Source organism: Phaenicophaeus curvirostris, chromosome 5 (genome assembly GCF_032191515.1).
Source record: "Phaenicophaeus curvirostris isolate KB17595 chromosome 5, BPBGC_Pcur_1.0, whole genome shotgun sequence".
NCBI classification, from domain to species: Eukaryota; Metazoa; Chordata; class Aves; order Cuculiformes; family Cuculidae; genus Phaenicophaeus; species Phaenicophaeus curvirostris.
This window is the reverse complement of record NC_091396.1, coordinates 30,460,540-30,596,488: the sequence shown is the minus strand read 5'-3', so window position 1 is coordinate 30,596,488 and position 135,949 is coordinate 30,460,540. Positions and strand designations below refer to the sequence as shown.

Sequence of the window (135,949 nt, the reverse complement as noted above, 5' to 3'; positions counted from 1 at the left end):
CTTATACTGGAAGCAAGGCTTTGATGTGCTTTAATCCTTAAGGATAACAAATAATTGCGAGGGACATCATAGCATACCCAAGATACCCAACCCAATTTCTTCCTTTCCACCTTTTCTTGAAGACTGAGGACAGGACTTTGTGAGTAATAGGTACGATTAATGGACTTGGCTGTTCCTATCATGCCCACTCGCTCCTGTCAGCCATGCCTTCTTAGCTAAGATCCTTTCTGATTGCAGTGGGACAGCAGGATAGTATGCTGTCCCCTAAGGACCTGAGAGGATATTACACACACACACTCGTGATAATGCCAACTCCATGGCCTCATTGCAGATAACCAGAGGCTTAACATCCTTCTCCACTATTGGCTACCTAAAACAATGTCAGTGATTAAATCTCCCTTCTCTAATAACATTGTAGTATTATCCCTTCTAGGAACAAGCCATACCAGTAGAAATACTACAACATAAGCATTTTCATGCTGCTATAACAGTGCTGACCCAAGAGGAATTCCATCTTTTTGACAGTACAGGTAAAATGGTGGAAGGTTTTATGTGTGGATGAGCACTGAAAATATTCAAAAATACTTCTAGAAGGTGATACATTGTCTGGTAGCAATACAAATCTGCTGCAGGAAGTGAATAAGCCAGTACCATGCAGGCGTTCTCCTATCATGCTCTGAGCAGACCTGAACAATATGGTTGCTAAACCAAGACATCCTGTTTGCATGGTATTTTCCATCTTGGTAGTGCTACATCAGATGTGAGCAAGCAATGTCAGGGTACTTCAGAAAAACGTCAGTATATGTTGCTTTTCTAGGAAAAAAAAAAAGGTAGTCTTTCATAAGGCTTCTAAAAATGAGAAACTAACAGAAGCAGCAGATGTTGAATAGTGCTGCTGCATATTAGCACGGTTATCTGTTCATTTTTAAATAGTGGGCATCAATATATTTAATGAGCGAAGCTATGCGGTTGCCATCATTAATACAGAAAGGGTGTGAATAACAAGAGCCCTTTAAAATATTTCTTCCATGGAAAAGCATCACCAAAACAGCTTGTCAAGGGCCATGGTCTGTGCCCATCAAAAGAACATTCTCTAGCACAAGATACACGATGCATGAAGAAACTGCTCGACTATACCTTCTGCCTCAGTTGTCTAAATGTGATTAATGCTACATGGCAAATACTTGATTCAGGTTCTCTGCTTTCATTTTAGGATGGGAATTTTGCCTTCACGGCCGTTTACTGCTCTCCTTCTGCTGAAAAGCAACAAGACTGGAGCCTTGGAGTCTGGAGTTTTGTATTTAGTCATTGCTCAGTGCTACCAATTGTTAGATGGCATCTATCAAGAGTACAAAAACCCTCATAAAATTATTTCAAAATGCTTTCAAAGTATTCATGCCTCGTCAAGGGGCGAGTAAGCTCAGTCAAGTGTCCTACTCAAATGTGTTATGTAAATTCAGTTTTAACTTACCAAGTATGTATTTTAGTGTCACACAGGCCTAAAGAAAACACTTGTGCTTCCAAATCCTTCCAAAAGATAATTTAGTAGGGAGGACTGGACTTTGTAATTATTATTTTTTTTTAATTTGTTTTAATTGGACTGTTCCAGGCCAAGGAAGGTTTCTTTTCTTAGTGAGGTTCTGTGTATAAGATAACCAGGATTAAAGACCACAACCAGTCACTGAATAAGAAAATCCCTAAGAAAAGAGAAACAGCTGGAGAGAGGCCAAAATCTCTGCCAAGAGACGCTTCAGTGAGTGAGTGTATTCACCCAGATGAGAGGAGCCAGAGGAAAGCTCTTGAGAAACAGTTCCTGAATTAGCTTTCAGTCTTGTTATCTGGCAGTGAACTTTATGGTTTTCACAACGAGAAGCGGGCTTCACAATCCAGCCTAGTGTCCTTCCAGTGATGACACATTCAGTGTCACTAGGCTATATGAGAGAGATTGTCAGCTAAGGAAACCTGTTAATGAAGGCCTGAAATGTTCTTTTTCCTTACTGGGTATTGTTTTTGGCAGGAGAACAAAACTGACAGTGCAAAAGGAAGGTTGCCAGCAGAGTAATAATGAGAAAAGGGATTAGATTTGGTTTAGCTTTCTAAAAGTGACTGGTTTACAGTAACAGTTGCTGGGAACATAGAGAAAGTACTGAGCAGTTTGCATGGCGGTGAACAACTGAGTACCCAATACAGAGAGAATTTGCCCTTTCCACTCGTTAGTGAAGATTCTTCATGGCTTTGCAGGATCAGGACTTATCCGAACTGCTCTTTAAACTCAAGATTTCCATTATTTAAACAGGGAATGGCATTAGGTTAAAATATCAAATGAACCTTACATCTCTTTGAGGTGCCGTTTACACATTTCTTTTGAAGTCACTTGTGGCTTTTTAATAATTTGTTCTCACCACATTTTTTATGTCCTCTTAAATGACATGTATGTGGCTCTTGGCAATGCAGTTTGTATGCTCATAAAATCTGAGTAACTTTGTGCTAAATTCTAATTAAGAAATTTAATTGAACCTCCAGTTGCTACTCTGTCTACGTGAGCAGCAGCTGGGGACCACCTAATCATTCAGAGATCTGTGCTACTTTCCTTTTGTTTATTTAAGGAGCTGTACGTGACACTATTCTCTCTTTACGACAAATTCCCCTTGAAATATTGGACAATGAATGAAAACAGCATGTAGACCTGGTGGCTATTCCTAGACAACCATCTGAGTTCTCTGTAAGTGATACTGAAGCTGTCTGGTTTTGCCTTACGTCAAAATACTTTTTTGTGTCACGCAAAAACATAGCAACATTCTTTAATCTTGAAAGCATTTACTGTTAGAAAGGCTAAATTATCAACATATTTTATTGTTATAGAGATTTCACCACCATTATTTCCCACTCAGTCCTTCACTCTGATACTTTATTATACACCCAAAAAAAATAAAAATCCAACATCAATCACCTGTCTCTCCACAGTAGAAAGTGACATCCATATGAAGATCAGAGCCCTCAAACGAGTCTTTGAACCTGCTGTAGTGGTAAACATCCAGAGTAGCTTTGCTGCAGTCATTGGAGGCATCTGGTGTAACCCAGGTCAGGTTCTGTGTACACGGCCCAGCTTCTTTGCACTTGAGTAAATTAAACACTAACATAAATAACAACCCAGATGCCCAGATTTTTCAAAGGCCTTCCCCCTCTCAAGCCCATTTATCTATGCTACATATAATTAAAGCACACAGTAGCCTAACTTCTACCATATTTCAAAGTGCCTGCATCTTGGTTTGTTTAAGGGCCCCCTTCTGCTGAAACCATTTCAGCAGATAAGATTATTCTGGTAAGCAAGGCTTAACCTCGGGCAAACAAAGAATGGATTGAAAATAGAGTTCAACCTTACCTTCTCTTCCAGTCAAGTCCACAGGCAGCTTGCCCTTTCCTCTTATTTTAAATCCCATCCACGCCAGTCACCTTGCCAGGGCAGTGCGATGCCCCCTTCCACGCGTGTTTCCCACTGACCGGCTCTGCCCCCTGCTGGCAAAACCGAGGCTGCGCAAGAGCCAAAACCATCGTGGTACAAAAAGGACTGTTTGCTGCTGCTTTTCCCACAGCTTGGGCTGCAAAGGCTGTGCTGGCAGAACCCTGTCAGAAAACACCTCCACAATTAAAATAGTTTTGTATGCACAAATGGGTCTTGGCCACTTAGAGCAGTGACAGGATGTGAGGCTGATTTCTGTTGTTCTTAAAGCAATTCAAAAACCTTAAACCTCTAACACCATCGAATCATAGAATAGTTTGGGCTGGAAGGGACCTGTAAGATCATCTAGTTCCAAGCCCCCTGCAACGTCTGCATCTGTTCTAGATACAGACTTCACAGCTGAACTCATCCTCATTAAACCTAACTCATTATTTCTCCTCCTGAATTGTGAATGTCACCTGCTTGTTTAAGATGCTGCATGAGGCCACATGTCATGTTAAACAGGTGAGATTCTGACAGGTTGATAAGGAGGCCATGTCGTCGAGCCAGGAGGTTCAAAATGGACCCCCTTGCTTTCTCAGCATCTCAGAGAGAAGACCAGGTGTGGCTCGATCCAATTCTAGTCTCAGACCTGGTCAGCAGTTTATGACTAAAAAGTTATGTATGCGTACTTATATGCCTTTTTGCCACAAGTCAGAATCCAGTTACCTGTGAGAGCCTCCTTAGAGACTGGTACTCACTGGGTTAGTAAGTGCGGACTGTGGACCAAACCTTGCAGCAATTTCACAGCTTGCAGCAAAGCCCATTTCCCAGTGCTGAGGCAGTCAGTGGCTTAATTCAAGTGATAGATATGAATGTGAGACCACCACCCAATCTACCCGTTTTACCAGATGCAGCTGTCTGTTGTCTGTTGCCAGCATTCCCTCTGCCAACCACTCTCTTCTGCAAAAAACAAGCTTATTTTGCCATTCACAGGGCCTAATAAATCTATTATACCACACTGTGAGAGGCAAATAACACCCCTGTGAGCCAGACGGAGCCCGGGTACACCTGGGCTGTTGCTCCAGTTCAATGTTTTAGACTCACAGCAGCCCCTGGAGATCATGTGCTCATGCAAAATCCATTCCCGTGTATGATTGGAGGCCATCAAAGATTTTTCTCACAGAAGTACTATATAGTGAAAGTTTTGTACTGCTTGACCAGAAATGCGTCTACACTGTCTGACAATACAAAGCCCTATAGTTTTGCACATTTGTCATGAGCTGAGTCTTGCTGGCCTCTACCCTCCAGCAAAGCTTTGTATGCAGAAGCAGCAAGCTCTGGGAGCGCAGAGCAGCCCTGAGGATGCCCCAGCACCAGCAATCCTGCTGACACTGTTCTGGGAAGCTTCAGGCCTAGGAGAGAGATGGAGAGAAAACACAGGTCATAGAATCATAGAATAGTTTGGGTTGGAAAGGACCTTAAAGATCATCCAGTTCCAACCCCCTGTGATTGGCAGGGACACCTCCCACTAGACCAGGCTGCCCAAGGCCCCATCCAGCCTGGCCTTGAACACTTCCAGGGATGGGGCAGCCACAGCTTCCCTGGGCAACCTGTGCCAGTGCCTCATCACTCTCATAGTAAAGAAATTCCTCCTTATGTCAAGTCTAAATCTGCCTCTCTCCAGTTCAAAGCCATTGCCCCTTGTCCTAACACTACAGGCCTTTGTAACAGTCCTTCCCTAGCTTTCCTGTAGCCCTTTCAGGTATCCTTCCAGTACATGGTATCATCAGAGGTTTTGTTCTGTTTTAAAATGTGGTTATGAAGTCTGGTATCTTCAGATGTTTAAACACGATGCTTTCATAGATTCATAGAACGGTTTAGGTTGGAAGGGACCTTTAAGTTCACAGAATTCCCATCCCCCTGATATGGGCAGAGACACCTCCCACCAGACCAGGCTGCTCAAAGCCTCATCCAACCTAGCCTTGCACAGCTCCAAGGACTGGGCATCCGCAAGTTCACGGGAAAACCTGTTCCAGTGCCTCACCACCCTCACAGGAAAAAAATTCTTCCCAATATCTAATCTAAATCTCCCCTTTCTCAGCTTAAAACCATTACCCCTTGTCCTATCCCCACACTCCCTGATAAAGAGCCCCTCTCCAGTTTTTCTGTAGCCCCTTTAGGTACTGGAAGGTTGTTATAGGGTCTCCCCAGAGCCTTCTCTTCTCCAGGCTGAACAAGCCCAACTCTCTCAGCCTGTCCTGCTATGGGAGGTGCTCCAGCTCTCAGATCACCTTTCTGACCCTCCTCTGGACCCCTTCTAACAGCTCCATATCCTTTGTAGGTTGAAGATTCCAGATAGATCTGCTAAGGGTACTAGGTGGTTAGTGGATGTTAGCCTTCTGCCTGATATCTCCAGGGGAAGCACAGGGAAAGGGAGTGATGGCGCACCAGAACTAGGCTCCATCCAACTCGAATTGCTCCTACTTGTGCAGCAAGACCTTATTAATAAGTCTTGCCTCAGCTCACCTCATTAGGTTGCAGAGTCATTGCATACTATCCAAAAGCATATCCTTACAGTACCCCTTGGGGAAAAATCTTTTCTACACGTGCTTAGAGTGCGCTCAGGGCCCGCAGCTCTCCAGCCAGGGCTCAGACAGACCTACATCAACTCCTACCCGAGCTGCCTCACGTTTCCACTTTTGTGGCGAGAGCAAAGAAACACCCCGCTACATTATCAGCGGGCACGATGAGAAGAGATAGGGCATAGAATCATAGAATAGTTTGGGTTGGAAGGGACCTTAAAGATCCATTAGTTCCAACTCCCCTGCCATGGGCAGGGGCACCTCCCACCAGATCAGGCTGCCCAAGGCCCCATCCAACCTGGCCTTAAACACCTCCAGGGATGGGGCATCCCGCTCCACACCGCATCAGCGGCGCTCCCTCCTGTGGGAGCTCCCTCTCCTCAGCCCAGGCGCCAGCGCCAGCCGAGGCCCGGACAGAAGCAGCCGTGAACGGAGCGGAAGCGGCCGAGGCCCGGGCGGAAGCGGCCGGGGACAGAGCGGAAGCGGCCGAGGCCTGGGCGGAAGCGGCCGGCGGGGCGGGCGGCTATGGAGGCGGGCGGCGCGGAGGAACAGCAGCGGCGGCGGCCGGGGCGGCTCTCGGCGCTCTCGGTTTACCGGCGAGCGGCCGGGGCTGGGCGGCTGGAGCGGCGCCGCCGCGGGCCGCTGCTGCCCGCGGGAGGGAAGCGGGCCAGGGCGCGGGCGAGGCGCAGCGGGCCGGTCAGCGGGGCGCAGGCGGAGGCACCGCCGCCCGTACCACCGCCGGTACCACCGCCGGTACCGCCGCCGGTGGCCGCCACGGCCCCCAGCCTCGTGGCGCGGGCGAAGGCGCCGGGCGGGAGCCCCGAGGCGAAGCGGCAGCGCGGCCCCGCGGCGAGCCCCGGCGTGCCGGCGGCGGAGGGCGGCGCGGCGGCGCTGCTGCGGCGTCTGGGGCGGGTGGCGGACAGCCGGCGGCGGGCGGCCGAGCTGTTCCGGTGGCTGCTGGCGCCGGTGCGGCCCGACGTGTTCGCCGCGCGGCGCTGGGAGCGGGCGCCGCTGCTGGTGCGGCGCGGCGACCCCGGGTACTACGCGGGGCTGTTCTCCACGGCAGAACTGGACGCGGCGCTGCGCGGCGGAAGGGTGCGGTTCGGCGCCCACCTGGACGTGACCAGCTACGCCGAGGGCGTGCGGGAGACCCACAACCCCTGCTGCCGCGCCCTGCCCGCCGTTGTCTGGGACTTCTACCAGAACGGGTGCTCCCTGCGGCTCCTGTGCCCTCAGGCCTTCTCCCCTGCCGTGTGGCACCTCCTGTCCATCCTGCAGGAGCATTTCGGGAGCATGGCCGGAGCTAACGTGTACCTCACCCCGCCGGGGACGCAGGGCTTTGCTCCTCACTACGATGACATCGAGGCTTTTGTGCTGCAGCTGGAGGGGAAGAAGCACTGGCGCGTCTACAGCCCCCGATCGGATGCCGAGGTGCTGCCCCGGTTCTCCAGCCCAAACCTCACACAGGCTGAGCTTGGTGACCCCGTGCTGGAGACGGTGCTGGAGGCTGGGGACCTGCTGTACTTCCCCCGTGGCTTCATCCACCAGGGCGACTGTCTCCCTGATGCGCACTCACTCCACATCACCGTGTCTTCCTACCAGAGGAATTCCTGGGGGGACCTCCTGGAGAAGCTCCTCCCAGCTGCTCTGCAGATGGCCCTGGAGGAAGATGTGGAGTATCGGAAAGGACTTCCCATGGACTACCTGAGGTACATGGGGGTTGCCAACTCAGATGCAGTCGATGCTCAGCGCACAGCCTTCATTGAGAAGGTGCAGAGCCTGATAAAGAAGCTTGTAGACTATGCACCCATCGATGCTGCCGTGGATCAGAGAGCCAAGTCATTTCTTCATGACTGTCTCCCCCCGGTGCTTACAGAAAGTGAAAAGGCACGGAGCATGTATGGCTTCCCAGCTCGCTGGCAAGATGGAGGCCCCCGTGATGTCGATATACTGATAACAAAAGACACAGAAATTTGTCTCCTTAGCCATGGCATCATTAGATTGTGTAATGAAGAAGCAGGTGTGATGCTGTACTACACAACAGAAAATTCAAGAGTGTATCACGAGGAAGAACCCAAGTTCCTTGAGATTGATCCTGAGTATACAGACGGTATTGAATTTCTCCTCTCTTCCTATCCAAACTATGTCAGTGTGGATACCCTGCCATGTGAAACTTTGGAGGACAGGATTTCTCTAGCCATGCTTCTGTTTGAGAAGGGCATTCTGACTACAAAGAAGCCTCTGGTGGAAGTGTAGCTCTAATGTTTTTTAAAAATAAATACATATTTGTTTAGAAAGTGTGTGTTGTGTTCTCACCTCACACTGACTAGGTGTAAGGATCACAGTATCTCCTCTAGGGGCAGAAGGGCTTTGGCATGGCTAGGGAAATTGAATGTTCTGGTTAAAGGGCCACAAAGATGATCAGAGAGCTGGAGCACTTCTGCTATGAGGACAGGCTAAGAGAATTGGGGCTGTTCAGCCCAGAGAAGAGAAGGCTCCAGGGAGACCTTACAATGACCTTCCAGTACCTGAAGGGGGCTACAAGAAAGCTGGAGAGGAACTTTTTTACAAGGGCATGTAGTGATAGGACAAGGGGGAATGGCTTTGTGAATCACTAGTGACCAGACAGAATACTGTTGCTGCACTCATCCTCTGACCCTTCTGTCTACTTGTCCTCACGAGAGAATCAGTGGTACTCATCCCACCATTCATCTCCCTTGTAAATAGCTCATGCCTCAGTGATGCCCTTCCTAGGCTGCTCCAAGTTCGCCCTTGCACCACAGGTCCTGCTCCACGGCTGACTGTGCCACAGGTGCTTGCAGCACAGGTCACCACATCACAGATGCCTGCAGCACAGGTGCCTGCACTGTGGCTTGGTGCTTGCAGACTGTGGTACAGAGCTGCACCAGTAGCTCATGCAGGACTTTCTGCGTTGGCTGAAAGCATGTTAACAACAACCAAAGAGGGCACAAATTCTCCTGAGTTTTTTTCTTTCCCCGCCTCCCATTTTCTGTGACAGCAAATACTTCAGCTGGTGTAGGGCATTCTGATAATTCCTCCTCAGTTTCTAAACCCAGCAGGGAAAATGCCTGGGCTAAACACTTTGCAAATATCCCTTATGCATTTGTGAGGGGACAGCCAGGTAGAGTTTCTCTTTTATTTTTTTCTTTTTTTTTTTCTTTATTCTTTCTCCAGAAAGACAATTCTCACTGAGACCTGCTGACTGTGTCAAATGTTTTGCACTAGGAGGTGCTGGCCTATTATGATTCCAGTAAGAAAGGCACTCGCATCACATAAGGTATCATTAAAAATGCTGTTTATCAGAGCTAACAGAGCTGTTCGATAAAGGCAAGGCCGTGCAGGTGGTGGGATCACAGGTACTGGGTGAGAACTGCCAGTGAGCTCCTCTGTAAGGGAGAGCTGGCTGAGTTCTTCCCATGGCCAGGGAATTTGCAGCGCAGTACACGCCTGAAGCCAGGCTGCATGCGCAGTGTGGCACAGCACAGGCCTGGGCGTGCTTACATTAGCTCTGTCGTGAGTTACTAACCACTGGGTGCACAACCGTCTTCTCTTCAGGATCACTACACTGGCTTCCACTGAGAAAAATGGTGAGATGCCTGAATGTGCTGGAGGATTTCAGACTTAAAGACAAAATGATCTCTGAGTTTCAGAATAAGGAAGCAATTTATCTGCTTCATGCTTTGCGACTTATATAAAAATAGGAATATATTTTCCATGCATGTTTGAATTAATAAGAATAATAACGGAATATGGAATGCATAATAATGCTACAAATACACCTGCAATAGCAATACTTTTTTCTTCTCTGATGTTCTCCAGCACTGAAAATCTCAGTATTTCTTAAGTATCATTGCTTTGCAACCTGCAACCCAAAGCAAGGTAAAAAGTTACGACTACCCTCATTTTACAGAAAATGGCTAGTAAGGACAACTCGAGCTTGGCCAAAAGCACACAACATCTTTTGCAAAGTTCAGAAAAAGGAAGCTATTTCCATTAAGTTAACAACACAGACATTGCATTCACGGTCTCTCTAGTATGTATGCAGTCAGGTAAGAACAGATGGGTCCACCGTGAGGAAATGGAACAAGTGCAAGAATACACTTGTATTATAATCTATCTGCGGGTGAGACAGTTCTGCTTCTCTAAGTCATCACACATTATGTACCACAGGACACTTCCACTCTGCAATTTGCCTCTCACCACATCTTGGACCCCGCCCCTCGTGATAACCCCGCACAGCAATGTGGTCAATGACCTGAGAAAGGCTGCCAGAAGGAAAAGGTTGGCTTACATATCAGAAACAGTCCTTTACCAAACAGTCAGTGTGCCAGAAACCTAGGTAAACCCTTAGTACTCCTAGTGATGAGTACTAGTACTTGGATCTCATACAAAGTGTTGGAGTTGATGATCTCAAAAGTTTTTTCCAACCTGATGATTCCATGATTCATCCTATTCACCACACATAGGTGATCTCCAGTGTATTTTTTTAAACACCCAAACTGTTGTAGCTGATTCCCTGCATGTATGAATTCAGGGGAAGGAGCAACCTTCTCCAAAGGAAGCCTGCAGCTTTGCAGAATTTGGGAGAGAAGCCTGGATTTTGGGCTGCAGATGTATCTCTTCTGGGTCCATTCCTGCAAGGTTAATAACCAGCAGACCTAAAAGCACATTGTTTCCAAGAATCTGCCCTGTGTTTGTATTTGCCCTTTGGAAACTGCCTCCAAGGCAGCTGGCCTGACAGACTGGGCAGGTACAGCCTGCACAGGGGCACCGGGGCCTAGGCAGCGCCTCTGCTTTTGGAGATGCAAAGGCTCCAGGCAGCCTTGGCTCCTAGCACAATGAGTGCCCTTCAGTTTCAATCTCCCTGACTGTGTGTGGGAGGGTACTGGGAAGGACCAGCCACTTCAAGGACACCCCACCGCAGAGCACTAGGACTCACCAAGCAGCCAGAGCCTGTCTGCCCCATCAAGCAATGCAGCAGATATCAGGTGCTGCTGCACCTGCTGCACCTGGCACAAGCTGGTCTAATGGACCTGGGGAATAGCATCATCCTCCAGAGGCCACATTGCAGCTAGCAGAGGGGAATGCTCAGCATGCCATAAGGCAAGGCAAGGCAAGGCTTGTCCAGGCTATCTCCCTGGCATATATCCAGGCTATGCTTGCTACACATGCCTGTTCCTCCAGAAGCACTTGTGCCTGAAGGGCTAGAGCAAAGCAATCAACAGCATGCCCATACAGCAGCTCACCCAATCACCGACAGCAAACACAGGATCATAAGAAATGCCATGGCTCCAGTGGGCTGCCAGGATAACTAGGTATCTGGGTCATTTGGCAGCAAGAGCCAGTCACGCAAATTCCTTTTGACTGTAGGTAAGAGTTGCACTGCCCCATGACTCCAGCAGTGACAGTGTGATTTGAAAGAATCATTCCGTACACTAATAATGTAGGTATCATGCTGCCTACGCTGCTGGAATTGGTTAAGGGACGGGGTGTCAGATGGGACATGGTGGGCGCATTCCTGGAGCTAACAAAACCTTGGCAGCTGCCATCGCCTCTATATACTCAATGTAATCTCTCAGAGTATTTGAATGCCCCCACCAGTCACCTTCAGCTTCAGTCCAGCTACAAAGCTGTTCTGGCATTTGCCTTGGGTGGTGTTGAGTTCAGCACTAGTTGACTGAGTCTTGAACATAGCCTTTAAAGTATTAGGAAGACCTCACTTCTTGACCCACAATAGGGGTATGATTCCATCAGCACCTTCTCTTCAGCACTGGTCAGATAGATATTTTCTACAAAGGCAAGAGTTTTGTTAATCAGACAGGAAAAATGTTAGCAATCTCAAAGAAAGTAAATGCTAGACATATTCTTCTCCACTTTCCAGCCTCCACCTGGAGCAAGGAGTTCATTTTGGACAAGCTGGACATCTAGGACTGGGGGCAAGGCAGCAGAAGACTCATCCAAAGGACCAGGATGATATTTGGCAAGAAAGCTAGGCATTATTCTACCCCACCAGCAAGCACACATAGGTCTGAAGGACCTGAGTTGGCAGATGCTTTTTCATTTATCAGATTAATATTGTTCAAATTTGTAACAGTATAAGCCAAATAACATAGCTTGATATACCTAAAGCTGTGAGTAGAATTGGGTTCACATTTTCTGTAGTTTCCCCGATCTCTTTTACTCAAGTATTGAGAAAAGAGATAGCATTTTAATTGATCTTAATTGAACAGTTCATATGCAATATGACAGCCAGCATGGCTTCACTAGGGGCAAGTCCTGCTTAAACAACCTAGTGGTTTTCTACGGTGGTGTAACCACAACTGTGGGCACCAGAAAAGCAACGGATGTGATCTATCTGGACTTCTGTAAAGCCTTCTACATGGTCCCCCACAACATCCTTCTTAGAGAGGAGAGATATGGATTTGATGGGTGGACCATTTGGTGAATAAGAAATTGGTTGGATAGTAATATTCAGAGTGCAGTGGTCAATGGCTTGATGTCCAGATGCAGATCTGTGACAAGTGGTATCCCTCAGGGGTCTGTACTGGGACCAGTGCTGTTTAATACTTTCATCAGTGATACAGATGGCAAGATTGAGCGCACCCTCAGCAAATTTACACATGACACCAAGCTGAGCGGTGCAGAAGGACAAAGTGTCATCCAGAGGGATCTGGACAAGCTGGAGAAGTGGACCTGTGTGAACCTCATGAGGTTCAATGAGGCCAAGTGCAAGGTTCTACTCCTGGGTCAGGGCAATCTGAGGTTTCAATACAGCATGGGGGATGATGTGATTGAGAACAGCGCTGCAGAGAGGCCTTGAGGGTACTGATTGACGAAAAGTTCAACAAAGATGATCAGAAGGCTGCAGAACCTCTGCTATGAGGACAGGCTGAGTTGGGGTTGTGCAGCCTGGAGAACAGAAGGCTCTGGGGACAACTTATAGTGGACTTCCAGTACCTGAAAGGGGCTACAAGAAAGCTGGGGAGGGACTTTTTAGGAGAGCATGTAGTAATTGGACTAGGGGGAATGGCTATAAATTGGAGGAGGAAAAGATTTATATTAGATATTAGGAAGAAATTCTTCATGATGAGGGTGGTGAGGCACTGGAACAGGTTGTTCAGGGAAGCTGTGTCTGCCCCATCCCTGGAGATGTTCAAGGCCAGGTTGAATGGGGCCTTGCACAGCCTGGTGTGGTGGGAGGTGTCCCTGCCACAGGCAGGGACAATCTGTACGGCAAATGAAAGGTTACTGAGACTCTGCCCAGTCCCTCTGACCGCTTAGTATTTCAAAATAGGACACTGCTAAGGATTCCTTGGGATGTTTCCACTTGTTTCACATCACTAAGTCAGACACGGGGAACTCTAAGCAAAAGGCACCTCTGCTGCATCTCCCAGGAGTCAAGGAGCCCGAGGAAGCAGTTCCCTTTGGAGCAAAAGATCCAGATCTGGCTAAGACAGGTCGAATGGCCTTATTTTGAAAAAGCCCTGCATTATCACAACAGCCAGGTATTCCCCAACCTGCCTAAAGACTGAAAATGCCTCTCCCTCACCCTTCCCACATCCCTGACCGCCCTTCCTGATTCACAGAACCACAGAATCGCTAGGTTGGAAAAGACCTCCAGGATCATCGAGTCCAACCATTCCTGTCTGCCACTAAACCATGTCCCTCAGCACCTCATCCACCTGTCTTTTAAACACCTCCAGGGAAGGTGACTCAACCACCTCCCTGGGCAGCCTGTTCCAGTGCCCAATGACCCTTTCTATGAAAATTTTTTTTTGATGCTCAGTCTGAACCTCCCCTGGCGCAGCCTGAGGCCATTCCCTCTTGTCCTGTCCCTTGTCACTTGGAAGAAGAGGCCACCTCCCTCCTCTCTACAACCTCCTTTCAGGTACTTGTACAGAGCAATAAGGTCTCCTCACAGCCTCCTCTTGTCCAGGCTAAAGCTCTCTCAGCCGCTCCTCATAAGACTTGTTCTCCCGCCCCTTCACCAGCTTTGTTGCTCTTCTCTGGACTCACTCCAGAGCCTCAACATCCTTCTTGTGGTGAGGGGCCCAGAACTGAACATAGTATTCGAGGAGCAGTCTCACCAGTGCCAAGTACAGAGGGAGAATAACCTCCCTGGACCTGTTGGTCACACCGTTTCTGATACAAGCCAAGATGCCATTGGCCTTCTTGGCCACCTGGGCACACTGCTGGCTCATGTTCAGTCGGCTGTCAACCAACACCCCCAGGTCCTCCTCTTCCAGGCAGCTTTCCAGCCACTCTTCTCCTAGTCTATAGCACTGCACAGGGTTGTTCTGCCCCAAGTGGAGGACCATTTGGTATCAGGGGGTGTTTCTTGTGGGTTTTTTTTTGTTTGTTTGGCTTTTAGGGTTTTATTTGGTTGATTGGGTGGGTGGGTTTGGTTTGGGTTTTTTGGGGTTTTTTTTTTGGGTTTCGTTCGTGTTAATCCCGCAGAGCCTGGCGGCGCCACCAGCCCAGCAACAGCAGCAGGAAGCACACTCGAAAAGGCGGCGGGGGGCGGCCGGCTGGGTTCCTCCCCGGCCCAGCGTGGGGCGGAGTGGCGGGGGGCGGGGGTCTGGGCGGGGCGATGCTGCGGGTGGCTGCTCGGTGGCGGTGCGGGTCTGGGGCTCTCTCCGCCCGGCTTGTCTCGGTCATGGCGCCCTCCGTGCGGGTCTCGCCCGCCGCCCGCAGCCTGTTCGACGAGCCACTGCGCATCGCCGTGCGCGGGCTGGGCCCGCGGCAGCCGGTCACGCTGTGGGCGTTCTTGCGGGACGAGGCGGGCGAGCTGTTCCAGGCCTGCGCCCGCTACCGGGCGGGGGACGACGGTGAGGTGGACCTCGCCCGCTGCCCCGCGCTGCCGGGAGGCAGCTTCTGCGGGCTGGAGCCCATGGGGCTGCTCTGGGCTCTGCGGCCGCGGCGGCCGTTCTGGCGGCTGGTGAAGCGGGACGTGCGGAGCCCTTTTCTCCTCGAGCTGGAGGTGTTGGAGGGACACGGGGACCCGCCCGGGCGGCTGCTGGCCCGGGAGCGGCACGAGCGGGCGTTCCTGCGGGACGGCGTGCGCAGAGTCCCGGTGCGGGACGGGAGCATCCGGGCGACGCTTTTCCTGCCCCCGGGTGAGTACGGGAAGCGGCCCCGGGCTCCCCTGAGTTCGCCCAGTTCCCTTGGGTTTTGAGGCGTCTTGAATTAGAGCGTTTTTTTTGAGCATATATATTCAAAGCTTGTATCAGAAACGGCGTGACCAGCAGTCCAGGTAGGTTATTCTGCCCCCGTACTCGGCACTGGTGAGACCGCACCTCGAATACTGTATTCAGTTTTGGGCCCCTCACCACAAGAAGGATGTTGAGGCTCTGGAGTGAGTCCAGAGAAGAGCAACCAAGCTGGTGAGGGGGCTGGAGAATAAGCGGCTGAGGGAACTGGGGTTGTTTAGCCTAGAAAAGAGAGGGCTGAAGGGGGTGACCTTATTGCTCTCTACAAGTACCTGAAAGGAGGTTGTAGAGAGGAGGGAGGTGGCCTCTTCTCCCAAGTGACAGGGGACAGGGCAAGGGGGAATGGCCTCAACCTGCACCAGGGGAGGTTCAGGCTTGACATCCGGTAAAAAACTTTCATAGAAAGGGTCATTGAGCACTGGAACAGTCTACCCAGGGAGGCGGTTGAGTCACCATCCCTGGAGGTGTTTAAAAGACAGGTGGATGAGGTGCTGAGGGACATGGTTTAGTGGCAGACAGGAATGGTTGGGCTCGATGATCCTGGAGGTCTTTTCCAGCCTGGTGATTCTTGGGGCATAGTGTAACAATGCTGATAAAGAGAAAGCAGGCAATTGCTCAGTTTCATAATGTTTCATAGCAGTTAGAATTTCCCATACCCACATGCAGATCAGCAGCTTCCAAGCAGGAGATTCTCCCATTGAATTTCTGAGAGGTGATGTCCAGTCCATGTTGCTTCACCGCTGCAGATGCACAAACTATGATAGCCTTGAGACTATTGATAACGTGTATGTTTGTGAGAGCCCTCATTAAACCTTCTGATGTCACACTTTATCACTGGGGATCTGGCATTGGAGAGGAAAACATGCCTAGACAACAGGCATTGCGATCTTCCCTGTACTTCTTACATATGGAAGATGTCCCTGGGATATGTTCCACAGGAAAATGGAGGAGACTTTTGTCGTTCCCACAGCTGCCCTTTGCATTCTCTTTCCCTGCTCTAGATATGGTATCTCCACACAACACAAAGTGGTTCAGTTACGAATAGGCTTCCAAAATGACCTCATGGTGGTAAAGAGGTTCACAGAAGGTGTGTGGAGCTGTGAAGCAGTTGTGCCTCTGGCAGGAAATGTGCCTTGTGAAGTCACCTGGAATTCCAGCTGAACGCTTGTCATCCAAAAGCTAACTATAACTATTTTCAGGCCTTACTGTTGATACTCTTCCACTCTGAAGAAATGGGATCGGCCCAACCAGCTTTGATCTGTGGTCATATGCTGCACTAGTGCAGCTACGTGGGCTAAAACACAGGAGTTTGTTTTGTTGACCTGAATTGGACATGAAAGCATGGATCACAGTAACCTTTTGGTTCTAAATGCTGTGGAAGGCGTTGTTAGCTGGTCTTCAAGTTAACTTTCCTCTACCTGTCTGTTTTCCAGGGAGTTCAGCTAGTACATATTTGAGTAAGCTGACGGCTGCTCTCTAGAAGTCTAGAGATCTAAGCCTACTGCTTTCCCTTTCCAGCCTCTCTGCAGATCCTGAACTTAGTAATATCATAGTTTCTGCAGCACAGGCTGTCTTTTCCTGACACATTTGTTCTCAGTTCTTCCCTATTTGTGAGCAGAAGATCACATGAAGCATTATACAGGTTTACTTTTACGGTATTTTTGTCAGAAAATAATTAGAGGGTGTCTATGAAGTTTTCAGATTGCCTGACAGATGCTGTGTTGTCCTCCCAGCAGCTGTCCAGACTTCTGCTGGTTGTCTGTAGGAAGCCTCATCTCCTCACTCCTCTTGCTTGAGCTGTCTAGAGCAGCCACACCACCACCACATCCCACTTTTCATTCCCTCTGTGACCCAGAGGCTTTCACCAAGCATGTCTCTGGAACCCCGTGTACTCAAGAAGCTCCTCTACATAGCCCGTGCCTTCCACTCTCCCCATTCTTCCCTGTCTGTCACTGATAACTTCTCCATGACAGTGCCAAAAGCATACACGCTGTTCCAGAAAGTGTCCTGGACTCCTGATTGTGTTGTAGCCCTCACTCCTCATTCTGAGCAGGAATGGGAATCTCCTTCTTGGCCTCTGCCTTTCTATACTTCGGAAAGTCAGTTTGCTCTGGACTTAATCCCTGTCCTGTGATGAACCAAACTTAAAGCTTCCCTGACCAGGTTAGCAGGGCTGGTTGCAAATACTTACTTTTCTTAATCGCAGAATAAATGGCTATAGTATGTCCACGTTGAAACTGAGAAGCTGGAACTGTCAGAAGATGAGATTTTTTTGATCAGTCTTCTGAGAAATGCACTGGGCAGATGCTTCATGGGCATTTTTGAAGCAGAGCTTGATCTCTTTGCAGTACATTTACGTGATATTGAGAACTAGTTGTGACTGTCAAGGGATCTCTTCCCTTCCAGCCGTGTGTTCCCTGATGTTATCCCCAAATTAGCTGGCCTGCTATTTTGTGCTGTCTTGTTTAATCTTGAAGCAAAGTAGCCATTTACTGAAAACTAGCACAACAATTTAGGACCCATTCTGTTACTCTGTGTTTTTTTCTTTAAAATAGAGCACAACATTTTCTCAGGCCTACGAATTTTCAATGTAAATTAAAAATCATGGGTTAATGTGTTTTATTATGTGATCTCTTGCAGGAAGTGGCCCCTTTCCAGGAATTATTGACTTGTATGGAACTGGAGGAGGACTCCCTGAATACAGGGCATGCCTGCTGGCCAATTATGGGTTTGCTGTGCTGGCTCTCGCTTTTTACAACTATGAGGATCTTCCCAAAGAGATGAAAGAATTACACCTAGAATATTTTGAAGAAGCCGTAAACTATATGTTACAACACACCCAGGTTGGTTTGTTGATTGGCGTTCTCTCACTACAGGGAAGTCTCAGTAGTCAGGTCCTGTCAGACAGCAGATGGTGCAAAGCTACTATACTTAAAATAACATCTCTCTTCAAGTTGGCTGTAATTAATTTTGTTTCGTATCTTTTAACTCCCATTACAATGGTTGTCTGGCAGATTGGACAAGGAATTGGCTGGATGGTCACAAAGAGTTGTGATCAACAGTGCAATGTCCAGATGGAGACTGGTGACAAATGGCATTCCTTAGGATTCGGTATTGGGACCAGTGTTAACATCTTTGTCAGAGACATGGAAAGTGGGATTGAGTACACCCTCAGCAGGTTTGCCAGTGACACCAAGCTGTGTGGCACAGTTGACACACTGGAGTGAATGGGTGCCATCCAGAGGGACCTTGACAGTCTTGAGAGGTGGGCCTATGAGGACAGGTGGAGAGCGCTGGGGTTGTTCCCCCTAGAGAAGGCCCCAGGCAGACCTTATAGCAACCTTCCAGTACTTACAGGGGGCCTGCAGGAAAACTGGGGAGCTGATCTTTTTCAGGGATTTCAGTGACAGGACGAGGGGCAGCGGTTTTAAGCTATTAGGAAGATATTTTATACTGTGAGGGTGTGAGGCACTGGAGCAGGTTGTCCAGAGAAGTTGTGGATGCCGCATCCCTGGAAGTGTTCAAGGCCAGGTTGGATGGGGCTTTGAGCAACCTGATCAATTGGAAGGTATCCCTGCCCATGGCAAAGAGTTTGGAACTACATGATCTTTAAGGTTTCTTCTGATCCAAATCATTCTATGATTATTCCATTTCTTCTTTTTGAACTGGCCAAGTGACACAATAGTAATTTCTGCTCCATTCAACCCAGTGTCATAACTAGGTTACTTATTGCCTGGAGGCTTATTGGACTTTGGTGGGGCTTTTAGGTTTATGCTTTGTACAGTGTCCTTCAGAACTAAATGTTCTTTTCAGCCATGGAACACATGATAAGCTCTGTGATACAGGTTTCAAGGAGGTTCACCAGTACACATCCGTTGCTGCATATTGTATAAACTGTTAGTCACTCCAAATGTCGGCATTTAGTGAGTGTGGGTTTTAGTAGCTCCCCCTTCTACTCCCTGCTTTTTTCCTGACAGAAGTAGAACAGCCTCCCGTTAACCCCTCCACTGATAGCCCCACTATCTTTTTCATATGTTGCAAAGTTGCAGTCACACTTGCTAATTTTGCCGTTTCCATGCTTCAGTCAGTCGGTTTGGGGCTTTTACACTGGTGATAAAGTACAAAAGGTATTAAATTTTGATGCTGTGTTAGAGCCTCTTTACCCCTGCGAGTCTTTGGATATTGGACCAATTTTGATATTACCTAACCTTCTTCCAATATCCTTAGAGGATTTCAACACCCTGTAAGATCATTTAGCTTTCCTGTTCAAATTAATTTGCCTGTGTAAAAGGAAATGAAGGTAAGCTGTTCTAGGCTGACTCCAGAGGACTGTACAATTAGCTTAGAAAAATGGTTTTAATAGGTTATTTTTTATGATACATTTCAATGAGTAAGCTACCTCAGAACACCTAATTTTCACTCTGAGTTAGACACCAAGCATAGTAGATAAATGGTAGAGCAGTTGATGTGGAACCAGCTACCCCATGTTAGTTTCTTAAAAAGAAAATTGAAAATAGTGGTTGAATATAAGAAATACATTATCATGACTGATGACAGTATCATGGCCATTGGTGACTGAGTGTTTTGCACTGAAAGAAAGCATTTGTAGAAGAGTTCTCTTCTGCCTATTCCCTCTTCTTTCCTGAACTGTCGTATAAGCAAAGTGTATCTAGGGCTGCACATCTGCGTGCTCTTTGCAAGTACAGCTGTACCCTCTGTAGTGTCCTTCAGCACTGAGCCTTGTAGCTTTGTTAGGATGCTGCAGTCTTAGCAGGGCTTAATCATAAATCAAGCATGAAGCAGTGCCCCAGGGCTCCTCAGACGTGAGCCCTGCACACTCTTGTGTGCCTGTAGCTGGGGTCCAGATTAAGGACAGACACTGCTGTGAATGTGGCAACATTTTAAAGAAGTGGTATGCTGTGGTTCATTGCTTGTGATTTCTCTTCCTTCCAGGTTAAAGGTCCGGGGATAGGGTTGCTTGGAATCTCAAAGGGGGGTGACCTGTGCATCTCCATGGCCTCCTTCCTAAAGGGCATCACTGCCACCGCTGTTATCAATGGCTCAGTAGCAAATGTGGGTGCAGTGCTCCGCTACAAGAACATCACCATTCCACCCCTTGGTTCCAATCCAAAACGTATCAAAGTCAACGAGTCTGGGATCGCTGATATTGTTGATGCACTGAACAACCCATTAGAAGGGCCTGACCGCCAGAGCCTTATCCCTTTGGAGAAGGCTGAGTGTCCCTTCTTGTTCATTGTTGGTCAGGATGATCGCAACTGGAAAAGTGAGTTCTTTGCAATTGAGGGGCGCAAACGTTTGCAAGCTCATGGGAAGGAAAAGCCTGAGATAATCTGTTACCCTGGAGCAGGGCACTACATTGAACCTCCCTTTTTCCCAGTGTGTGCAGCCTCAATGCACCTGCTAGTTGGCAAGCCTGTGGTGTGGGGAGGGCAGCCCAAAGCGCACTGTGAGGCACAGATTGATGCTTGGCAGAAGATCCAAGCCTTCTTCTGCAAACATCTCATGGGTAAGCCATCTGGAACATCCAGTAAGCTGTGATGTGAATTAGGTTACCGTACAGATGAAGATGCTGGTGTTTCACATTTGTTTTATCAAATGAGTCTGAATTAGAACAAAGAACATCAGAGAATAAGCTCTTGGTGTAAGGGCCATTCAATCTCAAAGAAAAGGAGAGGCCTGGTGGAAGCTGTTCACGCATACATGAGCACAATGGGAGGTTACTGTTACTGCATACATGCCCCTGAGATAATACACAGACAATAAGAGATTGCCGGAATCTATCAGAATGTAACTCGAATACACCAAATGTACCCCTAGACCAGCCAATAAGATTGCAACTAATAATTTTGTATGTGCCTGCTTTTACTATAAATGTAACTCCACAGGTACAGCCGGGGTTGCTCCCTTTGAAGAGCGTCCCTGGCGGCCAGACTGTTTTTTAACCTCTTGCTGAAGAGAATAAATTTTGTACTTTATTTTTGTCCTGTGCCGTGTCGTTCTTAGATTCTGGACCCTAACATTTTGGGGGCTTGTCCGGGATCTAACGGTGAAAACAGCACTCTGTGAATAAACCTCCGGTGGTGGTAAGTTCTGTTATCTGTTGTCTGTTGGAGCTCCGTCTGTAGGCTCAAAGGGAAGAAACTGGACGCAGTACTGCTTCCCAGAGCCAGAGTTGGTGAGGGAACGCCCCACCACTGCTGGAGGGAGAAGATAGGGGGTTTACCCCCTCCTGGTCCCCTCACGTTCTGAGTCTGTCTGTTCTGAGTCTGTTCGGGTTTTTGCTGGCTCTGTTCAGGTTTTCGCCAGGTCTGTTCGGGATTTTTGCCGGCTCTGTTCGGGTTGTTGCCGGCTCTGTTCGGGGTCTTTTCGGGTTGTTGCCGGCTCTGTTCGGGGTCTTTTCGGGAGTTTGCTGGGTCTTTTCAGGGTCTTTTCAGGTTTTTGCCGGCTCTGTTCGGGATTTTGCTGAGTTACCCCTGGTCCCCTCCCGGTCTTTGTGGGTTTTGGATTTATATTTCTGTCTTCAGTCGTTAATGCGTCAGGATCGTCGGATTATCGGATATAGTTTGCTTATCGGTTGCTTGATTTTTTCCTGTGCTGCCTCATAGTTTTTTAAATGGGTCAAAGTAAAAGCAAAAAGACTGCAACGCCATTAGAATTGGTCACGCAGCATTTCAAAGATTATCAGGCACAAGCTGCGTCATCAGTAGATATGGTTTATGTAGGAAAATTGAAAATATCTTGCCAACTCAAGTGGCCGATGTTCCAGACAGGCTAGCCACCTGAAGGAACGTTCGCTCTTGCCCAAATTTATTCCACCCAAGAAAAAGTGTTCAATGACCACCCGGACCAAATTCCTTATATTGTAGCATGGCGCTATCTAGTGGAGGAGCCACCTTCGTGGTTAAAACCCCGCTTACCTCCTGCTAACCGAACTGCCTCTCTCCCCGTGAGGCGAGCTCCACCAAAACGGAAGAAGGTAAAAACAGAAACAGAATCGAGGCCCGTTTTGCGTCCACCAGAAGATGAAACTGATCTATCCCCTCCATATCAGAACTGAAATCAGAATCTGGAAAATAATCAAGGGCGGGGAGAACTCCTAAGTCCTCCCAAAACATGGTCCGGGTCAGTTTACAATCCCCAAGTAGACCATGAGCCAGTATCCCAATCAGGACCTGGCTCATCGTCATCAGGATTGTACTCGTCCTTGCTGAAAGAGAAGCCCAATGAGTCTGATCGATTCCTAACATCCTCGGCTCCAATGCTACCGCTTAGAGAGGTAGCGTCGCTAGAGGGCAGGGGAGCCCCATATATGGTTTATGCTCCTTTCTTGTCCTCGGATATTTATTATTGGAAACAACAACATAAACCCCTTTCGGAAAATCCACAAGACCTCATTCGGCTTCTCGAAACTGTTTTTCTTACCCATCAGCCCACCTGGGTTGATATTCAGCAACTATTAATGGCTCTCTTTACTGCGGAAGAGAGAGATCGTATCCTGAGGGAAACCCATAGAGAAGCGGCTGAGAGGGCGGGGCAGCAACTGGATGCCCGCCAGTTGGAAAGAGGTCTGTCCCAGGGAGCCGCCGAACTGAAACCCGAACACGGCAGAAGGTAGGGAGAGTGTAAGTTTCTACCGCCAGATTTTATTAGGTGGACTTCGTGACGCAGCCCAAAACCCCATCAATCTGTCTAAAATTAGTACAGTAATTGAAGGGAAAAATGAGTCCCCGGCAGCGTTTTTAAGAAAGGCTCTTAGAAGCATATAAAACATATAGCCCCATAAACCCGGAAGCACCTGAAAACCAAAGAGCAATTAACATGGCCTTTGCTAGTCAGTCAGCTCCCAATATTAGGCAAAAATTGCAGAAGATAGAGGGGTTTGAGGGGAAAAATCTAACCGAGTTGGTTGGAATAGCAGAAAAAGTTTACAACAATAGAGACTTGCAGGAGGAAGACAGGCAGACAAAGAGAATAGTAAAACTTCTGGCTCTACACGAGACGGAGAAACAGTCAAATACCTCGGCAACCTGGAAAAATCGACCAAGGGGAACAGGGCCACCTGGAAAGCCAGGACAGGCCGTCCAGCTAGACCCAGACCAGTGTGCATACTGTAAAGTGAAAGGACATTGGATAAAGGACTGCCCTAAGGAAAAAAAACCCTGGCACTGACAACGAGAGACTGATGGGGCCGTGGCTCACATCCCCTCCCTGAGCCTCGGGTAACTATTGAGGTGGAGGGGAGACCTATAGACTTCATTGCAGATATAGGGGCCCAGTTCTCATCACTAATAAAGCCCCTAGGAAAATTATCTAATGAGAAAATATGGGTACAAGGCGCCAATGGGACGGAGGAACACTCCTGGACCACGGAGAGGACGCTGTAGCCTCCGGGACAGTAAAACATCGATTCTTGGTGCTACCAAATGCCCCATATAACCTTTTGGGGAGGGACCTTGACGGAAGCAAACGGGACAACACGCAAGGATCAATGTGATCCAAGTGAAGCCGCTTTATTTGGGGTTCGTTCTGTTTTTATAAACTTGTTTAACCTTAGCCCGCCTTCAACAGCCAGCTTCCTAATTTGCATAACACAACAGAGTGGTTATAACCTTTTATAACCTTAAGGACCCTGGCTATGGCTTCCCAACTCCTCCCAGCCACGGTGCTTGGGCTGCTCATTGTATGCTGCCACCCAACAATTCCCCCGTTTTCTTTTTGAGAGACCCAAGCACCATTAAAAACATCAAAACACTTAAAACTACAATAATGGCAATCAAGATAAACAATCCTTGCTTTAACGCTTCAACAAGCCATTTTCTTGACTTGTGACACAGCTTCAAGAGCTGCAACTCCTGGGGCTAATAAACCTACGAAAAATTTTTCCTCAAAACTCCAAAACCATACTGTGTACTTGGTGTAAACAATGTTAACTTAACCAAATAACAAGGTCCACCAACTGGTTTGCTGGGTATTCCGCCCCATGCTCTGTCACCACAGATTAGAAAATATCCGGGTGGAAGAGCCTTTTCCGAACCGTTATTCCAAATTCCCTTTTCTGTCAAAAGACCACCCCAGTTTCTTCTTCCGATGTGAGGTCCTCTTGCTCCGTCGTCTTCCTTTCTTTCCAGGGCTTGATCCACTTTTGTGGCACCCAGCGAGGTCCAGTATCTGATAGGACACAAGCATAACCTCTTCCTGTCATTTTTAGTTCAACAGGTCCTTTCCATTCACCTGAGTCCCAGTCTTTGTATTGTACCTTGATACCTTGCTGGTCCTGGTTATTCAATCCTGATTCCAGTGATCGATGATGAATTACAATTGGAGGGCTATTCCTAGTTCCAGTGAGGCGCAAAGAATTTAACACATAAGTCGCTTTTGCAATTCTTTTACTAGGGGGTAATACATCTCCTCCCCCTTTTTGTTTTTGCAAAAGGGACTTCAAGATTGCATGAGAACGCTCAATGATTGCCTGACCCGTTGGAGAATGTGGGATACCCGTATTATGACATATTCCCCATTGAACACAAAAATGTTTAAATTTTTGAGAGACATAAGCTGGCCCATTATCTGTTTTTATCATTTGAGGTATCCCTAATGCCATTATAGCAGCATACATGTGTTTAATTACGTGTTTTGAAAAAGTATCTACTGAGATATACACATATTTTAATCGCCTAAACTCTGGAATGTGGGTCACATCCATTTGCCATAATTGTAAGGCTTGAAGCCCTCTGGGGTTTATTCCAAATCCTAATCCCATACCTTGTTTTTGACAATCTGGACAAGAATTGATTATACCTTGTGCATCAGACAGAGGAATATTAAATTGTCATTTAAGTACTTTAGCACTTTGGTGAAAAGATTCATGTGAGGCCTTGGCTTGTAAAAAGAGATTTGTTCGAGGATCATTCCAAACTGCAGCAACAAGGTGATCGGCACAATTATTCCCAATTGCCAGGCCAAAATTAGGTTGATGGCTTCGTATATGAGTAATAAAATACTTATGCTCTCATTGTTCCAACAGGTACAGCAATTGTAACAATAAGGCATACAAAACTGCATTTTTAACTTCTTTTATCATAGCCCGTTCTATTCTACAAACAGTACCTACAGCATATAATGAATTAGAAACTATATTAATAGGCTGTGATGTATATTGTTGAAATACCCAAACCACTGCTCGTAGCTCCATAGTTTGTAATGAATCACCTGGCTGTGTAAATATTAACTTCTGGTTCCATTGTCCTCGCTTTTGCCAGGTAATAGCAGCCCTACCAGATTTCTTTCCTGCATCTGTAAAAAATGTAATGCCTTTCACTGGCGTTTCAGATCACATCGGTATCTGTTCAAAGGTTTGGTTTTGTATCAAAGGAATCAATTTGCTGATTGGATACGTGTTGCTAATTTCTCCCATAAAATCTGCTAATGCAATCCCAATAGGTTCTGAATGTTCCATAAGCCAATCCAAATATCCCTTATTAATTGGCACGTAAATTCGTGAAGGTTCAGTCCCAGACAATTCCAAACATCTTTTCCCGCCTTTCATAATAAATTGACCAAACAGCTCGAGTCTAGTGGTTATAGTATTTTTCGGTTGATACGGTAAAAATATCCATTCAATGATTTGAAATTTCTTAAGTGTCTGTCCTAAAAGACCAAAGGATGTTTGCAATCTTGACTAGAGTTAACCAATACTAGCTCCAAGGGCTTATCTGCCACATAACGAGTTACATTAGCTTTTAAAATTTTTTTATGATTGTCCAGCTGCCCATCAGTGGTCGCTCCCCAAAATTTGATACCAATCGTGTCCCCATTTGAGACAACATGTCTTGTCCTAATAATGCTACCAATCCACCGTGTATTTATTTTGTAGTCCTTTTCATGGGCATCAGTGGCTACCCATGCATATAGATTAAGTGGGGTTTGGTTTTTTTGGTTTTTTGGGTTTTTGGGGTTTTTTTTTTGAGTAAGGGATGCCTCTCTGAATTTGGGAGGCTCCCCTGGGCAGGCTGTTCTGGGCAGTATCTTGATTTGCTGAGGGAGAAAGTAGCCAATAAATCCCCTTGTTTGTTTTTTGTGAGCAGTGCAAAGTAAGCCCAGTGGCTGCTTTTTGGCTAGGCTAACGATAGCTCCACTAGTTTTCTCAGCGTGGGGGGGCTGGTCCTCTTTCCAACAGGAGCTATAGCAGCGGCTATTAGTCCCTTTGTCAAAGCGGCTGCAGGCATTTTCTTTTCTCGAACGGGGAGGCAGCTTTTGTCTGGGGGCTGCCGCTTTTTTGCCGACCAACGTAGGTCAGATAGGGGCAGGCCAGGCATTAAATATCGGGGAAACCCCTCTCCTATTCCAGGAATAGGGATTTCAATCTCATCATTCTGCTCCCAAAATCTATTTCCTCCACCCCAGCAGAATCCTGCTTGAATCACAAAGCACAGTGCTCCCTCAAGCTCCTGCAATCCAGCCGGCTCCCTTAGGGCACATGCATTTGCTTTCCCTACAGTAGAGGTTTCAGACTTCTCCTTATCAATAACAATTGGGGGTTGGAGTTTGAAATCAGGATCTGCATCAAGAGCAAGATCAGGTTCTGCCACCCTGGCATTAATAATGATCAGGGGTTGGAGTTCGGGATCAGAATCGGGAATAGGATCCGATTTCATCACCCCCTTCTCCCAAAAACAATGAGCCTCATGCTGCGAACTAGAAAAACCCGTCTGACAACACCCCCCACCGCCGTTTAAAAGCGGCGATGTGATGCCTTCTGTTTCACCAACAGGACCCGCTCGAGCCACCCGCTCGGTCTCTGGGGCTGCATCCAACGGACTGTAAGGTCCCTCAAGTTCTTGCTGAGAAACTCTAATCCTGTCCTCTCCCTCATAAGCAACCTCTGTTTCAAACAGGGGTCGGAGCTCAGGGGCACAATGAGGCCACATCCTCTCATCCCAACAATAAGTGGCCGCTTCCTGATCACACAAATGTTCCCAAGCTTGATAAAAGGCAAGGCGCTGAGATGGGGATAATATTAACATAACTAATTGCTGAATATCTGCAGGACAAACGGTATGACCTGTAAATATAAAATCTAATAAACCCTGTGTAAATGGTGATTGCAAACCATATTGTGTACAAGCAGACTTGACTTCTTTTAGTAATTTCCAATCAAATGGTTCCCATTCACTCGCCCCTGTCTGTGTATTTAACAATACAGGATACGCTTCCACAGTTACCCCTTTTAAAACCGCGTCCCTAATTACCCCCTGCCAACGCGCTCCCGGTCCCCGCCACCTGGTCCCCCCAGTCCCGGTATCAAACCCCATCGATGGCAGAGCCGGTGCAGTCGGTTCAGGGCATGACTGCATTCCTGGGTAATCGGGCGGAGGTGGTTCAGGTGGACGGCTCTCCTTTTCCTGGCGAATTCGAATTTCTTCTAGCTTTGCCAGCAGTTTATCAAATTCTTGTCTGAAATTGGAGCACTCAGGAGAGGGTGACACAGGACGTTCAGAGTCCTCACTAAACAAATCCTCTAAGGAATTAATTGAAAGACTTTCTGGAGGAAGAGGCCAAGGAGGACCTTTATGTCCTTCACCTTCGGTAGCGTGAACCTCCTCATGTTCTTCCACTGGGGGAAATGGAGGAGAAGGCCAATCTTTGGAAGGTGGTGGTAGTGGTGGTGCCTGCATGGGTAAATTACTTTCACGGAACGATAATGCAGATGCAAATGAACCACCACTGTTCTCTTGATTCCTATGCATGGCAGCATAAGCCGATGCCGCAACTTCTCGCTGGACTTTCATATCACACAATGTCTCTTTAACTAATCGCCAAAGAGTAAGATACTGCCAAAGGCTCTTATTTCCTTTCGACCATTCATCAGTCTTTGTCCCATTTTCTCCCAAGTTTCTTCCTCTAATAGGGCAGTGGTCATTGTAACAACGCCACTTTGATAAGCCCATGTTAACATAGACTGCAACGCAGCTTTTTCATAAGTAATTCCTCTCACTGAGAGCATATGTTGGAGGAGCTTCTGCACAGATTCTATCTGAGCCTTATCCTCGGAAGAAAGCGCCTGCCCCATCTCCTCCCCGACCGCTCGCCTGGCCAGTGGCGAGTTTCCTCAATTCTTTAAGCTGCGCAGCCCTGAAATTTTTTTCCCGAGTGCTGGGGACAGCGCTCACCTACGGTCGGCTTTTCCGTACCCTCTGCCGCGTCTTCAGTCGTTTAAGGCAACTTCGGCAGGCAATCTGAGGGTCCCTGTTCAGGCACCATTTGACGGAAGCAAACGGGACAACACGCAGGGATCAATGTGATCCAAGTGAAGCCGCTTTATTTGGGGTTCGTTCTGTTTTTATAAACTTGTTTAACTTTAGCCCGCCTTCAACAGCTAGCTTCCTAATTTGCATAACACAACAGAGTGGTTATAACCTTTTATAACCTTAAGGACCCTGGCCATGGCTTCCCAACTCCTCCCAGCCATAGTGCTTGGGCTGCTCATTGTATGCTGCCACCCAACAGGACCTCCTCCATAAATTAAAAGCAGGAATCCAGTTCTCAGAATGCGACCTGACCGTCACCATGGGGCAACCTGTAGTACAAATGTTAGTCTCAGCTGTTGACGGACATATGATCTATGAGCCTGAATATCGGCTGCCCAATGACCTGCTGTAGGATCTCGTGACAGAATTCCCTGATGTATGGGCAGAGGGGAAGCCGCCCAGCCTAGCTGTAAATCGACCACCAGTAGTAGTACAACTTAAAACTAACGCGACGCCGGTGCGAGTTCAACAATACCCCATTCCCTGGACAGCGAAAGAAGGGATCAGAAAGCATATCCATCGCTTTAGACAATATGGCATTCTGACAACATGCTAATCACCCTGGAATACCCCCCTTTTACCAGTTAAGAAGTCGGAGATGGGTGACTACCGTCTGGTCCAGGATCTGCGAGAAGTAAATAAGCAGGTCGAAGATATTCATCTGACAGTCCCAAACCCATACACGCTACTTTCACTCTTGGGACCAAAACAGGTTATATATACTGTTTTGGACATGAAAGATGCCTTCTTCTGTATCCCGCTTGCAAAGCAGTCACAGCCGTTCTTTGCCTTCGAGTGGACAGATCCCTAAGAAGGATTCCAAGGACAGCTTACATGGACAAGACGCCCCCAGGGGTTCAAGAATTCGCCCACCATATTTGACGAAGCACTCCATGAAGATCTGCGAGACTATAGGACACAGAACTCCGAAATCGCCTTGCTACAATATGTAGACGACCTGCTCATCGCCACCGAAACCTTTGAGGCCTGCCTGCGTGGTACTAAAAACCTGTTACAAGTGCTACAAGAGAAAGGCTACAGGGTTGCAGTGAAAAAGGCCCAGATATGCCAGAAGCATGCTACTTATCTGGGATTTGATTTGCATGAAGGAGTTCGCACTTTATCAGAATCACGGAAGAGAGTAATAACCCGATACCCTCAACCAACCACTGCAAAACAAGTAAGAGAATTCCTTGGGACTGTGGGATATTGTAGACTTTGGATTCCCCGGTTTGCAGAGATAGCTCAACCCCTATATAATCTGATCAAAGGCAATCCTACATCCCTCAGCTGGCCCCCAGAGGCGGAAAAATCTTTCAGAGAATTACAGTCTGCACTACTCAGTGCCCCTGCCTTAGCCCTTCCTGACATAACTAAACCCTTCCATCTCTACGTAGATGAGAAAGCAGAGGTGGCAAAAAGGGTCCTGACTCAGAAACTGGGGCCGTGGCAGAGGCCGGTAGCCTACTTCAGTAAGAAATTGGATGCTGTGGCAGCAGGATTTCCTCCTTGCCTCCGAATAATTGCAGCCACAGCCCAGTTAGTCAAAGATGCAAGTAAGCTGACTTTGGGACAGGATCTTATTCTCACAACTCATGCCATTGAAAGCCTGCTCCGTACTCCACCAGACAAATGGATCACCAATGTGAGGCTCATGGGCTACCAGGCACTCCTCCTCAATGAACCAAAAATCACCTTCAGACCCCCAGCTGTCCTAAATCCAGCCACCCTCCTGCCTGAAGAACTGGACGATCAACCTCATGACTGCAGAGAGGTCCTCGCTCAGATCACTGGAGTGCGACCAGATCTCAAAGACACCCCTCTCCCGCATACAGAGATAGTTCTGTTTACAGACGGTAGCAGTTACATCAACAATGGGAAAAGGTATGGGAGCAGCAGTAGTAACTACCACACAAGTGATCTGGAAAGCAGCCCTACCCCAGGGCACATCAGCACAAAAAGCTGAACTTATTGCCCTTACCAAGGCCTTTCAAGTAGCAAAAGGAAAAATAGCGAACATATACACGGACAGTAGATATGCCTTCGCAACCACCCACATACATGGCGCTATCTATAAAGAACGGGGGCTGTTAATGGCAGAGGGGAAAGGAATCAAGAATAAAGGTGAAATACTATCCCTCCTGCAGGCCATTTGGGAGCCCAAGCAAGTGGCAGTGATACACTGCCCCGGGCACCAGAAAGGTACTGACGAAGTCGCCATAGGCAACCAACTTGCAGATAAGACTGCAAAACGAGCTGCACAGGAAATTAACACAGTACAGATGCTAACTACAGTACCTGAACCGGTGTTACCTGAAAAGCCAGAGTACACCACGGAAGACTTAGCCTATGTAAATAAATGGAAAGGTGAAGGTCACACAGAGTCCTGGGCAAAGACGGACACGGGGAAAATTATTCTCCCACATAGGTTGGGGAAAAAATTAATAAACCAGATACACCAGGGCACACATTTAGGGACCCGAAAACTTAAAGAATTAATTGGAAGCAGATATCAAATATTAAAACTTAAACAGATCATAGCAGACGTGGTAAATAGGTGCCCACAATGTCAGATGGTAAATGCCAACCCGAAACCAGTCAAACAGGGGAAAAGACAAAGGGGTGAAGAGCCAGGAATATATTGGGAAGTAGATTTTACAGAAATGAAGCCGGGAAAATTCGGGTACAAATACTTACTTGTATTTATAGATACCTTTTTGGGCTGGGTAGAAGCATTTCCTACAAAGCATGAAACAGCAAATGTAATAGCAAAAAAAATGTTAGAAGAGATGGTACCCCGGTTTGGGTTACCCATAGCAATCGGGACTGACAATGGGCCTGCGTTTGTGCGTACAGTCTCCCAAGCTTTAGCAACAGCAATAAATGCCAATTGGAACTTGCACTGTGCCTATAGGCCACAAAGCTCGGGCCAAGTAGAAAGAATGAATTGCACATTAAAGGAAACACTGACTAAATTAATTTTAAAAGCTGGCGGTGGATGGGTAGACCTCCTGCCCTTCGCCTTATTGTGAGTACAGTGTACTCCCTATGTTAACCATATTACCCGCTTTGAAATCCTGTACGGGCGACTACCACCTTTATGTCCGCGCCTGCAAGAAGTAGCATTAGCTGAAATATCTGACCAAGCTGTACTCCAGTCCCTACAGGCTTTACAGGGGACCTTAAAGGCAATACACAAGAAAGTGCGGACTGCATACATCACAGAAGCAGCCGACCCACATCCGTACCAACTCGGCGATCTGGTATGGGTCCGCCGGCATCAAGTAGGAAACCTGGAACCCCGCTGGAAGGGACCATACACAATCATCCTGACGACACCTACGGCGGTAAAAGTAGACAGCCTGAAGCCCTGGATCCACGCATCCCATGTTAAGAGAGCAACAACAGAAGACAGGCAGGTGCCAACATGGGAACCGGTGCAGAATTCATCCGACAACTATGGACTCAAACTAAAACTCAGAAGTGACGGAGACCAGCTCACAGGGACGTCTTAGAGAGACTAGATGGACTACTGCTCTGGTGGCAAGTAGCAATTCTTTATTCCTCAACCAGAGTTTTTATACTCTCCTGGGAGAGCTTGTCAGTTTCTACCAAGCTTGAGTGCACTGTTTACATTACCGCTATTCTTACCGTGAGAATACAAGTTCTGCAAGTTCTACAAGTGAGGGACTACGTGTCTGTTCAAGGATTCACACATTATTCTGTTTGTGCTGGTCTTATCTCAGACCTGCAGGTGTTCTTGAAATATATTTAACTCGGGCCCTGGAATGATGAGAAACTAAGCATGTTGCCAAGAGCCCTGATAGTCCACAACCTCCCTTTCAGGAGGAGCAGCTTTGTTGTTGGCATGATATTCTGTTCCTGACCCTTTCAGGCCAGACAGAATATTGCTCTCCAGGCTCTTGGCTTTCATTATTCTGTCTTTGACCCTTTCAGGCCCCCAGAATGTCTAATAGTTCTCCTCACAGAAGGGTAAAACCCTAAACCAGGTATTATTGTCAATTATTGTTACACTTATAACAATTCCAGGAACAGAGGGAAATCCATATCAACCTATGAATGGGAGATGGACCTTGACAGATACTCAGACCGGCCGAAGCTTAGCAGAAGTCAATACAACCGAACAACCGGTCTTTAGAATTGATCTTTGTAAACTGATAAGTAGTATTGACACAGGTTTGGGCGTAAAGGAAGGAATCCGTACCAACACTGATCCGGGAAACTATCACTTCGTTCCAGGAGTTCATCCTGCTGGATGTGGGGAATCTTATTTAGCGATAGCCCTCCAATATACTCAGTTTTACCTCTGCCCAGATGATGAAGGACCCAGCTGCCAGGGTGCCGGGAATTATCATTGTGCTAGTTGGGGGTGCGAGACAATTGCACCTTGGACTGACCATGATGCCTATATATCTTTCAGTCGGACCAGTAGGCCTAAAGCCTGTAACCATGGCAGCCTAGGAACTTGTAACCCCATAGAGATCAAAATAAAACTCTGGCAGCCAATCCTTGGGGCAGGGTGGGACCTTGGACGAATCTGGGGAATTAGGGCGTATATCAGTGGAAGAGACCCAGGTACTGAATTCACTGTCCAACATCAACCACTCCCTTACATGCAACAAGGAATAGGGCCCAACAAAGAAATCTTTGAACATATTCTCCCTAGACCTCCTATAGATCCAGAACCCATAGACAACCTGAGAACCAAAAGCGGGCCAACTAAGCCTGAATGACAGCAATACGGGGACCTCATAAAAGTAGTAGATGCCAGTTTTGATTATCTAAATATGACCCAGCCAAATGCAACAAACGAATATTGGTTATGTTTAGATCCCAGATCCCCTTATTTTGGAATCGGGACCATAGTCGGGGGCATTACTAGTGTCACAGATTGGCGAGAGTGCCCATGGGCAGACAGGATAATCACTCTCCAGGAAGTACACGGGAAAGGAACCTGTCTAGTGTCAGAGAAGTACCCTATAAAAGATTCACCATATAAGAATTATTGCAACCAAACCATTACCATACCAAGGAGTAATGACAATGAAGAGAACAACCTCTTATATAAAGCACCTAACAACACATGGTTTGCTTGCACCAAGGGACTAACCTCCTGCATGTACCGTGCGCATTTCCATGTGAGCCCAGAGCTCTGTCTAATGGTCCAATTACTTCCACAGGTTTATTATTTCAGCTGGCAGGCAGGATGGGAACACCTTTTACAGAACCAACCATGACAAAAACGAGCAGTACCAATTCTAATCCCAGCTTTTATAGCCACAGGCATAGCAGGATCAGCGGGATTAGGTATTGCTTCACTAGTAAACAATGATGTTCAGCTTAAGAGGCTCTCTGAACAGGTAGATCTAGATATCCAATGACTGCAATTTTTTTTTATTGAAAGGCTCCAAGAGCAGGTGGGATCATTAGCGGAAGTGGCCCTGCAGAATCGGAGAGGTTTAGACTTAATCCTTTTAAGAGAAAGAGGATTATATGCAGCCTTAGGAGAACGATGTTGTTTCTACGTAAACCATTCCGGAGTCATTAAAGAAACTTTACAAAAGGTTAAAGAGAGCCTCTTACGTAAAGAAAAAGAAAGACAAGACTCCGGAACTTGGAACGAACGTATGTTTAATTGGTCCCCCTGGCTAACATCACTCATAACAGCGCTAGCAGGACCCCTCATATTGCTCCTATTACTATTGTTAATAGGGCCGTGCCTGATAAACGCCCTCATGAGGTTCGTGCAGGATTGAATCGGAGCAGTAAGAATGCTAGTGATAAGGACACAATACAGCCTGCTCTATACCGAAGACGAAGAGTCAAAAATTTGACTCAGTTTCAAAGAAAAGGAGGAAATGTAAGGGCCATTCAATCTCAAAGAAAAGGAGAGGCCTGGTGGAAGCGGTTCACGCATACACGAGCACAATGGGAGGTTACTGTTACTGCATACACGCCCCTGAGATAAGAATAGACAATAAGAGATTGCCGGAATCTATCAGAATGTAACATGAATACACCGAATGTACCCCCAGACCAGCCAATAAGATTGCAACTAATAATTTTGTATGTGCCTGCTTTTACTATAAATGTAACTCCACAGGTACGGCCGGGGTTGCTCCCTTTGAAGAGCGTCCCTGGCGGCCAGACTGTTTTTTAACCTCTTGCGCAAGAGAATAGATTTTGTACTTTATTTTTGTACCAGCTTCCCGTGCCGTGTCATTCTTAGATTCTGGACCCTAACACTTGGGTGTCTTGGAGGATGATAGTGGGTGACAGCATGGAAGCTGCTTCCTTTTAACACCCACCTGTAGCTCCAGTTAGAGGTCTCGACCTCCTGTTGTGTAATATGGGATTACAAGCCATGGAAAAATGGTGGTAGTAAGGATGGGCCCACTTTGTGAATGTAAGTGGAAGGTAACTTATCCAAGCTGATAGCTGGGATGAAAATTTGCCTTGGCTTTCACAGAGAAAACGTGTTATATCCCATTGCTCTTGCTAGAGCTGGCTTTGTGCTGTATTTTTTCTGGAAGCAGCCATTCTCTCTTCCTGCCTCCAGTAATCTTTCTGTGTGCACTTCCCTCTCCTTTATTGCTCCTTTCTCTTCTCCCACATCACTGAAACGCATCTGCCTTCACACTTAATATTTGATATCTAATATTTCACTTACCAAAAGCATCAATGCTGTGACTGCATCCTCAAATAACACATCTCCTACTTACAGCCCATACTCTGATGTGACATTCTGGGCACATGCAGTAGAAGTGAAATATTTGTGCAGTTTTGGAAAACTTGTAAGCATGAAGGAGCAACAGAACTGGGCCTGTTGGCAGTAAAGCCTGGAACTGTTTGTTGCATCTCCTCGGCAGGGCTAGATAGGTATAGGTCCACAGCATTGAGTGAGGGTGGTTCCTCCCTGCCTGTAGGATGTCTTAATACCTCCACAGCTGCCTACATGTGGGCATTGCTGTTTTGCAAGGCTGTGAAGCTGGCATGGCAGCTCTTTGAGGCACCTTTGCCCTGCCACAAAGTGGTCTACAGGCTAGGCTGCGGGAGCTGCCATGGAGCGTGTGGGGAGTTGGGCTGGAAGGGTCAGTGGGGTGGTGGCGGGGCTGTGGTGGGAAATGCTCTCTGTGCTGGGTCCTGTGCTGAGCGCTGCTCCTGGGGTGCTGGTGATTTTGCACTGTTGTGTACATACAATTTTTAACATGCCAGTGCCTTACAAATGCAAGCTGAATGGATACAGTCGGAGTTGATGTTTGTGTTTTCCGTGTCTTCTGTTGGTATGTTTATGCATTTGGCATTCACTGTATTTTTTAATGAATTGAAATGAAACGTTTACCAACGTACCTACTGCTCCAGGTGTGATTCTGTCCCTTTACTCCATGCTCGTGACACCCCACCTGGAGTACTGTGTACAGTTCAGGAATCCCCAGCCTAAGAAGGATATGGAGCTGTTAGAATGACAATGGGCTGGAGCACCTCCCATACGAGGACAGGGTGAGAGTGGGGATTGTGCAGCCTGGAGAAGAGAAGGCTCTGAGGAGATTTTATAGAGTCCTTCCAGTACCTGAAGGGCTTTAGGAAAGCTGGGGAGGGACTTTTTACAAGAGCATGTAGTGATGGGATGAGGGGAGTGGGTATAAGTTGGGGGGGGGGGCAAAGATTTAGATTAGATATTAGGAAGAAATTCTTCACAATTTGGGCAGTGAGGCACTGACAAAGGCTGCCCAGGGAAGCTGTGTCTGCCCCATCCCTGGAGGTGTTCAGGGCCAGGTTGGACGCTGCTTTGGGCAGCCTGGGCTGGTGGGAGGTGTCCCTGCCCATGGCGGGGGGGGGAAGCTAGATGGTGTTTATGGTCCTTTCCAACCTAAACTATTCCATATTTCTATGATTCTTTTAAGAGGAAAGCGTACAAAGGGAATGGCCCGGGCACTCGCTGTTCCATAGCAGATCCGAACCTCGCCCTGTGGACAGGTGGCAGGGGTTTTAAGGGCTTTTTTTCGTTAAGTTTTTTCCCTTCCAGGTCCCTCGCACGCCGCTCTGGGTCGGGCCGGGGCGGGACCGGGCTCCGCCGTGTCTCGGCGGCCGCTGGCGCGCGTCTCCGCGGCATGTGGTGTGCGGCCCGTGCCCCTCGCGCGGCCCCAAGGCGCGGCCGCCGCGCTGGTGTTGGTGTCGGTGTCGGCGTCGGCGTCCCCCGCGGCCCGGCTGGAGAGGCGGTTCGCGGCCCCTGGCGTGCGCAGGATCCGCCTGAGGGAGGGAGCCGTGAGGGGCTCCCTGTTTCTGCCATCGGGTGAGCGCCCGGCCCGAGCGGGGGGCACCGGGGACCTCGGGGCCGCCTGCGGGGGCTGCGTGAAAGCTGGGAAGGGACTGTTCACAAAGGGCTGGGGTGTTGGGGCGAGGGGCAGTGAGTGTAAACTGGAGAGGGGCGGATTTAGGCTGGACATAAGGAGGAATTTCTTCACGATGAGAGCGGTGAAGCGCTGGCACACGCTGCCCTGGGAAGCTGTGGCTGCCCTATCCCTGGAGGTGTTCAAGGCCAGGTTCGATGGGGCCTTGGGCAGCCTGATCCAGTGGGAAGTGTCCCTGCCCATGGCAGGAGGGCTGGAACTGAATCATCTTTAAGGTCTTTTCCAACCCAAACTGCTCTATGACTCTTCTAAGAGGAAAAGTTACAAAGGGAGTGGCCCGGGTAGTCCGTGTTCCGTAACAGATCTGAACATCGTCCTGTGGACAGGTGGCAGGGTTTTCTTTACTTGAACCTCCCACAGGGCTGTCGAGACGGGGCCCCACTTGTGTCCTTATCGCAGCCCAGGGCAGAGGCGGCAGGAGCTACGTGAGATGAGGGACCGTGAGATGAGGGACCGTGAGATGAGGGACCAGAGTGCAGTGTGCAGGTTTAGATGCCTTCAGGGGGTTTGTTGTTTGCCCCAGATTGCCAGAATCTGTATTATTTAGAGAAGCTGATGCACTTCATTGTGTGAGCCTGTGCTAAATCTCCCAGAGATTTTACCCTGAGTAGGATAGAACTAAAAAAGTGGTTTTTCCTCCGAGTGAAATGTATGCCAGTAAGCAGAGCAGCAGAGAAGATTCTAGGAAATAAAGGTATTCCACCTCTGTTAACACCAGAGCCAGAGCTATGTTAATAGTTATTTTGTTATATAGTATAAAGCCAAAACAGATTCCTGAGCAAGTTCTACCTGTTCTGCGTGTTGGATGGCTGTTCTTTATGAGGTGTGATATTCTGATGCACTGCTAGTCATGCTGGAAAATGAAACCTTACACCAATGATGGTGTCTATACAGTTAAGCCATGATTTAAAGTTCTTGCATTTCATTGAGAGTTGTGCCACTAGCACTGCCCTTCATGTTATCTCAAATGTATAACAACTCTGTTCAGCAAATCCTGCAAGTACCATGAGAATTTTTAGGGATTTAAGTATGTTCAGTGAATGATTTCCAAACCAGTAATCTTTTTATCCATTTAGATATGGGTCCAAAGTCCACGAAAGCAAAACAACAGATTGAACTTTGAATTTCAGATCAAATGTTTAGTCAGCATTCTGGATTTTCCATCGCTGAGACAGGGTTGTTTTGATATATCTTGCCTTAGAGGATGAACTGGATTTCTGCAGTGCTCAGTGAAAATCTCAGACATCTCCAAGCTGTTTTCCCTTTAGAAAGTCTAGTGTTGTAATAGTGTAATGATATAATTGCTTAAATTATACTAGCATTGTTCTTGATGGAGGATCCAGCTACAGCATTACCACCATACCTTTCTTTGCTCCAGGGATGGAAAAATGTTAATATTATTAAGACAGGAATCTTAAATGTGGATCGTTCTCAGTAAAAGGGAGATTACATGAGTGGGTTTAGGCTGTAATTCTAATATGAAAGGGGTTTCTCAATTCAGGCATAACAGTTACAGGTGTGGGATTTTCTGGTTTGTTTTTAAGCAGTGGTAAAGTTGTGTAGCCCATTTTATCCTGCTTTTTAGTGAGCTGTGTAGAAACTGTATACTTGGGCATGCGAAGGCACTTAGGAAGGCAGTCAAGGATCCTTGTGTAAGTTAAGGGTTGTCTTCATGAGAAATGCACATATTCATGCTTGACTGTTCTGATTGCGTGTTCTTGGCTAGAAAGCTTCCCAAGTAGGAGGGATAAATGACGGATTTTTTTTTTCTAGCTATCTAGGCTGACTGTTGTTAACTAGAGGTTATTGTTGATCATGGAATTATGATGTATTTATCCAGACATATTTCCTCTTATGAAAAATTTCAGAACTGAAAGAGAAAGAACATGTTTCTGTCCTTTTCTGACTTCCTAATGCTTTAAGTTATGTTTCCATCATCCAGCATGTCTTATCCAAAACTTCCTTGAAATGCCAGAGGTCTTGCCTTTATTGTGTCTAGGTAACATCGATGAGTTAATACTCTCCGGCACAAGTAGGTACTTCTGCTGAGATGGTTGTAGTGAGCTGGATCCGAGAGCATCAGTGGTGACATCTGTTGGCCAGGAGAATAAAAAACTAAAAAAAAAAAAAAATTGCTTGTCTGGAGTCTTTATAGTGGTGAGAAGTGGTATCCTTAGCCTAGTAACCCAAGTTCTGCTGGTACAACATACAGTAATAGCACAACACGACCGTGGCTGCAAAGGCATCCTCATTTAAAACAGTAGTTTGGATTATTCCTGCAGTTTTGTGGGACTGATTGTACACATGTATATGCATGTTTATCTAAATATAAGTCATGCACACATAGCTGCACCCATATAGCTCTCAGTCTTACCTTAGCTCCTCACATCTACAGTAGCAGATCTGCCGCCAGCTGTTACAGTGCTGATGTTAGAGACAGAGCTAGTGAGTTCAGCTGACTTCATCTAGCAGAGGGTGTCTCTTTGCTTTGGTTTTCTCTGTGCACCTTTTTGAGTTTGCATAAGTTTTGTAGAATTTACTTCTAGGTCTCAGTGCTCTTGGCTCATTAGTAATGATCTTGCACTTTGGTAATTAAGGTATGACTTCTTTGTGGGAAAATAGCTGATTTTGAGTATGATTGCTCTGAGAGTGGGAGGTTAAGACCATTGAAAAGTATATTTAGAATAGTTTTTAAAAAGAAAACCAACAAACAAGTTTAACTGTTCACATATTTTCCCAGGAAGGTAAGGACCTATTCTTTGTTTGAAACAGCTAAGGACTAATGAATAATAATAGAAAATGTCCTAAGCATTTATATATTTTATTGTTCACTCTTCACCAGATACTTTTTAGTCTCCTGTTTGATAACTTGTCCACTGTATCTCTTCTTTTTAATACAGGGGATGGCCCCTTTCCGGGAGTGATTGACATGTATGGTGATGAAGGAGGTTTGATTGAATTTAGATACAGTCTCCTGGCTAGCCGTGGTTTTGCTGCTCTTTCTCTGCCATATTTTGACTTTGAAGATCTGCCTAAGGTCATGAAGGAATTAAAACTTGAGTACTTTGAGGAGGCAGCTAGATTTCTACAGTGTCACCCAAAGGTGAGTATAAAGACAGATCTCTCAGGAAAAGGGAGGATTTGGCAGCCATGCCCACAAAGTAGCTGCGATTTTTAAATTTGATTTTAGATTATCAGTTTCTGCTGAGCAGCTGTAGGCCAAATAATGGAAAAAGTGTAGGTCCTGCATAGGCAGTTATGTATATGACTACAGAAAGTGAACTTCTTCCAGCACAGCCTGTATGTTAAATGAATTCATGCTGTAAACTAGAAGATTTCTGATCATTAGAAGAGCAAAGTACTGAAAAATCCCCTGAACAGGAGCAGTGGTGATAAAGATGGCTTTTTTGGTTTTTTTTAATGTAGGCATTAGTTTAAGAAAAGATAATACAAAACTGCTCAGTAGTCAGCAAACGAATAGATTTGATGTCTTGGGATGCTGCTTTCAGTTTTACTTCCCAGGTTTGGAAAGGACAAGACTAAATATTACTTACCTAATCCTTCAGATGTCATTTCATAGAATCATAGAATAGTTTGGGTTGGAAGGGACCTTAAAGATCACCCAGTTCCAACCCCCCTGCCATGGGCAGGGACACATCCCACTAGATGAGACTGCCTTGAACACCTCCAGGGATGGGGCAGCCACAGCTTCCCTGGGCAACCTGTGCCAGTGCCTCACCACTCTCATCATGAAGAAATTCTTACGTCTAGTCTAAATCTGCCCCTCTCCAGTTTATAGACATTCCTCCTCATCGTATCACTACAAGCCTTTGTAGACAGTCCCTCTCCAGCTTTCTTGTAGCCCCTTTCAGGTATGGGAAGGTCGCTATAAGATGTCCTCAGAGCCTTCTCTTCTCCAGGCTGAACAAGCCCAACTCTCCCAGCCTGTCTTCATACAGGAGGTGTTCCAGCCCTCTGATCATCTTTGTAGCCCTCCTCTGGACCCATTCCAACATTTTTGAGGCTACTTTATTTATCCAAGACACATATAGCAGTAGATTGTGCTTGAATTTCCTGATACCTGTTCTGGGGGAAAAAAAAACCATTTGCATCAAATTTGCATTTGCATTTGCAGTAGAAATGAGGTGACGGCCAAGTGATGGTACTTCTTGTGTCTGTCTGTGTTATTTTGTGGGATTTGACTGCTATTTTTGATTGCTGTTATTGTCTCTGAAAAACAAGACGCTAAGCAGAAGGAGGAGCCTGGGTCCAGGCTTTAGGTTTCCAACAGGTCACATCAATAATCAACCTAACACCCCCCCTTTTTTTTTTAAAATACCACAATTCCAAAGGCATTTAATGGCTAATCCAATTATAATGCATACTTCCTTTATTCCTTTCTTCCTCTCTTCCCCACTGCGCCTCTTATCTGAAGGTGAAGGGACCAGGAGTTGGAGTGATTGGGACTGGAAAAGCGGCAGAATTGGCACTCTCCATGATCACCTTCCTGCCAGAAGTAGTGGCTGCTGTTTGTATCTCTGGCTGTAGTTCAAACACAGTTGCAGACCTCCATTATGGTGAGATGACTCTCACCATAATGGGCTGCGTTTTGATATGAGTAAGGTCAGTGTTTCTGATGATGGTGTATTTGACACTTTTGAAGCTCTGGATGACCCAACAAATCCTGCTAATTCTCCTTGCATGATCCCTATTGAAAAAGCAGAAGGTCACTTTCTCCTAGTGGTAGGGGAAGATGATCGTATGTGGAAGAGCCCCTTATATGCTGAGCTGGCAATCAGGCATCTACGGCAGCATGGGAGAGAAAACTTTGAACTCTTGAGTTATCCAGGAGCAGGTCACCAAATTGATCCTCCTTTTACCCCATTTTGTAAGGCAGCTATCCATCGTGTGCTGGGGGTGCCTGTTCAGGGTAGGGGAGAGAGCAAAGCACATGCCCATGCACAGATACACTCCTGGGGCAAGATTCAGGAGTTTCTGCACTTGCACTTGGGATGATCACTTAAGCACCTGCAAGATGTTGCAGAACTGCAGGGGACTGAGCTTGAGCTACTAAAATGACTGGTGAATTGGAGGGACTTACTGAGAAAAGCTTTGAATATGAAATAACCAAATGACTACTTAAGCTACAGGTATGAATCCAAAAAGAAAGGAATTTATTTGGACCAGCCTGAGGTAGTTTAACTAGCTACACAGAGAAGTGAAACAATGATAAGCAGACTGCGTTGTAGTACAAATTTGACAGCTTGAATTGGTCATGACATCAAGAAACAAGTACCTGAAGAGAGTAATATGTAATTTCTTGCTTGCAGTATTTATGACTTGGAGAATTTAGCAGCTCTCAAGACCCTGTAGCAATGGGGAACAATGGCAACCCATGGATGATAAACTTTGACATCAAAATGATGAATGATTCTGGCTTGAGTCTTAAGCTACCCAACTCACACCTCTCAGATTCACAGCTATATACACTTCTTTTTCTATTTATGTGAAGCTGTAGGTATATATTTGTAATAAGGCTCGTTTACCTTGACCCAAGTCAGTGGTCTTCAGGTAACTCAATCTATTTCTTTTCAACAATAACTGTATGTGGAGTGGGAAAATGAAGACTGCTTTTCCCATCATCCCAAGATAACAGCACTACTAGCACTGTTTTATATTAGGGATGTAACCATCTGTTCCTATAGTGACTTGGATGGGCATTTTAACAGGGTACTAAAATTCTGCTTTCATGTATTAAAGCATGGTTAAATGCAGTTACGCTATGTGCAAGTCTTAATTCTCTCTTCTTTGTTTCTTTTAAACTAGTAACACCTGCCATTAGGGATTAATTACTTGTGGAACTCTTTAATAATGATGTCAACAGATGCTGACAGCTATTCTTGGGGAGGAAGTGGAGCTCAGAAACAGAAAACTTAGCTCGTAGAAGATTAAGACTGACTGTAAAAAGCTGTCACGTCTTGGTGATGATTAACTTAAAAATATGTTTAAAACCCCAAATCTAGGATATCTTTGCTGTGGTTGCCTGAGATTCTTTTTTTTAATACTAATTAATTTTTGGCTAGTGTTTATTTTTTCCCCACCATTCAGGCAGAAAGAAACAACTTCATCACAAATAAGCTGATCTTTTGAGAGGGTCTTGCTGAAATGGTGCTGGTACTGAAGGCCTGTTTAACAAGGGCCTCTTATGACTACAATTTCTCCTTCCAAGGTCATTTTGTCAGATCAATTTGAGAGCTACTTAGGAAGATATGAAACCTTCATTTATGGTACTGAATTTTGCTTAGCTCTCAGGGATCTTTTCTCTCCATTTAAGTGTCATTGTACTGCTACTCAGATCTCATGACTTTTCTGCAACTCTTATTACTCTTTATCATTTGATTGAAGTCATACGTTCTTTATGTGCTATCACTGCCAATTGAACAATTTATCCATCCACTCCTTAGAAGAGAAGCTCCATCCCGCACACTCCACTCACTCTGCCTTTGCAGAGTCATATCTGGGGCTTGAACCTCTGCTAAAACCAGCAGCCTCAGAAGCCCAGGACCACAGCCTGATGTGCATGTTGGTGTCACCCATGCTTAGAAGCCTGCCTTTTTTCCCAAATGTACTCCAAGTTGCAGCCATAGAGAAAAGGGTTGTCTGATATTTCCTTTTGCTCAGTCTGTCTGATCATGTGCATCTTCAGTAGTTGTAGCCATGTAACTGGTAGAGCAGTGCCTCCCCTAGCCCTGTTCTGTTACCCCTCCAGTACCGACATCTCTGTCTCACACTGCAGTCCTACCTCAGCACATCCACTTCTATGCAAGACTGCAAGCTGGAGGTTCTGGAAGTAAATGTTAAGTTGTAAATAAAATTAGGTGGCTTAAAAGTCCTCCGACTTTGTTTCTAAAGCACAAGCCTTTAAATAATTCAGAATGTTGTCAAATGTATGCAATTTGACAGAGAAGTAAAACTTTATTAAAAAGCAAAGCTGTGAAAGAATTTGATGTTATGGTTTTATTTCTTAATACTTCATTTGTTTGGAAAGCTGGGTGATGTTGTTGAAACAAATAAGGGAGAAGAAGTAAAAGGAATGTGATCTTGCTGTGAAGATCCTTTTCTGATCAGGTCAGAATATTCCTGGACAGAGTAATTCACAAAACAATCTGTAGAAAGACAGCCAACTTTTGCACTAGTATTTTGTATACTCACTGTCCTACTTGGAGGCTAAAGATGCATATAATAGAATCATGGAATAGTCTGGGTTGGAAGGGACCTTAAAGATAACCGGTTCCAACCCCCTGCCATGGGCAGGGACACCTCCCACTCGAGCAGGCTGCTCAAGGACCCAGCCAACCTGACCTTGAACACCTCCAGGGATGGGGCAGCCACAGCTTCCCTGGGTAACCTGTGCCAGTGCCTCACCACCCTCATCGTGAAGAATCTCCATGGAATCATTGAATAGTTTGCAGGCCTCTGCAGGTAACTCCGTAGCTGTTCCCTGGAGCGCCCATTACACCGAGGCTGGTCATAGACGTCGGTGAAGCAGCATCAGTGATGCTCACCTGCTTCCCTTACCTGGCCGGATTCCCACAATCCTTTCACCGAGTCGGCTCCTGGGGCACCGGGTTGCCTTCTCGGGTACGATCTGTTTTAGCTCGTGTCACGGGCTGGTCTCACTAAAAGGTGTCCCACAGCGCTCCGGGGCCTGGATCTCTTCCCGCTACGATCAGTGCCGAGAGGAGAGGTGGGGGGTCCGACCGGCATTCCCACGGGAAGACCACCGCTTCCCACCATGCCTCGCGGGCCGCCCCCCCCGACGCGACTTCCGGGATGGGACTGTCTCTGTGGCAGCGCATCTCTGTGGTCGCCCCCGCCTCGGTGTGTTGGCGGCGCCGCGCACGCGCGGGAGGCGTTGGCGCGCGCCATAGCAACCGGAGCGTTAACGGTAGCAACGGCAATGGTGGGTCCTGTCAGGGCCGGGGGGGGCTCGGGGAGAGCCCAGGGTTGGGGGCGGGGCGGGGGTTGCGTCCCGTTACCGTGCCCTGGAAACGGGGAGCGAACGGGACAGAAAACGAGCTCCCCGCGTCCTGCCGCGGCTGGGGGTCCGCGGCGTGGAAAAACCGAGGCAGTGCGTGTTTCTGCACGCAGATTCTACTCCCGTTACCGGTCTCCGTTGCCTTGCGAGTCTGTTTTTGCTCTCTTTAACATAAATGAATGTATCCAAACTAAGGCAAAGCATCACTGGTTTACTTTCTCTCGGGGGCCTGAATTTTGTACCCGCTCCGTGTCGGACGGCCGTGTTTCGGGGGCAAGAATATTTGTTTTGTTACAACTTTTGTAGGCACAGGGTGTTTTTTTTCTCCTTAAGCGATTGTGTTTCTCGTTCCTGCGGGTTTGATGGTGACTCTTCAGGGCAATAATTTCAATTTTGATCACTTGGGATTTTGAGTAAGGAATACAATTTTATTTAATCTAAATATATGCAGAAGGTTGTTCAGTATGCAGGTGGAGGGACCCTAGAAAAACACTTTCAGAGGGAGGTTACCTATGATTTGCCTGCAGAAATTTCAAGTGCCCTTCAAAGAACCTGGGGGCTGCCTGGGGCAATGCCCTTGCCCCTCGATGCTGCTGCTATGTGTTTGCTTGAGAACTATGCTGGTTTTCATATTTCCACCAAATCAGATATTAGAATGAGAGAGACATAGTCAGCAGAGGCCAGAGAAGAAGCTGCTTCTTGTGCTCAAGTAGATCATTGGCTTTAAAGTCGAGTCCTGTTTTAGGCATAAATTTGTAATGGAAGTAGGCACGGTCCATATAAAAGCTTTTCTTTCTTCAAGAGAAGAGTGAGATTATGTACCTGAAAGCTGTAATGATTTGCTACCTTAATTATGAAAAAGGCAATGAATCATACAATACATACAATAGGTTGAGTTGGAAGGGACCTTAAAAGATCATCTAGTTCCAACTCCCCTGCCATGGGCAGGGACATACCCCACTAGATCAGGCTGCCCAAGGCCCCAACCAACCTGGCCTTGCAACACCTGTAAAAAAAAAATTATTAACTGGAAGCCAGCTCTTCTTGCTGGCACACTGGTAGTTAAAATCGGCTTTCGTGAGCCTGTTGGAGTGGGAACTAGGGACATGGTCTTCTCTACAGGAGGAGGTCATGCAGGTGTTTATCTGCAGCAGATGCCATGGGGACACTGCCATGGCACAAGTTTGCCAGGTCGTCTACGATGGAACCTAGAGGTACTATCACAGAGTATAGATAGGATTAAAATGAATGTCTGCCAGTGGGTGGGAGTAGCTAGAATATCTTGAGTATGCTCAGTGATATATGTCTAAATAAATACATATATTGATATCTGAAACGCATGCTTAGAGTCCTTGGTATTGGGTGCTGCGCTGTTGCTGGGTGTTTGCTGTAGCCATTCTTTTATGTGCAGCTGCCTCAGCTGTTGTTCACTGGGTCTAGAGTTTCCAGTGGTCTAGAATAAAGTACCCAGCAGTAAAGCTCTGTGACTGAGGTGATTGCCTGTAAGATTTTGGGTGCAAGTTGGTTTTAACTTCTACAGTCATTTTTTGGGATATCTGATTACCTGAAAGGATGCTTCTATCCACATGTAATAGTGCTACATGGAAGAGCAAGAGATGCCCAAAATAGAGTCCTCCTGTTTGTAGAAAGAAAGCTATTGATAATTTTTTGTGAAAGATTGGTCTCTGGAACCTTTTTAATCTGGAAGACCTCTTGGAATATGTTTAATGTTTTGGATATATCAGTTTCACTATATACTTCTGTTTTGGGTATCAACACTTGGTTTTGATAAGACTCTGTTGTGATGCAGAAAATTTGGAGTTAGTGACGACAGAAAGGTGGTCAGTGGGTCAGTTCTTAAAAAGCCTTGTACAGCGGCTCTCAGATTTTTCCTGAATGAATAAAACGTTTTCACATCGCGTGATGTGCTTGGACATAAAACAACTGGAGAAAAACAAATATAAACAATCTGGATTGCTCTTGATTTTTGGCAAGATGTGTGTTGTTTTCCTCGGTGAATCTTAAGAGGCTTTGTCATTCTGTCTACTTACAGACTTGCTTTCAGATGGGAAGTTGCTGATGCACAATAATGGCAAGTTGGGGAGGATTTAAGAGCATTAGAACACGTTTTTCAGTGCAGTAAGTTGTGATGTATTTGAATTCAATTAAATTTCGCCATCAAAGCTAACCAAGAAGTATCCCAAATTTATGCTCCAGATGAGGCAGAGAATAAGATCAGGAAGATAATGTCCTCGCTGGAAGCCAATTGTTTTCCTTTGAAAATGCTGACAAATACCCCAGAACGTGAAATTGTGAGTCACTGAGGAATCCCAGCTTCTTAGACTCAGCTGGAAGAAGATAGTACAGGAAAGTGGCAGAAAGGGGTAGGCAAACCAGAGTAGGGAGAGAGAAGGGAGACGAGACAGGTTTGCAGTGAAAAAGCCAACTGAAAATTTGCAGTGAATATTCATTTAAATCTGTTTCATTTTTAGGCAAAAGCAACGACTATCAAAGAAGCTCTAGCCAAGTGGGTAAGTATTAGAATAGTATCTAGCTCTGTGACATGTGTTTTGACTGTATTCAGCTAAATTTATTTTTCAAATTCTTATTGTAAGAAATGTGTTTGCTTGCAACATCATTTATAAGAAGTTTCATGAAGTAAAAAATGTATTATTATTATTATTGAAGTATAATACATTCTAATGAACTTTCTATGTGTTCTTTTTAAATTGGTGTGGCTGGGAAAGATGAGTCGGTTTTGCTCTTCTGTTTTGTTCTGCTGAATATGCGTTGACGGAAGGCCTGAGGCTATGAAGAGATTTAAAGTAGGGGATGTCTTATGTTTTAATTATGCTCCGTTCATTTTACCTGAGTGTAGTCCTCCTCACAGAATAATCAAGTATGAAATTCTCACTGTATTTATCAGTGAAACTTATACTACTATGTTTTAACGTATTGTCCCTCATGTTATGCAAAGCTTAACTCAGAATGACTGTCTTACGTTTTTTTCTTCTTAAAGTGCTGTGGTAATACAGATAATAATTTTGGGTGGTGGCTGATCTGATCTTGGAGCCTTCTAGAAAACTGGTTATTGGCAAGGATGCGGATGCAATTTTAAATTATGGTATAGGATGCTCTGCAGTCAGGTTCACAGTCCAGTAAGATCTCTGGGAATCTTTCCCCAGTCTCAGTGAATTTTAAATCAGGGCACAGATGTGTTTGTTTTACATGCACTCTCCTGCTAATTCTGGCCAGCTGCTAGAGCAAGAATGTATAAGTGTTTTGGTCTCTCGAAGAGCTGAATGTGAGGCAGTGTGGCCTGATACAGTTGAAAGCCAGAAGATCTGTACAATCAGCTGTAGATACTAGTTTGTAATGGAAGACTACTTCCTTCTTGAATTTTATCATTATGTAGTACCTTCAGTATTTCAGGTTTTTATTCGGCTATGTTGGTATATCCCATAAGCTTGACTCTTGCTCCCCTAATATGAGCTAGAATGCAACAACTTGTGGACATTAGCGTTACTAAAGGAGTGAACAGAGTATTAAAAGGCTTTTCTTTTCCTCTTTCTCTCTCTCTGCCCTCCAAAACCTCAACTCCTTATTTCCTATTAAAGATTTTCCATTTGATCCTCTGTCACTTGTCTCTCAGATAACATAGACCAGTGTCAGTGAGTTTCCATTAATGTTGGGCGTGAGATGCTGAATTTGCTTCACTGTCCATGTTATCGGGGGTGGATCTTTTACTTGTTTTTACTATTCCTAATCAGGGTCCATGTGACTTGTAAAATTGGAGCAGATATTATGTTGCTTTCTGAATGTTTTTCTTTCTTTTGACATAAGGGTTTGCCTATGACCTATAGTCTGGGTGACATTATTTGAATCAAAGCAACTTTAACTTGGCAAATAATGTAACTGACTCTTAAAAAAGTATCTGTTTTACCTGTAGCTTCTCTGTGGCTCATTGTGGTAGTTCAGCTGACTTTTCTTCCAGAAGTGTACGGCAATCTGGATTAATTTTCTTCCTGCAAGTGCTCACTGCTGGCCACAGTCTGTATTGGAAGCTCTCTTCCTCTCATGTTTTTAAGAAAAAGTATATTTTCATTTGTTGGTATAAACTGATAGATTATAACCTGAGTATAAATGTAAAATGTTATTCATGATTATTTGCTAGATTGCTAATTATGAGTAAAAATAAGAAAGTAATGTTATCCAAACCTGATCTCGTGCTGCGGGATTGTTACAAGACTTCTGAGATGCAGTTAATTTCATTACAAAGTAGCCATATAAACCAGGCCAGACATCAGCTATCTTATTTTAAAGTGTCTGCATAAAAATGAGGGAGAAAACAAAAGTCCTTGTTTTGAAAGTGCCAAGTAGATTTCTTCGTTGTTAATGGACCTCCTTCACTGAGTGAATTGACAAAATCTCCTTTTGTGCTGTCAGGGAGGCAGCTGTCAAAACTGGTGGTGCTGCCGAAATAGATACTTGTTCCAAGCATTTAGTCAATAATGACCATTGCTTCAGAATTTTAAAAGGTTTAATAGACTATTTTTTAGTAAAGCCAAATACTGATGCTACGGCCAGTATTCTAAAGTTTTGAACTTTATGAAGTATTTAATCTAGAAGATTATCAGCCTAGGTCCTAAATAGGAAATTTGCGGGTTTGCTGTATTCTTTGAAGTGTGACATCTTCCCCCACTCTTTTTTAATGGCTAATTATCCTTTTTGTAGATTTCCAACTCTGTGAATCTGTTGAGGTTCTCCACCAAAATGCACTCCTCTGTGTCCAGTTTGTGCTGTGAGTTAGGCATGTGTTCTGAGTTTTCTGGGTGAAGTGGGAAGGATATATTTCTGTCAGAACTTTTAAGAATCTGTTACTGCCACAGATTGGCCTTAGCTAAGGCTCCTGAGTGTTAGTGTCTGTGGAAGTATCTTAATTCAGAATTTTAAACCTACGTCTCTTCTCCATTTCTTTATGGCAAAGGACCCTGAATTAAATTGCTCAAGTGTGATGTGACTTTTTAAAAGAAGCACATGTAAGGTGTAAATTCTCTTGATATCTTGAATACAAGCTGGCCTTCCCCTTGTGATGCTACACCAGCAGGAGTCTTGATACTCAAAATGCTTTCTCTTTTCAGGAATGTCTTCTAGTAGCATATTGGAATTACTTCTATAGTAATTAATTTATAGTAATTTTTTAGTAATTGCAAGTAGCAGTGAGCATCTTCTCTTTGCCTTAGGAAGCAAAAAATGGCCAGAAGGCTTCAGATGCAAAGGAGGTGAAACTGTACGGTCAGATTCCTCCTGTAGAGAGGATGGATGAATCTCTCTCCACACTTGTTAACTGCGAGTAAGTTCAGTTAAAAAAAATTGGAAACCAAATAGTCTTTTCTCTTTATATTAATTTTCAGTTTCTCTGCTGTCCACCATGCCAGTATGTATTTATGCAAAAAAAAAAAAAAGAAAAAAGGGAGACCAAACCAGAACTTTGAGAAAGAGATTAGAGCCATTTCAGAAGTTAATGTCCACGCCTTTCATGAGGCTAGACATAAAAGGATAATCTGTTATGTAAGTAACACACGGTACTTTCCTAGCAACTAAGTGAAGTTGCAGAAGTCTTGATGGTTTGAGGATATTCTGAGTCTATTTACACATCCAGTTTTAGTTCACCATCTAATGAGAGAAGAATAAACTTTTTTTTTAATGCAATGTTGTTTGGATATGGACTTCTGATATAGTGATCCCTTGTATGATCTGTGAACTGATTATTCTTGCTTTTAAAGGAAACTGTCACTGTCTACAAACTGCATTGAAAGAATCGCCAACTTGAGCAGCTTAAGTAAGTGACCAGCCTGTGTTTGTTTTCTAGTAGCTTGGGCAGCATATGTAGTGCAATTTATTATATGCGTCCAGCTTTATACCTATTCTTATCCTTTTTATTTTTGCCCTCTTAGAAAATTACGAGTGGCATTTAAAGTTATCAGTCTCACTGGAAAATGCATGTTTAGCAGTAATGGTGTATGCATTACTGTAGGTAGTAATGATGCATGTATCCTTGCACTAGCCTTGACAGTTGTCTCACTGGGCAGGTTTAGCAAAAGAAAATCCATTCAGAAAGCACCTTTGTAACCTCCAGTGGTCCTAATTATGTTATTCAACAGCTAATCAGTTTTAGAGTGATTTAGTGACCACTTTCCATGCTCATGATGGAGATAGGCTGCAGTTCATCAACTCTGTAATTGCAGTATTGGTTGGAGTGAGGTTGGAGTGTTGTAGAACCGTATGGAAGAATACCAGTCCACATTGCAGAGGATTGTATATACTTGGTTTGATTTTGTTCATACTTGAAAGGAGTGTGCCATATGTCTACAAGTGGAACTGAACTTCTGTTTCTTGGGCAACTGTCTATGAAACCTTGAAACTCATTGGCTTACTGTTTTTCTAACAGAAGTCTTAATGGTCACTCCTTGACTGTGGCATGAGGCTGGCAAAAAGCTGCAGGTTTTGGGCTGGAGCTTCCAGGCTTTTCTGTCCCCAACAAATTGCCGGCTGGACAGACAAGGAACCTGGTATTCCATCCTCTCCAACTACACACCAAGGGGATGTCAAGGAGCTTGATGAACTTAAATTTGTTTTCATAATGTGCTCAGACTTCCAACAAATTTGCAAATACTATCAGGAAAAAAAAAAATTCCAGGAGTCTTTCCAAATAACTGTAGTGTAGTATTTCAATTTGAGTAACTTTGTCAGAAAGAAATAATAATTAGGCAGTTATATATAAATGTGAAACCAATGATTTCTTTTAGTGTGATAAAATATTAAAAGCCTTTGAAGCATCTTAAGTATTTGTATTAATAAAACGTAGAATCAAAACACACAGTCTGTATCAGATACTTGATCCTAAAGCCAGACAAAATAGAACTACGTGGTCTGTCTCTTAAAGGTGCAGAAAGTGAGGAACTCACCATCTCCATTGGCTTCTGTGAAAGAGAGAGAAAGCAGTGCTTATAGCTATGAAAAACAAGCCACTAATTATTAGATATTGATTCTGCTTATTGCAGAGAGGAGGCTGAAAAATCTTTTTATGCACCTACTCTTTTTTCTGATGGAAAAGATTACTATTAATGTATATGCCTGATATTGTAGTTCTGTTGAGTAGATAATTCTGTGTAAAGGATCACACCCCTTTAAACCGTACATGTGAGGAAGATATTTTAGATGACAGCAGCAAGTGTTTTGTGTTTTAGAGAGTGAAAATGTTACATGAGGGAGACCTGTCTTCCTTTAAAATATGGAATATCTCAGAATTATTGAGACTTATACTGAGACTGAATATCTCAGTAATAAAACCCAGTAACATTTAGAAACAATCTTGAGGCATGACTTTTTGAGCAAACTGTCTTTTTGGTTTTGTAAATATCCTTTAATTTCTTACAGATTTCAAAAGCTAGTGCAAACATAATTCATAAATGTGAGTTACAGAGAGAAAGGCTGGCTAGACCAAAAGGCCATTTCCCAGCACTCTCCCCTATGGATGGGGGAGCCTTGCGGATGTTCTAGAGAATATTGCCTGTAGTAGGCTTTAGACTTACTGACTGTGATGCTTCATGTTTTTGGCATGGTCGAATATTAAGCTCTTGTGTTTAAAAAGAATTCTCATTGTACCTCCACTTTTTAGTGAAAAGGAATGGTTTTGTTTTAGAATATATGTCAGATGTGGTTTTATCAGGTAGAAAGTTAGCAGTTAGAGTTCAGGTGCAAGGTGAAATAATAAATTTTATTCAATATTTATCTGGACTTAGTTTCAACTAGGTAACCTATACACAAGTGGCTTTGTATTCATGAGTGTGTTTCTGAGCTGTCTACTGCATCCATTCCTGGTGACCTGTGTAGGTCAGGAGGTTTTGTTTCTGTTATGTCAGTCTTTCTTAAGACAGCCTGTTCAGAGTGCAGTTTGTAAGTAGAATATGGTGGTTTACCTGACATACAGCATCTTCTTATATTTTTTTAAATAAACATTTATTAACAAGAAACTATTTTATTTATTACAGAAAATTTGAGGATTCTGTCTTTGGGAAGAAATAATATAAAGAACTTGAATGGATTGGTATGCGCTTCTTACTATCAGTTGCTAACTAAATGAAGAATGGAATGCTATCTAGAATGTGGGATATTTCCCCTATGTTCATAGAAGTCTTTGTTGAATTTACATTATTGCCTAACCATTTATTTCCTCCTTTCACTGTGGTCTGGTCACCCTCTTACACATTGGTTCTGAATTTTCAGATAGTTTTTCTCTCTTTTTTGTCTAAACGCTCTTTATATTTGTAATTATTCTTTTACTACATAAAAGGATTTTAGAAAGAGAGATTTGGTTGTCTTTGACAAAGATGAGCAGAACCTTTATTGAAAACTGCTGGCTTTCTGTAAATCACTTTACATTCCACTGGCTTTACATGAAAGTAATTCCTACAGACTTTTTGCATGAGGAATTTGCTGCCTGAAGATACTTAGGCTGTGTTTCTTTACTACGAGTATTGGCAGTCCAATGAACACACACTTCATTGAGAGTCTGTCCTTTTTATGTTAACTGGCATGCGGAGCAATGTGACTTTAGAGGAGAAGATGGAGGCAGGGCTAAATCTACCAGGTAGGGGAAATTTGTTGGAGAAAAAAATTGGATCAATTTTCTTACACTTGAATTAAGGGCAGAATTTTTTTAGTGAACGTTTTTTAAATTCATATAGAAATTATTTTCTTCCTTAAGAGACACTGCATATTTCTCCTGCAGAATTTTTCTCTTCAAAGCTATTCCCACCTTCAGAGATGCCATCTCTTAAGTGTGAAATGCAGAGTCAATGTGTAATGACTGGTTCAAAAAACCTCTCTTTTTAAAAGAATTATGAAAGCAACTCCTGGCTGACAGATACAAACTTAAATGCACCTGCAATGAATCATTCCTTCATATTGTATTAAACTCATTCTAAAGTAATTGTTGAATGGCATTTACTGCTTGTATGCTTGCAGTGTACAAGCAGTCAAACTTGTCTCCTCTGCCCCTATGCCTTAAGAACTACTTCAGCCACCTTTTCCTTGTCTTATTCTAATATTGTGCTTTCTGTTCTCCTAGGTGTTTTTCAGTTCCTTTGCTCCTAATTCCCATGATTATTTGTCATACATAATTACAGACCTGCTTAAAAGAAAATGGGAACTGACATACCTTAATACTTTCTCACATGATATGACTTGTAGGAGGTAAAGGTAGAATCTGAAGAATAAGGAAGATATACTTCCACTTACCTGATTAGTCCTGTCATTTTCCAGGAGGCAGTTGCAGATACTTTAGAGGAGCTGTGGATCTCATACAACTTCATTGAGAAACTGAGGGGTATCCATGTAATGAAGAAGCTGAAGGTTCTTTATATGTCAAATAATTTGGTGAAAGACTGGGGTAAGCCATGCCTCTCTATTCTGTAACTCCTGTAGTATGGTGAGCAGATGAGTTCACTCACCAAGTAAAAATAGTTTTGCATGTCTTTAAGTCTCCCTAAATATATACTCATGGAAGAGGGTGAAAATAGTTAGAATATTGAACTTAATTTCTAAGCTCAGTGGAATTTGTTCTTTGAATCATCTTTCTCAGACTTCTTTTAAAATCCATACCTGTTATTTGACTTGATAACAGTTCAAACAAAGCGATCCCTATTCTATTGTATCCCAATGTATTTAAGTTTGCATTGAGTTTGAAAGAAGGGTTTGGTGCAAATGTACTTTCCATGTTCCACAATTTGTTTGGTGTTTTCACCTTTGCGTTTGCAGCAGAGTTTGTGAGACTGGCAGAGCTGCCATTACTAGAGGACCTGGTTTTTGTAGGCAATCCGCTACAACAGAAATACGCCTCTGATCAGAAGAACAGCTGGATTGAAGAAGCAACCAAACGGGTACCCACGCTGAAAAAGTTGGATGGTGAGTTTGGGGCATGAGGTAATGGGTGTGAGTTCACAGCTTAATGTAAACACAACCATGGGAACATGAATCATACTCTCAGAAATTCATCTGTGTGCTCATGTAATTAATATTCCTCCCTCCTCTGTTTGGAATTACTCGGAAGTACTTACTGAGATCCTGCCTGTAGGATCTTCTGAGACTGATGGATGTGGAGTGTTAAATCTGTGTGGCCTTGCAGTCCTCAGCTGGGCTTTACATTTGAAGTTATTCAAATAGTATAACTAGTAGGGAACTAAAACATGCTTATACATATGTATAGGTAAACTGCATTTAATACTGGCTTGAAGTTCTCTTGTAGAGTTCACATGTTGACTTACGTAATTATAAATTTAAGTATTTAGCATCTAATAAATTAACAAGGCTTTCATCTACTAAGTTGAATTACAGTTTCCCCAGCAAATTTGATTTACAGTTTTCCCTATGAAAGAAGGTGACATGGGGGAACTGGGATAAACAGGGATATGCTCTGTTTTGCTTCTGGTGCAAGGGCAGGTTTTCACAAGTTTCCTAAATTCCTGAATATCACCTTGCCTGCAGTAAGCCCTAATTTGTGAGCTGTCCTCTCATTTTTAAGTCACTGATATGAGAATCTATTAAAGCACGTTCTGATTAGTGACAAAAAGTGAGACAATTTTAAAATGTATTTTTAAACATGTTAATTCCTGTAATGGAGGTGTTAGCTGCTTACTATTATCCCTTGTTTTCTAAAGCAATGAAGAGGAGAGTAGAATTGGTTAATAAAGAGTGAGATTATCAGCAGCGAAGATAGGAGTGTAGGGATGGCAACAAGATGACAGCTTCATTACAGGGAGCAATGGATGGGAAATTGAAGCCAAATCAACTGAAGTAATAAGAATTATTGGGAAGTGGAAGCCTCATGAGAGTATTGTACTGCTATGAAGCATGACCTGCAGTAGTCCATTTGCTGTTGTAGTAGAAAATGTTTTGATAGTGAAACAGAAAATGGAATAGAGCAAATATCTTTTTGGACAAAGACTAACCTTGTTAGTGTAAGGTTAGACCCTTTGTTCCTAAAGCATTCCTGCAACCTGGAGCAATGGAAAGCTCTGAATTAGGCTTCCTGCATAATTCATTTCCTGTGCAATGTAGAAAGAAAAGATGATATTTAGAATAAAAATCATAAACACTAGAATGTTGAGCAAAAGAGATGTCAGAAATGCTGTAACTGACTGTAAGGTTCTTGCTGTCATGCTGTCCCAGGATCCTGTTATCCTTACATACTATGTGTGAGATGACTAATATAAGGACCTCAAAATTGTTGAAGATGTTCTGGACAAAAATAAGCATTGAAGGTCTTTTCAGCAGGTAGATGTCTCCTTTCTATATAGCTCCTGTGCCAGGAACCCTGCTCAGCAATTAGGTGCCTAAGGCATGTATTTCATTGTGCTATTTCAGCGTGCTGCAAGCTTACTTGTACTATTGGGGTTTGCTACCATGAGGAGGAAAATTTATAAATTGATAAATGGTTTTATGGAGTATTAGCATTTCAGCTTATTTTTAATTCATGAACGCATCACTGTGAGGTGGTGTGAACCCTGCAGACTGTCACCCTTGCTCAACATGGCAGTTAAAAAGTGATTTTTTTGTTTGAAAGTACCCAAGGGGTGGGTATAGTCTATAACCCAACTGTGCAATGCAGGTTTATTCCAGTTATCCCTAAGAGATAAGACATATTGCTTCTTGGATCCACATTATTCTAATTGTATTTTATGGACTGGACATCCTTGTTAGGTATCACTGAGGCGGTATCCCATACTAACTTGGTCATATTTGTCATGGAAATAGCAGCACAAAACACAGCCAAACAAGAGAAGGGTGATGTGCTAGTTGGTTGTTAGCTGGCTGATATGGTGCATCACACAGTGTCCAAGTCAGGCTGATCTTCGCAGGTCTCACTTTAGTACCTTTTTTAATTTCCTGTTGCCTGAGAAGGTGGAAAAGCATTCAACACAAGATCTCATCAGTTGAAAGGTTTTCTATATAAGAGCAGCTCAGGTATGTAGAAGTTCATGTCAGTTAGAAGCAGCAACACAAAACACAACTCTTTCTGACAGTCCAGATTAGCTTGCAGGTATATCAGCATTAACTTTATCTTTCTTTGCATAATCTATTTGTAAATATTTGCAGATTTTTTCCTCTTCTTTTTTTTTTTTTTTCTCTTAGGAATCCTAGTTATTAAACAAGAAGAAGAGGAAGAAGGAGCAAACTGATGACACTTTCTTGTTGGGCATTTAATTTATTAAAGTAACTCCAGATAGCTCAGCACATAGAACTTTTATATAAAAGGTTTATTTTTAAGAAAATCTTTGGGCAATTTTTAAAAGACCAGCTTACCTCCACAGTCTCTTACCCAAAGAGTTCATTACCAAAATTCGGGCACATGAATTTTGACAAACTTATGACACCTTCTACAGAGACTAGTGGAGCTGAGTTTATCTGCTGTTTGGTTAGCAAGAGATGTTTACCTAAGCTAATATATAGCTATTTTTAATCCCTGATTGTTATTGACTCTTGGGTTATAATTAGCTTGTTTGTTAGGTGCATCGGAAACTCTGAGGCCAAAAGAACAATGTCTTGGTTTAGAAACACCTTACAGGCTTTTTTGTGTTTAATTTTGTCTTGGGAATCCTTCAATATTTTAAATATGCAAGTTTGCCTTTTCATCCCCTTAATTGTTATGCCAAACAGGCCCAGTAGTTGTGGAGCTACGCACAAAATAGGTATTGATCTGATGACTGCCTTTTTACTGGCCTTAAGTTTTGAATTGGGCTTCTCGCATTGGAACTCAACTGCATTGCTTAGAAGGCCACATGTAACATATATTTATTTATTTTAAAGAGGCAATAGGAATTCTTTGCATGGTTTCAGTGAGAGCAAAATATCTGCTAGTTTTTTTGTCTCTTACTAAGAATTTATCTTGGAACTACAAACGGTTCCTAGTTTTGGTTTGGGTCACCAGCAGGCATACACTTTCTCAGCTCTTGAATTTTCCTGTAACTAATTAGGCTGATATTAATATTAAAACAAAATGAACAAAACCTGGGTTTGAGGGCAGAAAATTTTGGGTTTGGGGCTACTATTTTTTTATGAAAGAAGAGATGTAAGCAGTGAGAGAAAGGGCATGTAGTTAGTGGGGATGGTGAGATGAGATGGAAAGTGAGACTTGGAAATAAAGTATTGAAGACATAGTAAATGTGCAGTATTGCAGGGTAACCAGTTTAAGTAAAGCCCTTTTATATGACAGGTAACTCCTTCTAGTGATAAGCATTAAACAATGATGAAGACAGACCTGATTGCACTGTTGGTTACCAATAGTGATTTGGGTTTTTTTTTCTTCTTCACTTGTGAAGATTTTTCTGCAGCTTGTTTTTGTGTTTTTTTAAAAAGCTTTTCTTCTAATACATGGTACTATTTTTGTTTAAATTAAAACGGCAACAAGTGTACCTGCTGGTTCCAGACCAGACATACAAGGGATGGAGGCAGAACGCTGCTCAACTATTTTGTTTGTGAATCTTGAAAGTCGTGGTCAGACATGAAAAGGTAGAATTGGCCCAGGCCACAGTAATATTGATCTCAAGTTCCAGGTGTAATTGTAGCAGAAGATAATTCTCTCTCTAATCAATGTCTAGGTGAACAGGGTGAAGTAGCAGATTACAAGACAATCATAGTTTAGTTTCAACATATTGCTTATTATTCTGATTGTTACAGGACTTCTTAAGCATTCCAACCTAAATTTGAAATTGCTGATTAGGTCTGAGTTTGATTTAGATCCATTACTTAAAATAAGGTCAGGAGAGCAATGCCAGAAACTGTGGACATTCTTCACTCAGCACAAACTACTTCCAGGCAGCTATTCTCTTTATTAGAAAGCAGTTTCTTAGTTAAGCAGCTCACTGGATTTATCTTACAGAAAACTTTATATTCATATGTAGTTTCTTTTAGAATTATTTTCCTAGCTTCAGCATTAGTAAAGGCATCATTGACCAAGAAGCACAGCGAGGAGAAGGTGTATAGTCAATGGCCATTTTGTGTTGGCTTATTTTAAAACTCTGCTGTTCAGTTCACTTGCACCCAGCCACCTTTGGCGAAGTGGATCTGCTTTGGCAGAACATAGTCTGTGGCACACTCAGTCCCTACTGACCCCATCTGCTCTGATGGGGCAGCAGGGGATTGGCTTGTGCCCTTTGTGCCCTTGATGACCCAAATTAAAGTGTGATTAATATGAGAGAGAGGATGAGTGAAGCAAAACTTGACTTCTGAATACTACCAACAAATGGAAATGCCAAATTAATCTATATGTGTGGAGACATTTTCTGAATAGACCTTGCAGTGCTCTTGTCCTAGTGCCTGGCCACAAAGAAAAGTGTTTGAACCACTGTAGCTGGTCTCTCCTAGCACAATGTCTACAAGAATGGTACGTATGGCTAGGTGAGCTTCTCAAATGAAATGTGACAGAGGAGAGAGTGCCAAAGGGATGAGCACACCATCTGATGCTAAGTAATCCTGCTGGCCGATATTTTACTATCTAAATATGGTATAAGTCTGTACATTTCTGATGGTCATGTTAGATACAGCAAATACTTTGCAGTTTGGCTATTTGGGGACATTCTAAGAGCAGAATAGAAACTTAGTGTTCTGACTACATGGTGATAAGTGGAATGAAACACAGCTCTATTGACAAGACATGACTCTTTTAAGTCAAGTCCCCAGTACAGGCTGTGCTGCTGGGAGTCAGTCCAAGAACTATTGCAGTTATTGGTAGAGCTGTGTACATTTTGTGGCCCACTGACATCAGCTCTTTTCACAGACTTAACAGCACAAATTCTCTAATTTTTTTTTTGGGTGGGGGGGCTACATTAGAAATACTACCAAAAAAGGAAAAAGAATTCATTATTGAAGGAGTGAGGCATCCAGTTTCAGCACAATTATACAGCAGAAAGGGACGCTTAGAGGACAAGATGTCCCTCACCTTTCCCCTTCGTGCTGTGATAAATTCACATGTAATTTAAACCCATTCTGATAAAAGCTGTATGCCAGTCTTAGTGAACCAATACAATAAGAAAACAATAAACTAGGACTTAGACTTATCAGAAGATGCTTTAGCTCAAAGCTGGGTGGAATGTTCAGCTTAATGTTGCTTTGCCTGATGAATCAAGATTACTCTCAAGACCAAATCAACGCCTCCTGTCTCAACCTTTGTTCTTCAAAATAAGTAATGTTTTACACTTTAAAATTTGCACTTTAAAATTATGCACTGGATGTGGTGGAAGACATGCACACACAGGAATTACAGCAACCGATTTACATATTGATGGTGCTACACCATGTCATGGATAAGCTAACAGCAAAGCTCAGCCTGCACGCCCACAGGGAACAGCCGAGTAGCATGTTGCAAGGCTTGTCTTTCTGTATTACTCTTTGCTCTTCCTTATCCCACCACATCCAATAAAGTAGTAAGCACATTATTAATAATGGATGAAAAAGGCACCCATGTAAAACTTGGAAGCCATGTGGAATTCTGCTTTTCCCATTGAAGTTATGGAGGATTAGCATCCACTTTATTCCCTAGAGAAATATCCTAAAATTAAATTAGCGATAGGAAATAGCAAGGTTTTCTTACTTGCTTGTTAGCACATTGCCCTTACTTCAAAGAGCATACGTATGCAGTGATTATACTGAGAACTGCTGGGAAAACGTGAGATCAGAGAACCAAGCGATGACTCTGGTTACAATAGAAGTAGAATCATCAAGAAAAATCTTCCAAGCGAGAGAGCACTTTTACCATCCCATTTAGCTTTCTTTCGGATGCAGTAATTTTGTAGCATGACCAAGCTGTTAAATTTGCTGTTTAAATTATTTAGGCCTATGTTTACAAATGTTATTCTGTGAAACTTGTTTAAAAATAATTAATATAATATTATTTTATACAAACATCTTTTGCTGTTGTGTACTGATGTGTAATGATGTAGTTCAGCTCGTGGAAGAATGTTCAGAAATTAAATTTTGTTCTCATTAAACTTTCCTAGCTGCTCAGGGAGCAATGTATTTATAGTATGGAAATACTGTTCCTTATTGCCTCTATATTTTAGAATAGAAAATAACTTGGACTTTAAAAATGCTGATATGTTGTGATTGTTGTCATCTGATACATAAATATTTTTCAGTCTTTTAAGATACCGGTTGTCAGACTTTGTTCATAGGTTCTAGGAGAAAAGACAGGAAGGCAAAACCATTATTTTAAGCTTTTAAAGTCTTGGTCTGCTGCCTGAAGTGCCGGGTTTGGCGTTCCCCATCTCTTGCTCCCAAAGCCAAATACCACTTACTTCTCCAAATGCTATTGGTGATCAGCAGCCACATCCACAGGAGGACATTAAAGCAAGGGCTCCTGCACTGAGCTGAAGAAAAAGCGCCCTTTAATGTCTTGGGCTGAGTCTTTCTCCTGCCAGTTTTGCCGAGAATATTGAAATGAAAATTTGTCAGCATAAATTGACAGCTAAGAAGAAAACAGGTTGTGCTGCCTTAGATTCTAACTGAAATCTAGTAGTAGGAGTCAGACACTGATATGTGTTTCTACCATCTGCTCTCTGTAGTGAAACATTGGCAGCTTTTAAAGGCCTCATGCTCGTAGGTGTGAGAAACAACTAGGTAGCCCAGTTAACTACCAAAACAGAAGGAACCTTTGTTTTGAGTATGTATGGAACCATATTTGGTATTTAAAATCTACAGCAAGAGATCCAGCTACTGTCAGAAGAAACAAGATCAGGGCTGCATAATGAAATACGCTTAAAAAACCACCTTAGATTCAGATAAGAGAGCAGTGCCTTTAAGACAGCATTTGCCAAAACATTTTTGTAACTCTGTCATTGAAAAATATGATACAATATGATTTACAACTGGAGTAATTGTTCCTGCAACCATCAGATTCAACTACTAAACAGCAGAAAAATGTTAACTTCTTTTCCAGCAGCTCTAGATTTACTTCAGTCTCTACCTTCTGGCTCTACCAGCCCGAGCCATCCAGGAATTTGTACCCTCAGGTACTAAGTGACTCTGTGCTGCTTTTGCTCTGCCCACTGTCTTTGTGGCTTTTTCAGGTAGCTTAGAATCTGATTGGCCTTATTGACAGCACAGAGGACCTAGAATTATTTCCTGTGAATTTCTAATACGCTATCAAGGTTGGTCCTGGGGCTCTGGGAAGGTGCTCGGCTTGATGTGGGACACACACACACATATTCAACATGTCTGAAAAGCAACTGGAGCTGCACCCGCCAGTTATTTTCTTGGGTATCAGACATAAAAGACGTTGCAGGCTGGCATTTGTAGGGAGAAGTTTACACTGAGAAACAGCCTCAAGGATTGCTGTGGAAAGTAAGGAGATGGGTATGACAAGAGTGCAGGCCATTTATCGAACACATCGACGGATGTGTCCCTGTTCCGGGTTAGTTAAGGTGGCCTGTCCACCCATGCCATGTCCAGAGTGACCGCGTCATGATAAAGATAATCATCACGAGATTCCCACCGACTGCCGGGTCCAGTTGCCAGACTGTCGCCAGTCCAACCGCCAGTCCCGACAGATGTTACTGGTGTTAAAGTCACAAGCCGGTAAAGAGTGAGGGCTAGACATCCCACTGGCCATCCCCCTCCAGATGACCAGGGTTTGCCCAACTGTACTTCCCTGTGGGCTGAGGGCAGGGACACCAGTGTGATGCAGGGCTGGGTCGGTTTCACCAGGGGATACTATCAAGCAAGTGGTGAGCTTACTCGATAGGGCAGAGGCAGCCATAACTCTCGATGCTGGGGCAGAGGCCAACTCGGTTACCCCGGAGGGCATCCGGCGGGACCACGAGGAGGTGTGACCTCTGCGGCTACGCCCAGCAGATAACCATGATCCCGTCTTAAGAGAGTCATAGTTACTCCCGGATTGCTGTGGAAAGTAAGGAGATGGGTATGACGAGAGTGCAGGCTACCTAAAAGGACTCACAACCCCTTCCCTTGCACGAATGCATCACAGTTGTACTCATCCCAACCCCCCAACCACTCCCTCAGACCAAAATACTCAGCTGGAAAGTATTTTTTTAAACCTCATTTAATAAAAGGTTCTTTTAGATATATAGAGGATATTAAGTAAATAAGTTACATAGTACATTACAATCACATCAGCAAGATTTCCTTTAGTGTATTAATATTTTATAAAAAAGCACACAAAAAATAAGTTCAGTCCAGTCTATCACAACTGTACAGCAACAGGTAAATATATTTATATATGTACATTTTAAACATGTAACAGTCTTTTAAAAGGTGCCCTCGGCAGCAAACACACAAAAGAAGTGTCTGCTCACTTGTTAAAATAACAGTAATATACTTTATTATAAAGCATTCATACAGTAATTACAAAGGCTGACTGCTCCTGTACAGTACACCAAAGCTTTGACTACAAATTTAAAAACAAAACATAAAAAGAATGAACACAAAAGTTTATATCAAATCTGAACTTCAAGGGGGGAAAAAAAACATGTGGAGAAGCTGCAGGATTTTTTTTTAAATATACAATTACATTTCTATAAAAATATATGTTGTCTTCTAATCTGGAGAAGTTAAGGGGTTTTCCAGGCTCAGCTGCCAGTGGAATCCTAGTCTTGAAAAAAAAAAAATCCTTTGACAGCTGGGGAGTCAAAGTTTGTGTCTTCCTAACATTCGACACAGTAGAGTATGAGGGTGAGAAAAGCAGCTGAACCCAAGAGGCAAATTTACATAGGAACTCACCCCTGCAAAAATCAAACATGATCTGTCGACACCACTTCTCTGTCTCATTAAAGCTTTATCAACTTTCAGACATGCATCAGAAGACAAAATTGGGAGAAAGTTTGTGTGGGAAAATGTGGTTTACAATAAGGTTTTGGGCAGAGGTAACCGTTGGACTACATGCCATTGTGTGAAAGCAGAGAAGGCTTCTCTGGCTGTAGCCCTCCTTACCCCTTTTAAAAAAAGTATTCGTGCATACAGGAACCTTCTAGTCAGTGGTCTGAACGAGAATTAAGAAGTGTGTCATTGCTAAGTGAGGATGCTCACTCTTTTTGGTTTAGGAAACACTTTTTTGAATGTTGATTTTAACCTAAACTTCTTGTAATGATAAAAATGACAAAAAGCATCAGTTTGATAAATCAGAGGGTATTTTTAGCTAATTTGGACTTCACATTATGTGCCTAGTATGGGGTTAATAGATGAGTTGCCTTTAAGTTTTAGGATGTCTGTCTTTGCTCTGCCTTTAAAGAGCTGTATTCCTACCTGGCCCTAGCTAGCAAAATGCCATGGTCCTGCACAGCCCTTTGAAATTCCATAGGCCTTCAGCTTAGAGTTGAGTTCTCTCAGATACAGTTACCTGTACCAGTAAATGCAAAAAACATCAAATAAATTAAAATGCAGAGTTGTTCTTGCAGCTAGACTGCAAAGCACCTGTAGCTATTTCAGATACGCATCACAAGTGCATGCATAGATCTAGTAATTATATACACACACAGAGTCTCACAAAATCGAGATGCTATCCCATGCAGATCACAAACCTGAAAGACTGAATCTGTCTGTAAAAGGCAGATAACGCAGGCAGTGCATTGTTGAGAAACCAAGTCCCATCTCGCCAGTAGTTCACAAATGTATAAATCTGGCACTTGGCATCCTCCATTTGGAGGATGAGAAGCTAAGAATGAGGACTTCAGCTGCCAGATAGATCAATGGGCTCTGATCTCTCTCCTCCCCAAGCAGGGACACCTTGGTCAGAGTCACACCTCCGACTATGTTGGATGTTCCCAGAGAAAAATCACACAAGCACCCACTGTCTATCTTGAGCTTATATTTTTGTAGACAGTGAATTTATCACCAGCAATCTCAAACTTGTTAATACCTGCCTCTTCAATAAATTGGTTCAACTTTGTGAACTTGCTCAGTGAAACTCCTTTAACAGACTCCGGCAGACAAATGTTGATGCAATCGACCTTGCAAAACTGCTCAGTGGCAGAGTCCTTTACAGACTCTGACAGGTCTGGTTGATCCTGTCAATTTTGCAAAGCTTTTCAGTTAAAAGTCCCTTTTTGGACTCTTGACAAGCAAGTTGACCACATTAAATCTTCAGGCTGTAAACTGCTGACCAAGTCTGGGACTAAGACTGGACCTAGCCACACCTGAACCCCTTGAGGACAGAAAGCAAGGGGGTCCTTCTGCACCTTGTGACTCAAGAGGAGGCCTTCCTTTTCCTTAGCCACATGCCAGGCTCTTCACCCTTTTAACACAGTGACACTGCAATAAGAAATGGCTTTGAAATGCAGCCATCCAACTACTGGGTGTATGAACACCTGAAGCCTGATTTGCACTGTAAAAGGCAAATCCACCAGTACTCACTCACAGAATTGCAGCTGATAAATCTATCTATTCCCATAGAAAAGACAGCTGTAGCGAAGAGATGTCTTGTTCAAACTCAACTTAATGACTGATCATATATTGCCTGTTTTCTAAATTAACAACAAGCCCTTATATTAAATGAGGATCACTGAACAGGCCTTTAAACGATGGAAAAAAAAATCATAGAGTTTTGAAATGGACATACCAACACAACAGAATTTTAAAAAAAAATCGCAATTGGAACAAATGAACACCATGGTGCAGTAAAAAGCCACTTGAGTATTTTTTCCCCTACTAATAGCAGTAACAGGATTCATTCCAGATTAGACAAAATCAGTTCAAGCACTTTGTCCACAGCAACTGGGGGTTGACCGGTTTGTTTTTTTAAAACAGTTCTCTGCCAACTTTTGCTAGTAGGCAGGATCTGACTCAGATGCAGTATCAACTCCAAAATGATAAGCAAGTGAGCAGCAGGTTTGGTTTTGCTTGCTTGTTTTGGAACAGGACACTCAGAAGAGCATGCTTATTTATTACCATGACAGAAAAAAGGTCTTCTGGTGGCTACTAGCAATACAGTAAACACGCTCAGAAACACTTCCATTTGATGCCACTTACTGGAACATTTGCCTGATCTGGGTCAGCCATGCTAACCCACAGCTGTTTGCTTTTTCCTAAGAATCTGCTCCTGATCACTGTTGGAAACAAGACCTGGAGCCAGACAGGGCTTTAGTTTGTCCCAATATGAAGAACCTGTATTTTTTTTCCCTAAGGGATTACAAACTGATTGATTTTGCACTGTTTTAGCAAGAACAGAGAAAGCATTTGCCTAGGACAGTTTGATTAACCTCAAATTTAATCAGATCCTCCTCTCCAATCTCAAAAAAATCTCTTCATTTTTGCCATGTTTCTCAAGGTATGCCAGGTTCGTGTCAGTCTCCAGTTCTTTGTTGTGTTTCCAGGCCCTCCCAGTCTCTCTTAAGTAACTGTAAACCGTTCTAGTGCTGCAACACTGGTATCCCAGGCAAATACATACAATTACAACAGTATAGCACTATCTGTATTACTTTAACAGGCTCTCCTTGTTTCTGAACTGTAGCTCTGCACTTCAAGAACTGCAAACTACTGGTAACTTCCCAGAAACATACTTCAGAACTTTAATTGCATCATTGCTTTTTACTGGAATTAATCTTAGTACTACAAGTACCACGAGGTCCAGCTCCTTCACCTACTGTCTGTCCTGGCACAGTGTGGTAAAGCTTCTGTTCTCTCTAAGGGCCCTGGGATAATGGGAGACAAGCATTTTCTCCAATTTACAAAAGCTAAAAAATAACAATCAACATTGAAACTCTTAATAGGAAAACTGTTCTGCTAAAGCGTCTTTTTAAATATTAGTAACTTTCGGTTCTTTGCAGTTTCTGAATGATTTTAACAGTTCATGATACGCCATCTGCTTCCACAGCTTAGTCAGTCAACAAGACCCATGCGTGTAGGGACACTGAAGAGTTCTCCAAATGCTAAAGGAAACCTTACTTTGGCAGGAATGAAAACTACAACCTTGGCAGGAAATTGAACACTTAAAGGCAAAAGTGTCGACGCTGAAAAAAGTGCAGTCCTTAATGATGATACTCCTCCTCATTTCACAAGAGTAGTAAGTGTCCCTGCTAGTAAGAAGAAGGATTCTATCCAAAGGGATATATGTGTCAAAGCAAACACGGTACACAGACTCCCAGACAGAGAGTGAAGCAATCATGGTTGCATAAAACCACAGGGCAGGAAAGAAACTGCCAGATGGCACGCTGGAGTTAAAGCCACCTTCCACAGTGAACCTGGAATTTCTCTAGCAGCTTGGAGGGTCAAGATTTAAAACCAAAAACAAACAAAACAAAATGAAACAAAAACCCCAAAGAAACAAAACTAGACAGTCAGGAACACTCCTCTAGAATCCCTGCTAGGGAATGTAGGAGCAATCAGCTCCTTTGGCATCACACCACTGGGGCAGAACCCAGGAAGCTGGGAGATCAGCGCTGTTTCTGAGCCCTGGCTGGAGAGAGGGACCTGGGAATCTGGGTACACCTGACCAGCTGTGAAGCACGAGGAAGCGATCCAACTCTTTACATCTTAATAAAATAATTTTTTACTACTTCTTAACTCTCTCCCCAGCAGGCTTTTGGTGGCTAGACTTTTTGGGCTATTAGCATGTGTCAGTTCTTGGAGGAAGAGTGAGCCTTTCAACAAAAGGCAAGGCTCGCAGCGTGACAACACAGCAGGCAATGCTGTCCAGCCACTGGTATGAGTGACAAACTCCTCCTGCACATATGCACTGACAGGAAGTATTTGGGAAACTCGGGCCTGATCATACAAGCTATTGTTGATGGCAATTTCAAGGAATAAATGAGGGCTGCCACAGGAAAGAAACAGATGTGTTGAGAGGTAAGAGCCATTCACAGAGGGATCGCCGCTGGAGAGCCCATTTCTCCTGTCTCTGAGGCGCGCACAATCCAGGGCACAAGAAGGTCTTGGTTCATTTGCATAACAAACTTTCTCCCATTTATGCAAAGTATAAACCAGCAGTTTTCATTTCAAATTGCACTTGTGAAGCCCAGATTACTTTCCATTAAGTTAATCAAAGGCAGACAGTTTTGTTTTCCAAGATGAGGAAACCCGCAAGGCCTATGGCTACTCTAATCCCACAGGATATCTTTATATCCATTGCTGCATTCTTAATAGCATAAAAGAAAACACCTCAGGCTTCCTTTTGAAAAACTTCCTCTCCAAAGGAAGAAGAGAGTCTTGCTCATCCCACTTCTCATTTTTGTGAAGCAGATGCCAAAAGTGCACGCTATCTTTCCACAAAACTCGTTGGCTGCCTGAATAAATGCTCAGAAAGGCAGGAAAGCATAACAGGAAGGAGAACTTGTCGAGAAGGCAAACATCTAGAAATCACCAGTGTCACAGTAACTGGATACACTTTATCTCAGAGCAGAGCATCATGACTGTCCAGCTCCAGCCTGGAAACCTTTATATCCAAGAGTCCTGTTATCATGATTCCTGAACAAGCACAAAAAGAAAGGTCTGACTGACCTGAGAGAGAACTTATTTCCACTGCAGGTGACATTGTTCTATTAGGTACCTCAGATACTATAAATAGAATAGAAATCTTATTTGCTTAATAAAAAAATCCATATTGAAACAAATCTTTCCATCCAGCATTCCAGCTTGGTCAGTACTGGCAAGGTGAAGTGGAACATGCAGCACAAGGAAATGGCAGCACTGAAACTAAGACCCGATGGTTCAGGTCAGAAAAACACAAGCAAAGGAAGCAAGACTACCAAGAGGGAGGTTGGGTCCAGCCTTACCGCTCCCTCCATTTCTGGTTTACTGCTATATTTCTCCATCTTCATCTGAGCTTGTACTGCTGCTTCCATTGCTGCTGCTCCTGCTCTCGCTGCTCTCTTCCTGCTGAGCCTGGCTGTGAGCTGCTGCCGCCTCTGCTGCTGCTGCCTCTCTCTCTTGCTGCTTCAGTGCAGCTGCCTTCTTCTCCTGCTCTGCATGGCTTTTCATGTGAGCACTGCGGCTCTTCACCTTGTAGAACACCCTGAGGAAGCACACATGGACATTAGCATCAGTCTCTTGTACAGCCTCCTTCAGTAATTCCCCAAAAGAGCTTCTGCCGCTCCAGCCTCAAGTTTCTGAGCTTTGGCACAGGAACTCATGGTGGCATCACAATAGAGCATCTACACCAAACACCACTTCGGGCAGGGTGTGTGCCAGCACCAGGTGAAGTGCCAGCAAGAGATCCAGAGCATGCTCAAGCCACTCACTTCATTTCGTAATACAGCCATTTCCTCTCATCTCTCATTCATCTAGTATGTAGATGCTGCTTAACACAAAAGGGCCCTCTATTTTAGACATTCCCCCTATGGTGCAAAAATAAAATAAACATGGAGGTGAACGATGGGCAAATGCTACTCCTGAGTCTTGTCTGCACAGCTAGAAATACTTGAGCTATTTCCTCCTAACTTGGCACTTCTATAATCTATTCCTCCATCACTTGCTATTAACTATTTGGCTTTGGGGCACCAAATGACACGAAACAGGCTTAGACACCATTAGGAATCCTTGACTGCTTCTCCTTTGTCAGTTACCAGGACTAAATCCCAGTTGCCCCACTTCTCACAGCACTGCCCTTTCCAGTGCTGCGTGCTCCCTGAGGTCACGGGGACACAGCTTGGCTGGGCCACCGAAGGTCCCGCGACAGCGGGAATCTGTCAGCTAGATGGAATTGCATTTTCTTGTCATCCCTTAGCTTGGTGCCTTTTTTAAATATAGGGATAACTACTGGAATTACAAGACATGCTGTTGTTTTAAGAGTGAGCCATTTATATAAGGAACTAATTTTTCTCGACATTTACAAATCTGTTGGCAAAAAACCTACAGAAATTCCTAGCATTGTGTGAGGAAAGAGAAATACATTTTACAGACACAAATGATGGGTGCAAATTTAATGGCATGAACTGTGTATGCACTGGCCTAATACCACAATGGCAGTGCCTTGTATTTCTACACGACTATTCCTAAGTAAGTCTTTACCATGTTCTTAATATGTGGTCTAGCAAATACACAGAAATTATTGTCACACAAACATAAGCATTACAGAGGGGCAATACGACAGCTGTTTGAAAATGCAGCTTAACACCAAATGCTGCACACAGCTGGTGCCTCATTCTGTTTGAGCAAAGCCAGGAAATTATCCAAGCAGTAGTATCTTAATAGCAATATATGTAAAAAACTCTAATTACCCAACTACTATTTATAAGTAAGTCATTAAAATTATTGGCAATGTCTCTGGCCTACACAGGCAGAAAGAAAGATCACTTGAGAACAAGCTTTCACAGGAGATGCCCTACTGCAATTCTGTGACTATTGCTGGAGGTTGAGTTGCTCTTACCTGCCACATTTTTTACATGGAAATGTGTTGTCAGTGTTCTGAGTTTTACTGGTAGGGTCTGATTTTATCTTCTGTTTCCGCCGTCTTCTCTGCACTGGTGCAGTAATAGGCTTTTGTGGCTTCACTGTCATCTCCTTTGGCTTCCTTCCAATTCTGCCTGGGACCGTTGCCTCTTGACTCCCCATACTGGCATGACTGGGCTTTAGAGACAGGGAAACAGTTAAGGCAAACTGAAACTTAAACCCACCACCAGAAGGAAGACAATGGCTGAGCTCCTCTGCTTCATTTATGCCAGACCAAACATTTATTTAACAAGAAAGTCTTCAGGATATTTTCAGGCCATTTCTCTTTACGGTCCTATGTGTGCCCCAACCACAAAGAACTATACTGTATTTCTTTTTCCCCCTCTTACTCATCTCAGTTCTCCCACCACAGTATGGTTGCTAGCAATACACTAAGCTACCTCAGCCCACTAAGCTACCTCAGCCCAGTCTCTTGCACTGGGAGAAGTTAGAGGTGGAAACTTTTTACACCTGGAACTGTCCACCTAGTATTTTCTAAACTTGTTGAAGAGTGCAGGCGGTACAGAAAGCACAATGTGCCACTTACTATTATACCATCTTGTAGTGTCTGTTCATCTTTGAGAGGAAACACACTCTTTCTGTTATCCATCCCTTCCTCTGCCTCCTCTTCTTCCTCCTCCTCTTCCTCCTCCTCATGCCCCTGTTCTTCACTGTAAACATCCCTTCTGGGAGGAAGAACACGTGCAAACCTATGGGAACTCTTTATCAGAAAAAAGAAGAACCGTTAATTTTGGATCTATAAGTAAAGGTTATTATGTGACACAGGACGCAAATTCATGAGACTGGACTCCTCCACACTGGCCAGATTGTCTCACTTGTTGGTAAAATTGAAAGTAGAAACAACAAACAAAATTCAGACTTCACACCACAGCCCGAAAGAGGTCAGAGAAATTTAGGAAGTTACCTTGATGTCAACTTCAGCTTCATCTTTCATAGACTTCACATTAGTAACATCAATGTCCCCAAAGATTAAGGTCCCATTCCGACCAATTTTCACCTGTTTCTTGTATGTGTAGTAGAATTCCACACACTGAGCCACTGTTTTGGTTTTTATCTGGTGTTGGAAAAACATTTAAGTCCAATGGATTACATGATTTTAAAAAGGCTTATAAATAATTACTAAAGGTGCAATAAATACACTTCGTATTTTTCTTTCTCCAATGGTCTCCATTCCACAGCTACTGTTAAATTTTTCTTTTCTGCGTCATATTCACCCATCCCACAGGCCAGCCACTATTGTCACTGTTATTCACCAAGAACTACAGGACCAACTTTCCAAGGAAAAGCCAGTCAATGTACAAGTGACAGAACCTGGCACCTTTTATCCCCCAAAACATTCCAACTGAGCTGTCAGGCTTGAGAGCAGCCTTTCAGTTTTATGGGGGAGCTTTACTTTCCAGCAGCACTTCAGAGAAGACCAGACCAGAACATCGATCCAATAATGAAAAAGAAGGTTTGCAGTCCTTTCCAATTTCAGCCACGTGCATTTCATACACTTACGGAGGCAGACAGTTCTCAGCACAGACCTTTGACTGTCTCTATATGCTCCATTAGTGATTTTTCAGGAAGTTTTGGAATATATTCTTAGCTTCCAGGCTTTTGCAACTTTAATACCTTCTGGGAATTTATTCAGGAACTATGTATGCAGCTCTTGGTTTTGCACTCTCCTTCAGTTATTTCCCCCCTACTGAAGTGTCATGAAAACAGATGGGAATGATCATTTTTACTATCATTGACACAGAAAACTGTTAAAGAGAGATCCTAAAGGATGCATCATTCACATATCCTTCTTTGGTCATTTTCATCAGTAGCAAGGATGCGTTTCTATTTCATTTCATAAACAAGCCATTTAAGTCATGCTGGAATATTACCAGCATTCTATAAATATGCCCTGTAGAAGTGAGATTTGTAGTGTGAACTCCTGGGAGTAATGCAGCAAGTACAAGGATTAAGTAAACAGCAGCAGCAAAACAACAGCTACCATTCTAACAACGATTTTATGCTTTACCGGATGGTACAATGTCTCTGAAATCTTCTGAGTGCAGGACTTCATGCTATTACTGAGGTTCCAGAAAAATCAAGACTGAAATCCCTGTATTAAATGCTCAAGTATGTAAGAATGTATCATTTGTGTCATTAAAAAAAATAAGGAACTTACAAGCTTTTGGACCAAGAAAAAGTCTTTCTTGTAGATTGCGATGCCTTTGTTAAAAAGTTTTTTTTCAGCAACTTTCCACTTGTCTGATCCTGCAGGAAAAAGAAGTTGTAACCAAAGCCCTTGAAATTTCAAATATTTACTCTTCTGCATACTACTTCTTCATGTGTAGCTTAATTAAGACCAATACACACATGCTAGGGTCCCATCACACCTAATCCAGCGTAACTGCAGACTGCTGCTACCTTCACCCTACAGCTCCACTTCAGCCCTCCGCTCATCACTTGCTTTGTGTTAGATCTAGTACTCATCACTACAGGTTAACTCAGTTCACCTTGAAAAAATTAGAAGAACTAAGATGTTTTCCAACAAAACAGCAAGGGGAACAAACACACTTTCTAGTGGCCCAATCATTAGCTTTTCTCCAAGGGAAGTGGTAGGGGATGAGAATAGGATCTTCTCTTTCAGAAGAAATCCACTGTACTTGATTTATTACATCTCAAATACTCATACTGCCCTAGTAGCCTTGCCTCTAATAATAAACGCATTTTGGAATCTCCTCCTGCCTTATGGATATGACTCAAGTAATATTTTCCAAATATTACAGTGGGAGTGCGTATTATGTAATTTCTATGCTTTCTGTCACCATTAGATGTCTCTCTACCACCTTAATCCAGGTCTTTCAGGTGGCTAGGGTCATGCTAGATCACTGAAGTTAACCTTACACAGGCAACTATTTTCTAATTAGTTACAAGACTACAAGGGCAGTTTACGGCATTTAAATTTTGCACAAAAATTGACAGGCATCAATAGTTGGCTGAGCTTTCTTCAGCAAGCTTGAAAACTCCTATAAAACAACCTCTTAACTCCATCCTGGAAATTAATGCTACAGAGTCTGTGGTTGTGAGGTTACTACAGCCTTATTTTTAGCTACTAGCTATCCTTCCTCGTTCTCTGTGGCTTAGTGTAAAGAATCACATTCTCTTTTCACCATAAAGGAAATCAAAACATACATATATGTAAGTATACACATGCTCGAATAGATGCAGCATTTCTTATATTATAGGTATCATAATTTGCACAGGCAAAATTCCTGGTAAGTCATCATCTGATTTACCAGAGAGAAGTGGTCTTTTCAGCTCATTTTAATGTTAAGGAGTTCCCCCAAATAATAGAAAGTTAGAAGAATTCCTTTATGATAAACAAACAACAAAGTTATTGTGGTTATCAAACCTGTGTAATGATAATCTGCCAGAGGGTGGGTAGGCGATCGTACTGGTGTCTTCAGTAGCAGTTTGGTCAAAGCTTCCTACGATAAACACAAATAAAATTATTATCTTGGTGTTCGGGCTATTTAAAACAAAGATGAGGTAACTGTTAATCCTGAACTAGGATTAACAGATCCTTGCTAGGAATCTGGCAAGCTAATTGAATAGAACCACAGCACAGTTTAACATTTGGGATAGAGACGACTTTAAAATCACTGCCCACTGAGTCTTGGGTACCACCGGTGACTGGTAAGCTATCAGCAGCTCTTCATTTCTTTGCGAATGCACACTGACACTTTCCAATACAACAACCACAGTACTAGAAATTGACTCCATAGACAGAGACTATACCGCAGTTTCCTCACATTAACTGAAGGCCTAAGTTACACACTTGCATTCAAAAACCCTGCCCTAAATGATGCCTGTCTTAAACATCCAAGTCATAATTATCTTATGCCACTTAACAATATTTCAAAGTAAAAGAAAGCAGTCGTGTGACTGAAAGATTCCACGAAGAACCTCTTAAGCTGCTTTTTACTTGGCATTTAAACTGCAAGTACTTTCAAAGTTAGCAGGAAGGAAAGAACACAATGATTCCATTAGCAGTTTAAACCACCTTAGCCATAAGGTTCTTGCTTCCAGGGCCAGCCCTTGCTCCTCGCTGATGCCAGCAACAGCCATCACAACGGTGGGCTGGTTCTAGGAACTCATCTAGAGGAAACCCAACACATACACAGAAAAGAGATTACTTCTTATTTGCTCTCTTCTGCAATGTAGGTCAATAGAGTCTCACAAATGTTGGTGCTGGCACACTCTAAGGGATGGGAAACAAGCAACCCCGCAAAAGTGTGGGGTACTCCTCCTGACCACAGGGCTGATTTCTGCCAGGTTAAATCATAAAGCTATAAAAGAACAATGACCTTTGTCCCATATGCTCTGCTCTTTGATACTGCCTCCCAGGGGTGTCACAGGACATTTATGAAAGCGTATCATGTCTTACATTTCTGGTACAAAACTAGCGGCACAACTTTTTAAAAGATACGCACAGAAAAGTTAAATGGATTTGCCAAAAGTAAGATGAGTAAGACACGGCACTTTTAAAAGTCTAAGCTTCAGCCTTAGTCTGTTATTCTTCCTTCCAACATAGTCATCTTCCCAAGAAGACAACATTTAAGACTCATATAGCAGTCGCAGCTCAGTCACCCTAGTAGACTGCCTGTTTGCATGTCTAAGTTGGAAACATGCAAGACAGTAAGTGAACACGGCACTGTACATTGGGCAGAACCCACTTTAGAGACAGCAACATCTCCAATGGACACTAAACTACGGGAGCCAAACACATTGGGAGGAGTTTGCAAGGCTGTCCGATTGTAAGTGACAGGTTACCTGGCCTTCATTAACATCTCTGACCACATCAAGGTAAAAAGCTGAGAAGACTCACCAGAATGCTTCCCTTTGCTTCGTGTAAGAAATGTAGCGCCAGCTCCTGGTTGGTTCCACCCCCAGGAAAAATGCTTGAGGAGGCAGCAGCTAGCAGGTTTTCCACTATTTCCACAGAGGTACCAAACAAATTCAGATAAGATTAAAATGGAGTTTCCTACAGGATTTGCATTGTTAATTAGCTCTTTTGAAGCAAATTTAGATATAACAGAAAGTAAGACCCTCAGAGAAGTTGAGCATCCTTGCAAATTTATCTGGGTCAAATTTGGGCACAAATGCTCATCACACTGCAAGATGACACAACATTACTCTGCATGCAGGACTACGTACACATGGGAGTTTCTTGCAAATCTCCTCCTTCCTATAGCATTTTCCCCTTGTCCTTCATCTCAGAGATTTCCTTAATTCCTCCTTTACTGTAATGTGAATTTTGATTTCGCAATACCCTGATTTCTCTTTCATCAAACAGATTTCTTCAAAGCTAATCCACCTCCTCTTCCCTTCAGGATTTATACATACCACAGCCCACGTACACCAACAGCAGACAGCTCCCCAAGTCTAGATGTAGCTGCCACAACTGCTTCCTCATACTGACTTCTGTCTACAACTTGATTCTTCCAGAATACTACTATGTCTAGAATATCCCTTAAAAACACAGAAGTTGTGTGCATGTGGCTTTCAAATGTTAACAAAGCAAAGAAAGCTTCACTTAAAACTGTTTACGGACACTCAAACATGTCACTTGACTGGCAGGTTTGAAAGATTTTGAATTATGTCTACAGTAGATATGCAGTTATCCTTAGTGCAAGTGTGACAATTCAATCCCATTTTCTAGCCTTCCACATTCTTACCATTCTCTTGGGTGACTTTGTTGGTTTCCAGGTCGCCCCAAGGCTGCCACACCAGCTCTGCTTTATGTTCATCAACTGCTGCCAGAGATCTGTCCTGGAGTGATGGGATTTCTGCTTGAAAGCGAGCTCCTACGTTTATTCGCCTGCAGAAAACGTAGCAACTAACCATCAGGCCCCCTTTACTATACCCAGAAAGTCTCCATCTGTGCTAAGAGCACTAATTATGAAGAAACTGAAATGCAATAGGCTCTTGAGTATAACATAAGCAGCTTTCAGGTGTTGTAGGTTATATAAATAAACATGACTCAAAAGGTGAGAAGTTTTAAGTCCATTATCAGTCTCCATTCTTTATCAACAACGGTTGGAATCATATTTAAGTTAGGAACTCCTAACAACTGCTCAAAGAAAAGTTATTAGCTTTCAATAATCATCACTTTTTGAGAGGCTGTCTGTCACACGGAATTCTTCTATGGCAAGCTTGCTCCTCATCCATAAGATAGGTGAGCCTTTTTTAGTATTAACACTTTGTCAGCCATAACTACAGAATCACAGCATTATTTAGTCTCCAGAAGTCCTTTTCAACCTACCTGGTCCTATTCCTCACTAAAAGCAGGATCAATCCTTTATGATCTCGGCACAAGCTAGTATATTCTAGAAACTATTTCTAAAAACTGAAACCAAAAATATATGACAATGAAAGCTGTATTGCTCATTCCATGTCAAAACCAAATCCCATTCTTTAGTAACGATCCCATACTTTTAGATTCTGAATTAGCAGACAGATTTTTCACAACATGAAAACAACTTGCTTTAAGTCAAGTGAACAGCCATGGAGTTTCTACTCTGTACTAGCAAATAGGATTTTCATAGAATCATAAGGTTGGAAGAGACCCACCAGATCGAGTCCAACCATTCCCACCAATCTCTAAACCATGCCCCTCAGTAAAAAACCTTGCTACAAAACCTTGCAATTAGATAGACATTCATTTTGTACAAGTCAATAGGTAAGAATCGCTGTGGAAAAACTGCTCTACCAGATTTGGGGGCCTGGAAGTCTACAACAACAGCACAGCAAGTAGCAAGAACATGGATGCCCTTTGTCATTGCTCTACATCTATTATTTAGTGGCAAAATACAGACACACATCACTAGCTATACAAACTCAGTGTAAAACATGCTAGATAAGTCCAAGGACAATTTTCTAAGTAATATAGCAACTACGTATGTAACTTAGAGGTCCAGAGCAGAGGACAAAAGAAAAGTCCCAACAAAGCTAGGAAAAAGACCCTGCGGAAAACCAAGATATTTGACGACAGCTGCTGCTCAGACCACTTAGAATATAACAAAATCTCCTATTCTGAAATAGGATAGCCTTGCTTATTGCAAAAATCTTCCTCTTTCAGATGTCAGTCAACTAGCACCATACTTGTAGTTCCTGAAGTAGTAAAGGATGGAGAAATAAGCTCTTTTTTTGAAAGGGTAGATCAGGTGGTGCCCACAAGATGATTAAGCTCCGAAGTTGCTTCATTAGAAAAAGGTAAAACTGCCTGCACAGGCAAGGTTTCCTATAATTCTCAAGCCTTGGCTTGGTTCCCTCTCAGCCTGAGGGGAAACAGAAATAACAAAGAAAAAGGCACAATCCAGTAAAAATAAAGAATAGTAACAAAAACATGCGAGAAATGCCAGCCTCCAGACTTTTCAGGTCCTTTGCTGTCCAGAAGTGACACACAGTTGTCTATGAGGAAAGCAAGGGTCTAGAAAAGGTGTAGAGAGGCCTTGAAACAACACATACAACCCATACAAAAACCCATAGAGATGCTAGCAAGTGTTCCAACAGGATGCTTTGAAGTCCTATGGCATCAGAGAAGACTATGATATTAGAGGGAAGGAAAAGGATTATGGAAGAGGAAGAAGAAAACACCTTCATTCCCTTTTTTCTGCCTAATTCATCACTTGGCCATTATCAGTAAGCATCTGCATCATGAGATGTCATGAGTTGGAAAAGCCTGCATTTGAAACAAAAGGCTGACTTCAAACACACATAAAAATAGCTTTTACAAACCACTTATTTTGCATCTGTAGCAGATCTAGATTTGCTTCTTCATTCTTGATGAGAATGGTTTACAACTGATGAGTGCAAAAATGAAGAGATGCAGAATATAACTACCTCACACACTTGTTCTGACTTCAACCACCCATTCAGCAGCATCTTGACATTGACAGGGTGGGATTCCTTACTTAGACAAGCAGAACCTGCTAGATGCACAGACTGATGCTAAGTTCCTTCCATTAGGCGATGACAAGATGACATCCAGCATGACAGATGGTAGCCAGAAAGTATTAGACAGGCTGCCACATACGATTAATACCTGGCTCCGAGCCTGGTGCGAGGAGAGGGGCTTTGGTTTTTTTGATCATGGGGGGGCTCATGCACCCCCAGGCTTTCTCGCTAAGGGCGGGACACATGGGTCTCCTAGGGGGGCTAAAGCCCTTGCCAGAAACCTAGCCAAGCTCATAAATCGAGCTTTAAACTAGATGTGAAGGGGGAGGGGGTTGAGCCCAGGCTAGACAGGAATGAGCCTGGATGTGGGGAATTGGTGATTGGGAGAGGGTGCGCGGGCGAGGACCACCAGTACCTCACCGCACAAAAAGTGGGGGAGAACACACCTCGGGGTGTTAAGGGAGATGCAGGCACTCTGGTGTCAACTGATCCAGTTACCAGGCAGTTGGGAACGAACCCTGTTCCCTCTAGGAGGGCTGAAGGCTCGGCAGCTCAGCTGAAGTGCATTTACACCAATGCACGCAGCATGGGAAATAAGAAGGAAGAGCTGGAAGCTGTCGTAGGGCAAGGGGCCTATGATGTTGTTGCCATCACGGAAACGTGGTGGGACGACTCATATAACTGGAGTACGACTATGGTGGGGTATAAGCTTTTCAGGCGGGACAGGAAGGGTAGGAGAGGAGGTGGGGTAGCCCTCTTTGTAAGGGAGGACTTGGACATCACTGAGATGGATTGTGGAGATGAGGAGGTTGAGTGCCTGCCGGTCAAAATCAGAGGAGCCCACCAGAAGGTAGATTTTGTGATGGGAGTCTGTTACAGACCACCCAACCAAGGAGAAGCAGCTGATGAGCTCTTCTATAAACAGCTGGGGTTAATCTCTAGATCGATGCCTCTCGTTCTGGTGGGAGACTTCAATCTGCCTGATATCTGCTGGGTGTACAACACAGCAGAAAGGAAGCAGTCTAGGAGGTTCCTGGAGTGCGTGGGAGATAACTTCCTTGCACAGTTGGTGAATGAACCAACCAGGGAAGGTGCCCTCCTGGACCTCCTGTTGGTGAACAGAGAAGGCCTTGTAGGGGATGTGGCGGTAGGTGGACGCCTAGGACTAAGCGACCATGAGATTATAAAATTTTCTGTTCTAGGTGAAGTGAAGAGGGTGGTTAGCAAGACGGTAACATTAAATTTCCAGAGGGCTGACTTTGATCTCTTCAGCAGGCTGGTTGGTGAAGTCTCATGGGAGACAGTACTCAAGGGCAAGGGAGCCCAGGAGGGCTGGGAGCTCTTCAAAGGGGTGGTCCTAGCAGCTCAGGAGAAAGCCATCCCCGTGGTCCGGAAAAAAAGCCGGCAGGGGAGAAAGCCAGCTTGGTTGAATAGAGAGATCTTGAGGGATATCAAGAAGAAAAGAAATGTTTATGGCCTCTGGAAGAAGGGACAGGCCTCTTGGGTGGACTACAGGAGGGAAGTGAGATTGTGTAGGGAAAAAATCAGAAGGGCTAAGGCTCAGCTAGAAATTGGATTGGCCAAGTCAGTGAAAGATAACAAAAAATCTTTCTACAAATATATAAATAATAAAAGGCGGACTAGGGAGACCATACAGTCCCTATTGGACACAGAAGGGACAACAGTAACAGGGGATGAGGAAAAGGCTGAGGTACTTAATGCCTTCTTTGCCTCAGTCTTTAGTCGTAAGGAGGGTCGTTCCGCCTGTGTACAAACCCAGGAGCTAGAGGAGCAGAATGAGGCTCCTGTGATCCAAGAGGAGGTGGTCAGAGCCTTGCTAGCCCGACTGGACAGTCACAAGTCTATGGGGCCGGACGGGATTCACCCTAGGGTACTGAAGGAGCTGGCGGATGTGCTGGCCAAACCCCTTTCCATCATCTTCCAACAGTCCTGGAAGACTGGGGAAGTCCCACTGGACTGGAGGCTGGCTGATGTTGTGCCCATCTACAAAAAGGGCCGCAGGGAGGACCCAGGAAACTACAGGCCTGTCAGTCTGACCTCAGTGCCAGGGAAAGTCATGGAACAGGTGATCTTGAGTGCTATCATGAAGCACATGCAAGAGAACCGGGTGATCAGGCCCAGTCAACATGGGTTCACAAAAGGCAGGTCTTGCCAGACTAACCTGATCGCCTTCTATGACAAAGTGACCCGGCTACTGGATGAGGGAAAGGCTGTGGATGTGGTCTTCCTGGACTTCAGCAAAGCCTTTGACACAGTTTCTCACAGCGTTCTGCTTGAGAAACTGTCAGCCTCTGGGCTGGACAGGCGCACACTCTCCTGGGTGGAAAACTGGTTGGATGGCCGGGCCCAGAGAGTGGTGGTAAATGGTGTGAAATCCAGCTGGAGGCCAGTGACAAGTGGGGTTCCCCAGGGCTCAGTGCTGGGTCCAGCCCTGTTCAATGTCTTCATCAATGACCTGGATGAAGGCATCGAATGCACCCTTAGCAAGTTTGCGGATGACACTAAGCTGGGTGGAAGTGTCGATCTGCTGGAGGGTCGGGAGGCTCTGCAAAGGGATCTGAACAGGCTGGACCGCTGGGCAGAGTCCAATGGCATGAGGTTTAACAAGGCCAAATGCCGGGTCCTGCACTTGGGGCACAACAACCCTATGCAGTGCTACAGACTGGGAGAAGTCTGTCTAGAAAGCTGCCTGGAGGAGAGGGACCTGGGGGTGTTGGTTGACAGCCGACTGAATATGAGCCAGCAGTGTGCCCAGGTGGCCAAGAAGGCCAATGGCATCTTGGCTTGTATCAGAAACGGCGTGACCAGCAGGTCCAGGGAGGTTATCCTCCCTCTGTACTCGGCACTGGTGAGACCGCTCCTCGAATACTGTGTTCAGTTCTGGGCCCCTCACCACAAGAAGGATGTTGAGGCTCTGGAGAGAGTACAGAGAAGAGCAACAAAGCTGGTGAAAGGGCTGGAGAACAGGCCTTATGAGGAGCGGCTGAGAGAGCTGGGGTTGTTTAGCCTGGAGAAGAGGAGGCTGAGGGGTGACCTCATTGCTCTCTACAACTACCTGAAAGGACGTTGTAGAGAGGAGGGTGCTGGCCTCTTCTCCCAAGTGACAGGGGACAGGACAAGAGGGAATGGCCTCAAGCTCCGACAGGGGAGGTTTAGGCTAGACGTTAGGAAAAAATTCTTTACAGAAAGGGTCATTGGGCACTGGAACAGGCTGCCCAGGGAGGTGGTTGAGTCACCTTCCCTGGAGGTGTTTAAGGCACGGGTGGATGAGGTGCTGAGGGATATGGTTTAGTGTTTGGTAGGAACGGTTGGACTCGGTGATCCGGTGGGTCTCTTCCAACCTGGTTATTCTGTGATTCTGTGTGATACTATCTTTCAAGTTCCCCACAACACTATCTCCAATACCTGTTGAAGGTAAAGTGACAGGGACATTACACATCTCACATCACATCTGTGGGCAGGTGAGACAGTTGAAAACATCCCATTCCTGACACTCATGGTTCCAACTGTTATAGGATCTGCTTCTCAAAAGTAGTTCAACTTCAAATGCACACTAAAAGTAAAACCTGCACCAAGAATGAAGAACTCCAAGAAAACCTCAAAGTTTGGCTTTGAGTGATTTACAGGTACACAGTCTATTAAAACTGTAACACTATATAGTTTTCTATTTCTCCTTCACCTGCCTTGATTATCTTCGACAGAAACACCACAATCTAGACCAAAAATAAAAAGCAAGGGATTTCATGCAAGACTGAGAAGACCACCTTGCTAAAAAAAACAAAGCAAACCAAACACCTTTGATAAGTCGTCCTTCCAGCACACTGCAGTGGTCCAAAGAATGTTAATGTGGAGTCTTCCACTCACTGTGATTAGTCGTGCTTATTGTTATGATACACATTTTCATAGCGGAGGAAAGAGTAGCAGATTCTGATCCACTCTAGAAGGGATGACTCACAGAAACTGACACTTCGCTATCAACTGGAAACACATAAAGAGTTTGTTGCTACACTGGAAAATTTTGGAGATTGTGCATCCCACGAAACAGACTGCTTTAGGAGTCTGTTTCTCCTGTGAGAAGGAGAGAGGAAATCGGAAAAGCTAGGTAAAAAACGTGGGCTTGAACAGCTATCAGAAGTTACTTTTGAAACTAAACATAGAATATTGCATCCCTAGGCTAGAAAAGTCAAGATCCAGGCCTTGTATCTGCGATGTCTAAGTAAAACTAGATTTCCACTGCAAGAGTAAGCTAACTTCCACTGCCCTGAGTAAACTGATCTAATTTGGCCAGCTCTAAGCAAGGGCTTGGACCAGATGATCTCCAGGAGTCAGTTCAAGCTATGTTATTCCATTATTCTTTACTGATGAAGCCTAGATTTCAGTACAGCAAAAGCTCTTGCCTGTAAGCACCAATGGTGCAGCCCTGGGACTCTCCAGTATGCAGCTGAGTGTGGTTAACATCCAGAATTGATGCTGCAACTGGAAAGAAAACACATCACAGCTATACTTGAGGCTGGCCGGATTAGGGGTGACTTCAAGACTTCGAAGCAACTGAACCACAAAAACAGCAGGACACGATCTGTGACACCAGCTGCCTATTGTAGTACCCCACAAACAGAAGAATTAAGCTTTGTTATCACATTTCCTATTCCAAATGTCTGCAATGACATGACCTTTTGAGAAGCATTCTCAACGAAGGGCACAACATTGGGAAATCACAGATTATAGTCAACTTCTGAGAGTCAAGACTACAAATCAAATTAAACATTATTTTCTTAAAAACATATTTTCTTAAAAACAAAACCAAAAGTGCTTCCTGCCATTATTTCCTTTGTAGAAGATATATCTACATAACTGACCACAGCAGTGCTGCACAAACTAGTTTCAGAGCAGCAAACTCATTACTTTGACAACAGGATGACACCAGTTTATTAATTCATCTTGGTAAAAGTTAAACCTATCTACCCGCATAAGCATCAGTAAGACCTGAGATGATAGCAAGACAACTCTTTGCACATAACTGCCTTTCCAGCAACAAATATGAAAAATTTTGCACATGACTAAACTAGCAGCTAACTTTATGTCATTAACTTCAGCAATTTAAACCAACAGACAGAACAACCAAAGATAACTGCACAATAGAGAGGTCAAAAATCAAGACCTGAGGGGAAACAAAAAAATATCTATTCAAGAAGAGGCTTTCTTGGATTGGCATGCAACCAGCCAACAACAAAAATATTACATCATTTTCAAAACAGATTTTAAAAAATATCAGCTGTGCTTATTTTCATGAATGGGCTCAGCCTGGAAGGGATTTGCAGAGGTGACAATAATCTGAGTTCATTCACAACTGCAATATTTGCTCAGGACAGCCTACTGCCAAATGCGCAGAAAAGTCAGCTTCAAATGGGAAGGCAGAATGGAAAAAAGATGAGGAAAAAAATAAATTGACAGCCAACACTCCAGTTAATTATTAACATATAAGTCATTTAGGAAGAAAAAGTAAAAGCAGCTTGGTATTTACTTGGGAAGAGTTTGAGTTAAATATTTCAAACAGGCTACGCTGCAGAGTTAGAGCAGAGAGATTCCTGACTGTACAATCAGCAATGCTGAGCTAAGTGGGTGTTTTACGCCATATGGGTGTTTCCATGCCATGCATCTCCATATTAAACTTTTGCAAGAGTACGTATAATAATGAATTGGAACTACCTTGCTGTAGTTCTACAGCACTGAACTTGAGCTGATACCCCAGAGGGTTTGCTAGGGCTGTGAGAGGTATTAGCTACTCTGGTTTTATTGCTCTGCTCAGGTATAGTAAAACTGGCACAGAGCGCAAGCTCCTAACTCCAGCTTCAGTATCTCCAAACTGTGTTCACTAGTGCTGCTGGGTCCACACATGGCTTTCCCAGACTAACAAATCTTATTAGCTCAGGCCACATACGCTGTATGCAACTGGCTGTAGTGCTTTCAGACTGAGCTAGCTCAGGAGGGAGCAAAGTAGTTGACAGCGCTGCACTGCAGCTAATACTGCACAGATAACCTGCAACGTAACCAGTCCATGTAGTATGGAAAAAAGCAGTTAGCTCTCACATTGTGGTCTTCCTCTCAAAGAACGTATTTTCGCCACTCTAAAACAAACATACAGCGTACAAAGTAGTGTTTGTATACAATGACAGAGGGATCTGGACCGGCTGCGGATCAATGGGCCAAGACCAACTGTATGGGGTTTAACAAGGCTAAGTGTCAGATCCTGCACTTGGGCCACAACAGACCCATGCAACACTACAGGCTTGGGGAAGAGTGGCTGGAAAGTTGCTCAGCAGAAGACAACCTAGTAGTGCTGGTCCATAGCTGGCTGACTATGAGCCAGCAGTGTGCTCAGGAGGCCAAGAAGGGCAACAGCATCCTGGCTTGTAACAGGAACAGGGTGACCAGCAGGAGCAGGGAGGTGATTGTGACCCTGTGCTCAGCACTGGTGAGGTTGCACCTCAAATACTGTGTTCAGTTTTGGGCCCCTCACTACAAGAAGGGCATCGAGGTGCTGGAGCACGTGTAAAGAAGGGCAATGAAGCTAGGGAAGGATCTGGAGAACAAGTCTTATAAGGAGCAGCTGGGGGTGATTCTATGATTACAACAGAATAGGATGGATTCAATAGTATTGCAGCCCAGAGGAATGAGTAGTAACAGAAAGCAGTGAACGTCATCAGAATTGGAACGTGCATTTGCCCAAACAAATATTTTCTTGTAAATAAATAAAGACAATTTATATTTTGAGTCACTAACTGGAATAGCTTCAGTGGTTTTAAAAGACACATCAAACAGGTTTCCAGGAGAGGTAGATGCCCTATCCCTGGAAATATTCAAGGTCAGGCTGGACAGGGCTCTGAGCAATCTGATCTTAGCTGAAAATGTCCCTGCTCATTGCAGGGGGGCTGGACTAGATGACCTTTAAAGGTGCCTTCCAACCTGAACTACCATATGATTCTGTGGTCAACTATACTTGGAGCAGCTTGAAAGTTTAGGTTGAAGTAAAATAGCACAATTACTATCAGGTTAAGAATCTACTGTGTACTTACGGTTCAATGCTGACTGGAGTGGCTTCCCCCACTACTGTAAGAACAGGAGGGGTAATTTCTGAACTATCTGCAAGGAAAAAAAAACCAAACTGCTCAAACAGCTTCACGTTTGAGATATATTCTTCACTTAGCTTGTAAATCTATTGGAGCTATCCATCTCTCAAAAAAGGCACCCATATGTGCTAAAGGAGTTTAAGATGACCAAGAACTTAGGTTTCAGTGACCGACATCTTAGTAATAACTATTTTTTGTCCTCTCAGTTGAAGACAATGTGAAACTAGTACATAATAGAGAAACTGACTTTTCCATTCCTAAGAACGTCAGTAGAGGGTGTTGCAGATTACTTCTGAAGGCATCTTAACATGCATTCCCAGATAGAAGCAACATTGCACTCCATCTATCCTAGGTCCCCAGGCTATCATGAAGAAGTTCCAGTTCCACACAGACACACCTCCTCAAGTCATGATCTTCCTCCTATAACTTCACAGTTCGTAATCATAAATTAGCTAAGAAAGGAAGGATAAACTTACTTGATCTAAGCAGGGTTCTGTGAGCACTTTTAGGAGTCATTGGAGGTGGAACCGAATGACCGCTGGAAGAGAGGATGGCATTAAAGTATAGCCCAGATCCTTCTCTCACTGGACTAAGAATTGGTGGAGGAGTGTAAGGAGGTAGCTCAAAGTTCCTATCTGAAGGATGATCTGCCAGACGGACAGGTGACCGTAAGTGGCTCTGATATGGAGTAATATTAGAATAAACAGGTGGTGCAATAAAGGTGCCAGCTTTTGGTGGTATGAAGAGTGGCTCAGGTCTTGGCCGCTGCTTTGGTTTCCGGGCAAAGCCCTCTGCTTCATCCTTTGGAACAGCATCTTCATGCTATTAAGAGAACAATTACATACTTAATTTCATTTTAAAAGCTCAGGTCATTTGAAAAACACCAAGTGAGATGGCAACATTCTTTAACGACATCTCAAAATCTGGACAGCGCATTGCTGGGTGTCTCAACTATTTGCCCAAAGGAAAAGAGGGAGGAAGAAGATAGGGAATCGAATGGACAGAGGAATTACTAGGTAGCAACACTAGCTATGATTGCTTATGAAGTTATGTTTTACAAGAACTAGACATATGTCTGGTTGGAAAGATAATGATCTCAAGGTAACTTTAAAAGAAGACATAGAAGTATAGCAGAACACAGGTACAGATACAGGGTAACACCTTAAAGGTCATCTAGTTATGATACCTGTGCTATAGAGAGGGACACTTTCCACTAGGAAAGGCTCAAAGCCTCATCCAACCTGGCCTTGAACACCTCCAAGGATGGGGTATCCATGGCTTCTTTGGACAATCTGTGTCCAATCACACGCTCACAGTAAAAAATTTCTTCCTAATATCTAATCTGAATCTCCCCTCTTTCAGCTTAAAACCATTAGCCTTCATCCTATCACTACGCTCCCTGATAAAAAGCCCATCCCCATCTTTCCAGTAGTCCCCCTTCACATACTGCACAACTGTAGCAAGGTGTCCTCCGATCCTTCTCTTGTCCAGGCTGAATAAGACAAACTCTCTCAGTCTGCCTTCACAGCATAGATGCTCCAGCCCTCTGCTCATCTTTGTGGCCCTCCTCTGGATTCATTCCAACAGGTCCATGTCTTTCTAACGTTGAGGGCCCCAGAACTGAATGCAGTACTGCAGATGGAGTCTCACAAGACTCTTATAGAGGAGGAGAATCACTTCCCTTGACCTGCTGGTCACACTTCTTTTGATACAGCCCAGGATACGGCTGGCTTTCTGGGCTACAAGCGCACACTGCCAGCTCATGTTGAGCTTCTCATCCACTAACATCCCAAGTCCTTCTATTCAGGGCTACTCTTAATCTGTTCTCCACTCAGCCTGTATCTGTGCTTGAGATTGCTCCGACCCAGATGCAGGACCTTGCACTTAGCCTTGTTGAATTTCATGAGGTTTGCACAATGCCACCTCTAAGACCTATCACGATCCCTTTGGATGGCATCCCTTCCTTCCAGCACCACACAGCTTGGTGTTGTTGGCAAACTTGCTACAGGTGCCCTCAATACTGTAGTCCAGTTACCAACAAAAACCCCTGAGGAACACCACTCAGCACTGGTCTCTACTTGGACATTGAGTTGCTGACCGTAACTCCGAGTGGGGCCATCCAGCCAATTCCTTATTCTCCGAGTGGTCCATCTATCAAATCCACATGCCTCCAACATAAAGACAAGGATGTCATGAGGGACAGTGTCAAATGTTTTACACAAGTCCAGTCAGATGGTATCAATTGCTCTTCCCTTATCCACTAACACTGTAGCCCTGCTGTATGTGGCCACCATATTTCTCCCTCGGGAAGCCATGTTGGCTGTCACCAATCACCTCCTTATCTTCCATGTGCCTCAGCACAGTTTTCAGGCGGATCTGCTCCATGATCTTACCAGACACAGATGAGCCTGACTGGCCTGTAGTTCCCTGGGTCTTCCTTTTTCCCTTTTTAAAAATGAGTTATGTTTCCCCTTTTCCATTTACTGGGAGCTTCACTGGACTGCTATGACTTCTCAAATATAAAGGTTAGTGGCTTAGCAACTTCATTTGCTAGTTCCCTCAAGACCCACAGATGCATCTCGTCACGTCCCATAGACTTGTGCACTTTCAGCTTCCTTAGATCAAACCTGATCTTCTCCTACAATGGACAGATCTTCATTCTCCCAGTACCAATTTTCGTCTTCTGAACCTCAGGCGGTGTGCCTTGAGCCCTTGACGGTGAAGACTGAAGCAAAAAGTAATTGAGTACCTCAGCCTTCTCCATACCTCAGGTAACCAGATCTCCCATTTCCTTCCAGAAGGGGGCCGCATTTTCCCTGGTCTTCATCACCAATATACCGGCAGAAACTTTCCTTGTTGCCCTTGACGTTCCTGGCCAGATTTAATTCTATCAGGGCTTTGGATTTCCTAACCAGATCCCTGGCTGCTCAGACAATTTCTCTGTATTCCTCCCAGGCTACCTGCCCTTGCTTTCACTTTCTGTAAGCTTCCTTTTACTGTCTGAGTTTATTCAGCAGCAATTTGTTCATTCATGCCAGTCTCCTTGCGTTTTTGCCTGACTTCCTCTTGCTCCTGAACTTGCAGGAGGTGATCCTTGAATATTAACCAGCTCTCTCGGCCCCTCTCCCCCTCAGGGCTTTACCCTACAGTACTCTGCCAAGCACATCCCTGAAGAGGCCAAAGCGTGCTCTCCTGACATTCAGGGTAGTGAGCTTGCTGTGCGCCCTCTTCACTGCCCTAAGGATCCTGAACTCCACTATTTGACAGTCAATGGGACTAAGGATGTCCTGAAGCTTCACATTCCCCACCAGCCCCTCCTTGTTGGTGAGAACGAGGTCTAACATAGTACCTCTCCTTGTTGGCTCCTCTGTCACTTGGAGAAGGATGTTATCATCAACATAGTCCAGAAAACTAGAAAATTCCTGGATTGCTTACGTCCCACTGTGTTGTCCCTCCAACAGATATCGTGGTGGTTGAAGTCCTCCTTGAGGACAAGGGCATGTGGATGTGAGGCTGAAAAATGCCAATGATGCCCAAATATATGGCAATATCATGATGAAAAAAAAATCCACAGTCCCCAGACTATATCCATTTGAAATTCAAGCCTTGAAATCAAACTACTTTAATAGAAAAGCTTAAAGGTAAAACCTACATAATTAAATCTAACAGATTTAGCTCACCTTTGGTTTCTTAGTCTAAACATACCTGATTTGAGGTTTCCACGTTAGTATTACGATTAGATCGCCTCCGAGTGACTATCACAGAAGGCTTGCGTTCACAAGGAGCTCGATCATTTGTTTGGCCTCTCTGGAGCTTTCCATCATCAGACTTTTCCTTTCCAAGGCTCTGCAAGTCAATTTTTCTCACTGGCACAGACACAGGAATGATAAGAGGCATGAGGCTATTATCCTCACGGGGTCTTTTTGGAGTTGATGAAGAACTGGCAAATTCCACAACACTTTTGGCAGCTGTAGGTTCTGGAGCTGCTACCAGCACACTCTTTTTCTCTTCTGAAGAATCCAGTTCCTGAGAATAAAAATAGATTCCTTAGAAGTTCTATAGTAGTTACACAATAAATCAGATTATGCAGTTTCCAAGTTGAAATGGATTTGGAAAAAATACTACTGGAGGAGAAGAGTACTTCACAAATATGTTACTAAAATTTCTTAGAATTACTTGAGGAATGTCTGAAGCCTCAACTACTAGAATCTGGTATAAATAATCAAGTATCATTTCACTACCTATGGTTTGACACTATTTTTCCAGATGAATTTGTGCCCTGACACAACTTCCAACAAAGGTTCTTCAGTTTTACTAATGATCATAAGCTGCAGGCTATCAATTTCAAATACTGGTCTTCTGTTCCAAGAAAGACTGAACCATGATAATCTTAATTAATTCTCTCATACCAAAAACAGAGATAGCTTTTTGCTGTGCTTTTCTGATTTGCAGGACAGAAACAACTTTCCTTATTATAACTGGAGCCTTTAACATTTGTTGTCTAACCAGGCCTGAGCCTGAAGGACTTTTGGTCAGCAAAATCAACAAGGCATGCAAGCCAGAACTTTTTGCATTGGGATTGCAGCTTCCATGTCTCTGCTTTCTTTTACTCATGGAAATCCTAGAAAACTGAGTTCCAAGGAGATGGGAATGGAGGATGAGTTACTGAATAAACACATGAAAACTGTAAAAGGCTGCAGGTACTGTTAGATAAGTGAATTCTAGTCCTTCAAATGACTACCCACATGTTCATTCCCCTCTCAGTTCAAAAGCAGCTGCCAGCCCACTTAGAAACCAGATGTTACAGTATACCTTTCAAAACCACCTCTCCTCAGGGCCATAAAAGGCCTTCTTGAACTCTGATAATTGCAATCCAGAAGCCATAGAAGGCGTTCCTTTTGGCACTTCACAGCTCTGTTTGGAAAGCCTTTGGATAGGAATAGTTATGCAAACTCATCCTCGGTGACAGCCACAATTTACTGAGGAATCTACCTAACAGCTGTATGCTGTAGGAGGAAGCTAAGGCACATTATCTCCCAGGTATGACTAGGGGTGTTTAACCTGGACTTCCACAATTTTGCAGAGATTTAGTGAAATCCTCAAAAAGAATCTCTTGTGTGCCATTAATAATACCTAATCCTGATGAAAAAGCTAGCATAAGCAGGTTCTGTCGTAAGGATCCAGATACCTCTCAGCCATTTCACTGTAACCACAGATCAAGAAAGCTGGCCTCACTGAGGAGCAAGAAAACATGCTTCAGCTCGCCCATGTCAATAGCTAGAAGTCTAGTCAATGTCTAGAAAGACACTAGACTGCAGTCCTATTTTGATACTATATTTATATTGAGGGAAGCACAACTGTATTGTCACAAGATGCCTCAGTCAAGAGGCTGGAGTTAGTGCTCTGGCATCTCTCCAAATGAAGAGTCCTGGTAGATTTTGTTGCTTTTAAGAGCAAGTTGGTCCACTCTGAAACACTAGGCCTTCAAAAAAAGATGCCAAGCTTGAAGAAACAAAATCAATCATGAAGATGATTTAGAGGTGCCTCCTTCCAAGATCTTGTACTAGTGTAAGGCTAAGAGAGCACAAAAAGCTTTATCCTGTAAGTGACACTGTAGGTCAGAAGTGTGACAGCATTGTTCTTTACTGAGACTGCAGATATCTGCCCCCACCATGCAATGATGAAACACAAAACTAAAAAGTCACAATTGGCATCAGCTGCCACAGATTGCACCGCAGGAGGAATTAATGACCTCTGAGGATCTCCCTTTACTGAGGATACACACCTGTACTTTCTCATGAGATGACCAGTTTTGGATTTGGAGGGCATTCATCATGCTAACAGATATGTCATTAGGTACAAGTATCTCTAGGGAGTAAGGAGCTCTTTGTAATTTGCAGCCTCCCTCCACTACTTCAGGAAAGAGAAGGATGCCTTTTTAAACCTACAAACAGGTCATCTACTGGGAATAGCTCCCTACTTCCACTAGTCCTGCCCATACTCGAAGCAGCTGCTCACATATGTTTTGCATGCTGCTGTACGTGGGCCTCTGCTAACCAGGGAAATTAATGCTTTTATCACCTTATTACTGAAGGCTTGTTAAGCATCTGGGATAGCTCTTGGGTCTTCTTCCGGCAGTGAGATCACAATAGGTAAGTTTTGCACCACTATTTAGAGCAGTGCATTCATACTACATTCTTCAGACTACTGCCGAAGTAAGTCTTGGTTTTAACCAGACTACTTTTTTCCCCTGACATAGCTGTACTAGCGCAAGCACTCTAGCAAACTTTCTGGGTACCTGGGAGAAGAATGGCAATCAAACAAGTAACTGCAACATGAATATGAAAATGAGCACCAACTCTGACAACGTACAAACCTCAGATACTTCCCATGTGCTACACAGATCTCTGTAGGTCAAGAGACATGAATTGATTTCCTGACTATAAGGAGGAAATTATGGCAGCTAATGACAAAAGATGTTACATCCCTTTGGCTACACTATCTGTTAACCATGCTTTTTTTATTTTCAAGAATGGGACGTAACCAGCAAAGGACCCTTTTCGCTGATGACAGGAGAGATGACCCCTTTGAGAGAACAGAGGAAGATGCCTGAACAGTAATAGAGATAGCAAGAAGGCACCACTGGGAACTTAATACAAATACCTGAGAAGTCTTTAAAGATGCTCTGGTCCACACCAGAGCTTTTCTGGTCATGAAAGACCACACATACCTGAGGCTTACTAAGAAGGGACACAACTGATTTTGTAATTAAGCTATTTATTTCAGATACCTAAATAGTTTCTCAGCTGTTTGATGATGCTCAGCAGTAAGCAGACAGGAGACACTGAAAAACAGACAAAACGTTCATTTTTAGAACTGCTATGGAATTTTCAGCTAGCTCAGCGTCTCTGATGCTATTTGGAGCAGGAGAGATGTTTGATAACTTCAGCAAGTGCAACCTGTTGCAATTCCATTTACACTTTTGTATAAGCATTGAAGGATGAACTAGTGATCTAGAGTCCTTCCGGACACCCACAGCAACCTGGTCATTTTGGCATTGCACCTGTCTATCCCTCAAGTTCTTTCTGAAAAACGTAGAATTCACAGACAAAACCCAATAGCTGGAAGAACTGTTCCAATGTCACTTCTGTGACCAGACAAGAAACCACATTAGCCTTTTATAAACACCTACCCACACAGTGCTTTCTGCCATCGTTCTGCATCATCCTGCTAACAGTAAAGCTTGCAGTCAGACCTTGTCCATGTAGGAGGTGAGTCCAGAACTTCTACTCCACAAATAAAGCTTTTTCTGGGGGTTGGGGAGGTATGTGGTGGCTGGTGCTCTGTGCCAAAGGAAAGAGGCCAGGTAACTGAACCCTGTCTCCCTTTCATAAAGGAATACTTAAATCCAGACACCCTTAAGATGACCATTTCCAGTCTGAGAAAAGTTTTTTGCATTTATAAGAAAATAAATTACACAGCCTTTTCATATATAACGGTTACATGTGAAAAGAAACCATTAAATTAAGAGTTGGGAATTTGCTGCAGCCTGCAAGCAGCAATAGGCTGACATTACGTGCAGAAAGATACTGCTGTCCAAAAGTATGTTTTCACATAAGATACACACGTACTTAAGAATGTTCAAAAAACGGGTTCAAATCATGAATGTATCTTCTTTCATCAATAATTTAAATTCTATGGCCTTCTTGCGAGTTCTTCACATGACCTGTGCTAAAGAAGGCTTCTAGATGTTTGTAACAGAAAGACACTGATGAGAGAATCGCACCACTCTTCTCCCACAAACACATTTTCTTTTTCTCGCTCTCGTAATGTCCAATCCCCTTAAAGATACAAAATCCATCACACCTCAGGTAATAATTTTAACATCTTTCAAAACCTCACCCTGAAAACCAGAAGAGGCTAGTGCCACCATAGAAACAAGCAACCTGCTTGCATAACTGCCAAGAATAAGAGCATCTGTCAAAACACTTCTCTGTTTGGTCTCTACATTATGAATCAATCTGCAAGCAGCTAATTCCTTGCTCCATTTTTCAGGGCCTCTTTCAAGATGCTCTGTTAGTTTTTTCTTGCCACCGTGTTATGATCATACTGCAATATGAATTGTAGGCCATACATAATATGTAGGCCTACAATATATACTGCAATATAAACATATAATGGCTAGGAGAGTGTGAGCAAACAGTTCATGCTGTGAATTACTACTAGTTTTCTATCAAATCTGGTTGTTCATCTGGAGTTAGAGCAAAAAGGGATGAACACAGCATCAACTGGCTGCTGTCTACTGTGCAAGAGATGGAGTAGGCTATGGATATTTGCTTCATTGTCTATTGGTTCAATTCTCTCACTTCAATAGCACATCCCTCTAAGGAACAGATTGGAAAAACAGCCACAAATAGAGTAGGGAAAAAAAGGATGATAAGAACAAGAGAGGGAATAAAATTCCTTTCCCTTTGTTGTCTGACTGGGCAGTGACTCAAGCGGCAAAACTGTAGGTAAAAGTAGCTCACAGTCTAACATCCATATTTCATCACTCTCTGGCAACAAAACTTCCAAGGAAAAGCGGACTTCTACTCCTCATGAGAGGCACTCAACAAAAGATTATTCAAACCATAACCGACAGAAAACCTAAAAGGAGAAAAACGACACCAGAGAACCTCCCCACACCTGACTTCAAAACCTCACCACTTACCTTCTCTGAATCCTGTCATCTTGCCACAGGGAATACACATTGTACAGTTTACACTGGGACACCAAAAGCGTAAGACTAGGAACTACCTAATCAGTTAACACTAAATTTCTTCCCTATCAAGACCTACACAAGGTCTACAGGCAGACTTTGTCCTTCAGGTTACCAATTTCTAAACATTCACCACAGACCATTCTCAGAAACAGGATGCCACATCAGACTGATGATTGTTATGCCTGGTATAAGTTCTTCATGTAAGTGAGGCTTCCTCGGGCTTTTAATATTTTGGAAATATTAAACATGTAAATTGCATTATGTAATTTTTAGATAGCACAATTTAGAAACAGTAACTGCTAAAACTGAAAAACTGGCAGGTAAGCGCAGTCTTTTCAACATAAAAGGAAGAGAACATCAAATTGGTGAAAAGGTACCAAGTCAACTTGTTATACTTGTCTCTCCGAATTCCTGATCAGCTCGAGGCCTAAGCTGAAAACTTCCACATTTTGAAGCCCTAGGCTAAAATCGCATTAAGTATTAGTTAAATAAAACTGCCCTTAGGTGGTTTCACTGCACTATGAGATTTCTGTTCTCCCACATCTTTGAATTACAGCAACTGAACTTACATGCCACCACTCCAGAGATGCCCTTACTGTACTTCAACAATTCTAGCATCAAGAAACCATCCTATCATGCACATGTACGTAAATTCCTCTCATTGCAACCCTATTTTTTAGCCTAAAACTTGATATACTGGTTTGGATGTGTATCTTACCTTTTCATTCTGAAGAGAAGCCAGCTCAACAGCTTTTTGGGCCAGAGTTAGCAAATTGGCTTCTTGAGAAACACGCCGTCTCCGTCGTGTGCTCTGGATTACACCCCCTCTAACACCCTGAACATCATTAGTCTTCTGAGTGCTTTCCTCAGCTGCTGCTGCTGCCTGTTTCTCCCCTTCTCTCCCATTCTGGGCTGTGGCTTGCCTGCCTGTTTCCATCTGGCACAGCTCACTATTAGCCAGGACATCCTTCTGCCCCAGATCCATTCTCTTAGCTTGTAAATAGCTACTTTTGTTGTGAGCCAGTGACTCAGGTGGCTGCTGTAATGGAACCTCTTGTTGATGTGTTTGCCAATGATGCAGAAATAAATTGCTAGGTTGTTCTTCTGCCTGCTCGGAAGCCAACACTTCTCCTGCAGATGTCAGCAAGACACCTTCTTTGGAGAGTCTCCGTGACCTTCTTGGAAAGGGAATCTGGGTCTGAGGCAGCACAGTCTGTTGGTTCTGCTCTGTTAGTGCTTTGAATAGTTCCTGGTTCCTCTCTGTTTGCTGAAACTGGTGGGCCAGCATGTGATGCTGAGGTGCTGCAGCTGCCACATGAGGCTGTGCTACGGAAGTAGTTTGCTGCAGACTGAAGGCTTGTGTGGCAGCCTGTTGCTGCTGCTGTTGAGGATAGAAATTTTCAAACAGCTGTAGCTGGGGAAGAGCTTGCTGTTTTTGTTGAGCAGTAAATGCTGGACTGGAAGAAGCCGGGGCTTCTTGAAAGACGTGTAACAATTCAGGAAGACCCTGCTTTTGGCCTTGGTGACCAAATGCAAGTTGGAAAGGCTGCAATGGCAGACTTTGATTCTGTTGCTGCTGTTTCTGCATCTGATGAAAAGAATTCATTTGAGCTTGCTGTCTAACCAGTGCTTGCTGTTCCAGTTGAGCCTTCTGGGACATCATCTGCTGGACAGCATCTCCATATAAGTCCAGCTGTGACACGAACACTCCTTTCTCTTGACTTCGTTTAAGGGCTTCTGGGTGTCCATAAAAGCCTGGGGCTCCAGTGTTGGAGTGGGGTCCTTTTGGGTTACCCCCAAAAACCATACCGTGGTTCCACATCGAAGGTGGAGACTGCCAGTGGCTGTTACCTCTCTCTGGCAACCGGTTTCCCATTAGCGAATTCTGCCATTTGACAGCTGCTACTGTCTGGGGCATCATCACTGATTCTCCCCTATCTTGATTGTAAACAGAGTTCATCAAAGCAACATTGTTGGGGGCACTTGTTAATGTTCCTGTGGAAGAGATCTCCATAGCTTGGGAGACCGGTATATTCCCTCCATGACCATAGTACTGTCCTTCCTTAAGCTGCTGCTGTGGTTCTTTTGATGACACAGCTATTTCCTGCTCATTAAAATAGGCAATTCGTTTCCCAGTCCTTTTGCTTGAAGACTTTTGCTGAGCGTGAAGATTCATGGTTCAATCTACTCTCCCAGCTGCACATACCATATTTACAATCCACCCATCCCTGAGGTTGGTGGAGGACAGGCACAGAAGTCTCTTTTTTCCATTCAGTTTTAGCAATAAAGGGCAGGAAAGAAGTCCAGATGAAACTGCACCCACTTCCTTTTTCTTCCTGAGCTTCTCCCACTTCTTTTCACTCTTTGTGGTTCAAAGGTCAGTAGGGTCCACTTAGTTACAGGTCCTGAAATAGAGAAGCAATTGCAATGACTCATCTGATACAACTGACATACAAACCCTCACTCAATGAGCAACGTGTATGTCTGTCCCATTTCCCACGGAAATTAAAAACAGGGTGATATGTGTTAGAAATAACAGATCTGACCTGCTAGAAGAATGTAAACCAAAAAAAAGTTAGTTTTACAAAACAGATCTCAAACTGTATTTGCATGATGCAACTCCCAGCTGCACACAGAATTCTAGTCAGCTAATCACTTGAGCTCATTCTGAAAGTTTTTCTCTCAAACTCTTTCTTATCTGGCCAATTACTTCTATGTCTTCCTGTAGCAGGATAATCCAATTTTAATCTGAACTGAAAACCCACAAAACAAAAACCCCTTGACTCTCCAGAAGAAAAATAATGTGTCAGGCCACATTTCCCAGACATTTAAAACACATGTGGATACAAATGCTGCAGCCAAACAGCAGTTAAGATGCTTCATTCAACATTCGTAAGGAAAGAATCAGGTGCCAGCCCAGCACTCGCCCTCCTCCCACGGTCACTACAGTTGCTTTCCAATTAAGAACTGCCCACCACACATCCAAAAGCTGGAGATGAAGCTTGCTCAACCGGTTGCTCCCCAGGTGCTTTCTTTAACAGTTGAAAACAACTGCTCCTGCTCAGGTAACACTTCTGGTAAAGTAGTTCAGGCAGATTGTTGCAGCTGCCCCCAGACATCAGCAAATGTCTGTCAGTGTAAAGATACAAACACAACAGAAGAAAGCCTTTCCTGAACATCCAGTCTAGGACAATTCTACCCTCCTCTTCCACAGAAAAAATCTGTCCACAAACTTAGGATTTAAAAGCCTGGTTTGCAGGATTAAGGTCTACCATGTTAACATATACACTAGTATTTCTACTAGGACATCTAAAGCCTTTTAAGAAGCTTAGTTTTAAATTTAAATTCTTAAACTACTAACACTCAAGTAATTAGGTGCAAGTCTCTATTATTACTATCTCTCTTCAATATACATTCTGTTCCACTTCAAATCACACTGCCATGAAGATTTTAACAAATTGTTTGAAACCTATTCTAGAAACCTATTGCACCCATTCTGCTATAAAATCAACTGTCTCTTGAGCGGAGCCGGCAAGACTAACACACACATCCCCTGAAGTGAAACCTGCAATCCATTCATCTCTCTCAATAAAATGAAAAAGTAACAAAACCAAAGCATACAGCACACTGAAGTCCTATAACCGGAGTTTCCTCTAAACAGATATGGCTACAGTGGGGTTGGGAGCATGAGGAGGATGAAAAGACAAAGACTTTAAATCTTACACAGCTTAAAGCTTACACAGCTTCCACCTCAGAGGCCAAGTTTGGCTTCAGTGCAACTGGACCCATGGGCCCCTGTTTCAGAGCAAAGTGACTCACTTCCTCAGGCTGTTACATAGCTGTTTCCCCATGCTCCCTCCCCTTTCGCCCTGGCTACAAACCATGGACCTCTGCCTCCCTGCATCACTGAGCCAGGGTGTTCCTCCCTCCGCTAAGCACAACATCTTGGCTTATTTTCCAGTTCTCTTTCAACAGGGCAAAAATAACTCTAGGAGAAATTGTAGACACGTGAGATGGAAAATTCTCTCTAAACTGCAACTAGTACACAAACAAAAATTTCAAAGTAAGTTTTGCCTATTTCAAAACTTCATTAGGAGAGAAAAAAAACACCCCACAGCAGGAAACTGGATCCCCTAGCAAAAATGTAGAGAGAGAAAGGTTGCTATATGCCTCTCAGAAGCACTGACGTTAGTCTCTCCCCTTGTTTTTGCAGCACTGCTACAAATGCAACAGTAAACAGCTAAAACAATACCTGAGGTAATACTAACAGAGGTTTCTGACAGTATCTCACTTTCTGAAATCATCACAAGCTATTTTTCCTTCCATACTAGACAATCTCGTAACAGTTTTCCTTCCACTGATGCTTCTGCATGCCTTTGTATTGATCAGTTACATCATTCTGACAAAAATAATGCAAGTTTTCTGGTTTATCAGAAGACATTACCAGAAATTTAAGCCTGCCATATAACCTCTAGAAGCTCTGCTCTAGATTTTCTACACTTTGAAGACAAATGCAAAGATTAACTGTCCAAAAGCTAGCATGCAACTTCAAGTGTTCTTATTTGTTACCCTTCTAAAAAATAAAAGAAGAAAAGAAAAAAAAAAAAAGAAAAAAACGAAAAAAACCAACCCACAAGCAAAAAAACCCGAACAGTTGATGCTCTTTTTAATACAGGTGGTTGAGATTTGCAACTACCACAAACACAGATATCCAGAAGACCTTCAGAAAGAAGCTTCTTGGGTTAGTGAGAAAGCATTACATTTGTACAGCTCTCCAAACTTCCACTTGTGTGGACTTTGGCTCTGTTTTGTTTTATTACTAGATAAGAAGCCAGCAGGACTGCAAAGCCTGACTCAGACCAGTTTAGAACTGCATCTACCCAGAAACAAGATGTAACAGAAGTATTAAGATGCAAAGCTTACAACAAAAATAAAGTTCAGAGATGACCTAAAGGAGGAAAAGGAATATGTACTTGTGTGTTCTATAAAGGAGTCATAAAAAATATTACATGCCTCTCAGGATAGTCATTTGAGAAGACTGTAGAGATTGAAGAAAACTGAAGTTACAACAGCACAAAACTCAGGATAGTGAAAATGACAATACCAGGGAGGAAAGAGATTTAAAGTACTTGGAACAAAGCATGCTTATTGAACATCCCAGCTTCCACAACCGCATTAAAAATTAAATAATCCTAACTAAGAGATCATTAAAAAAAAAAAAAAAGGCTTGGTGTATCCACTATTAGACAGCAGAAAAAGAACTTGTAGATCATGCTAATAACCAATAGTCCATAGTTTAAGCTGAACTGATAGATGTTCAAGCTGCAGTATGACTATATTCCAGGAAAGTTCATGCTTGGCAGCTTCACTGGCTGAGCACTGCTGGCTTGATGACTAAGCAGGCTTCCCTCCCTGAAGTTAAGAGATGAGTTCACATTATCATCATCCCAGCCAACTACTAGCTTTGGAGAATTTTTTTTGTTTTGTTTTACTTTAATTTCAGCACAAAACTGAGCCTGCAGTAGTGCAGTAAAATGGCAACATTTCCAGGCTTATGTGTGCTTCCGTGCAGTACACCCCTGAACATTTTGGATCTTTGAGTGAAGCACAGAGCCAGGTCTGATACCACAATTCCCAGAAGATACTGTGTCTTGCCTCCAAATATACTGAAGTGTTACAATACCTCACATTTATTTTACACTGCACAGGCAAAAGGTGGTACCTAGCACTGGTAAATTTTGTTTTAATAACTCTAAGATTTGGCATGCAACATCATCAGCTATTTTCACTTCCAGGAACACTTCTGGCATGCAAGAAAATCTCTCCACTTTTCTTTAGATGGATACAAATTTTATGTCATCTCCTTTAATACTGTAAATATTTTCAGATTTCTACGGAATTCTTCATGTTGCAAGGTTTTCTCTTCTTGATGTCAAAAGAATGTCAGTTTAGATACACATACACCTACTGGGCACTTACACAGTATTTTCTGTAATGAGGAAAAGAAAAAAACATGAAGTAACCTCTGGGACTTTACTGAGAGAGGTTAGGGTTACCATTTTTAGCTAAAATTTCTCCAGTATATCTGCACAAGAGTATCATAAACGCATATAGAACACCACATGGGCTAGGTTTAGGCAAAGCCTCCTGAAGGACTTACTGAAGTATACAATAGGACTAGGTAAGAGTCTCTGCTAGCATCCAAGAAGATGTTCTCAAATGAATACAATCCTTTCAAAACAGAGATATCTGAAGAGTGCAGGGCACTCACAAAGCCAGTGAGCATCCATTAGCAGATTTCACTCAGCCCAAAATAGTTTCTGCAGAATCATTTAGACATCCCTGTCCACTGCAACAGTCTTGTCCCAGTTTATCATTAGTCTGGAGAGTTTGCTATAAAACCTACTTAATTCTTTTTAATTGAAGTTAAAAGATTATTTGATTTAGAAGACAAATAAAAAAAAACTCCATTGCAACCATTTAACATAAAATATCTTTTATTTCCCCTTAAAACTTTTTACCTGTGTATTTAATAAACAGCCACCATTATTCCATTTCTTTAATTACCCTCTTAACTAAGTACCCGCATATTTGTACATTTTCACATTTCAAGTTCATGGCCTCACGCACTGCAGTAACCTTAAACTCTGCTCTTCAGCCCACCTGTTGAGGGTGTGCTGACCTGTGCTTTGCTTAGTTCATTTGCTGCATCACCTATATTTGGCATGATAAGCAAGTTTAAATTCTGCGCAGTCCCAATCTCCTTTGAGATCATTTGCACACAATTCTGACAAAATGCAGAAGTCATTCAGGAAAGATTAAGACTCCAAGTTTGCAGATGACACTAAGCTGGGTGGAAGTGTGGATGTGCTGGAGGGTAGAGAAGCTCTGCAAAGGGATCTGGACAGGCTGGACCGCTGGGCAGAGTCCAATGGCATGAGGTTTAACAAGGCCAAATGCCAGGTCCTGTGCTTGGGGCACAACAACCCTATGCAGTGCTACAGACTGGGAGAAGTCTGTCTAGAAAGCTGCCTGGAGGAGAGGGACCTGGGAGTGTTGGTTGACAGCCGACTGAATATGAGCCAGCAGCGTGCCCAGGTGGCCAAAAAGGCCAATGGCATCTTGGCTTGTATCAGAAACGGTGTGACCAGCAGGTCCAGGGAGGTTATCCTCCCTCTGTACTCGGCACTGGTGAGACCGCTCCTCGAATACTGTGTTCAGTTCTGGGCCCCTCACCACAAGAAGGAGGTTGAGGCTCTGGAACGAGTCCAGAGAAGAGCAACAAAGCTGGTGAGGGGGCTGGAGAACAGGCCTTATGAGGAGTGGCTAAGAGAGCTGGGGTTGTTTAGCCTGGAGAAGAGGAGGCTGAGGGGTGACCTCATTGCTCTCTACAACTACCTGAAAGGACGTTGTAGAGAGGAGGGTGCTGGCCTCTTCTCCCAAGTGACAGTGGACAGGACAAGAGGGAATGGCCTCAAGCTCCGCCAGGGGAGGTTTAGGCTGGATGTTAGGAAAAAATTCTTTACAGAAAGGGTCATTGGGCACTGGAACAGGCTGCCCAGGGAGGTGGTTGAATCCCCTTCCCTGGAGGTGTTTAACGCATGGGTGGATGAGGTGCTGAGGGATATGGTTTAGTGTTTGATGGGAACGGTTGGACTCGATGATCCAGTGGGTCTCTTCCAACCTGGTTATTCTGTGATTCTGTGATTCCTCCTTAAACCTTGGCATAGTTAAGGATGTAGAAAAGAACAGAATATCATCTCTGATCACTTGTTATTTCATCACTTTAATACTGGCTTTTAAATATATCCATTTTAGATTTTTTCACATAAAAAAACCAAAAGTGTTTCCAGGTTCTAGATAATGTACACTCTCATCCTTAACTGTAACAATGCTGTCACAGTTCCTTACAGGAGACCTGTCAAATTAGAGTGATGAGAATCAGCTCCCACTAAATCTTCCTGCCGCCAGCAACTCAATTTACTGATCTCCCCTGGAAGTAGTTCAATCACTTCTAATGATGACGAACAGATTCCAAGAACAATTTTTACATTTAAGTCAAACATAGTTAGCTACCTGGTGTCCTGAGACAGAGCAATCAAGCTTTCTTTCTCTAATTTGCTCATTATTATGGTTGAATCCCACATTTATGAAACAGGTAAAGAATCATTACATTCATTTTATTAACAAGGAACAACACCAGAGGAACTAACTCACTTTGAAGTTCACACAACAAATCAGGTCAGAAATCAAGAACAGAATATAGGATATTGGCTACCAAGTACACCAAACCCAGTAAGTTTTGGCCAACTGTTTTTTTTAACAACTGGAGACTTACAGGGCATCACAAACAAGGAACTTGACCCAGCTAGCAGAAATTTGCCCCTATGACAGCAACACTAGGATCTATCGCAACTACCTTGAGTGAGAACCAAGGAAGCGATGAAAACATGGGACAGTTTTTATATTTGGTAGAAGATCTGTAAAGCCTATCACATAGTTTAACCAGATCCTACACTTACTCTGCTGTATGTAAAACCAGCTTCAATCTCTCCCTCAAAAGCCTCTCCTGAAAGTTTCCTTTGTTACATTTTATCCAGACGGTTAGCTACGTCAAAATTCCTGCAGATTGCTTGCAACCTCCCACTCACCACCTTCACACACCTTAAACAGGAAGGATAACAGCACAGCTTCCCTACACACCAGGCGGGGGACAAGCCAAACAGAGAACAGACCATGTTTGTAAATTCTATACTGCAAAGACAACAACCTATCTTCTGAGGGGAAAGCTCAAAGCAACTGAGAAAGACACTGTCCAGGAAAGCCAAAAACATAAATGTTTTTGGATCAGGGATTTTATGTCCCTGATAAGAATCAGGGGTTTACGTCCCTGTCACCTTATCCCAAATGGTTGGGCATTTTCCACAGATACCTACAAAGTCTGCATCTAGAGCAAAAGGCGTATTTTCCAGGACTAGCACCACAAAGGAGCAGCAACCAAAGCCCAAAGTGAACAAGCAAAATCAACCAACAGTGCAGCCTCTAGTTTCAAAGAAGCTCACTACGAAAGAATATAAGTAGGTAACAATTGTGCCACAGAACAACTCCAAGTAAGAAACTAATTGAGGGAATTATATCAGATAGAAGTCTTAGAGTCAATAAAGCCTATGAAATGCCTTTAAATTGGAAGGAGGAAGATTTAGATTGGATATTAGGAGGGTTCTACGATGAGGGTTGAGATGCTGGAACAGGTTGCCCAGGGAAGTTGTGGATGGTCCCTCTTAGAACATGTTTACGGCTAGGTTGGATGGAGCCTGGCCTAGTGGGAGGTGTTCCTGCTTATGGCAGGGGTGTTGGAACTAGGTAATCTTTAAGGTCCCTTCCTACCCAAACCACTCTATGATTCTATGAAATGGTAAAGGCTTACTTGTTTGCATAATACTGGTGCCCATTGCCAATAACTAGGTAAACAAGACCAAAGGAATGCTGCTTCACAGACAGACAGACAATAACAAAAGGGAAAACAGCACCCAGGAAGTTTGAGAACTTCCACTGTTGCCTGAAGGTGCCTGCCTTGGGCTAGCAAACATATACCTACAGCACCTACCTACATTACACACAAATGTCTCTGGTCTATCCAAATTTCCATGCGATTGTCTCATTTCCATTGCAATTGGCCCATTACCACTGCAGAGAAAGACTGAAGCTATGACTGACTTCAAGGGAACCACTTTCACTTTCCCATTTTCAGAGGCTAGGAATTGATATAGCTACAGTATACCACTATACTAACCAGAGATTCAACAATGAAATCCATTAGCTCTGTGACACGAAGCAGGGGAGACAATGGTCATGCTGAAGGAAAGACTATGCGCCAGCAAAATCAGGTAGCTGCATTGCACCACCAGATGTGACAAACTACTGTTCCAACCTTGACTGTTCCTGACATTCAGCAACATAGATGAACTACCCACATTGAACACAATAACAGGAAACGGGGAATTACCATATAGTTTGGAAAAAATACACATGTCCAAGAACAAAAATATTAACTACATCTCACGCACTAACCAAACCAAGGAGAAAACCAATCCCTACTTAAGTAAAATATTTTGGTCTGTTACAGTAAAGGATGTAAGAAAGAAGAGGCAGTGAAAATGTGTTCTCATAGATGTAATTTAATTGGTCAGCTTTCTTTTCTGTTTGAATAGTCCTAAAATTCACCTAAGCATGCATTATGATTATATTTTGAACAATATTTACATCCATGAACAATCATCACCACAATTTTCTACATTTCCTCTATACACAGATGTGTTCAGGTGCATAGCATGTTACAGAGAAGGATTTGGGGAGTTTGAATTATGGGGTCTGAAGCACCCCGAAAGGGTACGAGTCCTATGAGAGAGGAGTTGTGTAATTTCAAAGAACAACCAAAAAATAACCCATATTTTGGGTTCTCTTCCTCAACTCAAGCCGTAAACTCAGTACAAGTATTGAAACTTCACTTTTCAAAACACACCTGGGATTTTCCACATCATTTTGTTTTAAAGGAATGAGAAAGGCACGAAAAGTTGTTAGTGAAAAAAAAATGCCTGTTAAGTGTTGATTAGTCTTATCCTTACAGCAATCAAGTCAGTCAAAACCTGGCATACACAAACAAAACCAGCATGGATAAGGAAGGAAAACTAGGAAAAAGACAGACTGGAATTTTGAAGCTTAGCAGATTATGAAGCAAACAACAAAAGGTAAAAGACCCACCTTGATTTATTTTTAAATAAACTGACTATGTTGTCTCTACCAGCTACTGAAGAGCTACTACAGCAAAAATAAGTCAGACCCTCAATTTAGTTTATCCTCAAGCAAAACTTTGACTGGTATTACCAAAATAATTGAAAATTTGCCCAAACCTCATCTCATGAAAACAGAAGATTCATGATTTGCACCAGACTCCTCTTTTCACCTTCCACAGCAAGAACAGGCAGTTCCTAGGGAGAATGATGAGAAACAGACAGCTACCGTCCAGTGAACTGGACTTCTGTAAACAAATATGCAGGAAAGCCCATCTTTACAAATGGCTTTGCAACACAGTGTAGGATTACCCTTTAACAAAATGGGTAGAAGGCACATTTCTTAAATTGGCTAATGTTTATAAACTGTACTGAAGTTAGGAATACCAGCTATTATAATCTGTCATCATGATAAATACCACCATCTAAAGAGGCTTGGACAGCCTCAGAGTACAGAAGGAGCACAGCAATTAAGGAGTATGAAATGCTGCTTTCAGGCTTAGTGAAGTTACATGAACATACTATTCTTCTCACTGGAAATGGGTTAACGGTTCTTCCAATTGTAAGCACTTAGATTGCTATTTTAAGTTTTTTTTGTTTGGAGCTGCCAGGGAAAGCAGTTGCTAGCAACAGAGAGACCAATACTCCAACATGAAGGAATCACAGCAGGCTCTGAGGTCAGCATGGCAAAGAGCAGGCCAAAAGCTTCTCCCTGCCCTCACAATTCACATAGATGACATGACCACAACACAACCTTCACTCTGAAAGCCTCTCCTGTCACAAACACACCAGCTGCAGAACTGCATGGATACAGCCCAGAGACAGACCAAATCTCTCTTCACTTTCGCCCCAAGAAGAAACTTCATCTGAATGCGCTGAGCTGCAACAGGGAAGATTGCTAGAGGCTCAGTTGTTTCCATCCTGACCTCTCCAGGCCTCCGTCACAAAACCAGAGATACGCAGGTGTCCAGTGTATGGAATACCACAGTCTGAGCACTTCACAGATTCCTTCAAGGCTTTGCAAGAGGTAACAGCCTACAAATAGGGGAAGAGAAAGGGGAAAGTTCATAGAGATAATATTTTCCATTCCTAGAGGTTTCTTCATAAATGCATTCAATACCCAGGCCATAGCTTTCGGCAGAGATACCCCTGATACCACCATCATTACTCACCCAAGCAGGCTGGAGAACTGGGACTTAAAAGCACAGGCAGAACCTGGGATCAATTCTCAGTTCTGCTGCAGACATCCATCTTAAGCAAAGCCACTTCAGATCAGTTAATAAAATGAGAATAACACCTGAATCCAATGCACTCATATTCATGAAGTACTCTGAGGTCACATAAGTCATATTATCTTTAATGGTACCCACTAGTAAGCTAGACAGGGATTCTTCCACAAAGAGTTTAGAAGTCTAGTTAGAGACATGCAATAGGGTAGCAATAACTAAAGAAGAGGGAGGGGACAAAAAAATGAAGGAAAAAGCTCACAAATAACAACATAGTAGTTCTTATGTCATATGCCTCTCTGTGCCTCACTTGAGCCAGGAATATTTTTTTGGGTTTCAGTGGTTATTTAAGCTGAAGCAGTGCTGATCTCAGTTTGCCCACACCCACACACTTGCAACAGGACAGATGCTAGTATTGACTGAACTAATCTATTACAGAACTACTCAAGCAGTCAGTCTTTAACAGCACTGACAAGACTTTGGTTCAAATTTCTAAAATAACGTCTTGTGGTCACTGTCGAATCTAAAGGGGTCTTTTTATTGTGCTGGTCTGTTACAAGGCACAGTTCTCAGCCATGACTGGGGCAGTCGGGCATTACAACAACGCAGCTACACAAACACACGGCAGCTAATTCTGGAGGTAGGAATACTGAAAGAGACGGGCAAGCACAATCATCACACAGTGGAAACCAGCAAAGTTTTAAGAGCCCAGAGGCCCAGAGAGCGTTCCCATTTCTGAATCATTCATTAAAGAGTCAGAGCACTCTCCAGGCCCCCAGATTCAGGGCTCCCTGCCTGTTACCTGCCAGACACTTGCCCAGTCTCCTCCTTTTAGCCATGGGAATTTCAGTGGAGGAAAGAGCAGATGGTTGGCAGCAATACTGTATCAAATACAAAGCAGGCCTCCTTCATTTCTGTAAAGGCTTATTTATATGCTTACTGACATTACAAAGCAATTCTACAGCTGGACATAAGTGACACCAATCTCATATTTACTCAGACCAAAATCAGTTTCCTAAAGATTCAGCTCAACAATCCTACCTGAAACCAACTAAGCCACTCATCCTGCACTTTATAACTAGAAAGGAAAGGAATAACAGCACAAGGAAAAGTGCCTTCTACCGAGAGCTCTTGCAAAGCTTTCAAACTGAGCAGTAGACCCATTTCATAGTAAAACATAAAACTAAGGTCTCAATTATCAAGTTCAATATTACAGGAAAAATTAAAAGTTTATGCATTAACCCATGCACACGGGATACTGTGAGCGTTAAGCAGATCAGAAATATAACATGCTTTTCACATTTCCTCCTGCACTTAACATAGTTCACTCTGCAAGTCCTAGAACAATATAAATACATTCCAATTAAAATCATAACATTTTGGTCAATAATGCCACATTATACCTTGAATAAGTGTATTTGCTAAAGATACAACTACATAATTGCTATTAATGGGAATAGTAAGTCATTTCCAATTGTGAAAGGACAGGCCATAAATAATTGGAAAGTCACAGAGCAACTTGCTAGAAAAGCCAATAAAAGCATCAGTGCTAATCACTTCACCATCTCCAAAAGAAATTGCTAAGCTACAGAGAAAAAGAAAATCCCTTACATAATATAATTATGAATAAAGATTAATGAACTAATCACCCCTTCAGGTGTATGGATTCCATTAACCTGATCCTCTCACACCAATGAAAACAAAATTCTGTGACCGATTCTCAGATCCTTATCGATCCATAAGGCATCTAGTGGATTCTAAAGGATTTTTCCACACCAGCTAGATAGCACTCTCTTATTTCAAATAGTTTACTAGTTCAACCGATGTTCCACAGTTCCCAATGACCTCACTATTTTCAACTAATCTCCAAACCACAAGAATGAATGCCCAGCCTCCCATCAGCAGGTTGACATTTGTTACACAGTTCTCCCCCATTTGGGAAGAGATCTACAAATCAACCAAGGCAGAACTCTGCTAGTCCCTACACTGAAAACAAATTTTGATTGGGAAAGTTGCGGAAGAAACCTCCCCACAAACAAACTTGATTACATTTATGTAACATTTTGCAGCAGTAAAAGCAATATATTAACACCAATTCATTCAACCTTCCAACACCCCTCATGTATAACATTCTGCATTTTTAACAGGTAAATAAAGAGAGACAAAGTGGCCAGTTTTGCACTGAAGAGCAAACAGGTGGCCAACAAGAGATCATTGTTCTGGAATTACTTGATCTCAAGTTTCGTCCACTGTTCAGTCCTTCATACTGTGCAGATACAAACAGCATTTGCAAGATGTCAGGTAAAGCATCTTCATTTTGAACAGATGCACTAAAACTCAGCAACTGATTTCACAAAATCATAGAATGGTTAGGGTTGGAAGGGACCTTAAAGATCATCTAGTTCCAACCCCATTGCCATGGGCAGGGACACCTCCCACTAGATCAGATTGGATACCACTTCTTAAAATAACCTATGAAACTAACTACACACTGATGTAAACGCTAAGGCTGTTTTGATATAAAAATCACAATGTCTTCTATAGCACATAAAAGTTCAGCCACTCATATATGCAGAAAAGCCCTAACATTATTATATATATGGCAATGTCCTACAAGAGATCTCTAACCTATACCCAACATATGCAAAATTCTGTGATGCCTCTGTACAGTCCATGAGCTCTGCCTAGAACTAGGCGCTGAGAAAGGCTCTTTAACTTGCATGAACTGTATTGTTTGGGAGGGTTGTATTTTGCTTTTTTAAGAAAATGACAATGCTAGCGAGGTGTTTTCTCATTGTCCGTGGCTTCATTTATTGCAGTATGGTACAGAAACCGAATTGCAGCATTTTCTATTTTACATAGTTGCATGGCCTCATAATCATCTAACAGCACTACATACTCTTTAATCCACTTACTCTGGCAATGCCTTTTTAAGGGACGGAATTGCTATTATTCCCTCTTTGTTGAAGAGGACGAAATCAGAGAAAGAGAGACTGTGTAGTGACTTGCCTGAAGAGTTCTACAACAGAGCATGGAACGCAACTCAGGGTCCAGGTAGTGCCCTACCCCTTTAGTCTTTTTCCCCGTTTGAAATCCCATCCTAAGGATGGCTAAAGTGCAAACAAAACCTCCCTGAAACATTTCTTCCTATTTCAGACTGCCCATGATGCTGTGTGCCATGCATAATAATGAACTTAAGGTAAGTGTATAGCAGTCAATGAAGGTTCGACATGGATCCAAAAATATGTTTCTAGCTTTTATTAGAGCTGTCACCTATAAAGCATATATGCATAGTGATACGCTAGCCTGGGCTGCAGTAGCATCTGGAGGGGACACAGAGCAATTCAGGAACACTTGGGCAGACATATTCAGGTGCAAACATGATGCAAATGAAGAAAGAAGGGAAAAACTATACTAATTTATAGCTGTAAGCAGATTAGCTTTGATATATTTTTTCACCTGTTTACATCACTTATGATCACCATAAGTAAGCATAAAAGCACACCATGAAATCAGAGAATAACAAAAAAGGGGGGGGAGCTCTTAAATCCTGTAATACAGCGTTTTTCGTGATTACTGTGACATGTATATTCTTCCCATGTTTACAACCTCCTTCGTGACAACCACTCCCAGAGAAAAGAATTTTTCCCAGAACTGCAACATCTGAGGTGCTACAAATAAGATAGAGCTTTCAGGCCCACAAGAAACAGATGCATTGGAGTTGCACACGTTCAGAGCCCACCTGTGCAGGGACATGCTTCCACCCCTTGAACCCCCAACTGAATCTTCTGTTTCATTCTGTCTCTGGCCAAGTTAAGAGGAAAAACTCACTGATTTTTTAGCAGAAACGTGTCAGAGATCACAACTGTTGGTCTGCAGGAACAAGGACTGTTTCAGCTAAGTGCTGCTGCCACCTCTGGTCCTTCAGAAGCCCTGGAGGTAGAGGTGGCACCATGCTCCTTAGCCCTGGTTTTGTTCTGCAGCCCCAAACATTGGATTTCTGTCATTTAAGGAGGAAGAGAGGGGCAGAACCATCTCACACTGAGTTGTGAAACACAACAAAGTGTCACGGAAAAAAATAAAATAAGGCCCAGAGTTTTTTAAATACAAATGCTAGCAATTAAATTGCAAGTCTTATTTTTCCCCTTTCCATAAAAAGCTATGTATTTATAGAAACTGCTTACCAAAAAAGAAAAAAAAAAGCCTTGAGAGTTATGCACAAGGAATGATAAGTCACAGTACTACTTAGAAAGAAAGAACAATTACCAATTTGCACATAACCATGATGAAATTCACCTGTTTACAGTAGATTAAGTTGTTAAGTCAATTCTGTTCCTAAACACCCCATCACTTATGTAAGTGCTTTTGTTCTCACTCACTAAAAAACTTAAACACTCAGCACAAAAGGTTCCCTTGCAGATACAATCTGCCAAATCAGAGCCAGAAAACTACTGTTATAGCCATAGAGTTGAACAAAAAAGCAGAAGAAAATTCATGTTCATCGCTACCTGCACGTAAGACCAGCAAGGAGAAAAACGTTCAGATAAAATAATGGTTTCTATGCATACACGGCTCCTGCACATAGTAGGCTAAGTTTGTATTACTACAGCCATTTCTAAACCTGCAGCTTCCACATTCTTCAGGTATCTTCAGCCCACCTTCTTCAAGATGTGTGACCCTGTTGTTGGCATAAACCTTCACAGTAGCATCTGCGCAGCGACAGGGATTTCCTCAAGCGGCAGTTTCAGAGGCTCAGGGCTGAAGAATTTACCACTTTCAATTTCAGACTAAGGTCAAGTACAATGGTTGGTTTCCATTCATGTTGCAACACGTAGGAAGCTAACATGTGAGAAAAAGGTGAGATGACGACTAAACAAGCAGGAAGAAGAAAGTACCTCCCTTCTGAAACCAGAAGTGTATGGGTCCCTGCAGATTCACTTCCCTTGCACCTTGATTCCTAGTACATTTTGTTCATTTTCTAGAACATGATGCCTTCCAGTTAAATATACTCAGTTCCACAAAGGTATCGCAGCAGGATGAATTGTTTCAAAATATGTGAACCAGCCAATCCAACTGTAATAGCTTTCTGTTCTAGGTGAAGTGAAGAAGGTTTTCTGTTCTAGGTGAAGTGAAGAGGGTGGTTAGTAGGACAGTAGCATTAAATTTCCAGAGGGCAGACTTTGAACTCTTCAGAAGGCTGGTTGGCAAAGTCTCACGGGAGACAGTACTTAAGGGCAAGGGAGCCCAGGAGGGCTGGGAGCTCTTCAAAAAGGAAATCCTAGCGGCTCAGTAGAAATCCATCCCCATGTTCCGGAAAAAAAGCTGGCAGGGGAGAAAACCAGCTTGGTTGAACAGAGAGATTTTGAGTGATATCAAGAAGAAGAGAAATGTTTATGGGCTCTGGAAGAGGGGACAGGCCTCTTGGGTGGACTACAGGAGGGAAGTGAGATTGCGTAGAGAAAAAATCAGAAGGGCTGAGGCTCAACTAGAAATCAGATTGACAAAGTCTGTGAAAGATAACAAAAAATCTTTCTATAAATATATAAATAGTAAAAGGAGGACTAGGGAGACCATACAGTCCCTATTGGACGCAGAAGGAACAACAGTGACAGGGGATGAGGAAAAGGATGAGGTACTTAATGCCTTCTTTGCCTCAGGCTTTAGTTGTAAGGAGGGTTGTTCCGTCTGTGTACAAACCCAGGAGCTAGAGGAGCAAAATGAGGCTCCCATGATCCAAGAGGAGGTGGTCAGAGCCTTGCTAGCCCGACTAGACACCCACAAGTCTATGGGGCCAGATGGGATTCACCCTAGGGTGTTGAAGGAGCTGGCGGATGTGCTGGCCAAACCCCTTTCCATCATCTTCCAACAGTCCTGGAAGACTGGGGAAGTCCCACTGGACTGGAGGCTGGCTGATGTTGTGCCCATCTACAAGAAGGGTCGCAGGGAGGACCCAGAAAACTACAGGCCTGTCAGTCTGACCTCAGTGCCAGGGAAAGTCATGGAACAGGTGATCTTGAGTGCTATCATGAAGCACATGCAAGAGAACCAGGTGATCAGGCCCAGTCAACACGGGTTCACAAAAGGCAGGTCTTGCCAAACAAACCTGATCGCCTTCTATGACAAAGTGACTCGGCTGCTGGATGAGGGAAAGGCTGTGGATGTGGTCTTCCTGGACTTCAGTAAAGCCTTTGACACAGTTTCTCACAGCATTCTGATTGAGAAACTGTCAGCCTCTGGCCTGGACAGGCGCACCCTCTCCTGGGTGGAGAACTGGTTGTATGGCCGGGCCCAGAGAGTGGTGGGAAATGGTATTAAATGCAGCTGGAGGCCAGTGACAAGCGGGGTTCCCCAGGGCTCAGTCCAGCCCTGTTCAATGTCTTTATCAATGACCTGGATGAAGGCATTGAGTGCACCCTGAGCAAGTTTGCGGATGACACTAAGCTGGGTGGAAGTGTCGATGTGCTGGAGGGTAGGGAGGGTCTGCAAAGGGATCTGAACAGGCTGGACTGCTGGGCAGAGTCCAATGGCATGAGGTTTAACAAGGCCAAATGCCGGGTCCTGCACTTGGAGCACAACAACCCTATGCAGTGCTACAGACAAGGAGAAGTCTGGCTAGAAAGCTGCCTGGAGGAGAGGGACCTGGGCGTGTTGGTTGACAGCCGACTGAATATGAGCCAGCAGCGTGCCCAGGTGGCCAAAAAGGCCAATGGCATCTTGGCTTGTATCAGAAACGGTGTGACCAGCAGGTCCAGGGAGGTTATTCTCCCTCTGTACTCGGCACTGGTGAGACCGCTCCTCGAATACTGTGTTCAGTTCTGGGCCCCTCACCACAAGAAGGAGGTTGAGGCTCTGGAACAAGTCCAGAGAAGAGCAACAAAGCTGGTGAGGGGGCTGGAGAACAGGCCTTATGAGGAGTGGCTAAGAGAGCTGGGGTTGTTTAGCCTGGAGAAGAGGAGGCTGAGGGGTGACCTCATTGCTCTCTACAACTACCTGAAAGGAGGTTGTAGAGAGGAGGGTGCTGGCCTCTTCTCCCAAGTGACAGGGGACAGGACAAGAGGGAATGGCCTCAAGCTCCGCCAGGGGAGGTTTAGGCTGGATGTTAGGAAAAAATTCTTTACAGAAAGGGTCATTGGGCACTGGAACAGGCTGCCCAGGGAGGTGGTTGAATCCCCTTCCCTGGAGGTGTTTAACGCATGGGTGGACGAGGTGCTGAGGGATATGGTTTAGTGTTTGATAGGAACGGTTGGACTCAATGATCCGGTGGGTCTCTTCCAACCTCGTTATTCTACGATTCTATGATTTTTAGTGTGCCTTTTTTTTTTTAAGTAGCTTCTCACAATTAGTAATTTATTTAACATAACTTTTTACTTCTACTTATCTGAAAATAGTATGAGAAATTTAGACTTTAAAAAGCTACAAACAATAAAAATAAGTTGTTTACTATTTTAGTTATACTTCTCAGCCCCCATCCTCAAAGAAACAAAATGTTTTCCCAAACATTTCACTTCTTAATACATATATTTTAATTTTATGCACAGGTACTTGCATGGCGAACAGGAATTAACACATCTTTTTTTGGCTAGGGAAAGAATATTGTGTGCCAAATTTCTTAATATTACTGGAAGAACTGCTTATAGTTTGAAAAAATGTGAATTCTCAAAAAAACAACTGAAAAATTTCATACACATTCCTCCCCCTAACATTCAGTAGACATTGGACTTAAAAGGTTCAGGCTTTTAATGGCAGCAGCAGTTAAAAAACCCACCTGTCACTCACCCAACTCCCTGTATCACTTCACTAGCTCTCTAGTCAAATTGTAAAATAAGCAGATCTGCAACTGTAATGTTAAAAGAGGAAATTGCTTATCACACTCCAACTTTTACAGCTTTTTATACCTTAAGCAAGTAAAATGACACTTCAGGTGGTCTTTGAATAAACAGTTTAAAATAAAGTCCATAGGAATAAAGATACTTTGCTTGCCTAGCTGCAATAATAAATACTTCCTCAGCCAAATACGGACACATTCTTTTCCCGTTCATTATGGAGAACTAACTCTTCAGTAACAAAATCCACCCACTGTGTGTTTCTGGCTAATCCGTGTACTTACAACAGTCTCTACTATTGACAGTGACTTAGCTATTTCACTAAACCAGCCTAGGAATAACTTCCACAGTCATTCTGTGGAGGAACGAGGGGAGACATACACCTGTAAATGGTTAACACACTCTCCACTCTCCCTACAAGCAAATTTGCACACACACGCAAAAAGGCAAGGGAAATTATTAACCTTCCAACTCCTGAATTCTGGCTTCAGTTCCCTAAAGTAGCTTCATGCACAAAGTCGACATGTGGAAATAATAATCAGTGGTGACCAGTTTGCTGAGGGTTGTGGAAAACTGGAGAGTGGACCACAGTGAGATCTGCTGCAGCCTCTTCTGCCACACACAACTCTGTAAACGTGCACCACAAAAGCAGCATCATGCCCTTCCCAGGCATTCTGGAAAACCTCTGTGTTTAAAAGCAATCACTGGCCACCTCTTTCCACCCACACTAAAGCTTAACAATTTTATTTTTCTCTTTTAAAAAGAAAAAAAAAAGCAACAGACATACAACTGCAAACGTATGCACTTAATGTAAAGTCACGTTTTAGTCTTCAAGGCATTCAACTCCATCACACGGCCATAAGGTCTCCTCTGCAAATGGAACCTATTCTGTCAGGAGATAAAATCCATTTCTTTTAGAGACACAGAAGCATGTTGTTTTAATCTACACACTTGCTTTTAATTTGAAGCTGCCTTTTAAAGCAAAATCCCAACAGTAACAACTCCCTCTTCATTAAAGTATCTTACTATTTGAAGATGAAGTGATGAACAACACTTCATTAAAATATTCATAAAGAACTCCCTCATTCATTAAGGGAAAAAAAAAGTAATGATCTTGCACCAAATCCACTATTTTAGCATCATATTTCCTTCCTGAAGAAACAGTAGCCCTCATAAGCACTGTGTGTGTATGATTTTAGCTCTGTACTTTGCTCTACTTATTATCAAATATCTTAGGACAAATACCTGTAATTACTAAATATCTTTAAAATTCACCTTCTTTAAAAAAAAAAAATCTTATTTTTCTATCCTAAATGAAATTTGTATTTTGGATGTGAAAAGATACTGGTTCCCCCCGGGAGGGGAAGGTTATCCTCCCCTATTGTCTCTGAACATAGTGACACTCAGTATGTTACAGTACCTCTGGCACATCCACCTCTGTTATCCAAGTCCGTCACACTACTCCAAAGGAATTACCCCCAGACACTTTTGTAGGCATCTGGGGACCAATAAATTTTAACATACATTGCTTTTGCAGCTCATGGCCTGTATCTCCCCAGCTCCTTTAGTTTTCCAAACTCCCTAAGCCGTCTATCTCATTCTCAGCAGGCAGGCAGGAGTTATGGCTCTTCAATTGCTGCTGTAAGAAGCTAGTGTAAGCACAAATTTCCATTTATAGCTCTCTACTAAAAAGTTTTTTTCTCCTGTGGAGGCAAACACTGGCCTCAGTATGATTACAATCCATCTGTGCATATATCTGGTAGAAAAGTTATTTCCTCTAACAGAGGGTTATATTTATTTAGCTGTAGTACAGCTGCTCCAAAGCCTCTTGGAGTCTAAAAGTGTGCTTTTCTGATGTCGCATTTCCCAATGAAATGCATCAGCTGCTGAGCAAGAATCCAAATGAGAGCCTACAGAAACAGTATCTCTCAAAGGGTTTGTGTCAATTCTGCCGCTGAGCTCACGGGTGTCCAGAGTGGGGAAGCACAGGCTCCCCCCAAAATCAGGCACCTGGCACCTTCCCCAGCCCTGGCAGACAGCCTGGCATGCCATGACCTGTGGCTGTGGCTGCTGAGACATCCAGGTCCCTGCCCCCATTACTTTAGGGCCACCCAAGCCCAGCTAGGCGTTAAATGCCCCTGCAAAGACAGGTGAGGTGACTGGCTTTGGCAGCACAAGCATGGGGTCCTGCACCTCACCCACCCAACATAAAGGCAACCTGCAGTACATTCATTTCATTTCAATGAGAATTTTTCCATTTTTAATACACAGCCTCTCTTGCTGTTTATACTGCTTGTTCTGCATTTCCACAAGCAATGAATATACGCAGATTCTTTTTCAATTTATGCACCAGAAGGAAAGAAAACTCCCTAAAATGATAAATTAGATTAAAAAGAGCCTAGCAACATCACAGCGTTCAGATTTTGCTAACAGGGTTTGTTGTTTGGGGTTTTTTTGTTTTGAGTACTAAAATACCACATATACCGCAACCCACAACCCTCAAGAAAAACCCTAAAATAAAGTCTCTCTCTCAACTGCTTTAATCCTCCAAGAGATTAAATGCTTTCAATGAAATGAAGGCCATAACATATTTGCAATCTGGTTAAAGATGGTGTTTTCCCTTATACTAGTATCCAGTTTATACTTCGATATTTTATTTGGCAAGAAGAGATGAATGCTATTTGCAAAGCATATTTTGTTTGAAGTCACAATAAGTAACACCAGTGATCAGTAACCGGCATGCTCTATCTTGACTACACATTATACCTATGCTGCATGTATACATGTATACACTCATTACATACACTGCAGGGAAGAACTATTCTAAATGTAAGGATTTCTTTGTAAGTAGTTTAAATATTTTTATTTTTCTTACAATGATGCTTTATCCCCACAAACAGGCACTACACAATCTGATTAAATTATGAAGGCTCTAGCATATTAATAATGTCTCTGCAGTCACTGAGGAACTGTAAAAAAAAGTCCCTTAAGTTTTGAAATAAAAATAATAGTTCTGCTTTTGAGAAGTTCTTGTAAAAGACACATCAAGAACTTTGAAGTTTTTTCATATCTAAAAATTAAGTTAGTTTGAGAACCTTCTCAGACATCAACACACTATGAAGCAAAACGAAATTACAACCATACATTTTCTCATGTTTAAGCAACAAGCTCTTTATAATCATAACACCTCTACTTAAGGTTACCTACAAAGGGGAGGGAAAAACAAGATTTTTTTTTTTTCCAGCTGGAAATATTTTAATTTCTAGAATTTACTGCTTTTATTTTTAAAACTAGGACCAGCTAATCTAAAATGCTGGACAAATGAGGAAGCAATAGATTTACTAAAATAAAGTTGAAAATTAGCACTGAGGGTACTGCAAATAAAAAAACACTCATACTGTTTGAAACCAAAATGTAAAATACACTTCAGAAAAAAAATCTTAAAAAACTCAATTAACATCCCTGCCTTCAATTAAGATGTGAGACTGTGAGACACAAGACAATTTTTTTCCCAGCAATTGTATTTAATAGTAGCAAAGGACTGTTGCTCAACAGATAAGCTGATAGTTGACATTGTTTCACACATATATGAGTTTTCCAGACCTTTAAAGCAAAACAGTCTCCAAGCCATCTTGCCAAGTTTTTATCTTTGCTTGATTCGTTCATCTGCTGACATTTTTTAGATTTTATTTGCATAACACATAAAAATCAAATCAGTGATTCTTTCCCGTCAAAATGATCAGTAAGTTATCTGTTCTCAAAATTCAGTAGCTGTAAGAAATCCTGCAGTGCTGGTGTGAGACAAGAAGAGAATTGTGTGAATGAATAAAGGGATATGAGATGATTAAGAGTAATGAACATAGCTTTAATTTTTCAGTAGGACAACTGCAAGTAACACCAAGTAAAACGCTTCAAAATAACATATTTCCAACAATGAGGTAGTTCCCCACTAAACTGACAATGTAGTTGTGAACTTCTGATGGTGTCAGAGCACAGAATACTGTAAGGCAAAAGAAAACCAACTTTCTTCTAGAATAAACTCCCCAGTTGCTCTATGCAACCTTGTATGAGCTCTCCAAACCTGGACTGTGGTTGTAGCTACAAGAAACATGCTAGAATAAAGCTTTATTGTTCTCACTTTCTTATGCACTATACTAAGCAGCAATAGTTTTGCGCAAATCAATCACATGCAGAAAACTTACTATAGGAAGGGCAATTTCCACAAGACTTTGCAGTTGTTACTGTCAGGTTTTGACTCTGCTTGCTGGGTCCCTCTAGCCACATTATGCAAAAGAACTACCAGTGTCATGAAAAATACATATGTGCTTTTGCACATAAATGCAACTTCTCTCAGCTCCTTACTTGTTTGCAGTCCAGTATTACCTGTGTGCAGGACAGACGCTTTTTCTATGTTGTGGCATCTTGTGCCCAGGACCCATTCTTAATCCAAGCTACAGCTATTCCTAATGAAGCTTATGAACTTAAAATTTTCAAGAGTTACAAACGGGCAATCTACCACCAAGTATTTTTCCCCCTTTTTCAAACAAGAAAACCTCATATTCTTCAAATATGTTGAATGATGCATTAAGCAAGTTTGTGGTGACACGTTGGTATAGTGACACGTTGGTATAAGATTTTTCATTAAAATATATAAAAGCTACGCAAAAATGTTCAATGGGAAAGCAAAGGGTTAAAATCTCCATTATAGTAGCAAGTAACTTGACAAAATATTCATCAAGTTTCCTGTATTCAAAGTCATTACACTTTTCCCCTTCAGACAGGGTCACTGTACACTGCCAATTTATGAGCTCCCAAAAATAAACTAGTTGAGTAACTAGAGATGTCAATAGATTTTCACATTCCCTCCACACATCCAAACTGTACGGCTCAGATGGTTACTTGTAAACAGCCCAACATTCTACACTTAATCTAGACCACTCTCCCAAGCAACTTCTGTCACTTACAATAAGTTAGTTTGAGCTGTTACAAAACTCAGAATATCCCTCCACTTTCAAACTGTACACTTCCCTCATATATCAAGTCACTCAGAAACAACTGTCATCTTAAAATATTTTTTAGCACTCAGGAAAATAAGTAGTTCTGTTCATCTTCACAATAAAAAAAACAGAACACAGCAAATGACAGATGTACAGCCACCTAGAAACAAAGCCCTGGAACAATGTTGCAAGGAAGAAAGTTAATCTACCACTTTGGCTTCTCCCATTGTTGACCTTTTCAATCACATTGCCAAAAGTATCCAACTGAGAAACAGAAAACTACGAAATAACCCTGCATAAGAGCCAGACTGAAATCACTTATGGGCAAAGAACCATGGAGATGATCATTTTGCTCACTGACAACCTGATTTAAAGCCAAGTGAGTAACTTGGCTAGGGAAACTCAACTCAGTCTGCTCCATACAGAAATTGGTGCATTCTAGAATGCACTCCAGAAGCCTCAGTTCCACACCTCAGACTTATAGAACAAACAAGAAGAGATTAAGCACCTCTTGGAGAATCAAAAGTCAGCTTTTTGATAAGGTCATCCAACCAACAAAACCAAAAAAAGTCAAAAGAGCCCATAGAGGCTGCATTATACAGATAAACACATATCTGCATTTGAATGAAAAAAAGTTGCTGTGCTACCTAAGGTTTAAGCACCCCTGTATGCTGGAGGTCCACAGAGTGTGTCAAGAACTATTTCTGAACAACAAAGCCAGTTCCTTCTCAAACACAGTCGGTGTGAAAAGGTGTGACCTCCTGTACAAAGCCTGCTGACAAGACACTCACTTAGGCATGGAGATGCAAATACAGACTCCCATATCACACCTTCCCCAACCGGGAGGCACCATCAATCTGCTCCCTTGGGTGGGGCAAAGTCTCCATTCCCACTCCTGAAGTTGTGTCACTAGTCGTTAGGTTGGAGTACAGTTTTGTAGACTCTTCAATGAAGGCAGCTACCTCACCTTAAAGCGGGGATGATAACAAGGCACAAACAATGTACCTTCAGATGTCAGCAGGGAGATTGCACGAAAGGGAGAAAGTTGTTAACAGTTTTGTTGTATGTCCTACAGAAAACTCTTGCTCCCCAAACAGCATTTTGTCGCTTTCTCTTTCAAGTCTGTCTTTGGTCTTAGCTGTCCAGTAGTCAGACATCTAATAGTTTGTAAATGTAAGTCTAGACTCATGTATCAGATGTCTGGTAGACCTAATGGTCTTCTGGGTCAGGCCAAGGAGCAAGGCTTCCTCTAAGCTCTAAGTACCTGCTCCTTGTTGTTGACCATTTTAGTTCCAGTGTAAGCAGCTTGTTGTGTCTATGTATGAATAAAAGGCTCAATGAAATCATAAACACAAACACTTCTCCTCCCCCTATAGGATATTAACACCACATAATTTGAGTATAGAACGCTATAAGCACTTCAGGCTAATAAAAGATATAAAGAGCAAGACTTTACTTAGGATTTTTAAGGGCTAAAAGTCTTTGACTTCTCAGTGAGGGAATGCACGTGACTTCTTAAACATTTTAACCCATGTGTTAGGAAGTTCCCCCTAACTTCTAGGGGGAAAATTCTAGTTTCTAGCCTGTATTCCTGAAACAGACCCTGGAAGAACTGCTGCTACAGACCCAGTCCCAGCACTGCAACCTTCACTAGCAAACTGGACCCTCAAAATTGTTTTTGACACATGGGACACCTCTAAAGGTCTAAGTGTTGCCACATACATACTATTCCAAATAAAATAGTAAAAACCTGCAGTAAAACCATACTGGGTCAGAATATGAAAGAAACAGAGTAAAACTGTAGACTTATGTACACCATGTAGCCCGAGAATTACAGTGCAGGTGCTGTCTTTTTATTAACACTCACAATGGGGAAAGCAGAAGCAAACCATGTTACGCAGATTCAAAATAGTCTCAGAAACCCTCTCCAGTAGACTTCTGCTCAAATTTTTGACAACAAACTATAGAAAATCATATTTGTATTTCTTAAGGAATTATCTTTCTATATTAGACATCAAAGAGTTGCTGCACAGTGTCATCTCTGCTCTTTAGCACAGTAATGTGTCAATCAGTTAAAATACTTTAGTGTTTGAGTTTTGTCATGCAGTCCTATTATGGTAGTAGGTGGACTGAAGCGAGTGTTTGTAACTTGAGATCCAAATCCAAGTATAGTTTAAACACGGATACCTTTTATGAAAGAAGTATTAAAAGCTCCTAAATGTAAATACCTTCCTACCGTGGCATGTCCATAATTTGGTATGCATAGGAGCGCTTGTTTGTTTTGCGACTGTCTTTTAAAAACAAGAAATCTTGCTCTTCCATCAGAAACTCATTCTTCCACAAACACCAACAGTAACTTCACAGTACTATTTTAACAGATTAAGGCTGTTCAGGATTGGAACAGATAATTGATTTGGATTTATCAGCACGGGGGAGGAAAAGCAAAACAAAAGCAAACCACTTCTTCTAAAAAGCAAAAGCCAATTCAATGTCACCAAAATACACAATCAGCACAAAAGAAGCAGCACGTTGCCAACACGGCTGTTTTAATACCAGCTCCAAGCATCAAATACACTATCCCGTCAACTAAATATCCAAATACACAAGCTCAAGCATCCAATGTTAACAAGCATCTGGGCCACTGCCTTTGGTCTCATAGTCACTTAATGATACCTCTGACAAAGCTCATGGAGAAATCCACAAACTCATTAAAAAGCAGCAGTGCAACCTGAAGTCCAGTGAAAGGTCTCTAACCTTGCCTTATCACCTCTGCTGGAGAAACACCTTGTTTCTTTATGACCAGTCTGCCCAAGTTTCTTTCCTCTCCCATGCTTTACAATTTAGAAATATATATGCTTATACAAACAAAAACCTGCATTTTGATATACAAGTGTGCAGAGGCAGGCTAGCTCATTTTAAAACACCAGGAGATATTACCTGAATGAGGAAACTGTATCTTCCAGTATGCAACTGATGTCAACAGTAATTCTTATGATTTAAGAGCTCCTCTGGCTCTAAAGAAAAACTTTACAAATCAAGGATTCAAACCTGCATTTTATTTATTTTGCTAACAAAGGTCTCTGTATTTTAATTTCCTCTGTAAAGATAAGGTTTATTTATTTGGCAAATTAAAAACCTTAGATAGGCTTTGTTCATTTTTTAAATCAAAGCATCACCATTTACTTCGATGCAGCTTCTTGCAAAGCAGTCCATTATTCACCATTAAAACCTAAGCACAATATCATGTATATCAAATTTCCTAAGTTTTTAATACCTCAATGCTTCAAATGTTTATTGCTTGCATCTCAAATTCAAAAGTAAAATTAAAAAAAGAAAGAAGAGCATTAAAACACACCAAAAAAAAAAACAAACAAAACCCCTAAATCACAACAACAGAGTCAAAGTAGTTTTCATATTTCAATAGGGAATAAGTATATTTTGCATTCTTGCACATATTTAGAAAATCATGGCAACAAAGATCACTTCGATATTGAAATTATTACCAGAAAAAATGAAGCCCATAATCAAATGCAACATTTTGCACAATTATTTACTTGCAATAACACCCTTTATGTGAAAAGTTTTCCAAACAGTCAAGGAGGGCACCTTAAACTCTTATTAAGAACGCCAAACTGTACAGTAGTACTTTTTTATTCCTAGCTTTCATTTATAGTATATTCATTTACATCTCTCTAGGCATCTCAATATCTCTTAAAACAGCATCATTTAAACAAATTGTGTTGTAGAAAGACTATGTGATTTACTCGTTATATATACTTGAAAAAATATTAGTATTTTCTAAAAAGTTGAAGAATATAATAGCTTTCCAATAGAAATCTAAATAAATTTATAATTTTAATTCAATATAATAAAGATTATATTATATATATACACCAAATAATTAGCAGGTCTCATACAGGATAACATCTAGAGCTTGCCAAAAAAAGATTTTAAGAGAATAATTCAACCCAGAATTTTCTAAGTCATGAAATCAAGAAAAATAAACAATAGGAGCAGTCAGATTTCCCCGTTGGTTTCACATACACTAGTATTTGGGATCCTAATTCTCATCACTGGACTCTCCTAAAGCAATTAGAAAGCCTTACAGCTGTGACACTCTCTCCTCTCATCAGGAATTCGACAGTGGTAGGGTTTTGTTCTTGGGTGGTATAAAACCAAATTCAAAACAGGACACCACTTTGCTAAACACTTCTCCACCCAGGGTAGTAATTTCCCACAGACACAGCAAACTTTCAGGAAGTGGCTGAAAGAATGAACAATAAATTGCGTAGGAAGAAATAAACCCCCAACATAAGACCATTTAACAGCAAATGATCCACTAAAATCCCAAGAGTATTTTTAACATATGGCACTTTGTTTTACTTTACTTTTCAATGTGTATAAAAGTGATTATTCAGGATCAAGAACCTGAACCACTAAGGATACTATGAAAGTGCAGGAATAGTTGACTTGCATTACTATAAAATGCTAAACAATAATGTAATTTATGAGAAACTACTAAAAGACAGATGCAAGAGTTCAAAAAGAGATGCTGAAGAAATCCTAAGTGTATGCAAACGTGGCAGATAAGGCCCCACCTAAGCATACATCATTAAGTCAAGTTTGAAATCGTGCAACAACCTCTATTAATCTGTGATCCAAACAGAAATGCACTTTTACCCTATGAACTATACAATAACAAGGCAAATTGGAGACTATTCATAATCCTGGAGCTAGTTTCAACTTTAGACTGCTTTACAGCGCACAACAGAAGGAAGGCGACTGCCCAACAATTTGTAGCTTCAGAGAACAGTCTTGACTCAACTGATCCAGCAGCAGATCTGGTAGCTGGCGATCAATCATCTAACACTGTACCACAACCAGACTGCAAAGCCAAACCACTATTTCAAAGTCTTCTCAGTTAAAAGCTCTTGATAAAAAAATACAAGAACAATCCCTGCAGTCAAGATTCATGCTTCTTTTAGTCACTATAGCTCTAGAAATACCAAAAGCAATATTATTAAAAACAATAAATTCAGGTGAAACTAAAAAATTAGCACGATATGCAAGCTTGAAATATTAGTACAAACACTCACACATAAAAACTTCAGAAAGTTCTTTGAAAAAAATAAACAAAATGTCATAAACTACACTCTAACATTACAAGAAGCATTTGTTTGCAGGGAAACCAAGTTATAATATGAGAAACTTAAGGGTCTATAACAGAAGAGCACACACACATAAATATACATCTTCCCAAAACAAGTGACAATATACCAATACCAATTATTTTACTATGACCTCTCCTATCAGTAAGCTATGATGGGGAAAGCCAAGCAATTGAGACCTAATTTTGATGTGAGAAGATAGTACACAGCAAAGAAGAAATAACTGGAATGCTGACTCGATTCCAATTCCTAGCTCTTTACAGCCCAACACCGAACATGTAATGAATCGGTAACAAATTTAGTCAAAACATTATCAAAACTGTTTCTCAGTTTACTACTTCAGTCATTAACAGCATTTAACTTGGTTTAATCTTTACCAATACTTACGTTCAACTATAGAGAACAACTTTAATTTTCAAAAAGAAAAGTTAGTCCATGTTCTGCTGTAGGCCTTTGAAGATGCCTTTAAAATGAAAACAGAACAACTCAACCCCACTGAACACTGCCACTCCCTCCAAATCAAGCTTTTCCCAGTTTTTAATTTCTTCATCAACACCAGCTGTCAACACAAAAGAGGCATTTGTGTAATTTACTTATACATAAAAAGAACATCCATTTTTCAGAGATGTAAATTTCAAAGAATACCTGCACCTCTTCAATACAAATGGATTTATGAATTATATGAATTCAGGCCTGATCAAGTGGCTGTCAGTTACACCAACTATGATAAAAAGCATCAACAAGGCCAGGAAAGAAAAAATTAATTCCCACGATTTATCTCTGCTTGCCCACTCAATCCTTTTGCTCCCAAATACCTGAACGTTGGCTGCATTCAAAATGCATACATTTTTCTCATAACATTCTGTGCATTTTTCAGTTGCTAGAGTTCACCAGCAGAGCACTCGAGAAGGGCTACAGTTGGAGACCATTCATAAACAGGAGTTACACAAAACATTGGGAATTGGGCAGCCTCACACTGGAAACACATGCCATTTGTGCACTGGGAGCTGCTGCAGCTGCCAAGGAATTTCCACATGGAATGCAAGTTGCTGGTATGTTGCTACAAAAATTTAAATTATTACTTGTGAAACCACCTCCTTCAAGGACTGACATATCGCACAACAAGGATTTCTTGGTTTGAATGCTCAAATCACACTAATGGGAACATCTGATTCAAAGCATGAACAACTCCCATCTGACAGATAGCTCTGTGCCACACTATTCCAATTATTAGGGGAGGTCCTAACAATATTTGCTTGAATTAGCAGTACATCCCTCCCATTTACAAATTGCTCAGTGACTAGTCTTCCATTTGAAGCTGACTCATTAGCCTCGGCTTGTCTCTGCCGGAATTCGGCAGCTTTTTGAACACGCGTTGCAAAACCTCACCACTAAAGCTTCTGCCCCCTCGCCTTTCATACGACGAACACTCAGAGAGAAGTGGCTTATTTCTCTCTTTATGTCCCTTAGAATATAACTAACTGCACTGGAGATAACATGCATATTTACTACATCTCATTTTAGCATAAACTGTAATTTACTGCAACCAATACTAAGATCGTGTGCAATGCCTTGGAAAAGGGCGAAAAAATGGGGTTGCTTTTCTTCAAGAAAAGGTGAAACAACAAAAACAAATAGGCTCTTGTCCCTAATACAAGTCCCCTCAACACCTTCATTCCATTACTGGATCAGTAGGTTAAAAAAGTGGCTGCTAAGTGCTTACCTAAGCTCAAGAAAAAAACAGGCAAGTTCTTTGAGTAAAAACTACTCAAAAATTGCTAGGCATATAGAAAACACATCCACCTTTGGCAACAGGAACAGAGGCCAGAGAGTACTAGTCCTGATTGACTGCAGTCACTCTTGTCTCCTTACATGCTCTAACATATACCGCCACCTCCCTCAACACCCACTTGCCACTGCTGCCACCATCACACCAAGGTGGCCATTCCCAAAGAAAGGCTATAGGTCCTTCCTCAGGGACAACTTAAGGGATTGCCAGCAACCTGACACAGTAGCACCATGGGAGGGATGCCAGGCTTGAAAATACCTCCTGCAGTTCTTCAGTTCTCACTTAGAAGTGACAATAAGAGTGAAAACACAAAAGCATAAATTAACACCTGGAATGAGCATGTAAATTTTCAAAAGGCCTGTAATGTGCTACAGCCCTCCTCATTTCATATCGCCGCTACTCCCATCCACCTGGATGGGTTAAAGACTTGCTTCCGTTTTGCTAATATACACTCAATGTCTGCCCCTGACTCACTCCATTGAGTGCCACAGGGCGACTCACTGACAGGACAGTTCCCCACTCCTCTGCATACACGCCCAAAGAATCCTGGCCTAAAACATCCTTCTCCCACCACACAGGTTAAGCACTGTTTATGGTTTTCCCCAGAAGTAACTTCGACATTAAAACCCCCAGTACAACATAGACTGACAAGTCAGTCAAGACATGAAGTGCAATTCATAGAAAATTCTACAAATAGAACATCATAGTAATGCATAGATTAATGTATCTTTGCCTATTTTGCATTAAAATAAAATGTTCCAATAAACTTATAGAAGTAACACTATGAAAGTAAGTTGGTCAAGTGACAGGCCTACTGTTGTGGTTAATTAGCCACTTTCTAAAAAACAAACAAACAACAAACTTCTTCAGCACATTACTATGTTTTTCATTAGCAAAGCTACAAACATTTTACATGAAGCATTTGGTTGACAACCCTGAGGAAACTCCCAGTAATAAGACATTCTGTATGTTCAACCAGAATCATAGAATAGTTTGGGTTGGAAGAGACCTTAAAGATCACCTAGTTCCAACCCCCCTGCCATGGGCAGGGACATCCAACTAGATCAGGGCGCCCAGTGGGATGTTTCTGCCCATGGGATAACAATGTTAAATAACGTTCTACTTGAACACTGAAAAATTTTAAAGCAGCCTTCCATGTTTGTAGTATTTTCCATCACAGTGCTCAAAACGCTTTACAAGACTTCACAGCATTTAAGGCATCAGCAATTACAGCTAAATATCACATTTCTAGAAAACTGTATCTAATTTTATAAAGGCTGATTTCTGAGCACTGGATCTGAAATCTTTTGGAGTTGATACACCATTAATTCCAAGTACTTCCAAAACTAAAGCAATAAAAATTACAGGTAAACAGAATCTCTGAACAAATCTTAGGTACTTCACGGTCTATCTGCAAGAACTTTGGCATAATTTTGATGTCTTTCAAAGTCTTACTTAAGATTCCTGTGCTGAACAAAACTTAGTTTAGCATTGCAAATGCTAAAAAGCCAGCGTCGGTGGCACCCTCTCAATGCTTTATTCTATCGCTCAGCCAGTGCTGCCTGCGAGATTACCGAGCAAGATGCAACTCTCCAACTAAAGTAGAAACAGCATGTTCAAAACTTACACCTGGTCTAGCACTTCTTTCAACCTCTAATTTTTGTGGCCTAACACAGAAATTCTCCACAGTGTTCTTCTCTGTTTCCAATCGAGCTGGCTGAACTGCAGCTGCCTAGTTCCACACAGACGTTTCTTGCATGCAAGAAATTAGAACAAATGAAGGGTTACACTAGACCTGCAGGACTGCTGGCAAACCGGCCTGTTTTTAACCTGCAGCACAATCACTGTAGAAACACGAACCCACAGATTCGAGGAGCTTTCTATTTCTTCTGTGATTTCAGAGGCCACCAAGTAGGTCAGATCCATGACTTCCACCATCAGCCCGGCTCCACTTCTTTCCCCGCCTTCCGCGTCTTCGGTGAAGTCTTAGAGCAACGTTATATGTGGAATACATTCTCTTTTTAGCATTTGCAATGCTAAACTAGGTTTTGTTCAGCACGGGAATCTTGCACAATAACCTGTGTATACGTATTCGTTCCAACAATGCTGCCCTATGCAATCACTCCGTAATTACACACAGTCATAAAACTGCTGCTGTTGCTGCTTGGAACTGCAGTCTCGCCCTCTAAACAACCTAATATCAGTCTCTGCATTAGGACATTTCTTTCTCTCCCCTCCCCTCCCTGAACTGCTCCAGCATAGCCCGCCCTTAACGCCGCGCTCGGAGCACGCGGTGGGGGTCAAACCGAATTATTTGGGGGTAGAAAGGAAAGGGAGGAGGATACCGAGCGAAGAGAGAACGCTTCTTCTCACGCTGCAAGCACACACGGCTTTTAGAACCAAAAATAACCCCTCGTTTCACGGACCCGCGGGGATTATATAAGGCTCTCACGTAGGCGCGTGGGTGTAGCGTCAGCTAATGCTGGCAAACTGCGAAGAATCCCTTCTTCTGCATCCGCTGCCAGAGAAGGAGCCGCGTACACTGGAGAGCACGGGACCGTCAGGAATTACCTAACCCATCCCTCCCCCACCCAACAGCCCAGTGGAGCCCCCCGCCCACCCGGCGATGGGGGCGACTCAGCCGGACACCTGCGCATCCTGAAGGCGCTGCTGCAAAAACGAACCTCTCGGAACGAGAGGAAGAGGGAGGAAAGAGCTCAACAGCCCCCACTGCCCCCCAGCATCCCCGGCACCTCCGCAGGGAGTTATTTTCCCTCCTTATCCTGCACCCAGCGCCCACGAACAAAGCAGGCACGCACCCATGTGCATGCACACACACACACACACGGTAAAACAGCCCCAGGAAAGACGCCCCCTCTCCAAAATGGCAGGGAAACGGAAGCAAATCGTGCGGGAAAAAAATAAAATAATAATAAACAGCAAAGGCGCGGAGAGCAGGAGGGAAAAGAAGAGGTGCCTCACCTGCGCGGTGCGGAGCGGCGATGAGCAAAGCCGAGGGGGACAAGAAGAAGGAGGGAGGGAGGTGTGGAAAAAAGCCCCAAACTTTGTTTCTTTCTCTCCCGGACTCGGGGAAAGCGTCACTTCCTAGTGCGGTGAGCGGGGAGGCTCCCGAGCCCGGGCTCCTCAACTCCTCCTCCTCCTGCCTTCCTCCTCCTCCCCTTCCTCCTCCCCAGCAGCGAGCGGGCGCAGCTCCCGGCGCTCAGCGCCTGCTCTTGGCACCGGCTCGCTCCCCGCACCCCTTGGCTTGACCTTCTGCGCTTGGCTCCGGCCGCCGTTCGCAGCCGAGGAGGGGAAACCCCCGGCGAGCAGGGGGCGGGGAGAGGGTTCGCAGCTCTGATTTGGAAGCTGAGCCCTGCAAAAGGCCGTGCGACACCCAGCGGGACGCGCCTGCTGGGTGCCCCGAGCTCAGCCTTCCTGGCCTTCTCTCTAGAGAAGAGCGAACAGGCTGAAAGCTTTTTTTGTTTCAAGGAACAGCTTTTACTGGAGGAAAACGCGGGTTCCTGTTTCCCTCTTTTGATCCCCTTTTTCGAAGCTTTTTTTTAAGAAATAATAGAAATCCTTCTTCCTGTCCCTGTTGTTCCATCGATACAAATCCTCAAGCCGTCTCTATCCTGTTTGCTGTCTTACCAAACGCCCGAAATTTACTTTCCCGGGAAAACTGGAATTTAATTTCCCAAAGAACATGGACTTTTGAGGCTGTTCTGCTGGAACATGGCTTCCCGCGTTGCCTTGGTCTGAGAATACAAAACGCAGGCTGGCGGCTCCTCTGAGGGCAGGAAACCGAGAAGCTGCTTCGTCACTGCTCCCCCTGCAGCCCCGCTCCCCGCCTCGGCTTCGGCAGCAACGAAACTTTCAGAGCATAAAACAACATTTAGACGGCGTTCACGGATGAGGCTCTCCCTCATCCACTGGCACATGCCAAGCACACGAAAATGCTGGACATTTTTCCCCCTCGTCCGGGCTTGGATCATTCCATGCACGCAGAAGTATGGCTTTTGTTCAGGCCAGAAGCACCTCTTCTATCACGTATTGCTTTATAGAGTGAAATATAGGAGTAATTTTCACACTGCTTACTCTAGTTTGCATTTCTTTTACAACAGTTCTTGGCTCCTGTGCAGAAGTTTTTACTAGGGAAGCTCAGGATGCATGGAAACAGGAGCCCGGAGAGGTGACTTACCTGTGACTACAGAACGTATCTGATGCAAAACCAGGCTCCTCTGATGACTCCCAAGTCAGTAGTCTAATTACCACACCCAGTCTTTTCCTGTCACGGTGCAGAGAATAACAGTGAGACACATGGAGGGGTAGAGAAAAATAGTTGCTCAGGTACTACTGGTAAAGTGGTTTTTTTCCTTTCACAAACAAAAGTATCATTTGATGCAACACTGGGACATTCAAGGAAAACTCGACTACTATACTAGCATTAATATATTTGCTCTTCTAAACTCCTGAACGGACAGGAGCAATAGGTCAATAATTATTTAAGTTGATACAGAAAAACTATTCGTAGCTGTTCAGAAATTAGCTAATAGGTAAAGCAAACTTAAAGTAAACATATGACTAAAACCAAAGCAAAAAACATACAAACCATTAGTTTAATTTGCCCTAATAAAAACTGAAAAGACAGATTCCATAAACTGGAGTTATTTCCTTCTCTGTTATAAATGTTAGGCAATCAGTGCCTCCCTTGAAGCACATCAGATATTGATAACATTGAAATTGCTTATCCCAGCTTCTGCTGGAAAAAAAAATTCCAGACCAACAACCCATTCTTCTGTGACTGTAAATCATGTTGTAACAGCAAAGTGTAGCCAGAAGAAATGCATGTTGTACTTCAGCTGTTTGGAGTTTGAGAAGCAAGATGATGAGCAGCATCTAGTGTTTCACAATATATAATCACATAAAAGCGCAGACAATGGCAGAAATGTCATCACCTGGCTACAGAAGCTAACATTGCGCAGAACGGGGACTATGTTTCCTACTCTCATCTGGGAGACATTTTAATATTGTTGTTATTTGATAGTTGCCTCCTAAATAATGCACAGGATATGTTGGCTCAGTAAAGAAGGATTCCTAAGGCAACATAGTAACCACAAGGACAAAGCTGAAACACACCATAAGATGCAAAATCTATAGGAAAGGAAGGTACTTCTTCCTAAACATACCAAATGAGACAAGAACAGAAAGAGTCAAGCCTGTAAGGTACACCAGCCAGTTTATAGATCTGACAGAGAAGCAGCGCACTTCAAAGACACCATGGCATGAGTAGTGTTTCTAGAGCTGTATTCTACTGTTTATCTTACTGAGTAATAGTTTTATGAAGAGTTTTGTAAACATTTTGCCGTTATGCCCCCTTCATGTGCTTCTCCATTCCTCATGCTATGCAGTCCTTACATCTCCTGCAGAACAAACCATTATAATTTTCTCCCTTGCACTAGCACATTTTGTAGTACTTTTTTTTTTTTTAGTCCTTTTCTCCGCATATACTGAGACTGTATGCAGGCTGCAATTCTGTCAGTTTTACAGTAATAAAATGTAATATACGTATATTCCCTGTTATGTCATTATTTTATTACTACATTGGAGAAGGAGATTGGAAGATTTCCTAATTATCGCCGTATAAAATCTTATGTTTCTCTGGCTTGTACAGACACGTCTTGTGCTGTAACAACATCGACTCAGATCATTAATAAACTGGATTGCACTGAGTCAGAAGACTATACTTTGCATACTTATATTGGCAAAACTGGGACATAGGCTCAGTAGGTGGCACTCTTTTCACCGAATCAGAGTAGAGCCAGTGCCCCTTCCTCTTTCCAGCCATCAAGGGTTGAAGTAGTACTCCAGCATAATAGGAGACACTATGAAGCTATTAGTTCTCCCTCAAATTAAGTCTAAAATTAAGGCCTCAATCGCAATAGCTAGTAAGAAAATAATTACACCCTTTTTAATTGAAGTTTCAGATTCCAATAATCCTAAAACTTCCATCTCATAATCACACTGATATTTCCTCTAAAATTTCCATTGGATGTGATATTTTTCCTCAAAAATGAATGACAGCATAAACCAGTAATGAATAGCTGCAGTGCTTATCCCACAAATATACTCAGTGCTCAAGGGCAGGGCTGCCTGTAGACGAGCTAGAGAATGGACTGACAGGAACTACGTGAAATTCAATGCAGGCTAATGCAAAGCCCTGCTCTTTGGCTGGACTAACCTTTTGCCATCGCACAGACTGGGACTGACAGGCACCACTGAGTGAGATCTGGAGTTTCTGGTGGACAGTGGGGTAAATAGCAGCCAGCAGTGAAGGCTAAAGACAGCATCCTGGGCTGTGTAAAGAAAAGCCCAGCTAGGTCAAAGGAAATAATTATCCCTCTTTACTCGTCATTTGTTAGTCTGCATCTGGAATGGGGCATCCAGTTTTGGGCACCCCAGTACAAGAAAGATATTGATATACTTGAACCAGTAGAAAGCCATGACAGTCAGGGGCTGGAACAGATGTCCTGCAAGGAGAGGCTGAGGGGAACAGGCCTTGTCTAGCGTGGAAAGAAGAAAAGGTAGGAGAGCCTTAATACCAGTATTACAGTAGATACAAGACTAGATCTTTACCTACAAGAAGAGGCAAAGCCAGGTTCTTTATTGAGGTGCGTAGTGGGAGAAAGACAACAGTCAAGAACTGAAACAATGGCTATTCCAACCATCTAGTGTGGACAGTGATGCAATGCAACAGGTTGCCACAAGAAGCTGTGAAATTTTCTTTCCTGGATGTCTCAAATACCAAAAAAACACCTGACTACCTGAGAAGGAAAGACCTAGGCATCCAGTGTGGTCTGAATTCAGCATGGAACCTGCTTTGAGCAGGAGATTGAACTGCTGTCCTCCCAAAATCCCCTCCAACCTGTGTGATTCTGTAATTCAGGAAGCAAATCCCCTTACCTCACATAAAAGGAGGGTTAATTAAATGATAATAAAGTAGTTTTTAAAATATTTCGGGACGTACAAGTGCTTGTATGTGTTTCAGGTTGGCTGGGCTTGAGTTTTGTGGCTGTCAATTTAGAAGACCTTCAGCATAAATACAAAGAAATGCATTCCCTCATAATCAGCATTTTTTGGCTGCAATATTACTGTAGAAAGTGTTTCTTTTTTTTTATACTAGATTAATTACTTCTTACTACAGAGAAATTTTAATTTCCCCAATATCAATGTCTCTCATCTTTGTCAGAATTAAAAGTAATCACTCAAGATGATACATTTTAAATACTATTCTAGGGTACAACTTCTCTTGGGAAACTTGATGCAGTAAGATAGAATGTCTGAAAAGAAGGGGATGCCTTTTTTAAGAGTTTGCAAAAAGAAAAGAAATGACCTTGCATATTTATTTTATGCTTCAGATCTGATTTTAAAATTAAAACAATGCATTTACTTTACTAACTTGAACAAGCTTCTTTGATCAACTTCAGGAAAAATACACGTTTATTTATAGAGCATGTGTATGTAAAAACATATGTATACACACAGAGTGTCATGAACTGGCTCTCTGAGAACCGGGATGAGACCTTGTTACATGAGGGAAAGGGAGGAACGTTGTGGTTTAGAGAGGAAACCACACGTGGAAATAAAAGAAGTTATTCACATTGCATGAACACTACTGAAAGAAGCTCAGACACCATGGTAAGAAAGGCAGTGTAAGGATCTATGAAGTTCCGAATTGTATGGCATGCTGAAAAACAGGACTGATGAAGTTTTCTTTTTCATTTTGCTAGGCTGTGTGTCCTTAAACACAATGTTCAGTCCTTTCTGCATTTACTATCATTTTTTCCCCAAAATCTCACATTCTTTGTTCATTTGTTTTATATATAATAGTCTGTGGTAACATTATTTGGAGAAGCTAAGTGGTGAGCCACACAGAGGTGGCCTTCAATAGCTGAGTTTGGTTAGCTCCAAATGCTTGAGTGCACATATAAATTAATCTGTCATACCATACTTTTGCCGCATTTTAGGAGCTAAACTACAACATGCCCCCTCATCTAAGTGTCACTAGTCTACACATGCAATTATAGGACACCAAGTGTTTCATGTTGCTCAACTGACAAGTGGCACAAGTCCTTCTGAAAATTAGGTTCAAATTGCCTTAAGTAGGATGACTTAAAAAGCAAAAATAAACAACCCCCTGTACTATCTTGCATGGCACACCACAGAAAGCTGCACAAAGAACTACAAAAGAAAGGCACCCAAATAAGATCTCGTTTCCTCAGTAGACATACAAATTATCTTCCCAAAATGCCTTTAGAGACTGTCATTTAGATAGTCTCATTTATTGCTCAGAAACAGCAGAAAGCCTCCTGGCTACTGCCTACCAGCTAAGCTGGGTAAAAAAATAAGTATGCAAATGCAATCAGTAACAAGTTTTGCTTAGTTGCCTCAGACCTTCAAGTTGCCAACTGTTGGATCTGCCTCTAAAAGACAGCCCTCACTGCTACCCTGCAGTTGCTTAGCTGAGAGTCAAAACAGTTGTCATCTAAGTTTTACATGTCCAATAAAATATTTTATCACCCGTAATAACAAGGGCAAGCACAGCCTCCTAGAATAGTCACTGACACCATTAATTCCTTCCAGGCCAGTTGTGCTAACTAATCCATTGTCTTTTCCTTAGAGGAAACAGGTGGAAGTCTTTGCAAATTCTCACTTCTAGGCCAGTGGAATATGACGGCTGATTTACTGATATCAAAGTTGTTAATCATTAATGAACTGATAACAACCAAGTGCTGGAAATCTCCATTAGGGAACATCCACATGCTGAATGGATGAGAAGCATTTTACCATCATGTAGCAGCTTTGAAGCAAGCCCTACACAGAACTAAAAAAAATATGCCTTTTGTTATCCTGATAGTTTGCAAGTATACATAGTCCTCTCTCATATACTAGTACTTGCTTTTCAGAAACCATACTGCATAAACAGGATGCTAGTGCAAGAAAATTTGCTTCTGAAGCAGCTTCCTCCTCATTCATTTTCCTCCTTGTTCACACCTGTCTTTTGTCAGCTTCAGTCTTTCATCTATATCTCAAATGTGTTTTTCCGCAAACACATAGGTTGAAACCCACAAGACTGGACTTTTTTATTCTATTTGATCAAGGACTAACATATCAAAGAGTCTTACATGGAAGCTGTTGTATGTATAACTTCACAGAGCCCCAAGTACATCCCTCATATGAATCTTTTTCAATCCTGATTCTAGAAGGCCTGTTCCTCTTTGTGCTTCTGCTACCCATTAGCGTTAGCTCTTCTTGCATTAGGATGCATAAATAAGAAAACAGGGCAGTTTTACAATTATTCTGAATTTCAAGCATGAAAGAGAACAGAAATATTATGCAATATTTATTAATATTAGGATTTCTCCATGTAGCACAGTCTATCTATCATTGCTACCTCTTGCTCTGGCACAGCAATCAGTAGCATTTTCAACAAATGATGCTTATCCATCCCCAGTTCAGACAAAAACACTTGTCTCAACCACTTGCTGCCAGCAATTTTAAAACAAAGAAACATAACTTGGCGTTACTGCAAGTGTGATTGTGCGAAGATCATTTTGTGTTCTGAATAAGTCATTTGAGCCTCTGTGACCACATTTCTTCCTTCCCCCTGTTTTTCAGGATGGTCTAATACCATGGATACACACATAATGCCGCTTAATTTATGATAACCTCACTTCTTTCCGAGTTATTTGGTTTCCTTTTCACTAAATGTTACCAATTTCCTTTCATATAAGCCGTGAAACAAGAA

The 135,949-nt window shown here is 43.1% G+C and overlaps 4 protein-coding genes across 4 annotated transcripts; 3 read left to right on the top strand and 1 right to left on the bottom strand.

Moving 5' to 3' along the window:
- Positions 1-6,532: 6,532 nt before the first annotated feature.
- On the top strand, positions 6,533-8,315 carry RIOX1 (ribosomal oxygenase 1). Its single transcript, XM_069857015.1, has one exon. It carries the CDS (start codon positions 6,550-6,552, stop codon positions 8,278-8,280), a length of 1,731 nt encoding a protein of 576 aa, XP_069713116.1. The 5' UTR covers positions 6,533-6,549; the 3' UTR covers positions 8,281-8,315.
- Positions 8,316-14,661: 6,346 nt separating this feature from the next.
- Positions 14,662-21,250, top strand: LOC138721254 (acyl-coenzyme A thioesterase 1-like). The gene is made up of 3 exons (XM_069858153.1): positions 14,662-15,161; positions 17,895-18,097; positions 20,208-21,250. The coding sequence occupies exons 1-3, from the start codon at positions 14,702-14,704 to the stop codon at positions 20,811-20,813; spliced, it is 1,269 nt and encodes a 422-aa protein (XP_069714254.1). The 5' UTR covers positions 14,662-14,701; the 3' UTR covers positions 20,814-21,250.
- A 23,649-nt stretch (positions 21,251-44,899) lies between these two features.
- DNAL1 (dynein axonemal light chain 1) lies at positions 44,900-61,258 on the top strand. The gene is made up of 8 exons (XM_069858152.1): positions 44,900-44,977; positions 47,545-47,583; positions 50,296-50,405; positions 50,839-50,894; positions 53,107-53,162; positions 54,380-54,506; positions 54,875-55,021; positions 57,248-61,258. The coding sequence occupies exons 1-8, from the start codon at positions 44,975-44,977 to the stop codon at positions 57,292-57,294; spliced, it is 585 nt and encodes a 194-aa protein (XP_069714253.1). The 5' UTR covers positions 44,900-44,974; the 3' UTR covers positions 57,295-61,258.
- A 5,859-nt stretch (positions 61,259-67,117) lies between these two features.
- On the bottom strand, positions 67,118-129,261 carry MIDEAS (mitotic deacetylase associated SANT domain protein). Its single transcript, XM_069858159.1, has 13 exons — positions 129,127-129,261; positions 95,070-96,756; positions 89,296-89,616; positions 86,067-86,412; positions 85,537-85,603; positions 76,222-76,364; positions 75,372-75,475; positions 73,896-73,971; positions 72,666-72,754; positions 71,412-71,561; positions 71,034-71,207; positions 70,425-70,624; positions 67,118-69,071 (listed from the first exon to the last, which is right to left on the bottom strand). Exons 2-13 carry the CDS (start codon positions 96,525-96,527, stop codon positions 68,858-68,860), a joined length of 3,342 nt encoding a protein of 1,113 aa, XP_069714260.1. The 5' UTR covers positions 96,528-96,756; positions 129,127-129,261; the 3' UTR covers positions 67,118-68,857.
- Positions 129,262-135,949: the final 6,688 nt, after the last annotated feature.

Excerpts from the sequence above, each read along its gene's own strand:
- RIOX1 (XM_069857015.1), top strand. The coding sequence starts at position 6,550 with ATGGAGGCGGGCGGCGCGGAGGAACAGCAGCGGCGGCGGCCGGGGCGG.
- LOC138721254 (XM_069858153.1), top strand. The coding sequence starts at position 14,702 with ATGGCGCCCTCCGTGCGGGTCTCGCCCGCCGCCCGCAGCCTGTTCGAC. Across the intron at positions 15,162-17,894 it reads GACGCTTTTCCTGCCCCCGG|GAAGTGGCCCCTTTCCAGGA; the intron begins GTGAGTACGGGA and ends GATCTCTTGCAG. Across the intron at positions 18,098-20,207 it reads ATATGTTACAACACACCCAG|GTTAAAGGTCCGGGGATAGG; the intron begins GTTGGTTTGTTG and ends TCTTCCTTCCAG.
- DNAL1 (XM_069858152.1), top strand. Across the intron at positions 50,406-50,838 it reads TCCACACTTGTTAACTGCGA|GAAACTGTCACTGTCTACAA; the intron begins GTAAGTTCAGTT and ends TTGCTTTTAAAG. Across the intron at positions 55,022-57,247 it reads CACGCTGAAAAAGTTGGATG|GAATCCTAGTTATTAAACAA; the intron begins GTGAGTTTGGGG and ends TTTTTCTCTTAG.
- MIDEAS (XM_069858159.1), bottom strand. The coding sequence starts at position 96,527 with ATGAATCTTCACGCTCAGCAAAAGTCTTCAAGCAAAAGGACTGGGAAA. Across the intron at positions 72,755-73,895 it reads GGCAGATTATCATTACACAG|GATCAGACAAGTGGAAAGTT; the intron begins GTTTGATAACCA and ends TTTTTCCTGCAG. Across the intron at positions 69,072-70,424 it reads CCATGTAAAAAATGTGGCAG|GGTGTTCTACAAGGTGAAGA; the intron begins GTAAGAGCAACT and ends GTGCTTCCTCAG.